The 144,179-nt window shown below is 41.3% G+C and overlaps 1 protein-coding gene across 1 annotated transcript; it reads right to left on the bottom strand.

The window, feature by feature from the left end:
• Positions 1–34,710: 34,710 nt before the first annotated feature.
• Positions 34,711–101,844, bottom strand: LOC136885410 (protein takeout). The gene is made up of 6 exons (XM_067157930.2): positions 101,696–101,844; positions 50,317–50,409; positions 43,768–43,915; positions 40,040–40,173; positions 36,174–36,332; positions 34,711–34,973 (listed from the first exon to the last, which is right to left on the bottom strand). Exons 1-6 carry the CDS (start codon positions 101,781–101,783, stop codon positions 34,822–34,824), a joined length of 774 nt encoding a protein of 257 aa, XP_067014031.2. The 5' UTR covers positions 101,784–101,844; the 3' UTR covers positions 34,711–34,821.
• Positions 101,845–144,179: the final 42,335 nt, after the last annotated feature.

Here is a 144,179-nt window from a genome sequence, read left to right as displayed (position 1 = left end):
TCAATAATATACAACACTGGAAGATGTTAAAGAATTTCATTACCTCGGAAGCAAAATTACCAAAGATGGGAGAAACGAGAAGGAAATCAAAAGTAGAATTTTACAAGCCAAATCAGCATTTCACAAAATTCCATTAATCTTAAAACAAGAAAAGGCGTATGTTTGGAGCATTGCCCTTTATGTTTGCGAAACGTGGACAATTGAAAAAGAAGAAGAAAAGGAGCTTAAATTCTTTTGAACAATAGTGTTATAGAAGATTGGCTGGACAGAAAATAACGAATGCTGAAGTGTTTAAGGTGGAGGAAAATTATACCTTATGGGAAAGCATAAAGAGGGGGAGGATTACACTGTAGGACATATTTTGAGGCACGATAGCCAGTTAAAAACGATATTGGAGGGAATGGTTGGAGGCAAAAGATGTCGAGGAAGCCTACAATATGTACAGCAAATCATGTCTGATGTAGGGTGTAGAAAGTATAACTGTTCACGAGGAAGATTTCTACAACAATCTGACCCTGTAATAATTAAGAGGGGAATTTCTCAAGGCAGTATTATTGGACCTTTATATTTTCTTATATATATACATGATATTAGTAAAGGAGTGGAATCAGAGATAAGGCTTTTTGCGGTTGATGTTATTCTCTATAGAGTAATAAATAAGTTACAATATTGTGAGCAACTGCAAAATGACCTCGATAATGTTGTGAGATGGACAGCAAGCAATGGTATGTTGATAAACGGGGCTAAAAGTCAGGTTGTGAGTTTCACAAATAGGAAAAGTCCTCTCAGTTTTAATTACTGCGTTGATGGGGTGAAAGTTCCTTTTGGGGATCATTGTAAGTATCTAGGTGCTAATATAAGGAAAGATCTTCATTGGGGTAATCACATAAATGGGATTGTAAATAAAGGGTACAGATCCCTGCACATGGTTATGAGGGTGTTTAGGGGTTGTAGTAAGGATGTAAAGGAGAGGGCATATAAGTGTCTGGTAAGACCTCAACTAGAGTATGGTTCCAATGTATGGGACCCTCACCAGGATTACCTGATTCAAGAACTGGAAAAAATCCTAAGAAAAGAAGCCCGATTTGTTCTTCTAACATTTATCGTCATTCATCCTTATATGCCCTCTCATTTACATCCTTACTACAAGCCCTAAATACGCTCATAACCATGTGCAGAGATCTGTACCCTTTATTTACTATTATATTTATGTCATTACCAAAATGAGGATTTTTCGCTGTATTAAGACCTAGGTACTTATAATGATCCCCAAAATGAACTTTCAGCCCATCAACGCAGTAATTAAAACTGAGAGGACTTTTTCTATTTGTGAAACCTGACTTTTAATCCCGTTTATCATCATACCATTGCCTACTCCCCATCTCACAACATCATCGAGGTCATTTTTGCAGTTGCTCACAATCTTAATGCCGGGACGGCACCTAACTTAAGGCCACTCAGCCTCGACGGATCAACTGAGTAGAGGGGGTTCGATTCCCACCTCAGCTATCCTCGAAGGGATTTTCCGTGGTTTTCCACTTCTTCTTCAGGCAAATACCGGCATGGTACCTAAGTTAAGGCCACGGCCGCTTCCTTCCCTCTTCGTTGTCTATCCTTTCCACTCTCCCCACCCCCCCCCCCACAAAGCCCCTGTTCAGCATAGCAGGTCAGGCTGCCTGGACGAGGTACTGGTCCTCCTCCCCAGTTGTATCCTCCGACCCAAAGAGTCACGCTTCAGGACACAGCCCTTGAGGCGATAGAGGTGGGATCCCTCGCCGAGTCCGAGAGAAAAAAAACCTTCTGTATGCTTAAACATGTTATGACACAAAAATTAACATAAGCCTGATTGACGTTAAATCCATACTACATTATACTCTTTTATTATGAAGGCAGCGGCGGCTCGTTACCAAATTTTCAGGGGGATCACAACAAAATTTGTGTTCACGTCTGAAATATACCAAAGTAGAATGCAAGTAAGTACATCACTTACTTAAATCATTTCACTAAAAGTTCCTTGTAGGTTGCTTCTCTACTCATAATATGGTAGAACCCTTATAACTTTGGATGCATTTTCCCCGAGACTAATCTGTGAGAGTACAAGAAAAATAAAATTACGACTGCCCGGCTGAGTCACTCAGACTTTGGCTGAGGCTCTAGCTTTCTAATCGTGCAATTACGAAAACCTGTTCAGAATTGGCTACTAGGGAAATCTTCCCTCGATGTCATATAATAGTAACTTCTGGGAGCTGTGGCCAACGGTAACAGGGGAATTGTCGGACCCTTGTGGTCAACTGTAATACTATCTCTGGTTTGAGGGTGGTTTTAGACGGAAAGGCACGTTCCTTACCGTGCTCCTCGCTTATGGATATATCTGTGCATAAACCATGACGTCATCTCCAAGCGCATGCGTATAGTCTTAAGGTTCATAGCAAAATCTCCAGTGTGCTCCCTGGCATTGTCAGTCGAATCGAACAGCTGTCAGTGTAACGGAGCTTCGATATAAGTCGAATTTGTTCGATCGATTGACGAAATCAGATCGAAAAAAGGAAACCATTTTGAATTACCGGTGTCCATGAATGCGTGAATATGCGTTACAACTGGGTGTTCACATGCTCATGTGCTCCTGAGAGACCACCGCCACTGTATAAAGGCATGTATAAATAGGGGTAGCAGGACATATGGACCATCCCATATGTGTAAGGAATGTTTGACCGTACTTCATTAATACCTCATATATACTAAACGTCTAATGTTACGTGGCAACAGCAAGAACTCAAGCGAGGCATGTGTAGAGTTCAACAGAGTGCACCTTCGCGTGCTCGTGGTAATTTAGAGACTTGTTTTGCAACAGCTTGAGGCGAGAACTCTTAACAGCGAAGACCTCAACATAACACGAGTGGACACCGGTCCACAACCTAGGCCAGGAAACACACCGTTTATTTTTTTTAGTCGCCGTAAAACGTGTACAAACCAACACGTCTATTGGACCTGGACACAATAAGGAAATCTGAAGCGAGATTCTTAACGGACCAAAAAAGTGCATATCAGTTCATTGAACTTCAAAGAAGAACAAATCCATTTCATGATAATCCTTCATATTTAGAAAATTTACTAGCCAAAGTACCCGTTCTGTGTTTGGACTTTTGAGCAAGGATTGAAAATTAAAATCTACTGCCTGTTTCTAGCTTCAACCTGGTCAGAAGTGGAAGGAATGAAGCCCCCAACTAGTGGCGAGGATAGAAACTGTGCCGGCTGCAGAAGCCTGATGCACTCCTCTGGGGCAATGATAAATGACTGACAGATGAAATGATACTGGAGAGTGTTGCTGGAATGAAAGATGACAGGGAAAACAGGAATACCCGGAGAAAAATCTGTCTCGCCTCCGCTTTGCCCAGCACGAATCTCAAATGGAGTGACCGGGATTTGAACCACGGAAGCCAGTGGGGAGCGCGTGAGCCACGGAGGCTCGGGTTCGATTTCCGGGTCTGCCACGAAATTTGAAAAGTGGTACGAAGGCTGGGACGGGGTCCACTCAGCCTCGGGAGCTCAACTGAGTAGAGGTGGGTTCGATTCCCACCTCAGCTATCCTGGAAGTGGTTTTCCGTGGTTTTCCACTCCTCCAGGCAAATGCCGGGATGATACCTAACTTAAGGCCACGACCGCTTCCTTCCCTGTTCCTTGCCTATCCCTTCCAATCTTCCCATCCCCCACCAAGGCCCCTGTTCAGCACAGCAGGTGAGGCCGCCTGGGCGAGGAACTGGCCCTCCTCCTCAGTTGTATCCCCGACTCAAAGTGTCACGCTCCACGACAGTGCTCTTGAGGCGGTAGAAGTGGGATCCCTCGCCGAGTCCGAGGGAAAACCAACCCTGCAGCGTAAACGGATTAAGAAAGATAGAAAATTAAGGTAGCCTACACGCTGATGTAGACTATATTAAGGTAGACTACACGCTGATGTAGACTATATTAAGCCTACACGCTGATGTAGACTATATTAAGGTAGCCTACAAGCTGATTTAGATAATATTAAGGTAGCCTACACGCTGATGTAGACTATATTAAGGTAGACTACACGCTGATGTAGAAATATTAAGGTAGACTACACGCTGATGTAGACTATATTAAGGTAGACTACACGCTGATGTAGAATATATTAAGGTAGCCTACACGCTGATGTAGAATATATTAAGGTAGACTACACGCTGATGTAGAAATATTAAGGTAGACTACACGCTGATGTAGACTATATTAAGGTAGACTACACGCTGATGTAGAATATATTAAGGTAGACTACACGCTGATGTAGACTATATTAAGGTAGACTACACGCTGATATAGAATATATTAAGGTAGACTACACGCTGATGTAGACTATATTAAGGTAGACTACACGCTGATGTAGAATATATTAAGGTAGCCTACACGCTGATGTAGACTATATTAAGGTAGCCTACAAGCTGATATAGATAATATTAAGGTAGCCTGCAGGCTGATGTAGACTATATTAAGGTAGCCTACAAGCTGATATAGATAATATTAAGGTAGCCTGCAGGCTGATGTAGACTATATTAAGGTAGCCTACAAGCTGATATAGATAATATTAAGGTAGCCTGCAGGCTGATGTAGACTATATTAAGGTAGCCTACAAGCTGATATAGATAATATTAAGGTAGCCTGCAGGCTGATGTAGACTATATTAAGGTAGCCTACAAGCTGATATAGATAATATTAAGGTAGCCTGCAGGCTGATGTAGACTATATTAAGGTAGCCTACACGCTGATATAGACTATATTAAGGTAGCCTACAAGCTGATATAGATAATATTAAGGTAGCCTGCAGGCTGATGTAGACTATATTAAGGTAGACTACACGCTGATGTAGAATATATATTAAGGTAGCCTACACGCTGATGTAGAAATATTAAGGGTAGTATGACTGGCCTATCCAGCTAACGTTAAATTTCCTAAATTCATGACCCATTTTCTCAAGAACTACTTAATATAAGTTAATAAAACATTTGCAGTTCACTTATACATGATTCATGTAGCCTACTTACTCATCTAATTTGATTAGTGGTGATGTATGGAGTTGAGGCACTTGTATCTACTGCATGCCACAGTCAAAGGGTTAGAAATCCTAATTTTAAATGAATTTTTAAAGTCAACGTTAACAATTAAGATATATTTTATATGAGATGAAATTCGGCAGTTAATTTATTACAGTCTGAAAAATTAAACGAGCTGACACATTTTTAAACAATTTTAATAATTATATAGGTACAATATATCTAATTATACGATAATTAGATAGGTACGATCAGTAGAGGGAAGACCCAGGAATAACTTGAAGAAATGGGGGTTCAGCACCAGTGATACGAGGTGTAAATGTGGACAAGAACAAATCACGAGCCACATGTTTCAGTGGCCTCTGTGCACTAACACATTCACAACCACAGGCACGAACCCATATCTCCAAAAGTAAACAATTTCTTGATTTAAGGACATCTGTTCATACAGTTAGTAGGTAAGGTTTATTCTGCCCGAAGGCAGGTCCGAACCTTCGCAGAGGTGTACCTGAGCCGGAGTTTACGTGCGGTAGGGTGGCCAGTTCCTTTCCGCTCCTCTATTCCCTTACCCCCACCAACAGCGCGTGGCAACCCATCCAACTCGTGACCACGCCCAATGTTGCTTAACTTCGGAGATCTCACGGGATCCGGTGTTTCAACACGGCTACGGCCGTTGGCATGCAGTTAGTAAAGGATAACAATTTATCAAATCTAAATCCCCAAAAAATAATTTCATATCAAGAAATGCGTGACTTTTCACATCGTTTATACAGATTCGAGGCAATATATTTTTACTTGTCTCTATAAAACATAAAAAAAAACTGTCTGTCTATTCCTGTCGTAACACATTTTAATTATTTGAAGTATACTGAAACTCTCGTCCTGACAACCCCTCTGTGGTTTCTTCCACGTGTGTGTTTCACAATTCACCTGTAATTGTGTGCAGTGGTGCATTTTTTTTTATGTATTTCCAGATCTTGTCAACCTTGGAACTGCAACAAAACTACTTGTGAGGCTTCTAACTGGTTATAACAGGAATTCTCCTCGACCTTCAGCACCAGTCTTCAAACACACCGGAACGAATTGACCGTGACTACAGGGATAGTTAACCCCTTGTCATATACATCTTGGTCTGTGTAGAGATTGTCACTGATGGACATATTGGAATATGACGTACCCCTTCTTTATACATAATCATTTTTTCCTGGATATGACGATCACAATTCAAAGAGAAGAAATCAAGGCGCTTCAGATTTACGGACTCCAGTTATGGTTGTAAGAGCTGGACTATTGGAAAAACAGGAAAGAGATTCATTGAAATGTTGATTTGAAGGAAAATGACGAGGACATGCTGGCCTCATAATAAAGACGAATCGAGATGCTCTAAAGCAGGGGTTTCCAATTGGCAGCCCGTGGGCCGTATGTGGCTCGTAAAGCCATATAATGCGGCCCGCGAGAGCATTTTAATAAATAATGTGAAGAATAGTTACAAAATAATATGTTATAGGTCGTTCAAAAATGTATTAATTTTTATATTCGTTATAGACCCAAGTCCGAACTAGTTCTATCTTTAATATTATTTCCACTTTTTAAAAATTCACTTGATCTGAATGGATTATTTTTCATTTCTTTACATTTAAAATCCAAATTTCAGATAATAGCAATTGGATTTTACGTCCCACTAACTACTTTTGATGTTTTTCGGAGACGCCGAGGTGCCGGAATTTTGTCGCGCAGGAGTTCCTTTACGTGCCAGTAAATTAGTCGACACGAGGCTGACGTATTTGAGTACCTTCGGAATGATCTAACATCGAACCTGCCAAGCTGGCTTCAGAAGGCCAGCGCTTCAACCATCTGAGCCACTCAGCCCGGCTCCAATTGAATTATGCATATTATTTTTTCGAAATGGTACTTCTGTAGGCATACTATATGCAGAATTTTACGAAAATTGGCCTATTATTCAAGTGCGGCCCGCGAACATGACTAAGGTTTCCAATATGGCTCTCGAACCCTTACAAATTGGAAACCCCTGATCTAAAGGAAGTCAATGAGCAACGGACTAAATCAAAGGATTTATCATTGAACAAGAAGACTGTAGTAATGACTTAAACGAGGAAGAAGACGTAGTATGGCAGAATACATTACTGACGACAGTTAGCAAGTTTAAATACAGAACTTAGACCTGACGTTTCAACCATCTGGAGCCACATTCATGCTACACTTCAAAGAAAGACTCTCAGCATCAATATTAGACATCAGTGCAAAAGTTGTCTTTGAAGACGGAAATGGATCTTTTCAAGATAAAGATACAGCCTATGATTATTTATTTATTTATCATAAGTCTGTACAGAGTTCTCCTCCATTTTCACAGACACTATACATAGGTGTACATAAATGCATGAATGAGGTTTTTTTTAATGATTCCATGACCGAATAATATTGTCATGCATGCATGAATAAATGAATGAACACTTCCCTCCCAGTCACGGATAGCCACCAACTGAGGAGAGAGCATTCGGTTGGCAGGATAAATGCATGGATGGGATTATGCATGACTACTGCCCGGTCGTGTTATCCACCCCTGGTGAGAAAAAGGAGCCACCTTCCCAAGGATAACACGTCCGGCCCTTTCCCTTGAGGCCCAAACAGAAGACCCCACCTGATCTAATAGCTGTCAAACACTAATTTCTCACCATTCTCTAATTTCTGCGAGGCACACGTAAGCGGAAATCCCGCACCTCATGTGCCCCCCTCCCTATTCTTCTTTCTCTGTTGCATTTAGATCACTCTACATATTCGATTGGGATAGGCCCGTCCTATCCCGTCCTACTTCGGTTATAGCCTTACATAAGTGTATGAATTAATAAATTAATTAATTAATTGGCTATGATTCCCTATCTAAAATAGTGCCCTTTGCACAGGCGGATCGCCATTCCACATGCAAGGGCCACGCCTACGATTATCTACATGAGTGTATGAATAAATGAATTAATTGATTAATTAATTACCAATTCCCTAACTGTATTGAGAAAACTCGTATGGATGGATTTATGAATGGGTATATGGATATTCATGCATGCATGTTAGGAAAAAATACTCATCCCTCCCAGTACGGATAACCAGTAACTGGGGAGAGAGCCCTTTTCATGAATTAAATAAATGATTGAATGAATAATATGTGGAATGAGTAGTGAATGAATGAGTGAATGTTATCAACCTTCAGCCACGGATCGCCAGCAGCTGAGGATGAAACATTATATCCATTGGGCCCTGTCTCATTACAAACAGTTTGACAGTTAATTACGTTATGGCTTACTAACATATCGACTTTACAGTGCTACATATACTAATATTCCTTTTACTACATAGCCCTATTGGCAATTTCTTAACTAATCGGTTCGCAACACAATCATCCATCCGTAATATGACCTACCCTCATTGTAGGCTCTTTCAACACTCTTCTACATGAATTTCTAATTACAATTAACAGTTTACTGAGATTACCAGGTTTATACCATTCTTTGCTTATCATCTTAATAATCCTATAGCCATTCTCATCCTCATTTATCATATATTGTTCCTTGTTATTCAAAAATTTCCTTCTCACCGCTATGGTTTCTTTACATGATTTCAGCATGTGAAATTCTTCTCTGTTTTCACCACAGAGAAGGCACCTTGTTGCATCTTTCACTTTAATCCATCCCCTATTCTTGTAAATTCCCATTAACCACCATATCAAACCCCTGATTTCTCTTCTATTTACACTCACAATATTTATGTTCATATCCTGCCTTATCCTAATAAACTCTGAGAGGGTCGCCTTGCTTCTACACTCGGATACCAACCACTGTCTTTGAATATCTCTGAGTCGTCTAATGATTAGTTTATTCGTTGATCTTTCCAACCTCTCCCAATAACTTCCATATCCCAACCTATCTAATATACGTCTGATTTTCGTTAACCAATACTCTCCCTGGATATTATCTCTCTGATGTTGATATGCGATCTGCAGAAGCTCGCCACCCTCTCTTCCTTTCAATCTCAACAGATATTTCAGAACTCTCTTAAGAACATCTACTTGGATATTTTCTTCACATATTAATCTTACTCCACAATTTGCTGTACAATTTGGTAACCCCATTACAATTTTACAGAACTTACTTATAACCTGATTCAGCATCTCACACTCTTTCTCTACACCCCATAGCTCAGCTCCATAAAGCATTCGATTTTTAACTACGGCTTGCAGGACATTTCTCTGAATCTTATAGTCTATATTTGGGAATTTATTTTCAAGAATTCTAATTACTGATAATGCTGCAAGACCTTTCCATTTGGCTTGTTTTATTTGATGGATCCACTTCCCGTTGTTTGCTATATATATTCCCAGGTACTCTAATCTATTTGTGACCTCCACTTGACAACCATCAATCGTCCATTGTTCATTCTTCGCTCGTTTACAGCCTTTCTTACAGATCAGAACTTTCGTCTTGGAAATGTTAATTTTTAATGGCCACGTTTTAGCAAACTCTGTCACAGCATTAATGCTCTTTTGCATGCCTCCGGCCGTTAACGTCATCAGCAGGACATCGTCCGCGAAAATTAGGCCTGGTATTTCTTGATTTACTAAAACTGGACTCATCCAGTTATCACCTCCATGTCCGTTTAATATATCGTTTATAAATAACAGAAATAAAATCGGAGATAGCTTACATCCTTGTTTCAAACCCAATAAAGAATCTATTTGACCACATGCTACCCCATCACCTACCCTTATACTGCATTGCACCCTTCGGTAAACTGCCTCCAATGCTTGTACCATCTTACTAGATACCCCTAATAGGCGTAATTTTGCGAACAATGCACTCCTGCTGACTGTTTCAAAGGCCTTTTCAAAATCTATAGCCGATATATATAATTTTCCTGCTTTCGGTTTTATATACTTATCTATTATTGTTTTTACAATCATGATGTTATCTATTGTTCTTCTGCGTTTTCTAAAACCACTTTGATATTTCGAGAGGATGGAGAATTCTTCCGCCCATTTCATCAGTCTATTTGCCAGAATTCCTGTATATAATTTACTTAGGGAGTCCAATAGTGTTATACCTCTATAGTTGTTTGGATTACTTCTCTCCCCACGCTTCTTGTAAATTGGACATATTATACCTGTCTGCCATGCCTTAGGAAACTCCAAAGAATCAAATATCCTATTGAACAATTTTACTAATATTTCCAGCATTTGTTGACTTTTTACTGCTTCTTTCCAAAATTCATTAGTTATACCACTGAGGCCCCCCGCTTTCCTACATTTGACCTTTCTAATCATTTCTAAAACCTCACATTCTGTTATTTCTTCATCTAAGCAGGGGATACAAATCTCTAAGCCCCTCGAGATATCCATACATGTTCTATTATTTATCCAAGTATCCTGTCCTCCTAGCAATTTATTAAAATAATCAATCCAGACTCCATTCTCAATTTTAACATTGGCATATCCTCTCTCACCTCTACTTATTTTATTAATTCTATTCCATACCTTATCACTTTGATTATTCTTACAGTCTATGTTTATTAATTTTGCCTCCTCCTGTTGCCATATCCTCTTTTGCTCTACTAACAACACTTTATATTCTTTTCTTAGTTTACAATAGTGTGCCCGAACATTAGGCTCCCCCTCTTTTCTATATGCCTTTAGGGCTCTAATCACCTCCATTTTCTTTGTTTTACACACATCATTGTACCATCCTTTCCTTTTATCTTTATTATTATTATTCTGTTTCCTTTTCACATGAGCTATAGTTTTAAAGGGTTTCTCTACCAGTTCTACCGCTAAGTCCACCTTACTACTCAGTAACGCAACCTCTATTCCACTCTTAATTATCTGGAATTCTTCTCCCTTTAAATATGACTCTACTCTTTTTGGGGTATTCTTGCACCACTTGTATTTATTAATTATCCTAATATTATCTTTTTCTGTTACAGTGTTACGTTCCTCCTGTTCTTTCTCATACACTTCTAGGGTAACAGATACCGGGGAATGATGTGATTCGGCCCATTCTAATATCTCTATTTCCTTTACCATCTCTAAAATATCTCCCGTACACACAACCAAATCAATTACACTACCTCCCTGCGCTGTAATATATGTTAGCTTTCCCGTTTCATCTCCCCGCCACCATCCATTTAGAATATATAAATTCTCTGCGGTACATAGTTCTAGTAGTTTATCCCCATATACATTACGTTCCTTATCCCGACTGTTTCTGCTACCTCTCATTGGCTCTATTCCTTCTTTACTGTATGCGGGAATTGACTCTCCAATTCTTGCGTTCCAATCCCCCAACATAATGATTCCTGCTTCTTCATATTTACCTCTTATTAGGTTGATCTCCTCTATTAAATCCTCAAAAAAGTTCACATTGGTATATGGTGACCCCATCGGATGGTTATATATAAAGGCTAAGCATATGTCTCTCTGTTTACTCCCTTCCAGTTTAAGTTTGATCCAAATTACATCTTGCATATCGTTAGGCAATTCTTCTATCTGACTACTAAACTCTTCCTTTATCAGAAGTGTTATTCCTCCCGGAATTCTCCCTCGAGTCCCTCGTTTTCTTTTTATTACACTTCTCGTAACATAGCCCTTCCATGTTAAAATCTTTCCTTCCGGCATCCATGTTTCTAAAAAAGCAAATATCTCAAAATTTTCCACAAGCTCAGACACTCCATCATTCCCCAGTTTACTTAATATGCCTTCTATATTTACAAAACCAATTTTCAATGCTAGTTATTTCACTTTCCTATTATCTGAGACACTACCTGTTTTACTACGTGTGTTTATTGTTTTATCAATTTGTACTATACTTCCATGAGGGGAACTATAAATTTCCCCTAACTTCTTTCCTTCCCGTTTATTACCTTTTCCATCTGAGAACACTCCCTTCTTAGCCCATAAGTCCTTCAAGCTCTGTCCCTGCTTCTTTTTCTTATCGTCCTCTGTCCTGCAGCTGCTTTTTTCAGCTACCGGAGTAGTACATGAGCTATTACCCGGTTCCTCATCAGGTGTTAAACATTTACTTACAGGTCGTCTCTCCGTAGTAGTGGCAACGCCCTCACTGTCAGTAGGTGTCAGCAACCTTGGCGACACGAGCTCTGCTCCTGTTTCCTGCACGTCATCATTCTTTCTTCCGTGTTGCGCCGGTACCGCACTTCCTCCTCGCGCCAGGGCTTCCAGCTGGGATGGCGTGTAGTTCTTTCTCCAACCATCGCCTGTGATGAATAGTCTCTTGCCTCTAATAAACGCTGTAAGGCCCTCTCTTCTTGCTCTCCCCAAGCGGAATCTTAGGATTTTCATCTCTTTCCTTTCTTCAATTCCCAGGTCTCTCTGGATCCAGACTTCCGTCCCTTTTAAATTCCTGGCATTCCGGAGAATTTGGTGAGTTTTCATTCCAGATACCAATTGTACTTTAATCGGTCTGTTCCCTTGGATCCTTCCTATTCTCTGCACGTCGTCCACATCGGATTCCGTGCAATTTACTTTCACTCCTTGTGTGAACACTTCCAACACAGCATCTAGTAACGCCAGTTTGTCCTCGCTTCTATTGTCCTTAATCCCATGTATGACCAGACATCTGCTACGTTGGGCAAGCACTGATCTCCGGACCTGCATCTCCAGCTCCTGTGTGCGCTGCTCCAATACCAGTCGGTGTTCCTTAGCAATTTTCGTTTCTTCCTGGTATTTATCTAGAGATTCTTTTATACCTGCCATATCACCCCGAAGGCTGTCTTTCATATCCTGAATATCTTTGTTCTGTGCCATAATGAGCTCCCTCGTTGTGTCTGTTTGGCTGCCCTCTTTTATCACCTCCTTGATCTTAGCTATATCTTCCCAATTCAGTGGCCCAGGGTTGCTTTCCACTCCTCCAATTACTAATAATGCAGCAATCACTAACGCTGCCAGCATGATTTCAGAGTATTTTATATCACATTTTAAACCACATACCTGATATTTTATTCGATTGTTCCATCGGCCGATGACCGCTCGGTAGAGTTCTATGCTTATTCCCATTATGCTTACGCCACAACACTCAGCACTCCGCACACACGTCTGCTTCGTTTGCAGGGCTCCAATCGACTGACAGCCTATGATTATATATGGTCTTCACTTAACATGGGAACATGTAACAAAATCAAAATAATATGAATGACATAGAAAAATCCACAGTTCTAGATCTTCAGGCAAGCAACTCAATGTTGATATAGGGATATGAGCTACGAATTTTTAGGTAAATAAAATATAATGAAGTATGAGAATATATTATTTAATTATTTAATTATTATTTAATTATTTAATTATTCCTTCCCTTAACCTTCGTTAGCCGTTTGCCTTTTTCTACCATGAGCGCTAATGTGAGTCAATGTAGAGTTTCGCTTAAGACCTTATAACAACATTTAGTGTTGATATTTTCAAAACTTAAAAAATGCCATGAGCACATTACAGAAAACATTATGTAAAAAAGTTAATTTGGATAGGATATGAATAAAAAACGAGTAAAGAAACAAGCCATTTGAGGCTGTTTTTTTTTTTCGGAACTGTGTTTAGGCTGGAATTGGTGTTCAAAATTTGTATTTTAGTTTGATAGAAATATCCAGAAAGCCGAATTTGAAACCTTTCCAGGACCTTTCGCCCTTCAACTTTCGGCAAATTTGAGAAAATTGCTTAATTTTACGTTTTTTGTAGTATGGGGACCCATATATTTTTTTTGTTTTCAACATTAAATCTGAAGGTAACGTTTCTTAAACGTACACTTCTACTTCTTCTTTATATGTTTAGCTCCAGGGTCGGTTTTCCCCTCGGACTCAGCGAGGGATCCCACCCCTACCGCCTCAAGGGCAGTGTCCAAGAGCTTCAGACTCTGGATCGGGGATACAACTGGGGAGAGTGACCAGTACCTCGCCAAGGCACCCTCATCTCCTATGATGAACAGGGACCTTGTGGGGGATAAGAATATTGGAAGGGATAGACAAGGAAGAGGGAAGGAAGCGGTCGTGGCCTTAAGTTAGGTGCCATCCCGACATTTGCCTGGAGGAGAAGTGGGAAACCACGGAAAACCACTTCCAGGATGGCTGAGGTTGGAATCGAACCCACCTCTACTCAGTTGACCTTCCGAGGCTGAGTGGACCCCATTCCAGGCCTCGTACCACTTTTCAAATTTCGTGACAGATAATCACACTAATCACTACACCACAGAGGTGGACGAAACGTACATACCCTCCAGATTAGTGTATGAGTTATGTACTGAACCTAAGTTCTTGGAAAATTTTCGCTTGGAACTGCCTCTCCTATATATACCACCCTACAATGAATTACTTAGAGACAACCACCGGAAAAATTCGGAAGTTTGTAATGATTTATATGCCACTGATGCAATGGTTGGAAAGGAATGGACTGAAGCGGTGCGGTGCATGGTTTTCACTACAAGATCTGTAGAACAAAATATTTTCATACACCTATTGAAGGATGTATATTATGTTCTCTTTGTAGCGAAATATGTGATCGATACCATGTGGAAAATTGCAAGAAAAGAAGCATATCCTTTGGCTCAATTCGGTAATGCCAAATGTCAAATTACTTTAAGTATACATTCTAATATCAATGGCTATTGGATGCATTTTAATTACAACCTGTGACAATAAAGTTCGGTGAATAGTCCTGTACTATCAATATAGATGAACAATGCATGACAGTGACCTTACTGTGCTTCGAAATAGTCCCCTCCCATAACTATGCACTGCGATACATGTCCTGAAAATTTTGCAAGAAGGCTTCCTTTGGGATGTTTGAGTTTGTGCGTGACTTTTTGGCTATGACCATTTTCCGACGAGGGGATCCCGGAGAACGCCATTCCATTCTTTGCTGTTTCGTTTTAGGGTCGTACCTGAGACACCAGGTTTCATCCTCAGTGACAATACAGTTCAAGAAATCCGCCGTTTAGACAAAATCCTGTCAAGCTTCTGATCGTCAGTCAAATGATGTGGCACAAGATGAGAACACGTTCTCCTTTTCCCCAATTTCTGGGTAACGATTTGTCGCACAGATTCACAATTAATCTGCAGTTCATCCGCTATCATGCGCACAGTTGTTCGTGATTAATGTCCTCACCTTCTCAATGTTTTCGTCACTGACGGCGGTCGCCGATCTTCCGCTACTGGGGTTGTAAGAAACACTTTCCCGGCCTCCTCGAAATCGGGTGAACCACTCTTACACACACTTCAAGGACAGTGCTTGATCTTCTTAAAGACGTACCAGCATCGCATGCGTTTCTTTCGGTGTCTTGCCAAGCTTGAAACAAAACTGTACATTGATCTTTTGGTCGTTCATGTTCCTGTTCGCAGTTCAGAACCAACGAACTAAACACGCACTGTGTCAAACAGGTCTTAGACGGCACACACACGATGCTCAACTGAACAACGTTGGGAGCAGGTGGTCAAAACCTGCTGTTACGCAGGTGCAGCGTTGTGTGTCGTCAGTGTTGCCGGATCGACCGTTCTGACTTCATTCACCGAACTTTATTGTCACAGGTTGTATTATTATTTTAAAGGATATGGGAAGAAGGAAGTTACATATCCTGAGACATAATGCTTTTCTCTTAAACGTCTACTGAAGGAAAAATACCAGGAAAGAAAGGAGACCAAGGGAGAAACTTGAAGGGAAGTGAAGGGAACTGCAGGATTGAGAAGAGAATTGTTACACCGACAAGGCTTAGCCTTTAATGCATGATGATTCTTATTTTATCTGAATTTCTGAGGAAGAACCTTAACGACATCGATAGCAGTGTCGTATACTGAGGCCTACCGAGGCTGTCGGTGAAGCCCAAACCTCAAATGAGAACGATAGAAATCTAAAGCACATCATAATGTAAGCATCTGACACATTGTTCCATTTTAAAAACTTGAAAGCAATGAGAAAAACCGTCGCTTCAACGATCAGCTGATTGCTTTCTCGCGCTTGATACAGTACGGTCTGTACTTCACGAAGGCAGTGCCTGTGGACAACAAGAATCATGTATTCAGAACTGTGCTTTGTAAGCAGTCCCTTGGTCAGTAATACTAATTTTTCAATATAGTTTCTAGGAAGGTGGGGCGTTGCGGGTCGGATCCACTGATTGTTTTAAGTTTGCAATCATTGTTCATATTTTTGAATTCTAGCCAGAGGATCGATTTTGGAATTATTTTTAACTTTCAGTATTGTGACTTGGCTCCGCTGATTATTTCAAATTCATATCTATCCTTTCATTCTTAATCATCACGTTTTAAATTCTAGTCAGTGGATGAATTTTCGACTTTTAAATGGTCATTAAATTTCGTCTCATTTCGTACCATTAGGGGCCGATGGCCTAGTTGTTAGGCCCCTTTAAAACAACAAGCATCATCATCATCATCATTAAATGAGGATGAATACGGAGACTTTTTCATTCTAGGGACAAAAGAAACTGTGTACACATCCTTACTTCTCGGAAATGTCCACGTTCTAGGAGAGTTGTAACTCATCCGATAGGGACGTTCATCGCGAGGGTAACAGGATAAATTACATTTGGCTTCAGTCTGGTTAAGTGTCTCAGTGTAACTGTACGTATGTTCATGCTTCTCTTTATCATACGACAAGCCGATACGTATCTCTTCATATTCTGACATAACCTACCCGCTGGCAGTAGTGCCCCTGTGAAAATCAGTTGGTAGACACCCCATGCATCACTTATGCATGCGGGACATTTATAAGTAGAAAGTACGGCGTCCGTGAGCCACCTGGTATATAGATTACATTTCAGGCCTTTTCCTAAACTACCATTTCACTCAGTGCGAATAACATTATTGATAGCCTAGATTATAGCGACCTATTCCCCGACTTTGCATACCAATTTTCGTGAAGATACGACCACTAATAAAATAAATATTTGACAATTAAATTTTAGGCCTTCCCCTAAACTACCATTTTTCTCAGCGTGTATAGCCTATATTGTAGCGAATTATTTCCCATCTTTGTCTAGCGATTTTCATTAAGACACGGTCACTAATAACATATATATTTGAGAATAAAATTTCAGGCCTTCCCCTAAACTACCATTTCAGTCAGCGTGATTAAAATAATGTATAGCCTAGATTGTAGCGGTTCATCACCCGACTTTACATTCCGATTTTCATTAAATTCTCTTCAGCCGTTTTCTCGTGATGCGTGTACATACATACATACATACATACATACAGACAGACAGACAGACAGACAGACAGACAGACAGAAATTACGGAAAAGTAAAAAATGCATTTTCTTGTTACTGTGGACATGACCGATACAGAAATACCATTCTTTTCAAATTCTGAGCAATGTACAGACAAAACTCTTATTTTATATATATAGATGTTTGCATAGAAACAAAACTTGTAGTAGACTGCAGCAATGAAGTAGAATTAAAAATGTGTTTCAGTGGTTAGATAGATAGATAGATAGATAGATAGATAGATAGATAGATAGATAGATAGATAGATAGATAGATAGATCAATTTTAAGTTCAATTAAAGGTACCTTTCCGAAGCAATTAAACCCATTCCGGCACCCTTCAGCCCCGCCCTAAAGGCAATCATTCCTTCTCCCTCTCCTTCCTTCCTTGCAACATCTGTCCTGTCTGCCCAGCTCTTCCCCGCCCCTCCTTCCTACTTTTGTTCTCGATTCTGATTTTTGTTTGCCGTGCACATATTTAAAATGCCGAAATTTAATCCAACAAGTAATTTCGGAATTCGATGCTACTAAAATCGTGAAATTAAGCAATTTCCTTAATTCTACCGAAAGATGAAGGGCTAAAGGAACTGGAAAGGTTTCAAATTGTCATTCTTGGATAGCTCTATCAAACTTACGAAACAAAAATTTCGAAAATCACTTCCGTCCTAACTGCATTTCCGGAAAAAACAGCCTAGAATTGCTTGTTTCTTTTTTTACTCGTTACTTTCTAATTATTTCTGTAGTTCTTTGGTTCAATACCCTCAGACGTTTTCTTTTTTTTTTGAAAAATGTCCACATCAAATGTAGTTATAAGGGCTTAAGTGAAACTCTGCATTGACTCACATTAGCACTCGTAGTGATAAAAAAAGAGGCAAACTGCTAATCTAACTGACCGGATAACTATGATTAAGAAAAGAATTGCAATTTTCAGGAATAAATAAAGAATATACTTTATCATATTTTAAACCTAAAATTGTAGTCCCTAGGATGTTTTCATCATTGAGTTGCTGGCCTGAAAATATGTGAAGTTAAGGTGGCAGTATTGTAAGGCGGAATGAGTTTATGTATATAACTTTCTAAGTGCACCTTTTTATGTATGCTCTAATCCAATAATGAATTCGGTAACCAAATGCAAAAAATTTTTTCTATTTAACAGACCGCATAACAGAAAATAATTTTTTGAAAGAAAGAAATTTGCAGTAATAAACAATGGGCTGAAATGTTAACGACTATTTATTTACGTGCATCTCCATCAAATTAGGAAATTAGATTAATTAAATTTATGTTTTATGTTAGTATGGAATGACGTAGTCTTTTTGCATTTCTTTGTGTGTTATCATTATGTCAACAACAACATAAATATCCGCCTCCGTAGCTTAACGGTTAATGAATGAGGTGGGTGAATATCAGTGGACCTTTCCCACTCACCCCCGTCTAAAATCAGATGTGCCCTAATTACCTCATGATTGTAAGGTCCTATCTGTAAAATATTTACTCGTAAATATGTAAATGTTACTAGATGTAGTTTAATAATATCAGTTGTGATTTAGTTTACTTATTTATTTTTTATTTATTTATTTATTTATTTATTTATTTATTTATTTATTTATTTATTTATTTATTTATGTATTTATGTATTTATTTATTTATTTATTTATTTATTTATTTATTTATTTATTTATTTATTTATTTATTTATTTATTTATTTATTTATTTATTTATTTATTTATTTATTTATATTCGAAAGAAAGTGGAGTTGGAAAATAAAGCCGTTAAGACCAGTAGCGGCGTTAAAAAGCCCAGCCCCGCCCCCACCTGCAATAATTGAAAATGTGCCCCTCGTTTTCTGATAAGGAATGTCACAAGTTTACTTCGTAGTACAAGGTTGTTTATTATTACAATGAACAGCAACAGCGATAAGAAGAAGAAGAAGCAGAAGAAGTTAATAATTTACACAATTTAGTTCTCAAATCCGAAAGAATTAAAATAATACACTTACAGTATATAGTACGAACACGCACACACAGAAAATGCATATTCTAATTATAGTAACCAAAACACGCTGACCGTCTCAATATTAAGAAATCATCTCATTACTAGGTACGAATAATTTACAACTCTATCGTCCATCGTACGCCTACTAAGCTACACTGACTGCCGAGAGTTAAAAACAGGTTCGACACTTCAGTATTTAGAGTTTAGATGAGGAGGATGTCTTTGTTATCGCATCTTCGCTGGCTACTGGGTTCTCAGAGCTGGCTAATTACTTGTTGATTGTTGTGAGTGGCAGCAAGGGATGGTTATTATTGGAACAGGTTGGGAAACCCACATTATTTCAGAAATAACTACCGTACTCCTATTGACGAAGCTCTGCACTACGACGCCCTAACTTTGGAATAACCCTCTGTAATAAAACTGTGTTCTGTGCTGTAGCTTTATCAATATTTAAAATCACTCTTCAGTAAATGAATTAAGAAACAGTCATGGGGCCCCTCACAAGCCATGGGTCCCTCCGCCTCGCGGGGTCTGCGGGGTCCTTATCACCGCCACTGGTTAAGAACTAAGAAAGGACCAATAAGCCAAAAAATGCCAACCCAGTGAGTTGGCCGTGCGGTTAGGGGCGCGCAGCCGTGAGCTTGCATCCGGAAGATAGTGGGTTTGGTTTTTCCGTGGATTCCCATTTTCACATTAGGCAAAATGCTTGGCCTTTATTAAGGCCACGGCCGCTTCCTTCACACTCTTAGCCCTTTCCTATGCCATTGCCGCCATAAGACCCATCTGTGTCAGTGCGACATAAAGCAAATAGCAAAAAAGAAATGCCGAAGGAAGGATAAGAAAAAGGACTAATAAAACCTACCATTGTCTGGTCTATAATGATCCAGAATGAATGTATATTTTGTCGGGCCTCGACGTCCGATACTCAAGAAAAAGAAAAAGGATTTTCCTCAACTTCTGAGCCCTGCCTACGAAGCCATACAGATGACTAATTTAAATCACACATCCTCATCCCAAGGTGGTACAGCTCTTTTGAAGCACACCCCTAATGGAGGTGAGCAGCTAGTACCTCCTTAACCACTAGAAGCCGTCCTGCCAGTTTGACGGTAGTGGGCCCTCGAGGACGGCAGCTCTAACAGTAGATAGTGATCACTAATTTGTTAAACACTGTGTATTGCCAGTGTCTGCTTGCTACTTGCTGTCCTTCATATCAGTGACTCCATCGTATCGCTCATTCTCAAGAGCAGCCAAGAGGAAGTGTTGAACGGAAACCAAGAAGAAGTTGATGAAGTCATTACTTGGCTGAATAATCAATGTCTTGACCTTCGGGGCACGGGGCACCTTATATGATTGCCAGACCGGTGGAGGTAGTTTTATCTTAAGTAATTAATTCACTTGGCTCGGGGACTTGTGCTTGTACTGTCCTTAACATTTTTGGCTAAGGTGACCAACCATCCGGCATTTGCGGGACATTCCTCCTTTTTTAGTGCTTGTCCTCTGACCGACAGACATTTATTATTACAAGGACTTGGAATTTGAGGAAAAATCCTTTTTTCTGAGTGTCCGAAGACAAGGCCCAACATAATATATATTCATTCTGGGTCACTGTAGGTCAATCAATGGTGGGTTTTCTTTGCCTTTATGGGGAGTGTTTTTGGCTTTTGGTCCTTTTCAGTCTTGTTCGAAGTCTTAACGGCTTTTTTGTAAATTGACCTTCCTTCGAATACATTTGTACAGCCCATTCTCAATTCGAATGATCATTACTTCATACATCACCGCTTAAACATCTTTTCTCTAGTAAATACATGTATTTAATGCGAAACGCTGGTTAATAGAGCAAACGCCTGAAAAACCTTACATCTGATCTGTTTTTGACATGTTCTATTGGTGAAAAATATCTAATTTCCTCCATGGGAACTTAAAATTTTCCATTCGGAATTGCTAGGCGGTCAATAATTCCATTGTGGAGATTTATCTCCTATATGCAACTATCAGACTGTGACTCGCTGAGTCCGAGGGAGAAACCCAACCCTGGAGGGTAAACAGATAAAGAAAGAAAAAGTTTCTGTTCTGTTCAGCATAGCAGGTGAGGCTGCCTAGGCGAGGCACTGGTCATCCTCCCCAGTTGTATCCCCGACCCAGAGTCTGAAGCTCCAGGACACTGCCCTTGAGGTGGTAGAGGTGGGATCCCTCGCTGAGTCCGAGGGAGAAACAAACCCTGGAGGGTAAACAGATGAAGAAAGAAAGAAAGAAAGAATGAATGTATGACTTAAAAAAGAATTAGTAATGAATGTACTGACTTAAGTAAGAATGAGCTCTTTACTATTCAGAAGAAATCTCCACCATACTCTCATTCGAACTCCGGCGTTCAGTATTCTTTGTGCAGTGCATCACCCCTAACCCACAGATCACTGTCGGGCTAGTGTTGAGATACTGGGTAATGAAGTTTCAAAAGAGGAGGAAGCTAAAAATTCCATTCGCGCTGGTATGTGGAATTATAAGGGTGGGCAAATTGTTGGGAAAATGTCAAAGGCTACTCTTGTCCGGCAGCGGCAGTCTTAAATAGAGGGAGTTCTCATCGCCGGTTTATCCAAAATACGTCATTGATCTCTATTGTGGGGTTCCTACCTCAGAGGCGCATGTTTCACTTTCAGACCAACCCTCGAATACAGTCCTCTACACAAATCGTATTTCTTCCTAACCACATCCAGAACTTTCCTTCTTTCTTTCTTTATTTCTTTCTTAATCTGCTTACCCTCCAGGGTTTGTTTCTCCCTCGGACTCAGCGAGGGATCCCACCTCTACTGCCTCAAAGGCAGTGACTTGGGACGTGAGACTTTGGGTCGGGGTATACAACTGGGGAGAATGACACGTACCTCGCCCAGGCGGCCTCACTTGGTATGCTGAACAGGGGCCTTGCGGAGGGATGTGACGATTGGACGGGATAGACAAGGAAGAGGGAAGGAAGCGGCCGTGACCTTAAGGTAGGTACCATCCCGGCATTTGCCTGGAGGAGAAGTAGGAAACCACGGAAAACCACTTCCAGGATGGCTGAGGTGGGAATCGAACCCACCTCTACTCAGTTGACCTCCCGAGGCTAAGTGGACCCCGTTCCAGCCTCGTACCACTTTTCAAAATTCGTGGCAGCTAATCATACTAACCACTACACCACAGAGGCGGACTGGGAATTTTTGATTAAAATTGTGTGCAAAATTTCATACCACAATTCACAATCGAATCCGGGAGTTTCCACTATAACGCCAGCCCCACTTGCCTACTGCCATTCACAGTGGAGATGTGGAGTTTTCATTATAAAGAACGGACCCTTTTCCTAATGCCAGTCAGAATCGATTATAATCGAGAAATGCAGCTCTATCTAAAGCTAAAAACAAATTGGATGTTTTGCAAAAATGAAATGCCTCTCACTAGATTGTGATGATATGAGTTACGGATTTAAGAAAGCGGTAAGAGAAGAGAAATTTAGACGCAGGGATTCTTGGATAAGATGATGACTGAGGATGTTATTACTTAAGAGGTAAGGTAGAAGCCAGAAATTAAACCAGAAAACGAAAGTAGAAGGAAAACATAGTAAAAATTACAGCATATCCCAGAAAAGACATTACGGTGTGAAATAAGATGCTACATTCCGCGTACGGTTGAAGAATTAACAACCACTCTTAGAACTATTCGAAGACGATTCCAACGGTATTCCGCTAATATCTCGCAGAATGGCAGTTTGACGTCTATGTCACTTTCTACCCAACGAACAAAGACGCGTTTACAGGAATATTCAGGAAAATGGCATTACGTTACTTCCCTGCTGGCAAGCAGCCAGGGACGTTACCATGGTAAAAGGTAGTTTCGTTGTCGTTCAACGCGGGTGTCCGTCACTCAATGCAGAGCACGAAACGCGCGAAAAATAAAAATTTTCTCTGTCATTTGAAGAGTAAGGAAATCATGTACAATAGAAAAGTTGTTCAATGGAAGGAGCGTTTAACATACATTATTATAGTCTACGGATTCGACAGAAAATCAGTACTATAAGAGAAAATTTGAATAACCTGTTTCGGTCTTCCTATAAGTCCCCAGTCTATACAGGGATTTTTAAATTATATGCATATCTAAACCTATAATTTCTTGTGGCTATTTCTAACTGAGTGCAGCTCTTGAAAGGCGGACCCTCCAGTGAGGGCGTTCGGCATCTTCCCTGTGTATGTAACTGCGTGTTATTGTGGTGGAGGATAGTGTTATGTGTGGTGTGTGAGTTGCAGGGATGTTGGGGACAGTACAAACACCCAGCCCCAGGACCACTGGAATGAACCAATTACGGTTAAAATCCCCGACCCGGCCGGGAATCGAACCCGGGACCCTCTGAACCGAAGGCCAGTACGCTGACCATTCGGCCAACGAGTCGGACATAACTTCCAGTAATAGAGTACCAAGGAAGTGAGATGTGCAGAGCAGCCAAAAGGAGCAGCTGACTAGAAGGTGTCATGGCGGAGACATGGATGACTTCAGAAACTGGAAATGCCTGTGATGGTTCTAAAGAAAAATACTAAGTCCCAATAAAGTGTAGTGCGCATGCGTGAGCACGTGATCGCTTACCACCAATCAGTAACCAGAACCAAATCTTGGATTTCTAGTCTGTTGATAAATGTAGGGCCGACGGCGGGCTAGTGGTTGGGAAGGCAGCGGTCGGCCGACCCCAGAGCGGAAACCGGAACCATTACCCCAGCTGTCTAAAATACAGGGAGGACTCTATGCCGGTTTGTTTAAAAATAGTTCATTGACCCCTGCTGTGCGGGTTGCTTACTCATAGGCGCTACCCCCAATTTCAATTCCACCCTTGAACAACTTCCCTTACCCACTTCGTATTTCCCCTAAACCATTTCCTTGACATTGTCATTTTTCAGAATTCCTTACTTCATATTTTCTCATCTGTCATATTTCATACATTTGCTTCTAAGTTTCTGAAGTCATCCATGTCTCCACCATGACACCTTCTACTCAGCTGCTCCTATTGGCTGCTCCGCATCTATCACATCATCTATTAGTGAAATGTATATTCATTTACTACTCAGTAACAATTCTCCGCCACTGTGGCTCGAACTCCAGTGCTCACGATTCACACTCCATTGCGTTACCCCGAGACCACTGATCACTGTCAAACGCTATCAATGAGATACTGTGTATTGAAGTACAAACGTGGAGGGAGCTAAAAGATCCATTTCCTTAAGCTTAAGTACCATGAATTTGATTTAGTAGGTGCATCATCATCATCTGTTTACCCTCCAAGTTCGGTTTTTCCCTCGGTCTTAGCGAGGGATCCCACCTCTACCGCCTCAAGGGCAGTGTCCTGGAGCTTCAGACTCTTGGTCGGGGGATACAACTGGGGAGTATGACCAGTACCTCGCCCAGGCGGCCTCACCTGCTATGCTGAACAAAGGCTTTGTGGAGGGATGGGAAGATTGGAAGGGATAGGCAAGGAAGAGGGAAGGAAGCGGCCGTGGCCTTAAGTTAGGTACCATCCCGGCATTCGCCTGGAGGAGAAGTGGGAAACCACGGAAAACCACTTCCAGGATGGCTGAGGTGGGAATCGAACCCACCTCTACTCAGTTGACCTCCCGAGGCTGAGTGCACCCCGTTCCAGCCCTCGTACCAATTTTCAAATTTCGTGGCAGAGCCGGGAATCGAACCCGGGCTTCCGGGGGTGGCAGCTAATCACGCTAACCACTACACCGCAGAGGCGGACATGAGTTATTAGTAATCAGGAAAATCTCTTCCGTACTTGGATTCGAACTCCGGGGTTCAGAATCCATCCTGAAGTGCGTTACCCCGAGCCCACACAGCACTCTCGCATAATGGCTTTTACATACAAGGTAATGAAGTTCAAAACTGGAGGGAGCGTAAAAGATCCATCCGCTCAAGTGTAAGTAAAATGAATATGATTTAGTAGGCGGAAAGTAGAGGAAAGTAAGTAAGGAAGAATGAGCTCTTTACTATTCAGAAAATATCTCCACCGTACTCGAACTCCGGGGTTCAGTACGCTTTACACAGATCACTGTCGGACTGGTGTTGAGATACTGGGTAATTAAGTTTCAAAACAGGAGGGAGTTAAAAATTCCATTTACGCTGGTAAGTGGAATTATCAGGGCGGGCTAAATGTTGGGAACATGTCAAAGGCTACTCTTGTCCGACCTCAGATGTCTTACATACAGGGGTTGTGGGTTGTCTACCTCAGAGGCGCATGTTTCACATTCTGTCCAACCCTCGAACGCAGTCCTGTATACACATCGTATTTGTTCCTAACCACTTCCAAGACTTCCCTTCTTCAGATTTGTTTCTTCGTGTTCTCGCATACGTCGCATTCCAGACATGCGTTTCCAAATTTCTCCAATGCTGCATATCGATGTTATGACATCATGTATCAGCCCCTACGTCTAGCTTCCTATTGGCTGGTCTGCTTTGTTCACTTCCTTGACCCTCTCTTACTAAAAGCTATATCTTTTTAATATTCGGTACAAACCCTCCGGTCCGCCTCTGTGGTGTAGTGGTTAGCGTGATTAGCTGCCACCCCCGGAGGTCCGGGTTCGTTTCCCGGCTCTGCCACGAAATTTGAAAAGTGGTACGAGGGCTGGAACGGGGTCCACTCAGCCTCGGGATGTCAACTGAGTAGAGGTGGGTTCGATTCCCACCTCAGCCATCCTGGAAGTGGTTTTCCGTGGTTTCCCACTTCTCCTCCAGGCAAATACCGGGATGGTACCTAACTTAAGGCTACGGCCGCTTCCTTCCCTCTTCCTCGTCTACCCCTTCCAATATTCCCCATCCGCCGCAAGGCCCCTGTTCAGCATACCAGATGAGGCCGCCTGGGCGAGGTACTGTTCATTCTCCCCAGTTGTATCCCCCGACCAAGAGTCTGAAGCTCCAGGACACTGCCCTTGAGGCGGTAGAGGTGGTATCCCTCGCTGAGTCCTAGGGGAAAAACCCAACCTGGAAGGTAAACAGATGATTATGATGATGATGATGATGATGATGATGATGACAAACCCTCCGCCTCACTGGGATTCGAACTCCAGCGTTCAGTACCTGTACTCCAGTGCCTTACCTCGTGAATATACTTTATTCTGGTCCAATTGCGTTGAGATCTTGGGTAATGAAACGCAAAAGAGAATGGACCTCGTAAGATCATTCAGAGAAGTTCAACAAATTTGGTTTAGTAGACACAATACTGGTCCGCCTCTGTGGTGTAGTGGTTAGCGTTATTAGCTGCCACCCCCGGAGGTCCGGGTTCGATTCCCGGCTCTGCCACGAAATTTGAAAAGTGGTACGAGGGCTGGAACGGGGTCCACTCAGCCTCGGGAGGTCAACTGAGTAGAGGTGGGTTCGATTCCCACCTCAGCCATCCTGGAAGTGGTTTTCCGTTGTTTCCCACTTCTCCTCCAGGCAAATGCCGGGATGGTACCTAACTTGAGGCCACGGCCGCTTCCTTTCCTCTTCCTTGTCTATCCCTTCCTGTCTTCCCATCCACCCGCAAGGCCCATGTTCAGCATAGCAGGTGAAGCCGCCTGGGCGAGGAACCGGTCATCCTCCCCAGGTGTATCCCCGACCCAGAGTCTGAAGCTCCAGGACACTGCCCTTGAGGTGATAGAGGTGGAATCCCTATCTGAGTCCGAGGGAAAAGCCAACCCTGGAGGTTAAACATTTTAAGTAAGTAAGTAAGTATCCTGTTATAATATGTTGAGCTGAATAACATCGTATTATTACCAATATAGCATTAACATTTTTGCAAGTTCCAATTCGCTATGAGTATTTAAATAAACTGCAAGTACTGTCCCAAAAGTAAATGGGATAACAGAACATATCTTTCTTTTTTCTTAATTCCTTTATAGTCTAGGGTTGGTTTTTCTCCCGGACTAAGCAAGGGATCCCACCTCTATAGCCTCAAAGCCAGTGTCCTGGTGCGCGAGACTTTGAGTCGGGGGATACAACTGCGAAAGAAGTCGAATACTTCACCCAGGCGGCCTCATCTGCTATGCTGAACAGAGGCCGTATGTGGGGGGGGGGGGAGATTGGAAGGAACAGACAAGGAACAGGAAGGAAGCGACCGTGGCCGTAAGTTAGGTACCATCCTAGAATTTGCCTGGGCAAAAGTGGGAAACCACGGAAAGCCAGCTCGTGGATTGTTCGACCCCCCAGCTACTCAGTTGACTTCCTGACTCTGAGTGGACTCCGTTCCAGCCCTTGTACCACTTTCTTCAAGTTTGGTGGCAGGGCAGGAAATCGAACCCGGGCCTCCGGGTGTGGCAGGTAATCTCACTAACCACTACAATGAACCTAAAACCCAACCTGTGTAAGTTACTTGTGGTCAGCTTTCCTTCATCCTGTTCCGATCCCATTAAAGTTGTAGGTTCGTGGTTGAGAGAATTCCTTACTAAGGTAAGTGTGACAATCTCGGTAGTTAGGCCTATGAGTAATATTTATGTCGCCTCTGTGGTGTAGTGGTTAGTGTGATTAGCTGCCACCCCCGGGAGGCCCGGGTTCGATTCCCGGCTCTGCCACGAAATTTGAAAAGTGGTATGAGGGCTGGAACGGGGTCCACTCAGCCTTGCGAGGTCAACTGAGTAGAGGTGGGTTCGATTCCCACCTCAGCCATCCTGGAAGTGGTTTTCCGTGGTTTCCCACTTCTCCTCCAGGCAAATGCCGGGATGGAACCTCACTTAAGGCCACGGCCGCTTCCTTCACTCTTCCTTGCCTGTCCCTTCCAATCTCCCCATCCCTCTACAAGGCCCCTGTTCAGCATAGCAGGTGAGGCCGCCTGGCGAGGTACTGGTCATTCTCCCCAGTTGTATCCCCGACCCAAAGTCTGAAGCTCCAGGACACTGCCCTTGAGGCGGTAGAGGTGGGATCCCTCGCTGAGTCCGAGGGAAAAGCCAACCCTGGAGGGTAAACAGATTAAGAGAGAGAGTAATATTTATTCCTTACGAAATAATTACCAATCACAATATTTTTAATTTGTATTCCATAAGGGATTTCAGAGCTTATCCTCTATCGTCAGGAAGTGAAATTATGTCATTTAATTTCATTCTTAGCCCGTTTACACTCCATGGTCGGTTTTTCACACGGACTCAACGACGGACCCCCCTCTACCACCTCAAGGGCAGTGTCCTAGAGCGTGAGGCATTGGGTCGGGGAATACAACTGGGGAGGAGGACCAGTACCTCGCTTAGGCTGTCTCAACTGCTAAGCTGAAGAGGGGCCTTCTGGGGGATGGTAATATTGGAAGGGACAGACGAGGAAGAGGGAAGGAAGTGGCCGTGGCCTTAGCTTAGGTACCATCCCGGCATTTGCCTGGATGAGAAGCGGAAAGCAACGGAAAACCACTTCCAGGATGGCTGAGGAGAGAATCGAGCCCCCCGCTACTCAGTTGTCCTCCCGAGGCTGAGTGGACCTCGCTCCAGTCCACGGAACACTTCAAATGTCGTTTCAGAGCCGAGAATCGAACCCGGGCCTCCAGGCGTGGCGGCTAATCACGCTAAACACTACACAACAGAGGTGGCTGTGACATTTAATTGTTTTTCTATTTAATACACAGTTGTTTTCTGAGAATAGTATACTATTTTGTTGAAGACTGCGGGCTATATGCATTGTGAAATTGTTACATCTATGTTGAGTCAAGTATAGGTGTATGTCGTCTCAGAAATATTCACTTGCAGCTGAAGCTTAGTTTTTAAGTATTATTTTTCAATATTATCACTGAGTATCTGTTAAGGATCTAATAATTGATGCCTATAAATTTTTACAGGTTCTAAAATGTTCAGTTTTATCCCTTTCGGGTGTATTTATAAAACAGCGAGAGAAATTTGTATATTCGATGCTTAATGACCTGTGTCTAGTAGATGTTCAACCACTGCTGATTTTTCATGCTTATGTAAATAAAACAATGGGGTCCACTCAGCCTCGGATGGTCAACTGAGGTCGATTTCCACCTCAGCTATGTTAGAAGTGGTTTTCTATAGTTCCCCGCTTCTCCTCCAGGCAAATGCCGGGATGGTACCTAACTTAAGGCCACGGCGGCTTCCTTCCCTCTTCCTTGTCTATCCCTTCCGATCTTCCCATCCCCCACAATGCCCCTGTTCAGCATAGCAGGTGAGGCCGCCTGGGCGAGGTACTGGTCATCTTCCCCAGTTGTATCCCCGACCCAGGGTCTGGAGTTCCTAGATACTTCCCTTGCGGCGGTAGAGGTGGGATCCCTCCCTGGGTTCGAGGGGAAAAACCAACCCTGGAGGGTAAACAGATAAAGAAGAAGAAGTATTTCTGAAAGAATGTGGGTTTCCTAACCTTTTCCAATAACAACAAACCCTTGCTGCCACTCACAACAACAAACAAAGGTTTTGAAGTAATTAGCCATTTCTGAGAACCCAGCAGTCAGTGAAGATGCGATAACAAACATATTCTCCTTATCTAAACTCTAAATACTGAAGTTTCGAGCCTGTTTGTAACTCTCGGCAGTCAGTGTAGCTAAGTAGGCCTGCGATGGACGACGGTCGAGTTGTAAATTGTTTGTCCTAGGAACGAAATTATTTCTTAATATTGCGACGGTCGGCGTGTTTTGGTTACTATAATTGGAATATGCATTTCTTGTGTTTGTTTTTGTGTGTGAGTGTTCGTACCATATACATGTATCATTCTAATTCCTTCGGATTTTAAAACTATATTATTATTATTATTATTATTATTATTATTATTATTATTATTATTATTATTATTATTATTATTATTATTATTATTACGAAACGTTTTCATTCCTTCCCTGAAGGGGGGAGGCGGGCCTCTTAGACGGTGACGCCGTCTCTCAGGCCGGGAGAGTTGTTACGGTGAAGGAGATGTGCGGAGAAGGTGAGGGGGTGGGCTGCCGTGGCCTATACTACGAACTGTCCCGGCATTCGCCTTAGTGCAGGAGAATGGAAAACCACGGAAAACCATTCTCAGGACAGCCGACGAGCGAGACCAGGCGAGAAGTGCAGCACTGTGCCCCAGGCCCGTCTCCCGAATGCAGAGGCGTAGAGCCACAGTAGAGCCGTGACCACCTCTCCTCTGCTCGGTTGGCCGGTCAGAGTACAGAGCTTATGCGACAACAACCCACTCTGCATCTACCGACCTATTATTATTATTATTATTATTATTATTATTATTATTATTATTATTATTATTATTATTATTATTATTATTATTATTATTATTATTATTATTATTACCGTCGTTGCTGTTGTAATAATACTATACAACCTTGTACTAAGAAATAAAGTTGCAGTTTTCCTTATCAGGTTACGAGGGCCCCATTTTCAGTTATTGCGGGGGCGGGGGGCGAGCTACTTAGCCCAGCTACTACTGGAAATAAGCATCAAACTTTCAGTCATTCATTCTTGACATTGAGTGAAAGAGCCGTGTGGAGTAGAGATGAATGATATTGAACATACATCTCGTTCTGTATCAGGTACAGCGAGACATCTAGTTTCGAGAATCTGTACCTTCAGCTTGTTGGTTCCCGGTTAGGTAGCGCTAGATGTAAACGCTGGATCGAGAGACATCTGGTGTCGACTGGTGATACGTTGTGATGTCTGATAACTAGGGCCCGGATGTTTATGCAGTAATAGGTTAGAATGCAAACTTCCTGAAGCGAGTAACAAGTATAGTCTACCTTCACAACGAGTATGCTACGGGGTTTGCATTAACAATAGGGGTACGGCCCATCAAAGCCCCTATAATTTATGTTACTCTTGCTACATTATGGAAGAGCGGGTGGCCGACACTTCCTACTAACCAAATCAGTTTACAATCTAAGCGGTTACTGCATAAAAATCCGGGTCCTACTGATAACGTTACTTTCATGTAACTATTACACTGTCTCGGTTGCAAAAAACTAACGATTATAAATAACGGTTAAAAAGAACGTTACATCATTCATTAGACTTCTTAAAATGTTATGAGTTTATGTAACGAACGTTTGTTACAGGTGAAAAGCAACAAGCTTTTATAACTGCCATATACTAAAGTTAATACTGAATTTATTATTATTATTATTATTATTATTATTATTATTATTATTATTATTATTATTATTATTATTATTATTATTATTATTATTATTATTATTATTATTCTTTCGAATGGGCCACCAGAGGACCACGTGCCAATTTCAATTCCTTCTTCCTTGTTCTTTCCTTTTCTTCCAGTACGCTTTCATCTGTTCACTATGTTTCTTCTTTCTGTCTTCAGACCACTTTGAACCAGTCTTTTTTACTTTCCTACCTTGGAATCCTTCTATTTTCAATACTTTTTCCCGAAAGCCTTCTCTATTATTTATTTCTTCTTTTGTTATTATTATTATTATTATTAAATTATTTCTTAATCTGTTTACGCTCCAGGGTTGGTTTTTCCCTCGGACTCAGTGAGGGACCCTACCTCTAACACCTTAAGGACAGTGTCCTGGAGCGTGAGATTTGGCGTCGGAGGATACAACTGGGGAAGAGGACTAATAATAATGCTATTGGCTTTACGTCCCGCTAACTGCTTTTTCGGTTTTCGGAATATTTTTTCCCACTGGAGTTCTTTTACGTGCCAGAAATCTACCGACACGAGGCGGACGTATGTGAGCACCTTCAAATACCATCAGACTGAGCCAGGACCGAACCTGCCAAGTTGGTGTCAGAGCCAGCGCCTCAACCGTCTGAGGCACTCAGCCCGGCACGGGAGGAGGACCAGTACCTCGACCAGGTGGCCACACCTGCTAAACAGGGGTCTTGTGGAAGGGAAAGGCAAGGAAGAAGGAAGGAAGCCGTCGTGGCCTTAAGTTACGTACCATCCCGGCATTTTCCTAGAGGAGAAGTGGGAAACCACGGAAAACCACTTCGAGGATGGATGAGGTGGGAATCGAAGCCACCTCTACTAAGTTGACCTTCCGAGGCTGAGTGGACCCCATTTCAGCCCTCGTACCATATTTCAAATTTCGTGGCAGAGCCGAGAATCGAACCCGGGCATCCGGGGGTGCCAGCTGATCACGCTAACCACTACACCACAGAAGTACTAGTATTACCGCACCTAAGTTGGTAGACCTTTTCGTCTCTATCGAAATTCGTTCAAGGACAGTCAAATATTTACTATTTTATATCTAATTGTTTCAATTTTGATGTCTACCCCTTCGTGGCATTGCTTCCACTTACTTGTGTCAGACTCCTCACTTTCATCTATCCTATCCGACCTCTCTTGGTCAACTCTTGTTCTTTTCCGACCCCGACGCTATTAGGTTTGCGAGGGCTAGGGAGTCTTTCATTTTCACGCCCTTCGTGGCCCTTGTCTTCCTTTGGCCGATATCTTCATTTTTCGAAGTGTCGGACCCCTTCCATTTTTTTCTCTGATTAGTGTTACATAGAGGATGGTTGCCCAGTTGTACTTCCTCTTAAAACAATAATCACCACCACCACCATCTACCCCTTCCCCTGCTATATCCCTCCGATCCGGGTATTGTCTATAAGTGTTTGTGCCCCCCCCCCCCAACAACAACTTCTAATTTCCAATCGCCACTACTGACCTTATAGCCCTGAATTATTTTGATACGCGTGTTAAATCTTTGATCGCAATTTACTCAAAACAGGGATTTGTTAGTCACGACAGTATTGCTTTGACTTCTGTGTTTATCAACAAAAAAGAATTGTCCACTTTATTTCTTTCCCATTAATTATTTGTCCACTAACACAAAGATGTCTTACTCTTATTAACACACTCTCACAAAAAAAATACTATCTTTTATCAGCAAGAATCATGAGGCAATTTCTGTCACACTTTACTGAAAATGAATGTTGTCAGCACTGTCCTGTAGTTAGTTAGGACACTGCCTTCGTCATGTACAGGCCGTACTGTACCTCCGATGACGTCACACAAAGAGGCGAACTGTTTCCTCCGCCCGAACCGTGTAATACAAGGTCATGATGCGTCTATACATTTTGTAATTATGAAATATTTACAAATATTGTATTAATATTACAGGCGAGATCACTAAAAATCTGTAATCGCATCAAAGTCAGGTCTAGGTAATTTTAGGAGAAGTAGGTTTGAAGTATGATCTACGCGGTCAAAGCTTGAGGGTTTTGCTCGTCAATGTACCCAACAAATAATTGTTATGAATTAATACAAATATGGAGATAACAAACGTGCAATAAAAAACTTTATATCCATACCTCTAGATGGCCATGGGTTTTTGTTGTTGTTGAGACTTCTGGCACTTTCCTTCGAAGACTTTCACGAGACCCTTTCTTTATACAAATAATTTATCACTTTTTTTAAATTTAGGAATAGCCCATGTTTTCCCAAATATTAATGCACTGATCAGCCAGATTTATTAGTTACTTCCCACATTCACGGAAACTGCCGAGGAATGGTTTTTACTCGCATTAAGTTTGAGGAGAAAAAGCAGCGCGTACTCAACATTACGAAACCAAGAAATGAACATATTTAGGTTCAATTGGTTACTGTCCATTTTTATACTTGTTCTGTATCAACAATAAAACGCTCTGCCGTAAGTCTGTGTAACAAGAATGTCAAAAGCAAAACTCATCATTAGCTCTGGAAAATGAGTGAAACATACACATTTATTCTTCGTAACAGGTATATTTTGAGTTGGGATTTTTGTTTTTCATAAAGGTAACCTGCCCCCATAAGAAGAAAATGAAAATATTAATGTATATTTACTTGGATAGTTGTATTTTCTCAGTGGTACACACAAGTTCTTAGCATTGTGACAAATGCGTACTTTCACACACTGCATTTAAATTTGTTGCATATACGATGACAGTTCAATGAATAATTTACACGAGAAATATTACGTCCCTTGAATTTGCATTACTCACCGCGTGAAGATACCAGATCTAACCTAAGCTGTGAAGTCTCATTATTTTAATAACAGCTGTTTACGTAAATCCTGATGTGATAAATTTAAATAAAAACATGCAATATACTTAAATATACATTTTTGTCCCTCAACGGTCACAATTATCCTAAGAATGCCCCCAATCCTTGTGCATTACATTCACCAGTACAATTTGTAACATTCGCTTGGTTCGCCTCAATTGATCAGCTGATTGGGTTGGCGCGCTTTCTACAGTATGGCCTGTATATTACGAAGGCAGTGGTTAGGAGTGGAGACACAGCGTGGTGCCACCAGTACGAATTTCAAATCCAGTCACAAGGAAAAGTGGCAACACCGCATTTTTGGACTTACTTATTTATTGACTGACTTACTTGACTTGTCTTGACTTGCTATAGTACTAAACAGGAATTGGGATTTTTTAGAAATAACAGTTATAAATAATAATAATTTTATTACTTGATAAGATGATGATGATGATAATGATAACAACAAAAGATGAAGGAAGATGTGCATCGATGATAATTAAAGCATTGCTTTAGTGAATGGTTATAAGAGAGGGTTAACTACTTAGGGAACGCTTCATCGTAAGACACTAGCTCGAATATATTTCCCAGGATTGTTCTGATCACTTCAGCGACAGTTTCGGCCACGATGGGACCGACTGACTTCAGAACCTCGTCCCAGTTTTCGTCTAGTGCCTTGTTGGTGCTCTCGCCTGAAACAGAAGAACGGCATCTCACGTGAGTTAAGGTGGTTGTATCTTTTAGGCGCTACGGACTGCCCGAGTTTTCTGCCGTCCGACAGCACACATACATGTTTCTCTGTAACTATAAAAGGTAATAAAACAAATTTTTGAAGGAATATAGTTTCGTATCTAAAACATTTAGATCCTTGTTTTAAATGAAGGTTAATTAGCGTCTGAGAAAATGGGAAACATTGGCAAAAATGAAGTTTCTTTCAGAAATCACACTTGAAATGGTAATGCCACTTACGAAAAGGGGATGCTACCATGTTTCTTACCATAGAAACACCAGACAGGAAGTGATATCACAGCAACCAAAGTAGCCAACTTATGCAGCAGGATGTTTACTATAAATCAACGTAAATGAAAGCCTTCTAGAGTAAATAGTTCGCGAGATACGTTGCTTTAACCGAACAGGTGTGGAGGAAATCTGGAGAAGTGGATTTTACAGTAACAGAGAGAGAGAGAGAGAGAGAATTCAGGCACAGATACAGATACAATGGTTTGCGGCAAGAAAAATGGCACTGAAATTATCAATCAATCAGTCAATTTTTTTTTTTTTTTTGCTTTCTGTGTAATAAAACTAATGGAAAATAAGAATTATCCGGTTCATAACAATTGATGAGACAATAGCAAGTTATTTCTTTGTAGATTATGACGTATTTGGAAAATATTGAAGATTAACTTAAAACACTAGATCGCAAATGATTCACAGGTTATTAATTTGCCGATTTTTCTCTTTGCATGGGCCTGATTTTAAATCTTCAACGGCTCATAGATGTAGACATTTCATCAAATGAATTGAGGCTCAGGAATTCGTTCATTTATAATATTGGTAACAGTGACAGTTGTCTTCTTTCGTAGTTTCAACTACTGTAAACTTGTGAGCTCAGTTATACCAGGCGGCTACGAGACGTTATGGCTGAAGAAGTCTCAAATGAGACCAAACATATTCCAAAGTAGGTTTAATATAATTTTATATTAAACAGTTTTCACTTGTAAAGTGAAGAGTATTGATTGGGTGGACCATTAAACTTAACACTAGTTCTTAACAAATTTTATTTTTCATTATTTTGGCTCCTCCCCTAAATTATTCCCTTTCTCCGGCCCTGCTTCAATCGCTCAACTTAATCCTGTCCTCGTACGACTTTTTTATCATTACAAAATACCTACCTAGAAGTTTATCTCCATTGAAGAGGTTCTCCAGGCGGATGTACAACCTGCTGGTGTTGTAGGTAAGCTTGGTAGTATCCTCGTTTAGGTAGAAGTAGTCCTTATTATCAGCCTTCTTCTTCGTGTAGAAATCGTAGTTGTACGTCATGTACAGATCGGCTGTTAAACAAAAAATATATATCAGGCTTTTATTCATTCATTTAGTTAGTTAATTATTCGAGTTAAAACACCTCAGTAAACAAATGAATTATTCATCGAGAGATTAGTAACTAATTTAGCCTAAGGAATCAATTTACATAATTTACAAACTGAATAAGTAATAAGTAGAGCCCGGATTTTTATGCAGTAATAGGTTAGAATGCAAACTTACTGAAGCGAGTAGCAAGTATAGTCTACCTTCACAACGGTTATGCTGTAGGGTTTGCATAAACATTAGGGGTACGGGCCATCAGAACCCCTACAATTAATGCTACTCTTGTTACACTATGGAAGAGCGGGTGGCCGACACTTCCTACTAACCAAATTAGTTTGCAATCTAACCTGTTAGTGCATACAAATGCGGGCTTTAGTAACAAGCTTAATATGGAGATGTATTATGGAGATTTTAGGGTACTATTGGGAGGTTACTGTATTCTATGAGAATAAGTATTATGCAGCACAAGGATTTCATTATTTCTGTAACTTTGTATTCAACAAGTGGTAATCCTATTCGGCAAAATTTATATATTCCACAGCACCTTACGCTCCCTCACTCATCATTGCCACCACCATCACCATCATCATCATCATCTTTCCACCACTTCTTTACCGTCGTCCACTTTCCTCTTCTCTCCTTGATGCTCTTCTTTGCACCTTTCAGCCATATGTCCCTCGGTCTTCCTCTAGTCTCCTTCCCTTCAACTCCTTTTCTGACATATTTCTTGGTGTCCACTCTTCTCCCATTCTCTTAACATGTCCATTCCACTGCAGCCTTGATTTTTTTCTACCTTTTCCTGTACGGGTACATCATTTACCATTCCCCAAACTCTCTCATTTCTTACTCTGTCCATTCTCGTTAAACCTACCCAGCACCTTTGAAACGTAACTTCCACTGACTGTATTCTGCTTTTAACCCTCTCCTTCATCATCCACGTTTCTGATCCAAACGTCAAAATTGGAACAAAATAAGTCTTGTAGATGATTCCTTTTTATCTCCGTGGTTCATCCCAGTTCCGCATCACTCCCGAATAATTCAGTTGTACACCTTCCTCTTTCATTGACTTCCATCCTGTTTCCTCCATTTTCTTCAATAACACTTCCCACATATTTAAAGCTATCGCTTCTTTTCAACTGCTCCCCTTCTAATGCCATGCCACTGTACGTTTGGTTCTTGTTTCGTTTTGTTACCAGCACTTCCCTCTTTTGGGCCGAGAACTTCATTCCATAAGATGACACAACTTTCTCCCATACATTTAGCTGTTCTTGCACTGTTTCCGCATATCAGTAGATCATCTGCAAACCCACTCCCGTCTGTATATTTCCAATTTCCTTATAGGTCCCGCATGTGTGCGAGGCTTGCCATGATCTATGTCCCAAACCTCGTATTACAGTGAGTTTCATGTTGCTCGATCGAAGTCGCGTCAGTACCGCTGTTTTCATACTCTGAGTAATGAAAAAAGTCCAATGGTTCAGAAGAGAGAATCTAGCGTGGGAGTGATTGAACTTTTCGTAAAAGAACGCCTGGATGTACCACACTGAAGTGGCCTCTTCAGTTATCAATCATTAAGATATTGAAGACACTTGCTCGTAAGCAGAAATGCTCCTTCTGTCCCAGGATAAAGGATCGGAAGACCGAGCAAAGCACATCGGTAGTGTTATGCTTTCTTTTCGGTGAATAAATATTAAACTTTGAACACCCCTGTAACAATATGTTATGAATACAGACCGGATGTGTAAGCAATTGTAGGTTAGAATGCAATTTTGCTGATGCGAGTGTCAAGTATACGCCAGCCCGGACAACAGTCGTGTTATGAGGCTTGCATAAATATTAGGGGCCCGGTCTGTTAGAACTCCTGCAAGTCAGGCCACTCTCACTACATTACTGAAGACGACACTTCCTACTAGACAAATAATTTGCATTCTAACCTGTTACCGCCAAACAATTCGGCCTCTAGTTATGACCTAATTACCCACATTGTTACTTTTACTTGATCAGGGGTGATTCTAGCATAGTGCATAGAACTGAACTGTTTATTTCTGGGGAGAACTTCAAACACTTCAGTATTCTCCATCAGATCTAAGATCCTTACAGTTTTGCCATTTTTCACCTAGTATGGCCATCAAATTTAAAAAAAAATGGTAAAAATCACTAAAGAGATTTCCAATGAATCTCTGAACGTATCCGTACATTTTATTTTCGAGTATGTTGTAAATGTTGTCTTTAGAATTCAGCAGAATATTGGGACTCGTCAGACTTCAGGCTACTGAGAGTTAATTTGATTAATGATGCGGTGCAACATGACATTTCGCCGAGGTATTCTGAGATTAAAGAGTTGCGCCTTATATTTTACAAAATAAAATGGCAGTAGTGAAGGCATACGATAATGTTAATAGAGAAAAGATGTGAGAAACCCTGGAAAGAAAAGGAGTAGAAAGCAATCAAGGGAATTAGTGAAGCCAATGTATAAAAACTGTTCCAGTTGTGTCCTGACTCCAATGGGGAGAAGAAATTGGTTTAGAAACCAAACTGGACAAAGGCGAATAATTTATAATGGTTATTGATAAAATTATAAATAAAACAAAGATATGGAGGGGATATTAAAATATTGTTGTTTGCAGATGATATAATGATCTGGGGAGTCAACAATACAGAAGTGTAAATCCAACTAGAAGCTTTAAATGACAATATTGAAAAATATAGTATGAAACTCAGTGTGGAGAAGAGCAAAACAGTGGTAAAGACAAGAGGAGAAGGAGAAAGAAAAGGAATCCTCGTTATTAGGGAACGAAACCTTGAGATTGTTGAATGCTTCAAATATTTAGAAAGTGAAACAATGCAAGATGCACCGAAAGAGATCAGCATAAGGATACAAGTGGGAAATACGTTCTACCAGAACGTAAAGAACTTGGTGTGGAACAGGGAATTTCCTACGAGATGTAAAGAAATAATGTACAAGATGTACTATGCCCCTATGCTTACGTATGCATCAGACACTTGGACTCTGAGCAAGAGATGAGAGTAAAATTCAGGCCAGTGAGATGAGGTTCCTGAGGAATATGACAGGGAAGACAAGGAGAGACAGAGAAAGGAATGTTGAAGTAGGGGTAGAAAACTGAGTGATAGGATGGAGAAGAATAAATTGAGAATATTTGGACGTGTTATGAGGATGGAGGAGGGAAGGATACCAAAACAAGTGTTGGAGGCTAAGAGGAACGCCCAGACCAAGAGGGATGAACTCTATCAAGACCAGTATAAGAAAAAGAAGACTGGAACGGAATACAATTACTGAAACGGCGTGGTGGAAGGAGAGGCAACGGTGAAAAATTACCATCAACACCCCGACCTGGCTGATTCTGATAATGAAACTTGTTAATAGCAATTCATTTATATTTTCTGTATATTAAAATTAATAGAGCTATTACTTTTAGGCAATAAATGGTTAGAATGCAAACTAATTAGGTTATTACGAAGTGTCACCCAGACCGCTCCTCCGTTATGTAGGGAGAATAACATAAATTCTAGGGGTTCCGCTGGTCCGTACCCCTAACGGTTATGCAAACATCATAGCACAACCGTTGTGCAAGATAGTATATATTTTTATTCCCTTCAGTACGTTTGCATTCTAATCCCTGACTGCCTAAAATTCCGGGCTCTAGAAATTACTCACTTAAAGTCAAGTTAGTCGGTCCTTCTCCTCGGATTGGGAGCAACAGGATTCTTCCACTTGCGTTGTATTTACACATGATCTCAACCCGAGGTATGTAGAAGTCGTAAAACACGTGACGTTTCGGCAGGTCAATACTGAAACATACAGACAATTTACAGAACTAAGAATTCGTTCAATTTGAACACGTATGATGTAACATAAAGAATATAACCCAATACAACAGATCGATCTAATATAAAGTCAGATGGCTAACTGACTGACATTATTGTTTACCCACTGCCAGGTGAGCTAGAAACTTTAAATAAGGCAAACTAATAGGTTTTGGCCTGTAACCCAGGGAAAATTCCAAAAGGTTCAATGTTTCATCTTTAATACCCCTCCCTCTCCAAAATCGAAATGGCGGGTATAATATTCCAGATGAGCTACAAAATTAAAATTTGACGGACATATACCTCTTGGCCTATAACTGACGGAAAAGTTCCATAAAGTTCAAATGTTTTCATTTTCACCCTCTAGAAAAATATCAAAATATGGAGGCAATTTTAATGCAAAGCTTCTGCAATGCTTCGTTTGGATGTTTTTGGTGGATAAACAGTATCTTACTACGAAAAGGATAGCACAATCGTCACTCTATTTGGAAATATCTACAACATTGGTTTTTACAGTCGTATCTCGATCCCTTATACCTTAGATAGAACGGCATTTTTCGATTTATGGTAAATTTTGTACACTTTCCATACAGATATATTATTTTTTGTACACTCATAGGGCAGATAGAACAACCAAATTTTGCAGACTCATTGAGACATTCAGTGGCCATTTCCGAGACAAATTTCATTATTCTAGTGTGGGAATAAAGGAATGTGTGGAAACTGTATTCGAATTAGAGCGTAATGTAAGTTTCTTACTCAATCTAAAGTAAACCCGATGGAGATACACAGACCATCACCGGACAAAAGTTATAGATCGTTCCACCATCGATACGCCTTGAAAGTGCCAATGAAGAGTGACCGTAGTTTATTGGTGGGGAGAAAAAGCGAGTTATTATGCCGGTTGGGCGAGAAAAAACTGACCCGGAAAATATTTACAATATGACTGACGTGGGATTGGACCTGATTAATGAACATCACAGAAGATGCTGGAAATGGCCTCGTCTAAAGAAATGAAAAACTGAGGACCCAAATGTCCCTACTCCACAATACAGAATCGATGATTCTTGTAATCTAAAGGGATAAAAAATCCAGGTCATCGGCCCCTCATATTGGTACTTATCGCTAGGGAAGTAGAACCATGGCAGTTGTCATGTTGCGGTACTGATCAAAAGTAGCGTAGACTTGCGGCATTCCACACATTATGGTACTACTCACAGGTAATGTAATACGCGCATGTAACACAGACCTATGGTGTTTCTCACATTGCGGCGCCACTTACACGCAACGCAAACCTATGGTGTTCCTCACATAGGTGTACTAATCACAGGGACTCGTACTATCCCATGGTGTTCCTCACATAGTGGGTACTGATCATAGGCAAGGCAGACCCATGGTGTCGCTCATATTGTGATACTAATCACAGGTACTGTAAAACCCATCCTGATTCACACACTGTCGCTAATAATCACAAACCTATTGTGTAAGTAAAGGCGACCCATGGTGTTCCCCGAGTAGTGGTACTAATTACAAGTAGTCTCATGGTTCTAATTCGATCATCACTTCGTCGCCCGTTTTAGTCACCTCTTACGACAGGCAGGGGATACCGTGGGATATGTGTTTGGTCCGCGCGAGCTATTTTATTTCGCTCAATTCCGCCGGCAAGCCGGTTAGGTTAGGGCCCACTATCCGCCCCCTGGGACGCGCCAGAGTATCACCTCTCCCCCAGCTATGGCTAATCACATTTGGCACGTCTAATGTTGGTAATACGCTACCCTAATACTTGCCACCTGCCAATAAAATGCTTAACTCATATGTTACCGTGTTTTAGGTAATACAATCATGTTCATAAAAGAGAGAACACCTTGAAGGACTAGAGACAGGAAGTTCATAATCACAGGACATGTTCATTAGTATGTTCTACAAAAACGATTAGCATTTCAGTCACCTAGGTTCAACATGTGTCCTAGTAGGCACTCGGTTCTCCATGGGCATTGATAACTTGTTCCATGCGTGATGGCATCGACAATATAGCAATCCATGGTGCATTCACCTGCTTCCACAGTTCATCTTTGGTTGTTGGCATTGGGTCACAACGCCGCAGTCGTCGTTTCACCATATCCCACACATTTTCGACTGGCGACATGTCCGGTGATTGGACAGGCCAGGGCAACAGTCTGACATCCTGTGACAACAAGAAGGCATGTATTCGTGCAGCAACATGTGGTCGCGCATTGTCCTGCTGAAATATGGCGTCTCGTGTGTCGCGCAGAAAGAATATGACTACGGGTCGCAGGATGTCATTCACGTAGGTCAAAATGGTGACACAGTGCCCTGGATACCCACCAACAGTTATTTGTGGTTGTACCCACTAGCACCTCACACCATAATCCTTTGAGCTGGCACTGTATGTCTTGTGCAAATGCAGTCAATGTGATGTCTTTCCCCCTATCTGCGGCGAACCAAAATGCGGCCATCATTTTCAAACAAACAGAACCTATATTCGTCCGAAAACACTATGTCCCCAGTGACGTCGTTCCATGCACCATTGCAGTCTAGCACGTTTATGCACATTAGTCAAAGGTAGGTGGAGAAGTGGACGACGCACCGGTAACCCAGACCGTATTAAACGACGACGGACGGTCACTCCTGATAATGTACGATGTGTTCCACTGTTGCGCTAGAGCCCAGGTGGACACAGATCTGTCCTGCAATGCCATTCGGATGAGGTGTCGATCATCTCGGTGGTGCGACCAAACCCATCTCGTCGTGTGCCCTTCTGTGAACCATCCTGTACACACCCGTTGCACTGCCGACACACTTCGTCCCACAAGAGCAGCAATTTCCCGGATGGATGCATCACGTTCTCTCATGCCAATAATGTGTCCTCTTTCTAACTCACTCATTTACGGTACAGTTCTCGCATACGTCTGCGAGGCATCCTGCACGTCTGCCCAAGTCACACTCATCCATTATCTTCGGTTTATAGCGACAACGAGAGCTGCAGGCACATTTCACCAGTCGGTGGTGATGCGCCGAGATGTCGATATGGACCTTGAACCGGAAGGCTGACATGATTCAAATGCTAGTAATTTCTTCACATTACACATGTCCTGTGAATATAAACTTCCTATCTCTAGTCTTTCAAGGTGTTCTGCTTTTTATGAACATCGGTGTATTTAGGTAGTTTTCAGTGCACATTTGCTCTTAATTCTTGTACTTCTTTAGGTCATAAACTTCCTCCAACTTTTCAGTCTTGGCAACATTGTTCGCAACAAGTCCACCAGTGACACCGGGAATACAAACTTGATGATGAGCCCGAATTTTGATGCGGTAATAGGTTAGATTGCAAACTAATTTCGTTAGTAGGAAATGTTGGCCAACCCGCTCTTCCACAATGTAGAAAGAGTAACATAAATTATAGGGGTTCTGATGGGCCGTACCCCTCATGTTTATGCAAACCCCATAGCATAATCGTTGTGAAGGTAGACTATACTTGCTTCTCGCTTCAGTAAGTTTGTACTCTAACATATTAATGCATAAAATTCCGGGCTCCAGTGATGACAATATTGTACTTACTCGACATTGTCCAGCCTAACATTCCGGATGCCGTAGATGGTGCAGTTTGTAGCAGTGAAGGCGAGTCCTACAGGGCCATGACCTTCATCAACCTGGAGCCTGTCAATGATCAGCGGGTCCAGCTTCGGGACTCGGTACTTGGGAACACCTAGAACAAGGAAATTCACCTTCAGTTCTACTGCATCACAGTAAACATCTATGGCAACAAAGATATAATTTTTTATGACCACTTATAATTCATTCCTTGTGCTTGTTGTTTGGGTCACGAGTCCACAGACTGGTTTGATGCAGCACTCCATGTCACCCTATCCCGTGCTATACTTTTCATTTTTACATAACTATAACATCCTACATCTACTCTGTACCCCCAAAGCTCCCCTCAGAAACTAAGTGAACAAGTACTGGATCTCTTAGGATATGTCCGATCGTTTTATCTCTTCTTCTGGTCAAATGTTGACAAACCATTCTCCTTTCACTAATTCGATTTAGTACCTCTTCATTCATGGTTCTACATACCCACCTGATCTTCTGCATTCTTCTGTAACACCACTTTTCCAAAGATTCTATTACCGGGCGAGTTGGCCGTGCGCGTAGAGGCGCGCGGCTGTGAGCTTTCATCCGGGAGATAGTAGGTTCGAATCCCACTATCGGCAGCCCTGAAAATGGTTTTCCGTCGTTTCCCATTTTCACACCAGGCAAATGCTGGGGCTATACCTTAATTAAGGCCACGGCCGCTTCCTTCCAACTCCTAGGCCTTTCCTATCCCATCGTCGCCATAAGACCTATCTGTGTCGGTGCGACGTAAAGCCCCTAGCAAAAAAAAAAGATCCTATTGTCTTTCTTTCCGAGCTAGTTATCGTCCATGTTTCACTTCCATCCAATGCCACGCTCCAGACGAAGTTCTTCAAAAATATCTTTCTAATCCCTAGGTCAATTTTCGAAGTGAGCAAATTTCTTTTCTTAAGAAAGCTCTTCCTTGCTTGTGTTAGTCTGCATTTTATGTCCTCCTTACTTCTGCCATCGTCAGTTATTTTACTACCCTAGTAACAATAATCATCTACTTCCTTTAAGACTTCATTTACTAATCATCCTTTATTTTTTTATTTTTTTGCTAGTTGCTTTACGTCGCACCGACACAGATAGGTCTTATGGCGACGATGGGACAGGAAAGGGCTAAGAGTGGGAAGGAAGCGGCCGTGGCCTTAATTAAGGTACAGCCCCAGCATTTGCGTGGTGTGAAAATGGGAAACCACGGAAAACCATTTTCAGGGCTGCCTACAGTGGGGTTCGAACCTACTATCTCCCGAATACTGGATACTGGCCGCACTTAAGCGACTGCAGCTATCGAGCTCGGTATTTACTAATCTAATATCACCTGCATCACCTGACTTCGTTCGACTACACTCAATTACTTTTGTTTTGCACTTATTTATTTTCATCTTACACTTCTTGTCTAAGGTTCCGTCCATACCATTCAGAAATTTCTACAGTTCTTCTTCGGACTCAAATAAATAACTATATCATAGAAAAATCTCAAGGTTTTGATTTCCTCTCCTTGGATTGTGACTCCCAAATTCCTATTTGATTTCCTTTACCACCTAAACATTGGAAAGGAGTGGGGACAAATTGCAGGATTCCCTCGCTCCTTTCTGAATTGCTACATCTTCTCCAAAGCCCACGATTCTTATCACTAGAGACTGAATTTTATACAGATTGTAGATGAGTTCTTCTTATGTCTTTTCTAGATCTACGAAACGCCATGTACGTGGGCTTGTCCTTATTAATTCGGTCCGCTGACATCAGACGTGCAAACAAGATTGCTTCACGTGTTCGTAGATTTCTTCTCAAGTACTTGAAATACTTCTAATAAATTCAGAATTTAAATTCTACTTTATCATATTGCCAACGGACTAAATCTCAAAAATAACACGAATAATAATGTATAGCAATGTTGTCACATTTATTATCGTACGCGTTTCTTCCTCCTTTATTTCTTAGTTAAGTCTTTATTACGACTTTTTTCGCTGTTAACCTTCACTTTTACAGCAGTATGGGCTATAAACCACAACAATGGATCTTGCTCTCCGTGACTAGTTTTTCTCACACCAGTTTGTGTAAGTGACCCGGCCGGTTGCGATGTCAAGAGTTACCGATCAGGGCCAGGCCGTCTCTAAGGTTGGATCCTCCACATCTGAAGATCAGCCAGTATCATAAAACTTGAATAAAAACCAAGCAACTTACCCGCCATGGCACTACAGCCCTTGAAGGGCCTTGGCCTACCAAGCGACTGCTGCTCACCCCGAAGACCTGCAGATTACGAGGTGTCATGTGGTCAGCACGGCCGTTATTCTTGGCTTTCTACACCGGAGCCGCCATCTCACCGTCAGATAGCTCCTCAGTTCTAATGACGTAGGCTGAGTGAATCTCGAACCAGCCCTCAGGTCCAGGTGAAAATCCGGGAATCGAACCCGGGGCCTCCGGGTAAGAGGCAGGCGCGCTACCCCTACACCACGGGGCCGGCAAGTAACTTACACCCCTCAAGTACAATTCATTGGACAGCTACTGAAGTTCAATCCCCATCCAAAATACGATATCTAGGCATTGTATTGGAACGATCATTGACCTATAGAGAAAATCCGATGATGTTTCATTATGTTTGTCGCTTAAACGGGCCTAACAGCTAGGTCATCGGCTCCTAATGGTACGAGCTGACAGAAATTAAAACTTCAAAATGTATCCAGTGACTAGAATATAAGTCCGCCTCTGTGGTGTAGTGGTTAGCGTGATTAGCTGCTACCCCCGGAGGTCCGGGTTCGATTTCCGGCTCTGCCACGAAATTTGAAAAAGTGGTACGAGGGCTGGAACGGGGTCCACTCAGCCTCGGGCGGTCAACTGAGTAGAGTTAGATTCGATTCCCATCTCAGCCATCCTGGAAGAGGTTTTCCGTGGTTTCTCACTTGTCCTCCAGGCAAATGCCAGGATGGTACCTAACTTAAGGTCACGGCCACTTCCTTCCCTCTTCCTTGTCTATCCCTTCCCATCTTCCCATCCCCCCGCAAGGCCCCTGTTCAGCATAGCAGGTGAGGTCTCCTGGGCGAGGTACTGGTCATCCTCCCCAGTTGTACCCCCGACCCAGAGTCTGGAGCTCCAGGACACTGCCCTTGAGGCGGTAGAGGAGGGATCCCTCGCTGAGTCCGAAGGAAAAACCGACCCTGGAGGGTAAACAGATTAAGAAGAAGAAACTTAGAATATAGAACGAATGATGTCGAAAAATGATCGTGAAAAAAAAAAACAACAATCAGTGGATCCAATTCACAGTGTCTTAATTACTGGGATGATGCTTCTTGTCTAAAGGTGTCCAAAATCCAGGTCGCCGCCCTCTCATAACTGTACTAATCAATGGTAAAGCAGAACCATGTCCGCCTCTGTGGTGTAATTAGCTGCCACCCCCTAAGGCCGGGTTCGATTCCCGGCTCTACCACGAAATTTGAAAAGTGGTACGAGCGATGGAACGGGGTCCACTCAGCCTCGGGCGGTCAACTGAGTAGAGTTAGATTCGATTCCCATCTCAGCCATCCTGGAAGAGGTTTTCCGTGGTTTCTCACTTCTCCTCCAGGCAAATGCCAGGATGGTACCTAACTTAAGGTCACGGCCACTTCCTTCCCTCTTCCTTGTCTATCCCTTCCCATCTTCCCATCCCCCCGCAACGCCCCTGTTCAGCATAGCAGGTGAGGCCGCCTGGGCGAGGTACTCTCCTCCCCAGTTGTATCCCCCGACCCAGAGTCTGAAGCTCCAGGACACTGCCCTTGAGGTGGTAGAGGTGGGATCCCTCGCTCAGTCCGAGGGAAAAACCGACCCTGGAGAGTAAGCCGATTAAGAAGAAGAAGAAGAAGAAGAAAGCAGAACCATGTTGTGCCTCTTATAGTGGTTCTAATCACAGGAAATGTAGACCCATGGTTTGTCACACACAATGACACCAGACACAGGTAACACACCCCTAACACTACTCACAAGCAAGGCAGACCCATGGTGTTCATCACATAGTGGTTCTAATCATAGGCAGTATAGACCCACGGTGTATCACATATTACGGCAACACAAACCCGTGGTGTTTCTCACATAGTGGCACTAATTACGGTACAGGCAACGTAGACCCATAGTGCTTCCCATAAACTGCTACTATTCATAGCTAACGCAGACTCATTCTGAACACAGTACACAGGATGGCCACTATCACAAACAATGTCCAGACCCGTAGTGTTTGGCGCATAAAGGCACTGCTCCTATGTAACGTAGACCCATGGCTCTTCTCGCAGGTGGTACTAGTCGTACCGGGCGAGTTGGCCGTGCGGTTAGGGGCGCGCAGCTGTAAGCTTGCATCAGGGAGGTAGTCGGTTCGAACCCCACTGTCGGCAGCCCTGAGATGGTTTTCCGTACTTTCCCATTTTCACACCAGGCAAATGCTTAATTAAGGCCACGACCGCTTCCTTCCCACTCCTGGCCCTTTCCTATCCCATCGTCGCCATAAGACCTGTCGGTGCGACGTAAAGCCAATTGAATAAAAAAGGTACTAACTGCAAGTATCGTCGACCTTGAGATTTGCCGATGATATTGTTATTTTATCTGAGACTGCAGAAGATCTCGAGAAGTTGCTGAATGGTATAGATGAAGTCTTAGGTAAGGAGTACAAGATGAAAATAAATAAGTCCAAAACAAAAGTAATGGAGTGCAGACGAACGAAGGCAGGTGATGTAGGAAATATTAGATTAGGAAACGAAGTCTTAAAGGAAGTAGATGAATATTGTTACTTGGGTAGTAAAATAACCAACGATGGCAGAAGTAAGGAGGACATAAAATGGAGGCTAGCACAAGCAAGGAAGAGCTTTCTTAAGAAAAGAAATTTGCTCACTTCAAACATTGATATCAGAATTAGAAAGATTTTTTGAAGACTTTTGTGTGGAGCGTGGCATTGTATGGAAGTGAAACATGGACGATAACTGGCTCAGAAACAAAGAGAATAGAAGCTTTTGAAATGTGGTGTTACAGAAGAATGCTGAAGGTGAGATGGATAGATGGAATCACGAATGAAGAGATACTGAATCGAATTGGTGAGAGGAGATCGATTTGGCTAAATTTGACGAGAAGAAGAGATAGAATGATAGGACACATCTTAAGACACCCAGGACTTGTTCAGTTGGTTTTTGAAGGAAGTGTAGGGGGTAAGAACGGTAGGGGTAGACCAAGGTATGAATATGACAAGCAGATTAGAGCAGATGTAGGATGCAATAGTTACGTAGAAATGAAAAGGTTAGCACAGGATAGGGTGGCATGGAGAGCTGCATCAAACCAGTCTATGGACTGATGACTCAACAACATCGTCGACCCATGCTGTTCCACACGTAATGGTACAAATCACAAGTATTATCATGGCTCTAATGTCTTCATCCCTTGGTCGCCCCCTTTAGTCACCTCCCACGACAGGCAGGGGATACCGTGGGTGTAATCTTAGTCTGCGTCCCCCACCCACAGTGGGTATAGAACATCACAACAGAACATCTGTAAAAGTCAAAACCCGTAACAACATCCTACTTAAACAAAGTCTGGGGTACAACTGCTTCTACCTTAAGAACAACAGCTCTTGCTTTAGTTTACCCAGCAGCTGACTATTGCAGTCCACTATGGCTTAATACTGCTCACACAAAGAAAATCGACACTCTGTTCAATGACATAATTAGCACTATATCAGACTACACCTTTGGAATGGCTACCAGTCCGGAGGCCCGGTTTCGACTCCCGGCTCTGCCATGCAATTTGAAACGTTGTACGAGGAGGTCCATTTAGCCTTGGGAGATCAACTCAGTAGAAGGAGTTCGATTCCCATCCTTAGGCATTTTTCCGTGGTTTCCCACTTCTCCTCCAGGCAAATGCCGGGATGGTACCTAACTTAAGGCCATAGCCACTTCCTTCCCCCTTCCTTGTCTATTGCTTCCAATCTTCGCATCCCCGAACAAGGCTCCTGTTCAGCATAGTATGTGAGGTCGCCTGGGGGAGGTACTGGTGCTCCTTCCCAGTCATATCCCAAAGTCTCACGCTCCAAGATACTGCCCTTGAGGCCGAGAGGTGTAATCCCTCGCTGAGTCGGAGGGATGTTAAAACAGATTAAGAAAGAAAGTTAACCTTTGTTTTCCTGTGGTTAAACTTTGAACATGCGGCAAACCAGACTGTCTGGAAATTCGTTGAGTTCTCAGTAAATCAGAGAAAAATGCACTGAGCTTTTACATGAGGCACTTGATTACAATTGAGGAGCTATATGAGACAGCGGTCCCAGTCTAGAAAGCTAAGAATAACGGCCGAGATGATTCGGCGTGCAGACCACACGTCATCACGTAATCAGCAGGCATTTGTCCTGAGCAGCGGTCGTTTGGTGGGCATCTAGGCTGTAGCGACATCTGAGAGGACAGAGGGGTTGCTATTTGAATGGGATGCTAAACGTTTGACCTACACTGTATAATAGTCCCGAATGCATTAACAATCAGAACGAGTACTTACCATCAAACACGTTCGGTAATGTCTCCCGGGCACTCTTGAGGGCACATGCCTTAAAGTTAGGGTCACTTCTGTGGCACGCCTTGATGAAGGAAGCTGGAAATAGACAAGAAAATGTAGGTCAGACAAGGTGAAAGTAATTTTTCTCTGTCACTCGTTAGAGCGAAATCCTCCAGAAATATCTCTTAGGAGAGGCGATTGCAAGATGGGCTACGGTAAGGATCCAATGAAGTTTCCCTTTCCAATGATTTCATTTAGAAGGTAATTAACACTTCTACAGACTATCCAGGAACACAGTTTCCCAACATTTTTTTACGAATCAATCAATTGAAATGAAATGAAATGGCGTATGGCTTTTAGTGCCGGGAGTGTCCGAGGACAATTTTGGCTCGCCAGATGCAAGTCTTTTGATTTGACACCCGTAGGCGACTTGCGCGTCGTGATGAAGACAACACATACACCCAGCCCCTGCGCCAGTGAAATTAACCAATGATGGTTAAAATGCCCGACCCTGCCGGGAACCGAACCCGGGACCCCTGTGACCAAAGGCAGCACGCTCACCATTTAGCCATGGAGCCATTAATCAATTTATTTACAATATTTATTTAATGAATTAATTAATTATTAGATATAGCCAATGGAGGGCCATTTTACACCAATAATATATCATATTTTAAAATTAGTATAATAAAGTAACAATCAGTATAAACAACAGTATTAAGTATCGAGAGTAAGTCAACAACAATTACAATGTAACAAGAATGGTGACGATAACTGGCAAGTGTGGATTATACAGTTAGGAAAAACAAAGGTCGTGAGTTGAAAGGACGGAAAAAATGGAAACCTGGAGAGGACTTCAAAAGAATCTTTACCGGGCGAGTTGGCCGTGCGCGTAGAGGCGCGCGGCTGTGAGCTTGCATCCGGGAGATAGTAGGTTCGAATCCCACTATCGGCAGCCCTGAAAATGGTTTTCCGTGGTTTCCCATTTTCACACCAGGCAAATGCTGGGGCTGTACCTTAATTAAGGCCACGGCCGCTTCCTTCCAACTCCCAGGCCTTTCCTATCCCATCGTCGCCATAAGACCTATCTGTGTCGGTGCGACGTAAAGCCCCTAGCAAAAAAAAAAAAAAAAAAAAAGAATCTTAATGTTTTGCTTGAAGGATGCGAAGGGTGTGAATATGTCAGCTACCAAGGGTGGGGAGACGGTGGAAGACAGAGCGTTGTATAATTTTAAGGCGGTAATATCCTTTATTTCAGTGAACCTGTAAAGAATGCCTAAGGTACGCATAGCTCGCGATTTTATTGACTCAGTATGAGCAGAGACAATCAATCAATCAATCAATCAATCAATCAATCAATCAATCAATAATCTCCAATTAGGGCTATCGCCTAGCTGGCAGATTCCCTATCAGTTGTATACCAAGCTTTTTCTTAAAAAGTTTACGAAAAATTTGGAAATTTATCGAACACTAGCTGCAGTAACCGTCGTTGGTGGGAAAATCATATAGATTACGCAAAATTATCTAACTCCCTAGCTCCTTTCCTCAGGCAGGCTCTATTCCCATCTATAGGAGATGAGTGGCAGCAGAAGAGAAAAATCACAACACAACAATGGTCAATGTAATGTTATTCTTGATCAGTTTTATGAGCTTTCTGTATTCTAGGCCCTCACACTTACTTTTCTTCCAGCTAAAGACCAAGGTATGAATATGACAAACAGATTAGAGCAGATGTAGGATGCACTACTTACGTAGAAATGAAAAGATTAGCACCGGATAGGGTGGCATGGACAACTGCATCAAACCAGTCTATGGACTGATGACTCAAACAACACCATTATTAATGATCCAGCACAGGACTCTTCACCAACAGAGAGAGGTTCATGACTTCACTGATCAGACATGAACCTTGACATCCATCCCAAGATCAGAGCAAGGAGTAAATAACCGGTATGACCACTACTTCTTACGGCGACGTGCCTACAAACTGGTCTGGAAAGAATTTCATGTGCGGGGTCAAGACGGTGGTAAATCTCTTGTAATTACCCACCTTGAAACTAGAGAAGATATTTTGTCTCACTCACACAGATAGGTTTTATGGCGACGATTGGTTAGAAAAGGGCTAGGGGCGGGAAGGAAGCGGCCGTGGTACAGGTCCTACAATTACCTGGTCTTAAAATGGAAAACTGTGGAACACAATCTTCAGGACGGCGGAAAATGGGATTTGAACCCACTATCTCCCGAATACAAGGTCACAAACTCTCTCAGCAGCCAGAGGAGACTGTCTTCATGGTTATTTCGAGGGGATATATTTCTATTATCTCGTGTAATAGTTTTTATTAATAATACTGTTATTGGCTTTACGTCTCACTAACTATGGTTTTCGGAGACGCCGAGGTGCCGAAATTTAGTCCCACTGGAGTTCTTTTGCGTGCCAGTAAATCTACCGACACGAGGCTGACGTATTCAAATACCACCGGACTGAGCCAGGATCGAACCTGCCAAGTTGGGGTCGGAAGGCGTGCGCCTCAACCGTCTGAGCAACTCAGTCCTTATTATTATTATTATTATTATTATTATTATTATTATTATTATTATTATTATTATTATTATTATTATTATTATTATTATTGATCAAGAATCATTTAACTGTATTTAGGACTGTCGCCCAGGTGGAAGATTCCGTATCAATTGTTTACCTCATATCTACATTTAATTACAATTTTTACCTAGATTTTGCTTAAATATTTTCAACGAACTTGGAAATATATCAAATCATTTCCATTGATCATTTATTCCAATCCCTTCCTCCTCGTCCCATAAATTATTATCTTCCCCAACCTGTCATCTTGACTTCCAACTTTATCTTCTTATTATGCTCTTTCCTGCTTTTAAGAGGTTCACTCAAGCTTATTCTTCTACTTTCCACGCCATCTCACCACTGACAGCTCGAAACATAGCACATAGTCGAGCATCTCGTCTCCTTACTCCGAAGTCTTCCCAGCCAATAGTATGCAACATTTTAGTAACACTACTCCTTTGTCGGAAATCACACAGAACTCATCGTGCTGCTTTTCATTGAATTTTTTCCCAGTTTTCATATCGAGTAGTCCTGATGAGGGTCTCATATACTGCGGTCTTACCAGAGACTTATACGCCTTGTTCCTTACATCCTTACCAGGACGAATAGAAATATATAGTGTGACGAGTTATGCTGGTTGATATGTTCCTTCACTACGCGGCGTTGATGTAGATAGATTGGGATGAGCTGTCTCTGAACATGTGTTTCTAAATGGGAATTGATGTGATTTAATTCGGAATGTGTTGTTTAAATACATTATTTGAAATCATGTATTCATCACTGTGCTGCTTCAAGACTGTGTTCATGTGCTATGTATGTTTGATGCAAATTAAGACATAGTGTTTCATGTTTTGAAAGTAATCTGTGAAAAATAGGTAGGAAGTATTTTACAGATAATAATGACATAAGTACATTACTTCAGAAATTGGTTCGTCAGTAAGGTAATCAATATCTGAAACGTTTGTGCTTAGTTGCGCTACGTGTTCTTTCTGTAATTCATTACGTAAACGCCTGCATATCAAACTCTGTAGCAATTATCATTTATAACCTTTAAAAATTTCGGCTGTTTAGTGAAGGCCTACATGCTGCGAAATATATAGCAGTAAACACATTAAACCTCGTTATTGTCATACACTCTAATTCTTGCATAAGTACTTATTTATTTATTTATTTATTTATTTATTTATTTATTTATTTATTTATTTATTTATTTATTTATTTATTTATTTATTTATTTATTTATTTATTTATTTGTTAATTTATTTATTTATTTGTTTGTTAATTTATTTATTTATTTGTTTATTTATTTATTTATTTATTTATTTATTTATTTATTTATTTATTTATTTATTTATTTATTTATTTATTTATTTATTTATTTATTTATTTATTTATTTATTTATTTATTTATTTATTTATTTATTTATTTATTTATTTATTTATTTATTTATTTGCCATAAGTCTATACAGAGTTCTTTCCATATTCACAAACATTATACATATGGACATATGAATGCCTCAATGAGTTGATAATGAATGATTCCATGACTGAATTGAATTGTCATGCATGCATGCATGAATGAATGAATGTATGAACACTTCTCTCCCAGTCACGGATAGCCACCAACTGTGGAGAGAGCATTCGATTCGCTGAATAAATGCATGGATGGATTTATGCATAACTACTGTCCGGTCGTGTTATCCACCCCCTGGTGAGAAAAGGAGCAACCTTCCCAGGGATAACACGCCCGGCCCGTTCTCTTGAGGCCCAAACGGAAGACCCCCACCTGATCTAATAGCTGTCAAACACTAATTTCTCACCATTCCCTAATTTCTGCAAGGCACACGTAAGCGGAAATCCCGCTCCCCCTGTGTCCCCCTCTCTTTCTTCTTTCTCTGTTGCATTTGTAGTCACTCTACCCATTCGATTGGGATAGGCCCGTCCTACCTCGGTTATATCCTTACATGAATGTATGAATGAATTAATTAATTATGATTACCTGCCTAAATCAGTGCCTCCTTAATTTATATGTTAATGAGCTCGGCTTAATGATGAATCTTACCAGGAACTTCCTCTGGAGATGCTTAATTCTCTTTTTAAGATGAATTCGTGCTTATTATCAGCACTAATTTTGTGTTATCCCTGGCACTAGAGCATGCAGAGCTAAAACTAGAGGAGTGCAGTATGGAATAATTATGAGTAGAAGGAACATTGGCGTTGATATGTACACCCTTTTTTTTACTGTGATGTTTCAAGATGAATACAACGTGGGACTGCTATGGGATCCAGTGTACGCTTCTGTCTTGAAAGCCCTCAGCTGAGTCCTGGCATTGCTTCTACTTACTTGTGCCAGGCTCCTCACCTCCATCTATCCTATCCGACATCCCTTGGTCAACTCTTGTTCTTTTCCGACCCCGACGCTATTAGGTTTGCGAGGGCTAGGGAGTCTTTCATTTTCACGCCCTTCGTGGCCCTTGTCTTCCTTTGGCCGATACCTTCTTTTTACGAAGTGTCGGACCCCTTCCAGTTTTTCTCTCTGATTAGTGTTATATAGAGGATGGTTGCCTAGTTGTACTTCCTCTTAAAACAATAATCACCACCACCACCATCATCATCTGTCTTGAAATTTCAATTTTTTCACCATGTAATAATAAAACTGTCACAGTTTTGTATACGTTCGTTAGTAAAATGCAGATCACAGATTCCACTTTCATGACTCAAAGGCAGATCTTGTCGTGGAGTAGCCTTCGAACACTTGGAGAACAGATTGGGATCATTTTTTTTTTTTTTTTTGCTAGGGGCTTTACGTCGCACCGACACAGATAGGTCTTATGGCGACGATGGGATAGGAAAGGCCTAGGAGTTGGAAGGAAGCGGCCGTGGCCTTAATTAAGGTACAGCCCCAGCATTTACCTGGTGTGAAAATGGGAAACCACGGAAAACCATCTTCAGGGCTACCGATAGTGGGATTCGAACCTACTATCTCCCGGATGCAAGCTCACAGCCGCGCGCCTCTACGCGCACGGCCAACTCGCCCGGTTTGGGATCATTTGGGGTGAAAAAATAAGTTTTTCACCTGACTGTTTATCGCAACCCGACTTGTAACCCGGGACATAGCAAGTTGTTGACATATTCTCATGCGGTAGTAAATTGAAGCGTATGCATAAGTATACGTCCTACTTTTCAAATACTTAATATTTCTCACTTTTCAGTTCATGAAAAGTTAACACCAGATATTTTGCGCGTATAAAACTACCGAAAAATACCAGAAACTATTTACGCACTTCCTCTTTAAGCCGTCATAAAGCGCGCCTACATGGCCTTAATATCGACAGCAGCGCTGCAGGCGATAGAGAACATGTTAGCATGTGATTCAGAGGGAGTCATCGCACTATTCATTTCTATTGGTCATGTCCTTACTACAACCCCTAAATAATCTCATAACCATGTAAAGATATCTGTAACCTTTCTTAACTACCTCGTTAATATGATTACCCCAATGAAGATCGATCACGATTGCTTGTTCAGCAATCAATCAATCAATCAATCAATCAATCAATCAATCAATCAACCACTACTGATCTGCATTTGGGGCAGTCGCCCAAGTGGCAGATTCCCTACATGTTGTTTTCCTAGCCTTTCCTTAAATGATTACAAAGAAACTGAAAATTCATTGAACATCTCCCTTGGTAAGTTATTCCAATCCCTAATTTCCCTTCCTATAAACGAACATTTGTCCCAATGTGTCCTCTTAAATTCCAGCTTCATTTCCACATTGTGATCTTTCCTACATTTAAAGACACCACTCAAACTTATTCGTCTACTGATGTCATTCCACGCCATCTCTCCATTGGCATCTAGGAACATACCATTTAGTCAAGCAGCTCGTCTCCTTTCTCCCAAGTCTTCAAAGCCCAAACTTTTTGTCGGAAATTACCAGAACAGATCGAGCTGCTTTTCTTTGGAATTGCTTTTCCATTCTTGAATCAAGTAATCCTGGTGAGGGTCCCCTACACTGGAACCATACTCTAGTTGGGGTCTTACCAGAGACTTATATGCTCTCTCCTTTACATCCTTACTACAACCCCTAAATACCCTCATAACCATATGCAAAGACCTGTACCCTTTATTTGCAATCATATTTATGTGATTAACCCAATGAAGATCTTTCCTTATATTAACACCTAGGTACTTACAATGATCCCCTTTACCGAGCTCGATAGCTGCAATCGCTAAAGTGCGGCCAGTGTCCAGTAATCGGGAGATAGTGGGTTCGAGCCCTACTGTCAGCAGCCCTGAAGATGGTTTTCCGCGGTTTCCCATTTTCACACCAGGCAAATGCCGGGGCTGTACCTTGATTAAGGCCACGGCCGCTTCCTTCCACTTCCTAGGCCTTTCCTATCCCATCGTCCCCATAAGACATATCTGTGTCGGTGCGAAGTAAAGCAAATAGCAAAAAAAAAAAAAAGAAAAAAAAAAGATCCCCAAAAGGAACTTTCAATGATTACTTCAATGAAGATCGTAATAATGATGATGCTTGTTTAATCAATCAATCAATCAATCAATCAATCACTAATGATCTGCATATAGGGCAGTCGCCCAGGTGGCAGATTCCCTCCCTCTTGTTTTCCTAGCCTTTTCTTAAATTATTGCAAATAAATTGGTAAAAGGGGCCTAACATGTAAGGTCATCGGCCCCCAATGAAGATCATTCCTTATATTAAGACCTAGATGTTCCCCATGTGGTACTACCACCCCATCAACACAATAATTAAAACTGAGAATTCTTCGCCCCTTGGTGAAACTTACAACTTGACTTTTCATCCCATTTGAATTCATATCACTGACTGCTGTGCATCTCACAACATTGTTTAAAGTTTCCATGCATGTCGTTTACTACTGTTTACAGTAAAACATCATCCTCAAAAATCCTTTCCTGTGATTCCAGATCTTCACATATATATATAAGAAAACAATGGTCCAATAACATAGCCCTGCGGGACCCCCCACCTCTTAATCGTTAAAGGATCAGGTAACGCTTATTATCATTGTCAGTAATAGTATCGAACATCTTATATCGGTCAAAAATTAATGAAAATCCTGTCAGATCCAGACAGATGGAGTGAAGCCAATCTTACGAGTAGAGCGGTTTTGTAGCGGCATTGACCTCTTTAATCAGCGAAAAAAAAAAAACTGTCGCGCCAAAAGAAGGTGTAGTAACTTACACAAATGAGAAGAAGAAACTATTTTTCTTTAAACACTTACGTAGTTCTACTTGGTCTCCAATAGTTGCGATGCTTATTACAAACAAAAGCACAGCTACAGCGCGTTCCGGGCCCATGATTACACTCTTTTAAAAGAACTGATGTAGCCGCTGTGCGGAGTGTTGCTGTACTTAAAAGAGTGTCACGGTGAACTGGAAGCAAGTGAGTTTATAAGAACGAACTCTTCCAGCACAAGAACGCCTAAATTTTGTAACGTAGTGGGGAATGGACGATGGAGGGGTCAAGATAATGATGTTTGCAATAAACGTGTTTGAGCGTCCTTGTGGGTAATCATACTGTATGTTGTTTCTTCAGGCGAAGACTCGTATTTTGTATGTTGTCAAAGTAATTAAAAAGTAATCTCTATATCTTGTATATCAAAAGAAGGTGTAGTTATGTTATAAAAATTAGAAGTACTAACTCCTTTTAACATAGACTTGTATTCCTCGACGAGTATATGGGGGGAAAAAAACTTGTAAGACGCTTTTAGTGTTTCGGTTGAACGTGCATATCGCCGATATTATTTAACTTACGGTTGAATTTAATGTGTCAGCTGACATATAAAAGAGGAGGCTGCGTGTTGCAAAAGAAAAAATGAAAATCTGAAACGTAGTAAGGCAATATTTGTGCTAAATATGTGAGATCATACGCATACTCTGTTATAAGATGGCGCCGTGATGACTTAAGAGCTATCGTTGTGAATACATCGTGCTCAGTTGTATATAATAACAAATTTAATAATGGAAAAGAAAGATTCAGGTCAAATGCATACTCTGTTATAAGATGGCACTGTGTTGACTCAAGCGCTGTCGTTATGAATACATCGTGCTCAGTTGCATAGAATAACAAATTTAATAATGGAAAAGAATGATTCAGGTCAAATGCATACTCTGTTATAAGATGGCACTGTGTTGACTCAAGCGCTGTCGTTGTGAATACATCGTGCTCAGTTGCATAGAATAACAAATTTAATAATGTAAAAGAATGATTCAGGTCAAATGCATACTCTGTTATAAGATGGCACTGTGATGACTCAAGAGCTGTCGTTATGAATACATCGTGCTCAGTTGCATAGAATAACAAATTTAACAATGGAAAAGAAAGATTCAGGTCAAATGCATACTCTGTTATAAGATGGCACTGTGATGACTTAAGAGCTATCGTTGTGAATACATCGTGCTTAGTTGCATAGAATAACAAATTTAACAATGGAAAAGAAAGATTCACGTCAAATGCATACTCTGTTATAAGATGGCACTGTGATGACTTAAGAGCTATCGTTGTGAATACATCGTGCTTAGTTGCATAGAATAACAAATTTAACAATGGAAAAGAAAGATTCACGTCAAATGCATACTTTGTTATAAGATGGCACTGTGTTGACTCAAGAGCTGTCGTTGTGAATACATCGTGGTCAGTCTTACTTTTACTTGTAATATTACTCCCGAACTCTGAAATTACGTCTCTTGTTTCTCATATCACAGACCCATACAACACCGAGTTATTACCCACATTCCAAGTGTACCACGTTTTACTGAGTACAATTTACTATGCACATAATATTTGTGTTTAATTCCTAATAAGTACGTCTACAAAAACCCTCAAAACCCTGCGGCAGTTACGATAGTGACTGCCTAACGCCAATTATTTTCCCTTTAAAACACTTATTTCGCAACTGTAAATATCTTAGGATTTCGCCAAAAGTGATCTTTGCTCCAATACGGCTGATGATGACCCCTAGATGGGTCGAAACTAGTACCCTGTAATTTATAATTTTGTGAATATATTTTAGTATTGAAAAGGTGGAAACGTTTACGTTGTTATTATTATTACTTATATATTGTAAATATCTAGGTTGTTATTTTTCTTACTATTCGTCGTCATAGTCCTAGCCTTTTTCTTCCCCAGTTCACTCATCATTTCTACAGCACGACTGTGGAATAACCCAACTAGCTCTGTCAGAGAACCCCTGTGGGTGGGGGCGGTCGTAAGAAGCGACTAAAATGAGCCCCAGGGGCTCAGAACTTGGGGCCGTGGGTTGGTGACCACGGGGCCCTCAGCTGAGTCCTGGCATTGCTTCCACTTACTTATGCCAGGCTCCTCACTTTCATCTACTTAATCCGACCTCCCTTGGTCAACTCTTGTTCCTTTCCGACCCTGATGGTATTAGGTATTTCATTTTCACGCCCTTCGTGGCCCAAGTCTTTCTTTGGTCGATACCTTCATTTTTCAAAGTGTTAATAGAGGATGTTTGACGAGTTGTAATTCCTCTTCAAACAATAAATCACCACCACCACCACTCCGTCAGAGATCCCTTCAACAACACCTGAATTTCCTAAACTGTAAATTGTCAGCAGTAGCGATTCTAAATAGTTATTTGATAATAATAATAATTTCGTGTGGCTATTTCTAGCCGAGTGCAGCCCTTGTAAGGCAGACCCTCCGATGAGGGTGGGCGGCATCTGCAATGTGTAGGTAACTGCGTGTTGTTGTGGTGGAGGATAGTGTTATGTGTGGTGTGTGAGTTGCAGGGATGTTGGGGACAGCACAAACACCCAGCCCCCGGGCCATTGGAATTAACCAATTAAGGTTAAAATCCCCGACCCGACCGGGAATCGAACCCGGGACCCTCTGGACCAGTACGCTGGCCATTCAGCCAACGAGTCGGACAGTTCTTCTTCTTCTAGTTTAAGCATGGGATCATAAGGCTTGTTATCATTCTTAACATGAGACTTCTGTTTCTTCTTGGCCCAGAAAGCTTTCATCGTCTGGCTAGGTACCAGGTTCGTCTACTCTGTCTCGTGGTCCGTGTGTTCTTCTAGCTGGTGCAGGACACTCGGAAGTCACCCCGCATAGTGATCCATCCTCTATGGTGTTTAGTGGAATTTCTAATTCATCTAGGTCAAATTTAGGTGCGGTAATCCATTTCTTCTTGGAGGCTTTCCCTCTAACTGTTGTTCTGAAGATCTTGTTGGCGAGCCTAAATTTTCGATATTATTATTATTATTATTATTATTATTATTATTCGTATCGTATCGTAATCTGTTTACCCTGCAGGGTAGGTTTTTCCCTCGGACTCAGCGAGGGATCCCACCTCTACCGCCTCAAGGGCAATGTCCTGGAGCTTCAGACTCTGGGTCGGAGGATACAACTGGGGAGGAGGACCAGTACCTCGCTCAAGCTTCCTCACCTGGTATGCTGAACAGAGGCCTTGTGGGAGATGGGAAGATTGGAAGGGATAGACAAGGAAGTGGGAAGGAAGCAGCCGTGGCCTTAAGTTAGGTACCATCCCGGCATTTGCCTGGAGGAGAAGTGGGAAACCACGGAAAACCACTTCCAGGATGGCTGAGGTATGAATCGAACCCACCTCTACTCATTTGACCTCCCGAGGCTGACTGGACCCCGTTCCAGCCCTCGTACCACTTGTCAAATTTCGTGGCAGAGCCGGGAATCGAACCCGGACCTCCGGAGGTGGCAGCTAATCACACTAACCACTACGCCACAGAGAAGGATATTTATTATTATTATTATTATTATTATTATTATTATTATTATTATTATTATTATTATTATTATTTGTTGCTGTAGTTGTAGTAGTTGTTGTTTTGCTGAATGGTGAAAGTGTCCACCCTTTTAAAAATCGAGAATACTGGATGAGACACAATTATACATCATCCAACGTGTGGGAAATGCGCGTAGAGATATGTTACGGACGATGTTGAGAGCGACTGCACATATCGAGACAATATCAAGGCATTTTAAGTGGATAGGGGTGGTAAAAGCAACTGAAAAGAAACTCTGAATTGTATGAGAGCATTGGAAGAACGTAACTGTGATACTATAATAATGTATGCTTAGCTCTAAATTAATAAATCGTATCCTTTTAACTTCTAGCAAATTTTCGCCCTTCAAGAATCCAACTACCTCTACCAGAAATGAAGTCGCTACATGATTTGGCAACCGCAATTGCTTAACTGTGGCGCCTGCCTGCATCTTACTACACCGTAGTAGGTCATGGGCATCACATGCCAGCCAACGGGGCCATGACGAATGGATGGCGGTTGAATATAGCCTAAGAAATTTAAATGCAAAGACCAGTAACCGAAGTTGATTTTTCCTACTCTCAAAAGGGTTGTTCGAAGAAATGAAGAAGAAGAATTTATGTATGTCTAACTGTTTCTTTACGATGTGGCGTATGAAGTAAGACGAATCTTCGCAGCGAGTTTTGTAACAGGATACCCGTTCTATCGTCCTTAATTCTTTTTTTTTACAAGTTACTTTACGTCACACAGACGTAGATAGGTCTTATGGAGACGATGGGATAGGAAAGTGCTAGGAGTGGAAAGGAAGCGGCCGTGGTCTTAATTAAGGTACAGCCCTAGCATTTCCCTTGTATGAAAATAGGAAAACCATGGAAAATCATCTTCAGGGCTGCCAACAGTGGGGTTCGAACCCAAAATCTCCCGAATACTGGACACTGACCGTACTTAAGCGACTGCAGCTATCGATCTCGGCAGTCCTAACGTCAACCTCATCAGAGGTGTTATTGATATGATATATGATAGTAAGAAGAGAGGGTGAAACCCGGTGCCGGCACATAGCCTACTCTTGTCGAATAGCACTCAAGGTCTGTTCAAGGCTTAACGTCTCAATCCAACGGACGAATCACCATCAACAGCATCACATGCCCTCACTCCTTATGAACACTGCAGAGAGGTTTGGATTTGAATCCAGGCTTTTGGAACGCATTCTAGTTATTAGAAATTGTATACCACATCAGCTCTCCTTCCCTGCCGGTCATCATTCTATTGGTGAAATATTTTTCCATCTACAGAATTAGAACTGGCTAACCTCGGTGTCCGGCCATCCTGGATCTGATGCCTTAATGACCATGGCCACCAGGTGGGCTATTAATAATAATAATAATAATAATAATAATAATAATAATTTATTTATTTATTTATTATCGTTCCGGCCATCTATGGACCACGTTTTACAGTCTTTACGTTATTTTTCACCAGTCCTGACTTCACATTCTGCCAGTACTTCTTCATCCTTGCACTGACTTCTTTCTTCTGTTCTTCTGTGTAGGTTCTCTTCTTCTTCTTCTTCTTCTTCTTCTTCTTCTTCTTCTTCACAAGTTCTTCCCCAGTCTCCTGGAAACCCTTCAACTCCTTCACTTTTTGTCTAAATTTGTTTCTGTCCAGTACGTCCTCTTTTTCTCCTCCTATCCTGGCCAGGTCGGTCCTTACTTCCCGAAACCATTTTGGTTCCGTCTTCCTTAGGCTGAAGAAGCTGAAAATCCTTTTTGTCAGTCGGAATAATAATAATAATAATAATAATAATAATAATAATAATAATAATAATAATAATAATAATAATAATAATAATAATAATAATAATAATGTCATTGTTACCATGATTTTGTGGATCACATAGGTGAAGGAAGGTGCGGGTATGAATGGGTCTATCTACTACAATCAAAAGATTAAATAAAAGGTTTAAAATTAAAGTTATATTTCTTTCTTCCTCTCTCTTTTTTTTTCTTATTAACAACTGGAAACTATTAATAAACAAGTCGTTCAGCGACGGTAGAATAGTTCAGGTACAGAAGTTTAAACACAAGGTAAGAGATATCAGGTGTTAGGTCTCCCAATTTCGTTTACAGAATTTACTAACACCTATATAAAAATAGAGAGAGCGTCTATGCTTTATGAATATTTAGGAGACTACGCTCCAAAGCTTATAATTAAAGCCCGGATTTTTATGCAGTAACAGGTTAAATAGCAAACTAATTATTTGGTTAGTAGGAAGTGTCGGCCACCCGCTCTTCCATAATGTAACAAGAGTAACATAGATGATAGGGGTTCTGATGGGGCCGTACCCCTAATGTTTATGCAAACCCCATAGCATAGACGTTGTGAAGGTAGCCTATACTTGCATAAAAATCCGGGCTCTACTTACAATATTACAACCCGAGCCTCTTTGCTCGCTGAAATTTACATGTTCCAGGCCTCTCGAGGCACAACCTACATTTAATCGTTCAAACAGAATGCACTGTCTTAAACTCTCAACACTTTAACCACTTAACAGAAATAACTAAGTTTTCCATGAGTACCGAATACTCATACTACCCCGGGCCTTGCTGGGAAGAAGAAAAAAAAACACAGGTAAAAGTTACTGGCCCAAAAATCAAAGTGATGCGAAGGCAGACACTTGCTCTCCTTGGAACTGACACTTAGAAGGTTGAAACCCTACTTGGGCTCACTGTCCGGTGTTACAGAGGCTAATCCTATACTACTGAGGTGACTGGATGGAGAAAATTTAAGTTACAGACAGAAAACGTTTACAAAATCATAGTCACTTCGAAGTCAAGTTGATAGGCAACTCGAGAGGGTGTCACACTAGTCTATTCCCGAATTTAAGCTAAGTGCGTTTACGCTGTTTGAAATTTACAGTAGAAAGTTACATTTTAGAAGATGGGAAATTTAAGATTACATTATTGAAGATACAAAACCTTCCCCTCTAGCTATCACCTAGTTATTAAATGGCTGCCATTACCTTATAGGGCTGAACTGCTCGATGAAGGGCGAAACGCCCCCGCCTCCACTATTAACACACACTCAGTAACTGGACGATCAAGAAGACAATGTAGCTCGAAAACATTGCCAGCTTTTATAACCCGAGAGGAAGGTTCAAGAGAGATCTGGACTAAAGCCCGACACACCCATACATTTTTATTGGATAATTAAATATGTAGAAGAAAACGCTTACTGGTTGAAAATTAAATGCAGGAAATTTTGGATTGGCCAGTATCACAAGTTGGCGGGAAGAGATAGAAGTATTGACAACTTTAACATACCAAAACCAAAAGATAATCAACTCAGTGTAGTAAACCTAGGAATACAAAATTACTTTATCACTTTAGTAGCGACATCTATTGACCAACGTCCAAACTTCTTGCTCTAGTTGTTTAAAGTTTTAAGTGTAAGATGTCATTTCACAAGGCGCTTGATTTAAATGAACGGTTCGGATGTACACTCGCGGTACAATAATAGTAATAATAATAAGAAGCAGAATAAGAATAATAATATAATTAATGTAATGAGAGGCATGATAGCGCAGTGGCTTTGTTGTTGGCTTCCCACCCGGACGGTATGGCTTCGAGTACATATGACACGGAAGAAAGAAATCACGCATCCTCAGGAAGTATACACGGCCTTAAATTTCTGGCCGCCGGACTGTGTTAGCTCAGACGGTCGAGGCACTGGCCTTCTGACCCCCACTTGGCAGGTTCCATCCTGGCTTAGTCCGGTGGTGGTATTTAAAGGTGTTCAAATACGTCAACCTCGTGTCGGTAAATTTACTGGAACGTAGAAGAACTCCGGCGGGACTAAATTCCGGCATCTCGGCGTCTCCGAAAATCGTCAAAGTAGTTAGTGGGATATAAATGAAATAACATTATTATTATTATTATTATTATTATTATTATTATTATTATTATTATTATTATTATTATTATTATTATTCCTTCGTTATGCCCATTCATAGAGCGCGTTTGAACTTGATAGTTGGTTTGATGGTTTGTGCCTTCTTATCCTCCCAAAATCTCTTCATGAATGCACTGTGTTGCATCTTGCGTTCTGTCGACCACTTCCTACCAGTTGTCTTTTTTGGTTTCTCCCTAAATTTATGATTAGCTACTTTGGTTCTAAAAGCTCCACGATTTTCCATGATGTCGTCTGTAATATTTATTTCTTGGAGGTCCGCCTTAGTTTCTTCTAGCCATTTTATTTTGACCTTCTTTGAGTTGATTACTTTGAATAATCTTTTAGTTAGTCTGTCGCTGTTCATTCTGTAGATATGGCCATAGAAATTAAGGCGCCTTTTCCGTACAGCATCAGTAAACCTGTCGGTGAAGGAGTAGAGGTCCACTGTTTTCCTCTTAATCCACATTCCATTTTCTCTCGTAGGACCATAAATTTTCCTGAGAATTTTTCGCTCCTGCTTTTCAATTTCTGTAATTTTAGAGTGACCACCTAAGCATATGGTTTCTGAGGCATATAAAGCTTCGGGCAATACAACTGTCTTGTAGTGTCGTAATTTTGCATTACGCGATATGACTCTTTTGTTGTAGTAATTCCACGTCAGTCTGTATGCCTTATGTAGTTTGGTGTTTCTTTCTACATTGGCACTACTGTCTAATCCTGATGGTAGTATAATTTCTCCAAGGTATTTGAAGGAGGGCACCTGTGAAATTGTGCCGTTTTCCATCTCTAGCGGAGTTCTTTTGCTATTTTGACGTAGATTTTCCATGTACTTGGTTTTCTCGTAGGATATCTGGAAGCCTGCCTTTGATGCTATATTGTGTAGTCTCTGTATGGCATACCTTGTTTCATCCTTGGTCTTAGTAATGATTGCGAGATCATCAGCAAATGCTAAACATTTCACATTGACCTTGCTTCCCAAATTTCCGATGTTCACACCCTTGATATCCTTTTCCCACTCTCTAATAACTTTGTCTAGAACTAAGTTAAACAGAATAGGGGAGATGCTGTCACCTTGACGAACGCCTGTACATATTTCAAAAGGCTCAGAGATTTCTCCAAGGAATTTCACTTTAGAGGTCGTACTTGTGAGGGTCTGCTGGATAAGTGCTCTGGTCTTCTTGTCCACTCTGAGTTCTTCTAGGGTATCAAATACTGTCTGTCTGTCCACAGAGTCATACGCCTTCTTAAAATCCACAAAGGTGACGATCGTGCTGGCACTTCGGCGAATCCTTAATATCGTCTTCAAGTTCCATATTTGTTCTGCACATGATCGACCTTTCCTGAAACCCGCTTGGTACTCGCCAATCAGATGATCTGTCTGTTTTTCTAACCGGTTCAAGAGAGCTTTGGAAAGGATTTTGTATGCGATTGGCAGTAGAGATATGCCTCTATAGTTGTTTGGATCTGCCTTGTCACCTTTCTTGTGCAATGGGTGTATTAATGCACACTTCCAATCCTGTGGAATCATTTCCGTTTCCCATATTTCTACTAGGATTGCATGAATTTTGCTTACAAGATCATCTCCAAGTTTACACATCTCCGCAGTGATGCCGTCCTCTCCAGGAGCTTTATTATTTTTAAGCGATCGTATAATCTCTGCTGTTTCCTGTATTGTCGGTGGCTGTGAATCGGGGTTGGGCATGGGCTTTTCAAAGTTCAGTCTTTCCTTTGGAGGATCACAATTGAGGAGGTCTCGGAAGTAGTCAGCTAGAATAGTGCAGTTCTCTTTGGTGTTCGTTTCTAATGTTCCATTTGCTCGACGGAAACATAAAGATGGTGGTTGATAGCTAGATAAATTCTCACGGAAGGTCTTGTAGAAATTCCTGGAGTTGTTTCTAAGGAAATCTTGTTCGATTTCCATGAGTCTATTTTTGTCATAGGCTCGTTTCTCCCTGCGGATTATTTTTGAGGAGATTTTCTGAACTTTTAGGAAGGTCTCCCATCTCTTAGTTGTTTGATGTCCATTCCACTGATTCCATGCTTTCATCCGTTCACCAATGGCTTTATCACAGGTCGTGTTCCACCACCTATGTTTGCGTTTCCTTGGAGGCTGCCCTAATTTCATGGCTGATGTCTGAAGTGTTTTACGAAGGCCTGGCCAGTCCTTGGGGTCTTGCTCTCGTATGTCTTGTAGAAAGGTCGTGGCGTTCTGTCGAAGACATTCTGGATCAACTCTTAGAGATCTTTTGTGTTTAGGTCTGCATCTGTTGGGTTGGAATCTCACTTTGATTTGTGTTAGGTAGTGGTCCGAGTCGACAAATCCCTTCCGTACTCTAACATTTTGGATCTCACACATATTCTTTCTGGAGATTGCGACGTGATCGATCTGGAATTCGCCCAATAACGGGTTTGGTGATTTCCACGTTTTCTTCTTATGTGGGGGTCTCGCAAAATGCGTAGACATTAGTTTTAAGACAAATGTTTTACAGAAGTCTATAAGACGTTCTCCATTCTTGTTCGTTCTCCAATGTGCCGAGTGATGACCAACAATCCATTTGTGTTTCCTCTCTCTGCCAACCTGTGCATTAAAATCACCTACTAAGATTTTCACGTGGTGCTTTGGAATCTTGCTAGTGGTTTCTTCTAAGAGTTCCCAGAAGGCTTCCACTTTCTCTGGGTTTTTCTTATTGTCAGTGTTTGTGGGAGCGTGGGCATTGACCAAGGAGTAAGCTTTATTGCCAGATTTCACAGTAAGTACTGAGATTCTTTCAGATGGGGATGTAAAGTCAAGTGCAGAACTGATGATAGTTTTTCGTACTGCAAAAGCTGTTCCAAGTTGTGTTAAGTTCCCATGGATTCTTATGGCAGGTTTACCCTTAAATATCCTGTACTCTTCAGAGTCAAAATGGTTTTCATCCTGGTAGCGCGTTTCCTGGAGTGCTATGATTTGAATATCGAACTTATCCAGGGTGTCCGTTAGCTGTTTGAGCTTGCCTGTTTTCAGTAGGGTGTTGACATTAATTGTACCTAAGAAGGTCTTTTTCTTGGGACGAAGAGATTTTGAGAAGCTCCGACTCTTCTCTGCATGATGCTCCCGATCCCCCAGAATCCGATGATCGGGAGAAACCGGACTAGGTGTGTCCAGAGCCTGGGGTAGTTGCTGTGATAACGTGTTATCCATCATGCCAATGTTGCAAGTTGAAGATACATGCAGGGGGTGATCATACTGGTATGATCACAAGGTTACAACTCGATGGTTAAGATCGAGAGGTGCCTCTTGGTGTCTTCCGGCTAAATTATCATTTACGATTACTTAGGAGTCCGTGGTTAGAACTTCGGTTGTAAGCCGAAGAGCCAGTTCTTCCGCTCTCTCAGCCGTTGGGAAATATCCTCTTCCGCCGTCGAGACCGTTGACTGCAGTCCTTTTTGCCTCAGTTGATTCGCGGGTGCTTATTTGGCTTGGCCTTATTCACACCTGTCCTGCATATCTACAGGAGCATCCCCTATCAGCCATATGGGACGCGCCGTGTCGGGGTTGAGGCCCCCCACCCCAGTGTCTTCCGAGGAGTTATGTCTAGCGCTTACTCAATTCGGTGCCAGACCCCCACGAAAGCTGGCTGGGCACGGTATTATTATTATTATTATTATTATTATTATTATTATTATTATTATTATTATTATTATTATTATTATTATTATTATTATTATTATTATTATTATTGTATGTTGGGTATTCAGCCCGAAGGCTGGTTTGATCCTTTGCAACTCCACCAACAGCTGTCATAAATAGCCTAGGCGTCACTGAAGAGGCGTACTAGGGAAATGAGGAGTGATGTAGTTTCCCGTTGCTTTTCTCACCGAGCCAGCCGTTGCTATGACATATCAGTGTGCCAATCCCACTGAAATGCATGCAACAACCGACCCTATGAACGATATTTTCACACCATTCATAGCAGGGACTGGCTGCATATGGAATGGTATTACTAGCATCGCTCATACCTCAGTCACTTTCATATTGTCAAAGCCAAGGATGAGACTGGGACAGGTCAATGAAAGTAACAAATTTGATATAACCAATACCAGAAGATATAGTGCACTGTAAACACTACATCTTGTCAGCAAAGTCATTATTATTATTATTATTATTATTATTATTATTATTATCAAACGAATGTGTATTTATGAGTTGAAAATTTTGAATTTGGGTGAAAAAGGCAATTAGAAAATGACTTCGACCGACGTTCCAAGTGCTACGGGAGTTGCTTAGGCAAGGCCGTAAATCCATGCTTCGTTCACCCTCAAGGACATGAGTTCGATTCTCCATCAGGAAGCCAAAGGTATAAGTTAGAGAAACACAACCACCTCCTCTGGAGGAGTTCATAACCTTGGATTTCCCTCAGCCTACGTGAGAAGTAAGTACCTTGTGAAGTCCTGGGGGGCAAGACCAACACCAGAAGCAGGACTAATGACAATATTGAGGTTACAAATAGTGAAAGCCTTTATACTGAATCGCCCTAGGATGGTTCGTTGCCTTTGCGGGGAAAGTCTTTACCGCTTCTTCTTCTTCTTCTTCTTCTTCTTCTTCTTCTTCTTCTTCTTCTTCTTCTTCTTGTACCATATCCTGATTGGATGTCGGTTGTCATCAGGGCGATCTGGTTCTTGTTCTCAGCAACTCGGAAAAGAGTGTGTATGTGTGTAGGGGGGATGGGGGGGTAGGGAGTACTGAGCTCATACCATTGTCGTAGATTCCGTAGCCAAGATATTCTCCTTCTTCCCCTACTTCTCTTCCTTCAATTTTATCGTATAAGTAGGACCCGGATGTTTAAGTCATGTCATATTTTTTTTTCTTTATAGGTAAAATACAACTTAAGCATGATTTTATCTACAGTGACTAAAGTTATGCAATTTTCACAGGTTATTTATTTATTTATCGTATGATGTGCACAGATAGATTATATAAGTAAGTATACAATATATACACAATATATACAAGCAGAAGCCTATAGTTCCAAATCAAGTCCATTGATACATTTTAAGGCCTCCTCAGTTGCGTTATGAATGTCCTCCAAAGGACCTTGAAATGCTCTCTGTGGACACTCGGCAATTGCGTGGTGGATGGTCTGTGAGGTAGCTCCACAATCACACCCAGAAGACTTCTGCCAGCCCCATTTATAAAGCGTATAGCCGCATCTTCCTTGATTGACTCTTATCCTGTTTAGAGTTCTCCATTGACGTCTGGGTAGATGGAATCCGGGAGGTTGAACATGAGGTAGAGTCACAAGATGTTGATTGGGAACAGAAGACTGCTGCCAATGGTGTAACCAGGCGTTCGTGATGGAGAACCCAGATTCTTCCAGTGTAAGTGCAGTGCGCCAGGGTGGAGATCTAGACTTAAGTCGTGGAGGGCAGGTTGAGTAATATCCTGGTGAACGGGGAGGTTGTAGTACTGGCTGGTCTTCTTCCACAGTTTTAGAAGAGCTTCAGACCTTCTTAAGCAAGGCGGAGGAATATTACTGAGTGTAGGCAGCCAGGCCACGTTTGTAGAGCGAATACAACCGGTTATGATGCGCATTGTTTGATTTAGTTGAGCATCAATCTTCGCAGTATGAGCACTGTTCAGCCAAATTGAAGCGCAGTATTCGGTAACTGAATAGCAAAGAGCTAGAGCAGTAGATCTCAACACTTGGTAATTTTTCATATTGTAGTCATATTTCCCCGCGAATTTTCGTATTTTTTATATCATATGTTTATATTTTCATTCCATTTTCGCATACCTCCTTGCAGTCGTCTCAAAGACAAATCTTTCACATTTCCTAATTGTTGTCTGTCATTTCTTACAATATTATTTTTCTTAGAAATATATATTTATGTGAATTAGGAGGGTAGGCTGTATAGAAAGCGACAGAATTGCGAGCCTCTAATGAGAACTCTAATGATTTGACGTATTTTAAATATGCCCCAATAAAATCCTGCGATGTTGAGCGGTCTTTTTACCCGTTACAAGTCAATGTTGCGTGAAAATTTGAAAACTTTCAAATGTATGTAATTTGCCATAGTAATTCTTTCTGATCGTCCATAAAAATGTGACATTCATTTCATTCTATGGAGAGTCGAGTGTTACCTCTGGATTGAGCAATTAAATAAATTTAAAAAATAATAGATAATAATTAATATATTAGTTATTTTTTTCAGAGGGTCGGTTGGTGCATGCATTTCAGTGGAATTGGCAAACTGATATGTAATAACAACTTCTGGCCCGGTGAGGAAAGCAGCAGGAAACTACCGCACTCCTCATTTCCTTAGTATGCTTCTTCAGTGACGCCTAGGCTGTTTATGACACCTGTTGGTGGAGCTGTGGAGGATTAAAACAGCCTTTGGGCTGAATACCCAACATACATACATTACATACATACATACATACATACATACATACATACATACATACATACATACATATATACTTATTTATTTATTTATTTATTTATTTATTTATTTATTTATTTATTTATTTATTTATTTATTTATTTATTTATTTATTTATTTATTTATTTATTTATTTATTTATTTATTACTGAATGTGCTAGATTTTAAAAGTATACTTTCAATGTATGTATTTTCAACATAATGTTAATTTAAACAGCGGATAAGATTTTGGAAGATTTCAAAAATGTGGCCAACACATTTTAGTCATATTCTAATAATTTTTAGGTCATAAATGCTTGCATAAACATCCGGGCCCTACTTATAAGATAAGCCTTATAAGATAAGCCTGAAGGAGTCTATATTTATAATTTCGAATGATGCGGCCAATGTACTTCAAGTTTCTTCTTTTTTGATGGTCTGCACGGCCTCTGACTCTTTGTTCAGGCGTTGGAGTACTTCAGTGTTACGTATTCTGTCAACCCATGATATTCTGAGCAGGCGCCGATAGCACCACATTTTGAAAGATCAAAGTTTTCTCAATGATGTTCTCTGTTATGCCTGTTGCTCACGGTAAAATTTTCTGTCAAATTTATTGTACAATAATTTAATTTTATAAAATTTCTGTTGCTCACGGTCAAATTCAAGTTTTATAAAACATTTGATAAAACTTTTCATAAAATAGGACATGTTCTATTCTGTAAAATTAATTTTACGAAACGAACCAATCAGCGAAGCTGACAGCACGATGATGCTGGCGCTACGTCGTGAGAAGATTGTGAAGCTCGATTGTAAACAAACACTTCTTTCTAAAATGGCAGGATCCGGGTGGACTAAGGAAGCTGTTAGTGTTTTACTGACGAATACCAGAAATATCCTTGTTTGTACGAAGTGAAAACGCCACTTTGCCACATCAGAAATGCAAGAAGAGAGGCAAAGAACACAATCGCCGAATTCCTATATGAATACTGGTCTTCTAACCTCAACTAATTTTCGACCAAGGACAGCAGTCCTCTACCTTCTTCTCTTCTTTTGATCCAATCCCGAGTCCAACATTTCCTGACATTTCTTTTCTTCCTTTTTACCACTGTACAACATATAATTGCAGCTAAAGCAGCAAGTTTTGCTTTGTTTGTTGGAGCCATACTCTCAAACACATTGTAAGTTGAACAGCTGATTCTTCGTTTAAAAGTTTATATGTTATTTAGCACCGCTGCGAGAGTGGATCTTCCTCTCCTAAACCCGAATTGAGATTCTGGGATGTGCTCTTCTACTGTGTCCCTTATTCTTTCCGTGATTAGCTTAGTGAATACCTTAAAAGGATTGTTTTCTAGAGCTATTCCTCTGTATTTATTTGTGTCCTTAGGGTCTCCTTTCCCTTTGAAAATTACCTTTACTATTGACTGTCTCCACTGATCTGGGATTTTGGCTGTTTCTGTGCATTTATTATAACGTTTCGTCCAAATTGGACCTGGTAGATGAGCCGTGTCTTTCAGGTATTCATTGTATATCATATCCGGTCCTGCAGCTTTCTTTTCTTTTTTGTGGATTCAATAATGTTTTGAACCTCAGTTGTAGTAAGTGGAGAGAGACCATGCTGCCATCTCATGCGTTGTATGCACTTGGTTGGTTTCCGGTGTTCCTTCTCTTCCTTCTTTGCTGAGGGTGTCTTTGAAATGTCTCGTCCATTCCTCCATGCTGATATAGTGGGTATGTGCCTGCTTTCGAGGGCGGATTGTTATGAATGGGTCTCTCCTGGCTTCCTCAACTATTCTTCTTCCTTCTTCTTCCCTGTATGCCGTTTTTTTCTCCCGTGTTAGTGTTTTGTAGCTTCTTCTTTTCTCGGTGTATGTCTGAAGGAGTGTATGATTTTCAATGTCCGATTTTAGTCGGTGTAGAGCTTGAAGCACCTCTTTCCTTAATAGGAAGCACTCTTGATCAAAGCATGCTTTTGCTCTTCGCACTTTCCTGGGGCTGGCTGCTTTTGTTAAGAGTTTCTCCAGTTCATGCACTGCTTCCTCTACATTTGAGTTGTCGATTAGTCTTTTGATTTGTTCCATCTGTTCTTGGCTTTCTTCCACTTTTCTAACATCCAACCTCCTTAGAGTGGTCTCCTTTCTTGTTTGTTCTTTGCCTTCCATTCACTTTGTATGTTGATGCTCATTGGAATGTGTTTGCTTATTGGTGTGTGGTTCGCGTTCCAAAGTGGGTTGATATCCTCTTTTATTTCTCCTCTTATGAGGGCGATGTCTATAGTGCTTTTGCCGTTGTGGCAAATATATGTAGGGATATTAGTGTCATTTAGCAGGATGAAACCTTCTTCTTGCAGTGAATCTATTACTAATTTTGTTTTGTGATTTGGTATGTCCAACCGACAATTTAAATCCCCTGCAATAACCAGAGGGATGTCTTTCTTGCTCTGTGTTATTTGTTGGCCCAATTCGTCTATTATATCTATAACCGTTGCATTTGGCTGAAAGTAGGATGCTAATATTGTGATGTATTTTGTCTCTATTAGAATGGAGTGGTTCTCCTCTGATGTCGATACAATTGCTGTTATCCACGGTTTAAGAAGGACTGTTATTCCTCCTTGGGGTCTTCCTCTTTCTCCTTGTTTCGCTAGCAGGTGTATGCTATAGTATTCCGGGTGCTGCCAATGGTCTGTGAGAAAGGTTCCCGTGAATATAGCTGCGTCATATCCTTCAAGAAAGTCTGGTGGAGCTATGCATTCTGCGCTCTTTAATCCTTCTACGTTCCATAACATTATTTTCATGCTTCTTCTCCCATCGATTTCTCCAAGTCTTGTAATTTCCGAGAGCTTCTGAGTTGTTTCATTCAAGTGATGTCCCTGTTTCCCTTCGAAAAGACCGAATAAAACGGTAGCGTCTAACTGTTACTCCTGTTGGCCAGAATTCCCTTTTGTTTGCACTTTCAAGGAAATTGAAAGGTATTCCTACCTTGAAAGCTTTGGTTCTGTATCTTGTTTCTATCTCTTCGCAAGTAACATTCTCTGTAATTCCCTTTTTTGGCTAGGAATCTTTTTACGGCGTCTTTCGTTGTCTCCTCTTTTAGTCTTCCCACATACAGCCAGGCCCTCTTTTCTTCTGCTTGTAAGTCATCGTCCTTCGCTCCTGTACCGTTCATGGTTTGTTGCCGTCTTTCCGGGAGTCTGTGCCTTTTGTGGGTTTGTCTTGTCCATTTTTCCTCTTCTTCTTCATCCGTTGTCTGATTTTGTTCTTGGTGTTGATGCGAAACTTCTGCTGTTCTTGCTCCCAGGTGTAGTGGTTTCCCCTTCCACTACTCTCTTCCTTCTCTCTTATTTATTCTTACAAATTCCGGTGGTACAGGATTGTGCTGCTTTGTAGCAGCCATTTCCTCTTCAATCACATGTTTGATATTGTGTGTGATGTATATGAGAATAGGAGATGAGTTGAATGAAGAAATTGAATTAGGAAGAGGTGTAAGACAGGGTTGCTCTTTATCACCGACACTGTTCAACATCTATCTCGAAGAAATAATCAATGAAAGTTGTAATGGAAATAGTGGAGTTTGTGTTGGAAGTAGGAGAGTAGAATGTATAAGATTTGCAGATGATATGGTTGTGATGGGAGAAAGCGAACGTGAAATGATACAAATGTAAGGTAAACTCAACATGAAACTAGAAGAATACGGAATGAGAATTAATAAGAAGAAGACCAAAAGTATGATAATTGGAGGAAAAGGTAGAAGTTGTCATATTAGTATAGGAGGAGAAGAAATAGAGCAAGTCAGTAACTTCAAGTATTTGGGAAGCATGATCAGAGATGATATGTATTGCACAACAGAAATTAAGAAAAGAATTGCCATAGCAAAAGAAGGCTTTAGGAAAAAAATCAAAATTATTTTGTGGACCACTAAACAAAGATTTGAGGAAAAGACTTGCTAAGTGTTACATTTGGAGCATAGCACTGTGGACTTGGACATTGAGACTCTAGAGATGTGGGTATGCAGGAGAATAGAACGAGTGAAATGGGAAGACCGGGTAAGGAATGAGGAGGTATTACGAAGAAGTGTGTTACAAACCATTAGAAGGAGAAAAATGAACTGGATCGGACATTGTTTGAGGAGGGACTGTTTACTGAAAGAAGGAATGGTGAAAGGCAAACGAGGAAGAGGAAGGAAAAAATATCAAATGTTGGACAATATCCAAGGAAATAAATATTCGGGCATGAAAAACTTGGCGCAGGACAGGCAACAGTGGAAGAGGTTCATCCCATGACAAGACCTGCCATAAGGCAGAACACCTAGATAGATAGATTTTGTATCTGTATTTTCGATGTTAAGTTTAAGGTTTAATTTAAGATTATAAAAATGCAGTTAGTGTGTTCATAAACCTGTATATTAATATACGAAGACACCCCAGTGTCATGTAAATCATCATTAAATTCAATTCTCTCCAAGTACTTTCAGATATCAAAGATCGATTGTTTTACTGTCAGGTTTTGAGTACCTTCCGATCATTCATGTTCAGCAACACCCAAGAAGACACACCTGTAGGAAGGTAGTTGCAAATATTCTATCCTTCATGAGTAACGCATAAGGTGGAAGTGGAATTCCTGGGACACATTTTGTAAGAGTGTTCAAATTACACCAGGTCATACAGGACCTTGACCGCTAACACGTTTCCTGTTACTAACAGATTCACTAATGAGATGTTGCGTGCCAGAACTGGAGTGAGTGGACCTCATTTGGCGGTGCCTGTTCGTGGAGGATGATGGTCAGTCCGCAAAAAAAAAAAAAAAAAAAAAAAGGCACTCCAAGCCTGTCGTACCCTGAAGTTGTCTAATTTGCTGGTCAACGATTATAAAAACCTGTCCTGTTAATAGGCAGCAACCAACCTGAGATGACCATGAGTTCAAGCTGCAAGTTCATTACTACGAGGCTAAGAGTTTGCAACCAGACAGGATAACGTGTTATTTAGCGTATGGCATTACACGTGAAATAAAATGTTGAAAGTATAGGATAATAGAAACAAATTAGAATTTCAATGTGGATTGCTCAATCCTCTGAAGTACGGATGGAGCAGTCAAGAGAATGCCATTTATATTTCCACCAGTACATAGGCCTGTCTTTGACAGTCGTAATTAATATCCATAAAGCAATTGGAAATTCCAAATGGACTATTAATATATCTTTCTTTCTTTCTTTCTTTCTTTTAATCTGTTTACCCTCCAGGGTTGGTTTTTTCATCGGACTCAGCAAGGAATCCCACCTCTACCGCCTCAAGGGCAGTGTCCTGGAGCTTGAGACTTTTGGATCGTGAATACAACTGGGGAGGAGGGACAGTATCTCACCCAGGCGGCCTCACCTACTGTGCTGAACAGGGGCCCTGTTGGGGAATGGGAAGATCGGAAGGAATAGACAAGGAAGAGGAAGGAAGTGGCCGTGGCTTTAAGTCAGGTACCATTCCGGCATTTGCCTGGAGGAGGAGTGGGAAACCACGGGAAATCACTTCGAGAATGGCTGAGGTGGGTATATCTACTCAGTTGACCTCCCTAGGCTGAGTGGACCCCGTTCCAGCCCTGGTACCACTTTTCAAATTTCGTGGCAGAGTCGGGAATCGAAGCCCGGACCTCCGGGGTTGGAAGCTTATCACACTAACCACTACACCACAGAGACGGAGAAATGTCGCATATAATATACATTATATACAATTTAAATTCATGTTTTAATGGTTTTTCAAAAATGTAATATCCTGGCGTAATTTACCCGTGCTCGGTTCATCCGAAAGGATGTGGGTTCGATTCCCCGTCATGAAGTCAAAAGTTTTCCACTTCCGGAGGTGCACATGGTTCTGAGGTTCAATCAGCCTACACCAAAAATGAGCACCATGTTAATTCTCTGGGACAAAGGCGGCCGGTCGTAGAGCTAACCCATCAAGTGCCGAGGTTACGGATAGTGGAAGCCTTTACCTTCCACCCCTCCAGGGGTCTTTGCTTTTTTAATGCAAAATGAAGATAAAACCTCCTTAAATATTCATTTTACATTATTTTCCTCAAAAGGCCAAAACATGCACGGAGAAAGTACGCGTATTTGGAGCCGGAAAATAATGAAATGGGAGATAATTATTTTAATTTAGCATATAACTTACATAAAGCACCAAACAATGTGGAATAAACAAAGAAGAGAAAAAGAAGTTCATGATGGACACTTTCCAGCAGGCGTTATAAATTGCAGGCCAAGTCTTTGAGCCATTCAACTGCATCAGTTGTCGCATCAATAAAATCTAGTCTCTCGCCAGGGTAACACCTGATAGGACACTCAAAGGCGATGTGGTACATTGTCTGACTGTCATTCCCACAGTCGCAGGCAGCTGATAGTTGCCAACCTCATTTATACGAAGTGGGTAAGTACTCAAGTTGAGCTATGTCCAAAGTTCCTATTAAAAAAACATGAAAATCTCGTCTCTATTCATTACATTGCTGTCATCACTAAAATGTGTATAATTGGACAACTGACATGAGTAGTTAGATATGAAAATGAGTTAAAGTAGGCAAAGAGAGAACGTGCTGAAGGTCCACAGACAATACACGCTCGTTACGACTGGGACGTCGAGCCTCTGTAGAGTATTTTTCATCTCTGGATTTTGCTTTATCTGCTGTTAAATGGTCGAGTTTTAATTTGCCTTGCAGTGTTCTTTTCTGTTCACCTGTATCTATACCAGGTGTCCCTCCAACCCCGTACTTTCTACTTACAAGTGTCCCGCATCCACTAATGATGAATGGGATGCCTAATCGTTGGTTTACAAAGGAGTGCTACAACGTGATGTATTTCGGATGTGAAATAAATAGCAGTCATTTTACTACACATTTTCTCTAACAGGGTGTATTTGTAAATACGCCAGAGACGCAGGAGGTAAAATTGTTTTAATAACTCGTTAATATATACACACCTAGAGACATTCCACTCTACCAGAAAGTATGTGGTATGCACTTTGAACGATCCATTACCTCTCTGCTAACGAAATACGTGTATGAATGGGACGTGGCTATTTGGAAACTCCTGCGCATACAGTCTCCTAGTTTTGCCTGCATTCCGACCAGATTCTCCACAGATTAAAATTATGTCTGTGTATTCATCGTTACTGGACACATCTGTCATGGTCTATAAGTTGACAGCAACTGTAGTGCTACTGTACCATGCGTTTAAAGATATTACTGACGACGATCGACGAGCAAGAGCGATGCACAATCAGTGCTGCTTACTAGTGCGAGCTGTTGAACGAGGCGAGGGTTGCATATCGGCGCAAAACACGAGACCAACCAATTCGACAGGTCATCCTCCTCCGCGACAATGCGCGGCCCCATACTGCAGCTCTGACTGTCTCCAAGCCACAGGAAATGCATTGGACTACACTTGATCATCCTCCTTACTGCCCGGACTTAGCTCTAGGAGGGCAACGATTTGAAGATGACGATAGTGTGCAAGACTTCGTGCGCAACTGGCTGGTGACACGACATTGTTCTTTTTACGATGAGGGCATTAAAAAGCTGCCCATACGCTAGGACAAATGCATTTCCAAAGCAGGAAACTATGTGGAGAAAGATTTGTAATTACTAGGGCCCGGATTTCTATGCAGTAACCGCTTAGAGTGCAAACTAATTTGGTTAGTAGGAAGTGTCGGCCACCCGCTCTTCCATAATGTAGCAAGAGTAACATAAATTATAGGGATTTTGATGGGCCGTACCCCTATTGTTTATGCAAACCCCGTAGCATAGTCGTCGTGAAGGTAGACTATACTTGTTACACGCTTCAGGAAGTTTGCATTCTAACCTGTTAATGCATAAACATCCGGGCCCTAGTAATTACCTTCTGTTTTTCAATAGATGAATTTAAATAAAAAATAAAATCATGTTTATATTTGATCTCCCCAACGCAAAGGGGAGTATTAGACGGGTAGCGCTGAGGAGATTTCAGCGAGCGGCCGTCAGATAGTTACCTATTCGTATTCTGACGTAACCTTCCTGCAGGCAGTAAAATCCCTGTAAAAAACCTGTTATTACACATCTCATTCATCATTAGTGCATGCGGGACACTTATGAGTAGTAAATAGGGCCTTGACGGACCATCTGGTATAATCTTAGCTGAATGGACGATCACAAACAGGAAAGGTATGAGATCTTGGAGGAGGAAAACAAAGCTTTGGAAATTATATTTCAAAACCTGTGCAACAAAAATGATATTTTACGTCTGTCTCTGGACAGTTTGATTTAAATATATTGTACAGGATGGGCAAAATAAAAATGTCCCGAAAAAATGTTTATAAGTAAAGCCCGGGTTTTTAAGCAGTAACAGGTTAGGTTGAAAAGTAATTTGGTTACTAGGAAGTGTCAGCCACCCGCTCTTCCATAATCTAGCAAGAGAAACATAAATTATAGGGGTTCTGATGGGCCGTACCCCGAAGTTTTATGCAAACCCCATAGCATAATCGTTGTGAAGGTAGATTACACTTGCTACTCGCTTCAGTAAGCTTGCATTCTAACCTATCAATGCATAAAAATCCGGTCTCTATTTATAAGACTGACGCGGAATTGACCCTTGTTAATGAACATGATAAATGCTGGAAACCATGATTTCGATGCACCAATCGATTGCTATCACATGTCTGCGCGTGCGAATCTCCCGAGTTCGTGGCTCTGTCATTACGTGTGAGTGAGTGAGAGGAGCAGACGTGATTAGTGACCAGTTGAATGCAACACAAAATGGTGCTCACGATAAAACAGCCCGTGTTCATTGTCGAGTGTTATGCGACCCACGGACTGTGGGAAACTTGTGCGGAACTGCTTGCGCAAAACCGTAAGTGTTTCGGGGAAACCTGCAGCGAAGTCTACAGTGCAAAACTTAGTGGCAAAAAAAGGCATAAAATGGTTTCTGTAACGAATAAAAACCGTAACGATCCGAACAGAGTTCGAACACCAGAAAACATTGCTCGAATGAAGGAAAGCCTGAAACGAAGTCCGACGAAATCTCAACGCTGTTTATCTGCGCAAGTGAGAGTTAGGAGATCGTCGTGTAGAAACATTATAAAAAAAAGAATCTGCATCTGTATCCTCACAAATTTACTGTTGTGCATTCCTTAAAGCGTACAGAGGAACCTTCACGTGTTAAGTTTCTGAGTGAAGTGGAGTCAGGACTTTTTGATCCTCACTCTTTCATTTCTGCAGATGATGCCATTTCCAGCATCTTCTGTGAAGTTCATCAAGAATGGTCAATCCCGCTCAGTTGTACTGTAAATATTTACCTACTGAGTGTTCAGTACTACGATAATTTCCTATCGGATTTCTTTCTACCGTAGTAACTATCCTCACGTGGTATGGATTTAATGGGATCACACAGAAGAACGTCGTCTTCAAGAATATAATTTCTCTGTTTCTTTTCGTTTAATCTCTTCTCGATGTACATGGGATTACCTCTTTTCTTTAATTCCACCAAGCGTCGCACTGTCTTAGAAGATAAAGATAAAAACATGTCATTGAATACTAACCTCGTTCACCTTCACCATTAGGTACTGTGTGAATGCCAGTTGCTTCAAGGAGAATTTGTTGAAGATCCACAGATAATAACGCTCGTTACGTTTGGGACGTTCCCCCTCAGTAGAGTATGTTTCATCTCTGATTTTGCTTTACATGCTTTTAAATGGTCCAGTAACACGCCTTCGCCAGGTTACATTATCAAATAATAATATTCTGAGTAGATAAATTCAAATATCTTGGCGAAATTAACAAACCGAAGGGGATAAATCAGTAAGCAAACAAAGAAAGAATTACAAAATTACAACACTACAACACAGTTGTCAAACTAGGAGACATTTATGCATCAGAAACTCTGATAATTGGTGGCAGATTACAAATAAAAATCATCGAAAAAGAAGAGAGGAATATTCCATGACCTAAATTCAAAAATTCAAATTTATCAGTAACAGAAAAAAATCACAGACACCATTAGAAAAAAGATTAAAATTATATGGTCACCTGATCAGGATAAATAACAATAGGTTAACAAAGAAAATACTAAATCTCGCAGTATCTCTAAAAGATCACAACAACTGACTTACAGAAATAAACAAAGATCTTCAGGAAATTGGTATAAATGAAGAAATCTTGCAAAACAGAAAAAATTCAGAATTCTCATAAACAAACACAAATTTGCTGATGAATACAAAAGATAAGCTACAGGAAGAACGGAAGAACGCGAAAAGGGGCACAGCGTAAGGATGAAGAGATTTTGGGAAGACGAGAAGAAACGTTGTGCTAAAATAAGTTCACACGTGCACCTTAGTTGGGCATAACGAATCAAAATAAATGGTCTGAGAAAATTGTCTGTCTGTCTACCTACCACGTACTCCCGCTTACCGATACGCGGTTGGGGATCAGCTGAGATGAAGAGGCAATGAGGATTACTTTAATGATAGTGAATGAAATAAATGCGTAATGAGGTGAAAGGTATCGGCTCTGGTCTAAGGATAGGAACTATCCAGGCATTTGTCTGGGAGTGAAAATGGGAAACCACGGAAACACCCACCCCCGGACAGTCGATAGTGGTGTTTGAAGTCACTCGTCTCCCGAATACAGAGAGTGGTTCCACAGCCGTAGCGCGTCCACTTTGCTTATTATAATTATTACTTATAATAATAATAATAATCATAATAATAATAATAAATTTCCGACTCACTGGCTGAATGGTCGGCGTTGAGGCCTTCGGTTCAGAGGGTCCCGGGTTCGATTCCCGAGCGGGTCAGGGATTTTAATCGCGTGTGAATAATGCTTCTGGCTCGGGGACTGTGTGTTTGTGTTTTTCCCAACACTTTCCTCATAATCAGATAACACAACGTACCACACTACCAAACACCACAGAAACACGCAGTAGTGATTACATACCTCCATATAGGCTAGGGTTGGCGTCAGGAAGGGCATCCGGCCGTAAAACAGGGCCAAATCCACATGTCCTACACAGTTCGCACCCGCGACCCCACAGATGTAGGAAAAGCGGTAGAAGAAGAAGAAGAAGATTATACCGAGCGAGTTGGCCGTGCGGTTAGGGGCGCACAGCTGTGAGCTTCCATTCTGGAGATAATGGATTCCAACCCCACTGTCGGCAGTCCTAAACATGGTTTTCCGTGGTTTCCCATTTTTACACGAGACAAATGCTGAGGCTGTACCTTAATTAAGGCCACGGCCACTTCCTTCCCACTCCTAGCCCTTTCCTATCCCATCGTCACCATAAGACCTATGTATGTCAGTGCGACGTAAAGCAACTTGTAAATTAATAATAATAATAATAATAATAATAATAATAATAATAATAATAATAATAATAATAATAATAGCTGTTATATAGACGATTGTCTCTCAAAAGCGGAGGAAATGCATCTCATGGAATGCCAAAATGATGATGATGATGATGATGATGATGATGATGATGATGATGATGATGATGGTTGTTGTTTTAAGGGGCCTGACATCTAGGTCATCGGCCCTGATGGTACGAAATGAGACGAAATGAATGACAAAATAAAAATCCAAAATCCTCCACTGACCAGAATTCAAAACGTGAGGACGAAAAATGAACGGATGGATATGAAGTTAAAACAATCAGTGGAGCCGACCTGCAGTCTCAAAAACTGACGGAAAACAATAGTAATACTGACCAAGGGACTGCTTCTGTAGCTCAGTACTGAATCGGTGATGCTTGTAAGCTAAAGGGGTGCAAAATATAGGTCATCGGCCTCTCATAATGGTACTTATCGCTTGGAAAGTAGAACCATGGTATTTGCCATCTTGCGGTACTAATCAAAAGTATCGTAGACTCGTGGTATTCCACACATTAAGGTACTACTCACAGGTAATGAAATTCGCACATGTAATACAGACCTATGGTGTTTCACACATAGCGGCGCCATTTGCAGGCAAGGCAAACCTATGGGTTTCATCACATAAGTGTACTAACCACAGGGACTCGTACTATCCCGTGGTGTTCCTTATATAGTGCTTACTAATCACAGGCAAGCCAGAACCCTGGTGTCGCTCATATAATGCTGCTAATCACAGGTACCCTGACCGCGCGGTGCTCCTGATTGCTACTAATTAAAAACCTACAGTATTTGGTACCTAACATAGTGGTACTACGCGCAAGTAATAGCGACCCATGGTGTTCCCCGCCTGGTGGTACTAATCACAAATAGTTTTATGGTTCTAATCCAATCATCCCTTGGTTAGTCCCCTCTTACGACCCGCAGGGGATACCGTGGGTGTATTCATCGTCTGCGTCCCCTACCCACAGGGGGTGAATGCCAAAATAAGGCATAACTTAATGCCCGTATGACAGCGAATGCATCTCGATGAATTTTTTTTTTCTAGTTGCTTTACGTCGCACCGACACAGATAGGTCTTATGGCGACGATGGGACAGGGAAGGGCTGGGAGTTGGAAGGAAGCGGCCGTGGCCTTAATTAAGGTACAGCCCCAGCATTTGCCTGGTGGGAAAATGGGAAACCACGGAAAACCATTTTCAGGGCTGCCGACAGTGGGGTTCGAACCTACTATCTCCCGAATACTGGATACTGGCCGCACTTAAGCGACTGCAGCTATCGAGCTCGGTCTCGATGAATTACAAGTTAGAGAAGCTGGACATCCATGAAAGATGACCACTACGGAAATTCTTGGACCCAGTCCAGACTGAAACCGCCTGAAAACTTCGGAACAACAATGAGGTCTACAACAGTGTGGAGAAAATTTCAGAGGCCACAAAAAAGAGGAGATTATCATTTCTCGGACATTTACACGGAATGGACACAACCAGGCTAAACAAAAAGTTATTCGACTACTTGTGAAACAAGCAAAAAACGGCGGCATGGATAAGGAAGTTCGTAAAGATCTAGAGAAGTCCAACATCCAGGAACTTTAGATGTTAGACAGGAAAATATTTCAAACCTTGATTCAAAATTTGGAAGGGTTTCAAGTCGAAAGAACTGCAGAGACGGGAAGAGCCTCGGCGGACGAATAGAAGAAACATCATAGAGCCCATATGAAGGAGTACTAGAGGAAGAGGAAACTTCAGACGAAGAAAGAAATGAAACTGTAGCGTGATCCAAAGTGGTCAAGTCGCAAATAAAAATAAATAAATAAATAAATAAATAAATAAATAAATAAATAAATAAATAATTTCAATGTCATCAACGCCATCTGCCCTCGTGTATGGGAAGTGTTAGACGGTAGAAACACTGGCCTCTTGATAAGAAGTTGACGGGTTCGATTCCCGCTCAGTTCGGTGGTGTTTGAATGTCTTCAAAAACCGGTACGTAAAAGAACTCCTACAGGACAAAATTTCGGCACTTCGGCGTCTCCGAATATCCTAAAAGTAGTAAGTGGGACGTAAAGACAATGTTTAAAAAATGATATAAGGAACAGAGTTGTGAATTTTTATAATTTCAAAAATAACTGTCACTTGAAATAGCCAGGTATTGAACCACTGCTCCCTTATTGAGGAGGCGAAAGTAAGTCACTTTGCTACCACATCCCCCTAGTCAACGTTCAAGGAGAAACAGAATTCGATCCTTGATTAGCTAACTCACTTCGAAGAACTGTCCTCAGTTTATCGCCATATTTCACAATTTTGTGAATAATTTTAGATCATAATCACTTATATTTCCATGAACTCAGGAGAAAAATATTCCTGGTTTACTAAGAATACTATTTAGAACAGTAAAGTTTTCAGACAGATTGCCTTCGAAATACTCTTGAATATTTCCCAGTTCGTCATCAAAATATTTGTTAGGCGTAACCCTGCCTTGGGGTACAAGATTGTACTAGAAATTATCTTCTGTTCCTCAGAAAGAAAGGGAACAGAATCCTTTGAAAAGTGGTGTTACAGAAGAATGCTGAAGGTGAGATGGGTAGCGGAGAAAATGTACTAGTGCGTAGTTTACATCGAACCAACTCAGAAGACGATAGGGTACGACAGAACTGAACCAGTTATGGTCTAAATTAAGATACAGCCGCATCATTTACCTGGTGTGAAAATGGAAAACCACAGAAAACCCACCAATTCTCGAACGCAAATTCACAGCTACGACATACGAACCGCGCAGCCAATTCACTAATAAAAACCAATACTGAAGGGCACAGAAGAATGGGCACGAAATAAAAATAATAATAATAAAAATAATAATAATAATAATAATAATAATAATAATAATAATAATAATAATAATAATAATAATAATAATAATAATAATAATAGGATCCCAGCAAGATATAGCAGATATATTGGATTCAAAAGATCAAATGGACTGTATCGCGATTGACCTGTCTAAGGCATTTGATAGGGTAGATCATGGGAGACTAGTGGCAAAAATGAGTGCAATTGGACTTGACAAAAGAGTGACTGAATGGGTGGCTATATTTCTAGAAATTAGAACTCTGAGAACTAGAGCAGGTGAAGCTTTATCTGATATTGTAATCATTAAGAGGGGAATTCCTCAAGGCAGTATTATCGGACCTTCATGTTTTCTTATATATATGGAATGTCCTTGAAAAAAGTTCTGATATTTAAAGAGGAGACAGCATGCAACAAACTAAGGGGGAAATGTCATACAGATATTGGTTGCAAATCCAATGTTTTCGGAGTTATCGTCCGCTATCACTATCATTAATGATCACCTTGTCTTTGATCTACTCTTCACAACATGTGCTGGATGTGACCACCATCCATTGTAATGCAGCCTTCCACACTAGGTCGCATTGAATTGCGCATTCGTTGGAACAACCCTGGCTGTTGCCGGATTGCATCACAGGTATTGAACACGCGTTCTCGTAGTGTATCCGAATCATTTATGGGAACCGCATACAAGATAGTCTTTACATGTTCCCAAAGCCAAAAATCTGAAAGTTAAGGTCAGGCGATCGGGCAGGCCAAGGAATTGGGACTCCCCGACCAATCCCATTGCTCAAGGATGATCCATGTTAGGAGTCGCCCAACTCTACGATGGAAATGCGCCAGTGCCCCATCATGCATGTACCTCATTTGCAGTCGATTACGATGAATGCTTATGTAGGAACGTATTTCCACCTTTTCTTCCATACGACCCTCCGTAAATTATTGGAATATCGTGATCACTGACAGTAGTGGTCGCGGACCATAACTCCGAAGATACTGGGTTCGCAACCAATGTTTATAGGGTCTTTATTCCTTCGTTTGTTGTGTGCTTCCTCTCCTGCAAATATCGGAAACTTTTCAGGGACACCCTATATAAATGATATGAGTAAAAAAGTGGAATCAGACATGTGTCATAAATAAATAAATAAATAAATAAATAAATAAGGCTTTTCTCAGATGATGTTATTCTGTATATAGTAATGAATAAGTTACAAGATTATTAGCAACTGCAAAATGACCTCGATAATGTTGTGAGGTGGACAGCAGGCAGTGGTATGATGATAAACGCGGTTAAAAGTCAGGTTATGAATTTCACTAATAGGAAAAGTCCTCTCAGTTTTAATTACTGAGTTGATGGGGTGAATTTTCTTTTTATGGGGATCACTGTCAGTACGTAAGTGTTAATATAAGGAAAGATCTTCATTGGGGTAATCACATAAATGGGATTGTAAATAAAGGGTAGAGATCTCTGCACATGGTTAAAGGGGTATTTAGGAGTTGTAGTAAGAATGTAAAGGAGAGGGCATATAAGTTTCTGGTAAGACCCCAACTAGAGTATGGTTCTAGTTTATGGGACCCTCACTTGAATTACTCGATTCCAGAACTGAAAAAATGCAAAGAAAAGCAGCTCCATTTGTTCTGGATGATTTCCGTAAAAAGAGTAGCATTACGAAACTGTTTCAAAGTTTAGGCTGGGTAGACATGGAAGAAAGGGGACGAGCTGTTCAAGTAAGTGGTATGTTCCGAGCTGTCGGTAGAGAGATAGCGTGGAATGACATTAGTAGACAAATAAGTTCGAGTGGTGTTTTTAAAAGTAGGAAAGATCACAATATGAAGGTAAAATTGGAATTGAAATATTCGTTTATAATAGGACGAGTTAGAAATTGGAATAATTTCCAAATACTTTGCAATTATTTAAGAAAAAAACTAGGAAAACACCAGATAGGGAATCTGTCACCTGGGCGACTGCCTTAAATGCAGATCTGTGGTGATAGATAGTAAGATAGATAGATAGATAGATAGATAGATAGATTTTTTTTTTGCTAGTTGCTTTACGTCGCACCGACACAGATAGGGGTTCGAACCTACTATCTACCGAATAGTGGATACTGGCCGCACTTAAGCGACTGCAGCTATCGAGCTCGGTAGATAGATAGATAGGTAGATAGATAGATAGATAGATATGTAGATAGATAGATAGATAGATAGATAGATAGATAGATAGATAGATAGATAGATAGATAGATAGATAGATAGATAGATAGATAGATAGATAGATAGATTGAACAGGCACAAAGAGTATTGAAAAATTATTATTGTAATCTAGCCGAAGGTCGAAGATCACTTTTCAGTTTGACCACCAGCGTCTAGAGGGCTTGGGCGGAGCACGAGAAAGATGAAGGATCATGTTTAAGAAGAAAGAATATACTTGCATATTTTAACATATTTTGGCTTGTCCTTTAGCTTGTCGTAGGTATAAATCTCAATTATACTTTCAAAATATAACAGGAATATTAATTAGAAAACAAGAACAAAACATTCGCTTTCATTCCAAGGTCGATCACTCCGTTATATCAGGTATGCTCCTTCCTTATGTTGAGGAGGCCGTGCTCTGTTCCAGCAAGCCTCTCACGTAGCCACGTTCAACAATAGGAAAGTCAATGAAGTTGCTATATTTAAATTCGTGCCGCTGCTATACCAATACTCGTCCTGATTATTAACACTTTGAAGCACCAGAACTGGCAGCATCATAAAACACTTCATAGGCGAACCCCAGATAAAGGGGATATGGGTTGGTCACAAGATAATAATAAGGTCCTCTAAGAATTGCAGAGTTTCGGAAATTAAGAAGTAACAATGAAATTTACTAGAACGTAGAAAACATATCAGAAACAATAAGAAAAAGGAGATTGCTATTTCTTGGACACATTTACAGAATGGATGACAATAGACTAACTAAACGAATCTTCAAGTACCTTTGGGAAAATAAATCAACTACCACCTGGATTCAAGAAGTCAAGAAAGACCTGGAAAGGAACAACATACGAGAAGAAGAATTATTGGAAAGAAAGATTTTTAGGAAGAAAGTCTTACAAATGGAAGGATTCCAAGGGAGGAAGGAAAGGAAAACAGGCACAAAGTGGACTGAAGACAGGAAAAAGAAACACAGTGAAACAATGAAAGAATACTGGAAGAAAAGGAAAGAACAACTAAGGAGGAACAATTGGTCCTTAGAAGGCCGGAACGCAAGAAGAAGAAGAAGAAGAAGAAATAATAATAATAATAATAATAATAATAATAATAATAATAATAATAATAATAATAATAATAATGGTATTACGTCTTTTATGATTTTCGGAGAAGCTGAGTTACCGGAATTTTGTCCCGCAAGAGTTAATTTACGTGCTAGTAAATCTACCGACATGAGATTAGCGTATTTGAGCACCTTCAAACACCACGATCCTTAGGAAGGAAATATTTCTGACCGAGCGAATTGGCCGTGCTGTTAAGGTCGCACAGATGTGAGCTTGCATTCGGGAGATAGTGGGTTTGAACCCCACTGTCGGCAGCCCTGAACATGATTTTCCGTAGTTCCCCAATATCACACCAGGCACATGCTGGGTGTGTACTTTAATTAAGGCCAGCCGCTTCCTTTCCACTTCTGGCCCTTTCCTATCCCACCGTCGCCGTAAGACCTATCTGTGTCGGTGCGACGGAAAGCAAATAGTAAAAAAAATAATTTATGTTAGAACATTTCGAATTGTTTAAAAATTGGGAGAAAATCTCAAATATGATCGCAGGAAAGAGCTATTTTCCTAGTAAAATTAGTCATTTGATCAAACGAGTAACAGCTAGGTTATCAGCCCCTAATGGTACGAGGTGTAATGAAACGATATGATAATTAAAATTTTAAAATACGTGGTATATCCACAGACTAGAATTTAAAATAAATTATGATGAAAAATGATGAGATTAAAATAATCACTGGATCTAAATCGCAATGACTTATTTTTTAATAAAAATTATAGAAAATACAGGGATATATATCATTCAAATTAGAGGTTAAAATAACGCATTAAAATACGGAAACACGAACTAAAATATAGTCTTCTTCTTCTTCTACCACTTTTCCCACACCTGCGGGGTCGCGGGTGCGAAATGCGTAGCAGGTGTGGATTTGGCCCTGTTTTACGGCCGGATGGCCCTCCTGACGCCAACCATATATGGGGGGATGTAATCACTATTGCGTGTTTCTGTGGTGGTTGTGAGTGTAGTGTGTTGTGTGAATATGAAGATGAGAGTGTTGGAACAAACACAAACACCCAGTCCCCGAGCCAGAAGAATTGATTAGAAGCGATTTAAATTCGGGAATCGAACCCGGGACCCTCTGAACCGATAGCCAGTACGCTGACCATTCAGCCAACAAGTCGGACACGAACTAAAATAGAGTCAATGAGATAAAAGCGTAGTTAACCAAAAAATACACTAATACAAAATACATTATTACACACGATAAAATGGATGGCGAGGTCTGGTGACAGCTCGTCATCTCTTAGGATGAGGGAAATGGCAGGTCACAACTTTAAAATTCACCGGAAATTAATTATATTATCGATACAAACGTAAGGTGATTACGAGAGTCCGGGTTTTTAGGCAGTTAATAGGTTAGAAAGTGAACTTACTGAAGGGAATAACAAACATAGGCCTACTCTAGCCTGCACAATGTTTATGTTATGAAATTTGCATAAACGTTAAGGTACAACCTTTCAGAATCCCTGGAAGTTATGTTACTCTCGTTACATAATGGAAGAGCAGGCTAACTTGTACAACGGGTATGTTATGAGGCTTGCATAAGGAGTAGGGGTCTATCAGAACTCCTATTATGAATGTCGCTCTCGCTACATTATGGAAGACAGGCTGGAAGACACTTTCTACTAAGCAAATTAGTTTGCAATCTAACCTATTACTGACTAAAAATAACACGTCTAGTGGTTAAATACCTAGTTTTCACTCAAGTGTTCATATAGAAAAGACATGTCTCCGTATATCTTCAGTCAACATCAAAATAAAAGTGACCCATTCCAATGCGGCGTTACAATGAGCATATCAGTGCGTACACCATCTTCAACTTTGTGACCAAGCATCATGGCATAATGTTACTAACTGCAATCAATTAAGTTACTGTTTTGATTAAAATGCTTCATTTTTCACGCAATACAACCCTACAGAAGTTTTCGGTGAACATATTTGCGCTTTCCTACCAATTTCCATGAAATTCGTAGCGTTTGAACGCACACACAAAATAAAATCCTGACAAATTTCTTCGCTACAGAGGAAATCATAGAATCAACTAGAAGACGAGAGAGCAAGAATAGAATAGAATAGAAGAGAATGGAGTACTCCCATCCCCTATTCCCGGATCGCCTGAAACTACAGAGAGAGCGCTGTTTTATTGCAATTCATTTAAGTTTGATACATTGCACTACATTTTAGACTTACAATTATTTGAGTAAAGTGGGAAGATAAAATATCAAATGAGGAAGTTCTGAAGAGAGTGGGAGAAGAGAGGACCATGATGTCCGTAATCCAAAATAGGAAGAAAAATTGGATAGGGCATAATCTAAGACACAACACTTTACTACGAATAGCAATTGAAGGGATGATAAAAGGAAAACGAGGAAGGGGAAGGAGACGATACCAGTTATTAGACAGCATTAGAAAAAGAAAGGAAGATTATGCAGCAGTGAAGAAAAGGGCACAAGATCGAGAGATATGGCGGTCACAGCCATGACTGGACCTGCCGGATGGCAGAACAACCTGTGAATGGATGACACTACATATAAATTATAACGATATAATCGGCAAATCTCACGGTTTTGATTTCCTCTCCTTGAATTGTGATTCCCTTTCCAAATCCCTCTTTGATTTCCTTTACGACTTGTTATATATAAACACCGAAAAAGGAGGGCGGACAAACTGCAGCCTTGCCTCACCCCTTTCTGGATTGCTGCTTCTTTTTACATAGCCCTCGCATTCTTATCACTGCAGACTGATTTTTATATAGATTGTAGACATTTTTTTCTTTCTCGGTGCCTGATTCCGATCACCTTCAGACTCTCAAATAGCTTCGTCCAATCAACATTATCAAATGCCTTTTCTAGATCTACGAACGCTGACATATATATAGAATATAATGACACGGCAATACAACAATTTATTTATCATTATGTTTGAAATTATTTTTAACCTGCTAGTAATTATATTGTATTTGTATCGGTGTTTTTAATTTCCTTTCTCCACATACATTTAAAAAAAACCAAAAATACAAAAAAATGTGGTGTAGTCCACTCTTTACTCTTACTTGTGCCAGGCTGCTCACTTCCAACTAGCCTATCCGACCTCCCTTGGTCAACTCTTGTTCTTTTCCGACCCCGACGCTATTAGGTTTGCGAGGGCTAGAGAGTCTTTCATTTTCACGCCCTTCGTGGCCCTTGTCTTCCTATGGCCGATATATTCATTTTTTGAAATGTCGGATCCCTTCCATTTTTCCCTCTGATTAGCGTTATATAGAGGATGGTTGCCCAGTTGTACTCCCTCTTAAAACAATAATCACCACCACCACCACTCTTTACTTACTAGTTTAGCAATTGTATAGAATTCTCACTCTCTCATTCCACTTTTATTTTACATTCACTTACCAAATATTTTACTCCCAGTGCTTCGGTGGCACTTCTTCCATTTCTTCCCCGCAGATTAGACACTTGTTCTCGTTATTTCTCTCTCTGATCCTGATTTTTATAAATTCCCATTAGCCAGCGAATACAGATTCTTTGGTTGTTCCCATCTTATGACATGCGGGGATGGGTATAAAAGAGTTCCGATAATAATGGCGTGTGGCCTCCGAACAGGCCTTGTTCACGTCTTTCGAGTTTAGGCGACCTGCGCATCTATGAGGGTTAGGCCCTACCTGTGATGATTTCTAATGCTTAAGAGAACACACACACACACACACACACACACACACACACACACACACACACACACACACACACCAGCCCCCGAGCCATCCGGATTAAGCAATGAAGGTTAAAATCCCCGCCCCGGTCGGGAATCGAACACTTTTCAAATTACGCGCAGAGCCGGGAATCGAACCCGGGCTTCCGGGGGTGGCATATAATCACATTAACCACCACAACACAGAGGCGGATATTATTATTATTATTATTATTATTATTATTATTATTATTATTATTATTATTATTATTATTATTAGTCATCCCTGTGGTTTACAGGAATCAAACAACAGTTCCATTAAATCGAAAGTAAAATGAGTCTATCAACAAAATCCATGAATTGTGAGAAAATGAAAGGCATTCTAGACGTCGAAAATATAATACTAATCTAATTGCTATTCTTCTTCTTCTTCTTCTTCTTCTTCTTCTTCTTACTGAATGTGTCACTTAGGACCACGATGAATCACCATTTGTTGAGCTTCCCTCTTTGCCCAATAAACAAACAAACAAACCCCATGGCACTACAGCCCTTGAAGGGCCTTGGTCTACCAAGCGACCGCTGCTCAGCCCGAAGGCCTGCAGGTTACGAGGTGTCGTGTGTTCAGCACGACGAATCCTCTCGGCCGTTATTATTGGCTTTCTAGACCGGGGCCGCTATCTCACAGTCAGAGAGCTCCTTAATTCTAATCACGTAGGCTGAGTGGACCTCGAACCAGCCCTCAGGTCCAGGTAATAATCCCTGACCTGGTCGGGAATCGAACCCGGGGCCTCCGGGTAAGAGACAGGCACACTATCCCTACACCACCTCTTTGCCCAATAGTGCATCATTTTCATCGATTGTTGTGATTTCTATTCCCCCCCACCAAGCACGTAGTTTTGGTTTGTTCTCGTCTTTCTCCAATCCCCTCGTGTGAACAATTTTGCTGGTTATATTCCTATGCTTCAGATTTGATAATCCTAATTCAGTGAGGTCTTCCTCTACTTGCTTATACCATTTTGTTCTCGTGCGTTTGATCCGCAAACATGTGTGTATTCGATAAGTAAGTCTTTTGGTATTCATTCTTCCCAAATGGCTTAAAAATTGAATTCTCATTGTACCAGTAGGTTTATATATTTTGAAGTATATTTCCGAGTTGATTGATTTATAATTCTTGGCCCTAAGATTTTTCTCATGGTTTTCAATTCTTTAATCTCTATAATAATAGTGTTTGCTTTACGTCCCATTAACTAGTACTTGGATGGGTGACCGCTTGGGAACGCCACGTGCCGTTGGCTCAATTCCCTTTTATCCGACTCCATGGCTAACTGGTTAGCGTGCTGGCCTTGGTCACAGGGGTCCCGGGTTCGATTCCCGGCAGGGTCGGGAATTTTAACCATCATTGGTTACTTTCTCTGGCAGGGGGCTGGGTGTATGTGTCGTCTTCATCTTCATTTCATACTCATCACGACGCGCAGGTCGCCTACGGGAGTCAAATCGAAAGACCTGCACCCGGCGAGCCGAACATGTCCTCGGACATTAAAAGCCATACGCCATTTAACTACTTTTACGGTTTACGGAAACACCGAGGTGCTGGAATTTTGTCCCGCAAGAGTTCTTTTACGTGCCAGTAAATCTACTGACACGAGGCTGACGAATCTGAACACCTTGAAATACCACCGGACTGAGCCTGGATCGAACCTGCCAAGTTGGGGACAGAAGGTCAGCGCCTCAACCGTCTGAGCCACTCAGCCCAGCTCTTTAATATCATATTATTATTATTATTATTATTATTATTATTATTATTATTATTATTATTATTATTATTATTATTATTATTGGTCAGCCCTCTGGTGTAGAGTCTCTTATTCTAAAGCCTTGGGTTCGTTTTCCGGACAGTTCAAGAATTTTTAATTCTGGACTGAGGAGTAGAAGGGATTTACTTGATATGAGTTTTTCTCACGCTCTCAGTTCATCATCAGCTGCCTCTGTGGATCAGCGGTAGAGTGTCGGCCTCCGGATCCCAAGATAGCGGGTTCAAACCCGGCAGAGGTAGTCGGATTTTTGAAGGGCGGAAAAAAGTCCATTCGACACTCCATGTCGTACGATGTCGGCATGTAAAAGATCTCTGGTGATACATTTGGTATTTACCCGACAAAATTAATTAAATCTCAGCCATAGACGCCCAAGAGAGATTCGGTTTATTCTAGGTCCGCTAGATGGCAGACAGAGTAAATCGGAACGTCGAATTTGACGAGCAGACAGCCAGATGGCGTCAAATCGAAATGTCTGCAAACGGTAGCTGAGGCCATACGATTATTATTATTATTTTAGTTCATCATCATCATCATCTGTTTACCCTCCAGGTTCGGTTTTTCCCTCGGACTTAGCGAGGGATCCCACCTCTACCGCCTCAAGGGCAGTGTCCTGGAGCTTCAGACTCTTGGTCGGGGGATACAACTGGGGAGTATGACCAGTACCTCGCCCAGGCGGCCTCACCTGCTATGCTGAACAGGGGCCTTGTGGAGGGATGGGAAGATTGGAAGGGATAGGCAAGGAAGAGGGAAGGAAGCGGCCGTGGCCTTAAGTTAGGTACCATCCCGGCATTCGCCTGGAGGAGAAGTGGGAAACCACGGAAAACCACTTCCAGGGTGGCTGAGATGGGAATCGAACCCACCTCTACTCAGTTGACCTCCCGAGGCTGAGTGGACCCCGTTCCAGCCGAGGTACCACTTTTCAAATTTCGTGGCAGAGCCGGGAATCGAACCCGGGCCTCCGGGGGTGGCAGCTAATCACGCTAACCACTACACCACAGAGGCGGACACGCTCTCAGTTACAGGGAAAAAACCGCACTGTGAGAAGATGGCGCTACTGACCTAGTAGGCCCCTATACATAGACGAACACTGGTCACTATGGTGTAGGGTGAATGAAGACACTAAATCTAAATAGATCCGCAGTGCAAAAACATGTCCATATTAAAACTGTACTTTCCTCGTGAGCGGGCAACGAACCCACCATACTGGACGATGAAGGCCAGCGCTTGTACCGGCTGAACCAGTTATCCCTGCACAGGTATTTGACCTCTCATTCCAACAATAACAACAGAGACCCATATCACTGGCTGCACTACAAATTACGATGGCAATGACGTGAAAGCTAGTAAGTATCAATGTCGATCAAATTATTTCCCACAATGTTAAAAGTATTACATTAACAGAAGTTAGAGTGTCGGCCTTCTTATCTCGAGAAACTGGGATCAAACCCGGTAGGGAAAAATTATCCGTTCGACACACCACATCGTATGATGTCGGCATGCAATAGATCCCTGGTGACAAACTTAGCGTTCAAACCGACAAAATTAATTAAGGGCAGTGGGGAAGCAGTTTTTAAATAACCTTTTCCAAATGTTGTCTCATAAAATTAGAGTATTGTTTGCTTTCTGCAGGCGGGGCCAACTTCACATTCGTAACGCTTTGGGCCTAGGAATAGGAATTTTATCCCCCCAAGATCCTTAATGTGCTAGAAGCCAAAGTTTCTGCAATTTAAGTAAATGAAATATCGTATGGCTTTCAGTGTCGGGATATCCCAGGACGGGTTCGGCTCGCCAGGTACAGGTCTTTCTATTTGACATCCGTAGGCGACCTGCGCGTCGTGATGAGGGTGAAATGATGATGAAGACAATACATACACCCAGCCCTCATGCCAGGGAAATGAACCAATGATGGTTAAAATTCCCGACTCCTGACGGGAATCGAACCCGGGACCCTTGTGACCAAAGGCCAGCAAGCTAACCGGTTAGCCATAGAGCCGGACTGCAATTTAAGTAGTACCTTCAGATGCCACAAGCTTCATTCGTAATCTTGACGTCGGGAGAACAACAGACTGACTTGAAGGTCATTTGATGCACAGCATTGCATAATTATGTGCAAAGAAGAGTTTATTGCTTATTATATCAGTTTTACGATTTTAAAAGTGTGCATTTAATTCTGCCCTGCAGCCGAACACGCAAGGGGTCACTAGTGTATTCTTTCTTTCTTTCTTTCTTCTTCCCTAATCTGTTTACCCTCCAGAGTTGGTTTTTCCCTCGGACTCAGCGAAGGATCCCACCTCTACCGCCTCAACGGCAGTCTTCTGGAACGTGAGACATCGGGTCGGGATACAACTGTGGAGGGAGACCAGTACCTTGCCCAGGCGGCCTCACCTGCTATGCTGAACAGGAGCCTTGTGGTGGGGGGGGGGAGATGGGAATATTGAAAGGGATAGACAAAAAAGAGGGAAGGAAGCGGCCGTGGCCTTAAGTTAGGTACCATCCCATTATTTGCCTGGAGGAGAAGAGGGAAACCACGGAAAACCACTTCCAGAATGGCTGAGGTGGGAATCGCAGCTAATCACACTAACCTTCACACCACAGAGGCGGACTACACTAGTATATTAAAGAAAGAATAATATTTCATTTCATGATTTTTCTTGCTAATCAGCTGGTGTGAAGTGTAAACTTTAAAGAATTAAGATAAAACAAACAAAATGTTGTTTACCTCGGAGAATTCGTGAACCAAGACATCCCTGAGATTGAAATGTGGCAGTGATCTTTCAGCCTTGCATATACAAGTACGTAAAACAATCAAATTTATAACATTTTAACTGATCCAAATAAATAAAAATTATTTATTTAGACAAATATTCTTAAATATTTGTCTGATAATAATGTATTACTTCTGGAACGAAAAATCACCATATAAAAAAAGAAATAATAAAATGCGCATTTTAGGGTAAAGACAAAACACTCACATTTTTCTGTAATACAGTGACGCCGCCTATTATGGTCACTTTGGAATATGAAAACCTACAAGCTGTTTTCCAGTCATTGACCGGGTCAGCGATGTAATGAATGAAACATATATAGGCTGTTATTACAATGGGGTCGCCACTCCCAAGGTGATTTATTAATGTGTAATAAATGCTATGAAATGATAATGGACAGTGTTGCTGGAATGAAAGATGACAGGGAAAACCGCAGTACACGGAGAAGAACCTGTCCCGCCTCCACTTTATCCAGCACAAATCTGACATGGAGTGACCGGGATTTGAACCACGCTATCCAGCGGTGAGAGACCGACGCGCTGCCGTCTGAGCCATGGAGGCACTTTGGAATGTATTTATTTATTTATTTATTTATTTATTTATTTATTTATTTATCAATCACCACTGATCTGCATTTAAGGCAGTCCCCCGGGTGGCAGATTCCCTGTCTGTTGCGTTCCTAACCTTTTCCTAAATGATTGCAAAGAAATTGGAAATGTATTGAACATCGCCCTCGGTAAATTATTCCAGTCCCTAATTCCCCTTCCTATAAACGAAGATGTGCTCCAATTTGTCCTCTTGAATTCCAACTTTATCTTCATATTGTGATCTTTTCGACTTTTAAAGACACCACTCCAATTATTTGTCTACTAATATCATCCCACGCCAACAGCTTACAACATACCACTTAGTCGAGCAGCTCGTCTCCTTTCTCCCAAGTCTTCCCAGCCCCAAACTTTGCAACATTTTTGTAACGCTTCTCTTTTGTCGGAAATCACCCAGTACAAATCAAGCTGCTTTACTTTGGATTATTTTCCAGTTCTTGAATCAAGTAATCCTGATGAGGGTCCCATACACTGGAACCATACTCTAGTTGGGGTCTTACCAGAGACCTGTATGCCCTCTCCTTTAGAACCTTACTACAATCCCTAAACACCCTCATAACCATGTGCAGAGATCTGTGCCCTTTATTTACAATCCCATTTATATGATTACCCCAATGAAGATCTTTTCTTATATTAACACCTAGGTACTTACAATGTTCCCCAAAAGGAACTTTCACCCCATTAACGCAGTAATTAAAACTGAGAGGGCTTTTCCTATTTGTGAAACTCACAATCTGACTTTTAACCCCTTTTATCAACATACCATTGCCTACTGTCCATCTCCCAACATTATCGAGGTCATTTTGCAGTTGCTCACAATCTTGTAACTTATTTATTACTCTATACAGAATAACATCATCCGCAAAAAGCCGTATTCCTGATTCCATTTCGTTACTCATATCAATGATATATATAAGAAAACATAAATGTCCAAAAATACTGCCTTGAGGAATTCCCCCTCTTAATTATTACAGGGTCAGATAAGCTTTGCTTACTCTAACTCTCTGAGTTCTATTTCCTAGAAATATAGCAACCCATTCAGTCAATCTTTTGTCTAGTCCAATTGCACTCATTTTTGCCAGTAGTTTCCCATGATCCACCCTATCAAATGACTTATATAGGCCAATCTTAATACAGTCCATTTGACCTCCTGAATCCAAGATATCTGCTGTATCTTGATGAAATCTGACAAGTTGTAGGATTTATTTAGGACTTAGGATTTAGGGATTATTTGTCTTTAGTAATGGCGAAGTTATGACTCATTGTCCCCTCTTATACTTAACAACATTATTGTACAGAAAAATTGAGGAAAATATTAAATATTTTTAAAGAAACTAATTTGTAACATAAATTCAAAATAAATGCAATATAATAATTATACCAATATGTACATATCATTTGTTAAACTACTAAATTAAATTTAATTTATAATAAGTTTAAATTAATTTAAAGAAAATTAACTAAATTATACACACTCACCATCAAAATTAACACGGTTGGTTTATGTAGCTAAGGGGTACTTTCTGTAGGAAGATTTGAAAGACTCTGCTGGAGTGTTATTTGGAACAGAGTCCCATAATCTAGTTCCCGTCGCAATAAATGAGCAATTATAAGCCGCTGACCTGCTAAAGGAAATGGCGACTGTAATAACAGAGCGTGTATTATGCTGATGATAGGTACTGGGGAGTTCTCTCAGCAATCTGAACAGCAACACGGCTACATGAAGATTTCTGAGTTCTTCAAATTTCAGGAGGGAAAGTTGCTTGTATTCTGTGACATGTGAGTCATAGCGTAACGAAAATACAAATCTGATGCGGGAATTCATGGTCCTTTGTGAAAATGAAAACCTACAGCCTATTTTCCAATCAGTGACCTGGTCAAGGATGGAATGAATGAAGCCGCCCATCTTGCGGCGAGGATAAGAATTGTGCCGGCTGCCGCACTCCTCTGGAGCAATGATTAATGACTGACAGATGAAATAAAATGATATTGGAGAGTGCTACTGGAATGGAAGATGGCAGGAAAAGCCGGAGTGCCCCGAGAAAAACCTGTCCCGCCTCCGCTTTGTCCAGCACAAATCTCACATGGAGTGACCGGAATTTGAACCACGGAACCCAACAGTGAAAGGCCAACGAGCTACCGCGCGAGCCACGGAGGCTTCACATGGTCCCTTGTATCTTTCTAATTTGTTCTTTCGTTCCATCTATGAATACAGCATCACAATAATAGAACAAAGGGACAACTAATGTTTTTATAAGCCTGACTTTCGTATTACGGTAAAATGTTGTGGTGGTATTTCAGAAGATGGAGAGAGGCATATACTCTACATAAATATTATATATATGTATAACTATATAAACATTATTTATTTATTTATTTATTTATTTATTTATTTATTTATTTATTTATTTATTTATTTATTTATTTATTTATTTATTTATTTATTTATTTATTTATTTATTTATTTATTTATTTATTTAGTCTCCAGGGTCAGTTTTTCCCTCGGACTCAGCGAGAAATCCCACCTCTACCGCCTCAAGGGCAGTGTCCTGGAGCACCAGACTTTGGGTCGGGGGATACAGCTGGGGAAAATGACCGGTACCTCGCCCAGGCGGCCTCACCTGCTATGTTGAACAGGGGCTTTGTGGAGGAATGGGAAGATTGGAAAGGACAGGCAAAGAAGAGGGAAGGAAACGGCCGTGGCCTTAAGTTCGGTACCATCCCGGCATTTGCCTGGAGGAGAAGTGGGAATCCACGGTAAATCACTTCGAGGATGGCTGAGGGAGGAATCGAACCCACCTCTACTCAGTTTACCTCCCGAGGCTGAGTGGACCCCGTTCCAGCCCTCGTACCACTTTTCAAATTTCGTGGCAGAGCCGGGAATCAAACCCGGGCCCTCGGGGGTAGCAGTTAATCACACTAACTACTACACCACAGAGGCGGACGGCATACACTCTACATAAATATTATATACAGTATTTGTATGTATAAATATTTATTTATTTATTTATTTATTTATTTATTTATTTATTTATTTATTTATTTATTTATTTATTTATTTATTTATTTATTTAATCCTTGGTGATGTTAAAGCTTACGGGCCTCTCTTAGCCTACACTTAACCACATAATAATGAATTAGTCCGTACGGGACTTCATAAAAGTTGTAAGAATAAGTACCTGAAAATAATATCCGCGATTACACTAAACAGCGCTCACTATTTTTATGAAATCATGTTAAAATAATAAATCTACTTACGGAGTGGGAGTGAAGCTTCATACAATGACAGCGCGAACACCAGTATTATAACTGACGAGCACAGCAGAGTCTGGTGTGGTGAAGCCATGGCCTGCTAGTATCACTGATCTGTTGTGCAGGACACGCTACCTTCGACTGCACTCCAGCTGGCCATGGGGGCGCGCTTTTGTAGCGCGACATTAGGAGAGGACGCAAGAAGCAAAAGGAACCTATCAAGAAATTCTCCTTCTAAGCATAAACAGACGCACAGTTTCGTAATAACTTGATCAACCGAGTCTCTCCTTCGCCTTGAATATTATCGACCACATCATTAATGAAAGGTGAATATTCTAGATACCTTTAGGGCTAATTATTACGGTGTTATGATACAGTGCCATCCGATTCTAGAGAGAATATTCTTCTTATACCTATCACGAAGGAAGCAGGTGCTTACAAGTGTGAAAAGTACTGCAGCATTAGCTTAGTATCTCACGCGTGCAAAATTATTTCTTTCCCTCTTTCTTTCTTTCTTTCTTAATCCGTTTTCCCTTCAGGGTTGGCTTTTCCCTGGGCTCAGCGAGGGATCCCACCTCTATCGCCTCAAGGGCAAAATTCTGGAGCGGGAGAACTGTGGTTGGGGATACAACTGCGGAAGAGGACCATTACCTCGCCCAGGTGGCCTCACTTGCCATCCCCCTGTGGGTGGGGGCGGTAGAATAACACCCACGGTATCCCCTGCCTGTCGTAAGAGGCGACTAAAAGGGGCCCCAGGGGCTCTGAACTTTGGAGCGTGGGTTGGCGACCACGGGGCCCTTAGCTGAGTCCTGGCATTGCTTCCACTTACTTGTGCCAGGCTCCTCACTTTAATCTATCCTATCCGACCTCTCTTGGTCAACTCTTGTTCTTTTCCGACCCCGACGCTATTAGGTTTGCGAGGGCTAGGGAGTCTTTCATTATCACGCCCTTCGTGGCCCTTATCTTACTTTGGTCGATATCTTCATTTTTCGAAGTGTCGGATCCCTTCCATTTTTTCCCTCTGATTAGTGTTATATAGAGGACGGTTGCCTAGTTGTACTTCTTCTTAAAACAATAATCACCACCACCACCTCACCTGCCATGCTGAACAGGGCCCTTGTGGGAGGGGGGATGGGAAGATCGGAAGGAATAGACAAGGAAGTGGTGCTGGAATGTGTAATAATAATAATAATAATAATAATAATAATAATAATAATAATAATAATAATAGTAATAATAATAATTGAGTCATCAGTCCACAGACTGGGATGATGCAGCTCTTCATGCCACCCTATCCTGTGCTAACCTTTTCATTTCTACGTAACTGCTGCATCCTAAATCTGCTCTAATTGTTTTAAGAGGAAGTACAACTAGACAACCATGGTCTATATAACACAACCAGAGAGAAAAAATCGAAGGGATGTATACTTCGAAAAATGAAGGTATCGGCCAAAGAAAAACAAGGGCCACGAAGGGTGTCGGCGTCGGAAAAGAACAAAAGTTGACCAAGGGAGATCGGAGAGGATAGATAAAAGTGAGGAGCCTGGCACAAGTAAGTAGAGGCGATGCCAGGACGTAGCTAAGGACCACATGGTCCTAATTCCACGCTCCCAAGTTCAGAGCCCCTGGGGCCCCTTTTTAGTCACCTCTTACGACAGGCAGGGATACCGTGGGTGTTATTCCACCACTCCACCCACAGGGAGATTACCTGGAGCAGGAGTGGGAAACCACAGAAAACCACTTCGAGGATGCCTGAGTTGCGAATCGAACCCCCCTCTAGTCACTTGACCTACCGAGGCTGAGTGGAGCCCATTCCAGCTCTCGTAACCACTTTCCAAATTTCGGGGCAGAACCGGGAATAGAACCCGTGCCTCCGGGTTTGGCAGCTAATGACACTAACCGCCACACCACAGAGACGGACAACTTAATATCTCACGCTTGCAAAATTCTAACACTTGTTATTTACAGAGGAATGGAAAGACAAGTTGGAAGAAGAACAGTAGGAACACGTGAAGCAATCTCGATTTAACGTCTAATCTTAGAGAATTAAAAAGGATAATCCCACGTACATGGCATTCATAGATCAAGAAAAGACATTCGATAAATGTTGACTGGACCAAGCTATTTAAGATTTTGAAGTTGATCGGGATCAGATATCGAGAATGAAGAATTATCTATAATCTGCACAAAAATCAGTCTGCAGTGATAAGAATCGAGGGCTTTGAAAAGGAAGCAGAGCTGCAGTTCGTCCTCTCTCCTTTTCAATGTCCATACAAAACATGCGTTATAGAAAATCAAAGAGGAATTTGTTATAATAATAATAATCATAATAATAATAATAATAATAATAATAATAATAATAATAATAATAATAATAATAATAATAATGTTTGAGTCATCAGTCCATACACTGGTTTGATGCAGCCCTCCATGCCACTCTATCCTGTGCTAACCTTTTCATTTCTACGTAATCTGCTCTAATCTGCTTGTCATATTCATACCTTGCTCTACCCCTACCGTTCTTACCACCTACACTTCCTTCAAAAACCAACTGAACAGGTCCCGAGTGTCTTAAGATGTGTCCTACCATTCTATCTCTTCTTCTCGTCAAATTATTATTTATTTATTTTTTGATTCGTTGTGCCCAGCTGTGGAGCGCGTTTGAACTTATTTTGCACAATGTTTCTTCTTCTTTTCTTCCCAATATTTCTTCATTTTTTCACTGTGTTCCTTTCTGCGTGTTTCTGTCCAGCCTGTATTTTTTCTTGTTGGTTTCTCTGCAAATTTATGTTTGTTTACTAAGCTTCTAAATTTCATTCTATCTTGAATGGCTTCGTCCTCAATACCCATTTCTTGTAGATCTTCATGAATTTCTGCTAACCAATTGTTGCGGATTTTCAGCCTGTTGTTATCCATTCTGCGTAGGTGTCCGTAGAATTTAAGTCGTCTCTTTCTGATGGTATCTGTGATTTTTTCTGTGAATTGAAAAATTTCGTGTGGTTTCTTTTTCATCCAAATTCCATTTTCGAACTTTGGTCCTAGGATTTTTCTGAGAATTTTCCTCTCTTGTTTCTCAATGCTTTTCATTTGTGACCTGCCGCCAATGATCAGTGTTTCAGATGCATAAAGTGCCTCTGGTTTGACGACTGTATTGTAGTGTCGTAATTTTGCATTTTTTGATATACATCTTTTGTTGTATCTGTTCCATGTGATTTTGTAAGCCCTTTGCAGTTTAGCAGTTCTTTCTTTGTTAGCTTCCTGATTTAACCCTGCTGGCTGAATAATTTCACCTAGATATTTGAATTTGTCTACTTGGGAAATTATTCCACAATTGGTGATTAATGGTTGATTGTCGAATCTTGATTTAGTTCCTTCCATAAACTGCGTCTTTTCAAATGAAATTTGAAGTCCGGTTTTTGCGGCTATTTCATTCAATTTTTCTATGGATTGGATTGCTTCTTGTCTGTTGTTCGAAAGGATCGCAAGGTCATCTGCGAAAGCTAAGCAGTCAAGGTGAATTTTGTCTTTAAGAAGTCTGCCAATGTTTATACCTTTAGTTTCTTTTCTCCATTCACGAATCACTTTTTCCAAAACTAAATTGAATAGTAGTGGCCTCCGAAGGGGCTGGTACAGGTCTTTCGAGTTGACACCGTTTTGGTGACCTTGGCGTCTACAAGAATGGGACCCTGCATATCATGAATTCTAATTATGAAGACGGCACACACAGCCGGCATCCGCGCCACCGAAAATAACCAATGAAGGTTAAGATCCCCGGCCCGGCCGGGAATCGAACCCGGGACCCTCTGGACCAAAGACCAGCACGCTAACCATTTAGCCATGGAGCTGGACGTAATAATAATAATAATAATAATAATAATAATAATAATAATAATAATAATAATAATAATAATGACGCAAAATCATAAGAGATAAATTCTAGGCCCAAAATTCGCCGACGGACAATAAAGATTCAGAGGCAGACAGGAAATCAAACAATACACAAATATACAGAGTGTCATTAGAAAACGCAGGTTAAGATAGCATAGACACATTAAAAGAATGCACCCAAGATGGACTTAAAAATAAATTGTCGAATCCTATGAAAACAGGAGGAATACCAAAACACACAATGAAATGGATTGGTGAAATCAAAACTGATCCAAAACAAGTAGAAATTCAACCGGCAAATGTCCAGAATCGGGTAATCTTCAGATCCAAAATTCACAATTTGCAAGCTGACCAAGAGGAAAGACCAAAGAAGAAGACTGGAACAACCTGGTCTGAAAACAGAAAGGAAGCCACCAGTAAAAGAATGACAGAAATATGGACATACAGGAAGTCAAATGCACGCCTCTGAGAACTCTGCGTAGTCCAAATGGGCTTATTCGCAAATATATAATTAATAATAGTGATCATAATAATAATAATAATAATAATAATAATAATAATAATGGTTTTTACATCGCACTAACTAATGTTAAGGTTTTCGGAGGCGCAAAGGAGTCGGAACTTTGTCCCGCAGGGGTTCCTTTACGTGCCAGTAAACCTACCGCCACGAGGCTGACGTATTTTAAGCACCTTCAAATACCACCGGACAGAGCCAGGTCGAACCTGCCAAGTTGGGCTCAGAAGACCAGCGGTCTACCGTCTGACCTACTCATCCCGGCAAGAGGGATTTGGAAAGGGAATCATAATCCCTAACCAAACCCCATGGCGCAACAGCCCTTGAAGGGCCTTGGCCTACCAAGCGACCGTCAGCACGACAAATACTCTCGGCCGTCATTCTTGGCTATCTAGGCCGGGGCCGCTATCTCACCGTCAGATAGCTCCTCAATTCTAATCACGTAGGCTGAGTGGACCTCGAGCCAGCCCTCAGGTGCAGGTAAAAATCCCTGACCTGGCCAGGAATCGAACCGCAGGGCAAGCCAAATTTCGGTGCTAAGGATAATAAACTCGTGGCCTTACCCCGAGGGGCTGCAGCTCTTTTCAGGCACACCCCCAATGGAGATAAGCTGCATGTACCAGTCCTTATGCCATTATTAAATTTCTGGCAGTACCGTGAATCGAACCCGGTCCACCGACGGCGGCAGCTAATAGAGCTAACTGTTACGTTACGGAGATGGACGAATCATAGCCAATGCAGAAGAAATCAAAACTCTGGGATTAGTCGATGGTATTGTTATCTGAGACTTTAGAAGATCCGGAGGAATCGCTGAATGGTATGGATAGAGTCTTGGGGAAGGAGTTAAACCTACAACCTGTTTTCCAGTCTTTTACCGGGTCAGGGATGTAATGAATGAACCATATAGGCTATTATTACAATGGAGTCACCACTCCGAAGGTGATATTAATGGGTGATAAATGCTATGAAATGATAATGGAGAGTGTTGCTGGAATGAAAGATGACAGGGAAAACCGGAGTACCCGGAGAAAAACCTGTCCCGCCTCCGCTTTGTCCAGCACAAATCTCACATGGCGTGACCGGGATTTGAACCACGCTATCCAGCGGTGAGAGGCCGACGCGCTGCCGTCTGAGCCACGGAGGCTCTTCTCGGGGAAGGAGTATCAAATGAAAATAAATAACTCCAAAACAAAAGTAATGGAATGCCTTCAAACAAAGTCAGGTGATGGAGGAAATATGTGATTAGGAAATGAAGTCTTAAAGGAAGCAGATGAATATTGTTACTTGGGTAGCAGAAAAACTATGGCAGGAGTAAGGACGACAAAAAATGCAGACTAGCACAAGCAAAAGAAATTTGCTCACTTCCATCATCGACATTGCAATTAGAAAGATGTTCTTGAATACTTTGGTCTGGAGCGTATCATTGTATGGAAGTGAAGCACGGACGATAACCAGCTCAGAAAAAAAGAGAGTAGAAGCTTTTGAAATGTAGTGTTACTAAAGAATGTTGAAGGTGAAATGAAATGACGTATGGCTTTTAGTGCCGGGAGTGTCCGAGGACATGTTCGGCTCGCAACGTGCAGGTATTTTGATTTGACACCCGTAGATGACCTGCGCGTTGTGATGAGGATGAAATGATGTTGAAGACGACAAATACACCCAGACCCCGTACCAGCAGAATTAAACAATGATGGTTAAAATTCCCGACCCTGCCGGGAATCGAACCCGTTATCCCTGTAACCAAAGGCCAGCACGCTAACCATTTAGCAATGGAGTCGGACAATGCTGAAGGTGAGATGGGTAGATAGAATCACGAATGAAGAGATGCTGAATCGAACTGGTGAGACCGAGCTGGATAGCTGCAGTCGCTTAACTGCGGCCAGTATCCAGTATTCGGGAGATAGTGGGTTCGAGCCCCACTGTCGGCAGCCCTGAAGATGGTTTTGCGTGGTTTCCCATTTTCACACCAGGCAAATGGCTGTACCTTAATTAAGGCCACGGCCGCTTCCTTCCCATTCCTACCCCTTTCCTGTCCAATCATCGCCATAAGACCTATCTGTGTCGGTGCGATGTAAAGTAACTTGCAAAAAAAAAAAAAAAAAAAAAAAAAAAAAAAAAAAAAGAAAAAAAGAAACTGGTGAGACATGATCGATTTAGCGAAATTTGACGAGAAGAAGAGATAGAATGATAGGACACATCTTAAGACACCCAGGACTTGCTCATTTGCTTTTTGAGGGAAGTTTAGGCAGTACGAACTGTAAGGGTAGACCATGATATGAATATGACAAACAGATGACAGCAGATGTAAGATGTCATAGTTACGATAGGAGAGGATAGGGTTGAGCCCCACTGTCGGCAGCCCTGAAAATGGTTTTCCGTGGTTTCCCATTTTCACACCAGGCAAATGCTGGGACTGTACCTTAATTAAGGCCACGGCCGCTTCCTTCCAACTCCTAGCCATCTCCTGTCCCATCGTCGCCATAAGACCTATCTGTGTCGGTGCGACGTAAAGCAACTAGCAAAAAAAAAAAAAACTTCCTTTTAAAACAATAATCACAACCAGCACCATCTGCAAGCGGGAGTAATGAACCTGCTTCACACCCAGAGGCCCCGCGTTCGACTCCTGGCCAGGAGAGGGCCTGGATCTGAAGAATTGTTCGAAGACCACTTCACTCTTCGTGAGAAGATTTTTAGGAGCTGCCCGAAGGTGAGATAGCGACCACGGTCTAGAAAGCCAAGAGTAACGCCGAAAGTACTTGTCGCGCTGACCACGCGTTACCACGTAACCTGCAGACCTTCGGACTGAGCAATGGTCGCTTGATAGGCCATGGCTTGTTAAGGCTGGGGTTTCGTTTGGTTTGGTATAGTATCCTATTATTTTTATTATAATTATTGTTTCGTTATGCCCAACTAAAGAGCGCGTGTGAACTTATTTAGTACAACGTGTCTTCTTGTCTTCTCAAAATCTCTTCATCCTTGTGTGGTCCTTCCATCCTGTAGCTTGTCTTTTAGGTTGATCAGCAAATTTGTGTTCGTTTATCAGATTTCTGAATTTTTTTTTCCTTCTTGCAAGATTTCATCATTTATACCAATTTTGTGAAGATCTTTGTTTGTTTCTGTAAGCCAGTTTGAATTTTTAGAGATACTGCGAGATTTAGTATTTTCTTTGTTAGCCTATTGTTATCCATCCTGATCAGGTGACCATAGAATGTTAATCTTACTTTTCTAATGATGTCTGTGATTTTTTCCTTGTTACTTGATAGATCTCCTATGATTTCCTTTCCAAACAAATACCATTTTCGCATTTAGGTCCTAGAATTTACCGGAGAATTTTCCTCTCTTGCTTTCCGATGTTTTTTATTGGTGATCTGCCACCATTTATCAGAGTTTCTCATGCATAAAGGACTTTTGGTTTGACAACTGTGTTGTAGTTCGTAATTTTGCGTTTTGGGATATAGATTTTTTCTTATATCTGCTCCAGACAATTGTGTAAGTTATGCTTTTTGTAATTATTACTTTGTTTGCTTGCTGATTTATTCCGTTTCGTTGTATAAGTTCGCCTAAGTATTTAAATTTATCTACTTGGGAGATTTTCTCATATCTATTGATTAGAGGATGGTTGTTAAATCCTGATGTTGTACCTCCCATACACTTCGTCTTTCCATTATAAAATGTGCAGACCTGTTCTTGCCGCTATTTCATGAAGATTTTCTACGGACTGGAGTGCTTTTTGTTTGTTGTTGGAGAGGATTTTCAAGTCATCTGCAAAGGCGAGGTAATCAAGGTGAATTTTGTTTTTGAGAAGTCTACCAATATTGATCCCTTTAAGTTTCATTTTTTCCACTTTCGAACCACTTCTTTTAGACCTAGATTGATTAGTAGTGGTGATAATCCATCGCCTTGTCTGACCCCTGATGTAATTTCGAATGGCTCTGAAAGCTTCATTAATTCACTTGTTTTTCTGTCGACTTGAAATTCCTCAAGTATGTTGAATAGAGTCTGTCGGTCTATTGAATCATAAGATTTTTAGAAGTCAATAAAGGTAATTATTGTTTGTTTTGTTTTACGAATTTGTAAAATACTTTTTAGGTTTAAGATTTGTTCTGGACATTATCATCATTATTATTATTATTCCCTTTGTATCATCTATGTAACTTTCCAGTGGCGTATTCTGGAATCTCCACTGAGGCATTCAACTAGTAACCATGCAGTTAACACAATGTATTAAGTAAATTTCAATTCTACTCACCCTAATTACATGTAGGTGAATTCGAGCCAAACTGCTTTACTGTAAGATTCTGGATTGAACGTGCGTACACAATTCTTGTTTTCTGTTTTTTAATTTACGAGGAAAGGTAGAGGTCTCCCGGCTTTAACTATTTGAATCTTTTCATCAAACGAACGGCCAGTAAATGACTTATATCCGTTTTAGACTCATCCGTCGTTAATACCACATGTGCGCAAAATATAATAAAACACCGAAAACGACGAATAGCACAGGAACAGCACACACAGAATGAACTCACTAATCAGCAAAACACACAATGGATTAACTCACTAGTTAGCCACAACTCAAGCACTGGAGGTAAGTCACCCCAGTGGCATTGGTCAGTTTCGTCACGTTGGGTTCTCGCTGGGGGGGTAAGTGTGGGTCCCGTTCGCTGTAAACATGCGGACTTTCTCCAAGTTGCTAACAAATGGCAGAGGGTAGCACGGGTATGGGGTGACAAATTCTGACCAAGTTTCAATTGCAGCGACATCATTCGGAGGGTTTCAGAACTACGTCTGCCAACGAATGAAATTTTAAGATTGAATGCCTTACATCCTTAACTCCTCCATTTGTTGTCTCTTTCTTTCTAGAGTGGAATAGACAGCGAGACTACACCAGCACCACACGTAGTCAAGCAACGGAACTAGTACAGTTGCGCGGACCTTTTGAACTTCTGAGAGATGAAATCGTTAACATTTGACTTGAAACAACCTACAATCGTACATCAGACAGTTCTTTGCGTTATCATAATGCATGCAATGAATGCCTTGCATTCAAGGAGAATACGCCCCTGGTATCTTCACTGACGACGTCCTGGTCATGGAGCTACTGCTGCAGATCCTCCAGGGTTAGCTCAGCGCGGTTACAGTTCGTTGTCGACAGCTGCTTGTGTTTCAACATCAGCGCAACTGTAAAATTTTGTGGTCGTCTCACCTGCTGGACCCTGCTACCCTGGCCAGGTGAAGGTCAAGGGCTCTTCTAGCTACGTAGCTTTCGTCCTCTTCGTTCACCTTCTGGAGTCATGTCACCCGCTCACGCTGGAACTTCGCAACAAGTGTCAACCTCCACGCGCTTCTGGTGCGCTTCATCTTCGTGGTATTCAGAAATGTTTGATACATTTCTAAGTTCTTTGAAAACGTTTAGGTAATAAAACAAATGGGCGACAACCATATATACAGATCTTTGATGATCTTTCTGTCTGGTACCCAAAGCACTTTTGTTATTTGTTCTGTCCATCTGCCATTGCTGCTTATAATCGTCCCTAGGTATTCATTTTTAATAACTTCCGCTTTTGTCTTGCCCATCCACCACTGTTCACTCTTAAAAAGCTTGTCACCCGTGCCTCTGATCTCCTGTGGAATAACTTGTAGATTCTACTCTTTACAATAGTTGTCTATTTCATTAATACTATTTTGCATCTTGAAAGGTGTTAACGCGAGTAGAAGGATGTCGTCAGCAAAGATCAGGTCTGGAATATATTGGTTCTCGAGACACAGCAAAGTTCCTTTCTCATAGTCTTTCGATTTCCAGGAGAAGAAGCAGAAGGAAAAGAAGAAGACTTCATCGTCTACCTCCGTTGTTCCTTCAGACAAATCAGACGAAAAAATAACACGGTATCAACTTTCGTCGCATGAAGTCCTGGAATGTTTCCAAACTCATTTCTAATCTCTCTTTTTCCTTATAACTATATATAAAGCAACCAAAGATGACATAGGCCACCACCCTGCCCGACTTCACGCCGTCTGATGCGGCATGCAAAACAGCGCATGCTGTTGTTACTTATATCTCATATCTCAAAAAGTAATTGTCCGATTTTGAAAATACTTACATATTTCAACTTGTACGCAGATGAACTTTTTAATCAGCTGTATGAATTTGTGCCGTTCCATTTAAAAATATGGAGCTGGTATCAATATCTCGGTTGTTAATCACCCCATGAGACTAAGTAGCACGTTATTTTACAAGACCCTGCGTACCATTTACGAATATGAAAACAGAATGCTGATATCTTTAATGGTTTAGAAGTTATTTCCGTGTAACATGTTCGGTGAATAACCCTGTATATTGCTGACCGTCATCACATCATCGACATACACAGACGTACTTCTGTAAGAGCGGAGCATATATCAGCGTCGAGTCGTCGCAAACAAGAACAAATCATAAATTCCGACCTAGGTCTTAAAAATACGTAGAACCAGTTAACCTTCCAGGATTAAGGGTCTCTTCATCGTTATGTTCTCCGACTCGTTGGCTGAATGGTCAGCGTACTTGCCTTCAGTTCAGAGGGTCCCAAGTTCGATTCCCGGCCGGGTCGGGGATTTTAACCTTCATTGGCTAATTCGAATGGCTCGGGGCTGGGTGTTTGTGCTGTCCCCAACAACCCTGGAACTCACACGCCGCACATAACACTATCCTCCACCACAATAACACGCAGTTACATACATACGGCAGATGCCACCCACCCTCATCGGAGGGTCTGCCTTCTAAGGGCTGCACCCGGCTAGAAATATCCACATGAAATTATTATTATTATTATTATTATTATTATTATTATTATTATTATTATTATTATTATTATTATTATTATTATTATTATTATTATTATTATTATTATTATTATTATTATGTCACAAGGGATGACAGAAGAAGAAGGTTCAAAGTAGTGATGACCGAAAATGTTATCATTATCGGTGTCCCGGATAAGAACATTTATGTAAATTTCTTCGCTACACGGAAAAGCACAGACCCATGGATATATTTTTGAGCTTAGAAGACGAGAGAGCGAATACAGATTCTTTCGTTGTACACCTCTTAGTAGCCTCTTGCGACATGCAGGAGGTACAAATAATGCATCCTTTAACATCACCCGAACGGGCGATGAAGATTTCCGATACACCTCTCAAGATCTACGTCCAACAATATGGCAGCTGATCCAGCATACAGCATTCTGATGCCGCGTCACAAGATAGCCGCACCTGTCAAGATCGGTGTCCACCAATATGGCAACTAATGCAGCACACAACATTCCCATGCAATGTCACAATAAATTGGTTTAATGGCAAGCATTATTGCCTCAGGAAGTGAATGTTTACGGCTCACCAGATACCAGTATTTCTTCGTAACCTCACCTCGAGTCTCTACCCTTCGGTCAGAGTTCATGAACTGGCTGATTATCTGTGCAGACGACATTGGACATGGGCGTGGCACATGATACACCTTTTTTAAATGGCCAATGAAAGGGATTACAGGCGTCGAAACCCCAAACAAACTATATATAGTTGGATTCAGAAAACATTGGAGAATTTTATGGGACCAAAATTATTTTATTTATTTATTTATTTATTTATATATATATATTTTTATTTTTATTTTATTTTTTATTTTTTTTAATTTTTTTCATCGTATAAAAGTACCCGGTGCCTTTAACAGTTGGACGAGTCACTGAACACCAATGCGACATAAATGGCTTCTAAAGCTTCCATGATTCAGTTGCACGCGTATGATGGTAGGTATGTATCTGCTGTCCGCAATCCATTTGAAGAACCAAGGTTTTGTTGACAGGTCTGATTGATGTGAGGCATAAAACTGTCCTTTACCTTGGTATTATTTTCCGAAGTTGAGACGTCTTATGTCTGGAAGTCGCCTGAAAATTTGCGATATGGAAATTAGCATGACGGAAGTGTAACCATAGCAACCGTGCGATGTGAAGTATGGATGGATAGACATCGTGGTGGTGGTGGTGGTGATTTTTTACTGGTTGTTTTACGTCGCACCGACACAGATAGGTCTTATGGCGACGATGGGATAGGAAAGGGCTAGGAGTGGGAAGGAAGCGGCTGTAGACTAAATTAAGCATTTACCTGGTGTTAAAATGGGAAACCACGGAAAACCATCTTGAGGGCTGCTGACAGTGGGGTTCACACCCACTATCTCCCGGATGCAAGATCACAGCTGCGCGCTCCTAACCACACGGCCAACTCGCCCGGTGATTATTTTAAGAGGAGGTAGAACTGAGCAACTATCCTCTAATCAGAGGGAAAAAATGAAGGGGTCCGACACTTTAAGAAAATGAAGGTATCGGCCAAAAAAGACAAGGACCACGAAGGGCGTGAAAATGAAAAACTCCTCAGGCCTCGTAAATCTAACACCGTCGAGGTCGGAAAAGAACAAAAGTTGACCAAGGGGGGTCGTACTGGATAGATGAAAGTGAGAAGCCTGGCACAAGCAATTCCAGGACTCAGCTAAGGGCCCCATGGTCGCCAATCCACGCTCTTAAGTTAAGACCCCAGGGAGTCTTTTTTAGTCGTCTCTTACGACAGGCTGGGGGTTCTGTGGGTATTAATATACCGCCCCCCATGACCATGACAGAGACATATTTATGATCACCTCTGTGGTACCACGGCAGAATCCGATGTCAAGAAAAGTCGAATTTTCGGTTTTAATGCCGATTCCCGGTATGATTCTGATGCCCGTAGAATACGATGTACCCGAAATAAAGATTCCAAAATGTTCAACAGCCGAGTGATTGGTTCCCTGAACTTGCTGAATAAATAAAACTTGTACCTTCCTGTATGGAGGTGACTTTGCTTTGCTTTGCTTTGCCTTCTTTTTTACTACATTCACAAATGTACGCCAAGAATTTCAGCGAGTTCGCCAACTTTTAAAAAAGCGCACCGAGCAAGTGGATATACGATTTGGGACACGGGAGATGATGCACATCCAGCTGTGGTTTCCCATTTTCACACCAGGCAAATGCTGGGGCTGTACCGTAATTAAGACCACGGTTGCCTCCTTCTCACTCCTCCCCCTGTGGGTGGGGGCAGTAGAATAACACCCACGGTATCCCCTGCCTGTCGTAAGAGGCGACTAAAAGGGGCCTCAGGGGCTCTGAACTTTGGAGTGTGGGTTGGCGACCACGGGGCCCTCAGCTGAGTCCTGGCATTGCTTCCACTTACTTGTGCCAGGCTCCTCACTTTCATCTATCCTATCCGACCTCCCTTGGTCAACTCTTGTTCTTTTCCGACCCCGACGCTATTAGGTTTGCGAGGGCTAGGGAGTCTTTCATTTTCACGCCCTTCGTGGCCCATGTCTTCCTTTGGCCGATATCTTCATTTTTCTAAGTGTCGGACCCCTTCCATTTTTTCTCTCTGATTAGTGTTATATAGAGGATGGTTGTCTAGTTGTACTTCCTTTTAAAACAATAATCACCACCTTCCCACTCCTATCCCATGGTCGCCCCATGACCTATCTGTCGGTGCGACGTGAAGCAAAGACACTCTTCCAACATTCCTTGTGACAGCCTCTGTAGGTGAGGAGATTGTAAGGAAAGTCTGGTGAAATTCATTCAACGAACAATAAAGGAAATATCCTTAATGAAAGGGAGAGATGAAACAGTCTCCCTTGTTTGTCTGTCTGTTAACTTTCGCTGTGTCTACATGCGTTGTCCTGGGGGGCCTTGTTAACGGTTATTCTAACAAGAATTCCATTGTAGAGCGACATTATGTCTCCGGAGGTGTGTCACTAAGTGAAGTGGCACAATACCGAGAATGCTCGGTTATTGTACCAAATGACGGTCGAAGTTGTTGTCGTTAATTCATCCTTCAAGCTTGGGGCTGTCCCACATGTCTTTCTTTGAATCTTGCGCCGCTTTCTTCGCGCATATCAGGACAAATACATTTTATTACCTGATCATCAATGTAGCTCCATTCTAGGGTAACAGATTTCTTCATATGGTTTTGAGAATATTTAGGGGTTGTAATAAGGATATAAAGGAGAGAATATATAAGTCTCCGGTAAGACCCCAATTAGACTATGGTTCCAGTGTTTGAGACACGCTCTAGGATTACTTGATACGAGAAGTGGGAAAGATCCAAAGGAAAGCAGCGGTATTTGCTCTGGATGATTTCTGACAAAAAGAGTACTGTTTCGAAAATGTTGCAAACTTTGGCCTAGGAAGACTTCGGAGTAAGGAGACGAGATGCTCGACTTCGCGGCATATTTCGAGAGATGGTGTGGAATGACGTTCGTTGAAAAATAAGCTTGAGTGAAGCTTTTAGTCCGCCTCTGTGGTGTAGTGGTTAGCGTGATTAGCTGCCACCCCCGGAGGCCCGGGTTCGATTCCTGGCTCTGCCACGAAATTTTTGGTGGTATGAGGGCTGGAACGGGGTCCACTCAGCCTCGGGAGGTCAACTGAGTAGAGGTGGGTTCGATTCCCACCTCAGCCATCCTGGAAGTGGTTTTCCGTGGTTTCCCACTTCTCCTCCAGGCGAATGCCGGGATGGTTCCTAACATAAGGCCACGGCCGCTTCCTTCCCTCTTCCTTGCCTATCCCTTCCAATCTTCCCATCCCTCCACAAGGCCCCCGTTCAGCATAGCAGGTGAGGCAGCCTGGGCGAGGTACTGGTCATTCTCCCCAGTTGTATCCCCGACCAAGAGTCTGAAGCTCCAGGACACTGCCCTTGAGGCGGTAGAGGTGGGATACCTCACCGTGTCCGAGGGAAAAAGCCGACCCTGGAGGGTAAACAGATGATGATGATGATGATGATGATGATGATGATGATGATGATGATGATGATGATGATGATGATGATGATGATGATGATGATGATGATGATGATGATGATGATGATGATGATGATGATGATGATGATGATGATGATGATGATGATGAAGCTTTTAGAGGTTGGAGAGGTCACTGTCAGCTTCAAGATTCCTGGACTAGCCGTATTCAAAAGACATTTTGTAAATTTAAAACAAATAGCAGCCACCTTGGAGGGAGTAAATAAAGTGGATACATAGCAACATTCAGAACGGTGACAAATTGAAAGTCATATATTTTCAAAAACTTTTTATTAGAAGACAAGCGGAATACTTTAATGATAAAAGTGCTGGAAACATTTTTAAAACATCTGTTCTAATGAATTGAAATGTGTTTTTAAAAATAGGCTAACTATAAGTAGATCCATTATTCTCTCATTTCACTACCCCATTCAACCATCATTAATTCATTTTATTAAATTAATATATTTTAAATTTACGTAGTATTTAAGAAGGTACCTGATTAGAATGTTCTTCAAAAGATAAACTTAGTGAATCGCCTAAGCAATGTAAACAGCTGAAGATGTTCTAAAAATGAACGAAACACTTACTGAGTATGATTAATTATTTGCCAAAATCAAATATAAGTATTAAAAAGGAGGAAGTTTTTTATTGTTATTAAGTCTTTGTAAATAGTGTTTGATACGGAAAAAAAGCTGATTTCTTGCTATCCCTGAAGATGGTTTTCCGTGGTTTCCCACTTCTCCTCCAGGCAAATATCGGGACAGTTCCAATTCACAGTCGATTCCTTCCCTTCCACCCCCACCTATCCTTAAATGTTGGATGTTAGCCGTGATGAACATATTATTATGAAGTACAACTTCGGGACTTTTAACCTCGAGAACGTAGGCTCTACTTATACACCAGATATTATACTGTAGGGTAAGATCCCATGTTATCTCTAACGCAGGGCATCTCAGGGTGCATGCACTGTGCACGGTGCAAAAGACGATTTGGAGCAATAGCGCTCTCTCTCTTTCCCCACGCCTGTCTCGCTCGCTCCCCCTGTCTCCCTCTTCCTCACTTGCTCCATAGCGCTCCAAATCCGAGCCGAGCTTAGCCGAGTAGCCCTGAGACGAAGCGTTGGCCCGAGCCGAGCCGAATGGGACCGATGCACTGTGGACAGGAACTCTGCGCCTCAATTTGCACGCGTGAAATTTTTGGCGTTTGAGAGGCCCTGCTTTAGTGGGTGGGTAGAGTTCTAGAAAATAGAACTCAGAGAATTAGAATAGGTGAAGTGTTATCTGATCCTGTAATGATTAAGAGGGGGCCCCTTAGACCAGTATTATTGGACCTTGAGGTTTTCCTATATATGAGTTAAGAACTGCAAATACAGATAAGGTTACCTGCGAATAATGTTATACTGTGTAGAGTAGTAAATGAGTTGCAAGACTACGAGCGACTGCAGAGGGACCTTGACAATGTTGTAGAAAGGACAGCGGACAAAGACATGATTGTATATTCGGTTGGATGAAAAGCCAAGTTGAAAGTTTCACCAAGAGGGAAGGTCCTCTCAATTCTTATTCCTATGCTGCTGGGGAGATTATACCTCATGGGGATCACCGCAAGTACCTTGGTGTTCACATAAAGAATACTTTTAATTGGGGTAAAATATTAATGAGGTTGTTAAGATTTCTTCACATGGTTAATAGAGCTCGGAAATTTAAGTTCTATAAATTACCACAAAAACCTATAAAAATACCTAAAAGTATCCAAAAAGGACCTACAAACTGACAAAATTAAATCCAAATTCATTCATAATTTCAGTTTGAATGATATATTTAATGAAGGAATATAATGTTTAAAAATGCAAACTTCCCGTGGTATGCAACATATATGAATGAAATACTTCTTCTTTAAGACATATATTTTTAGATTAACATAATTTAAAAAGGAATTCTGTGTTTGTTTAAACAACGTACTTGCAGAATTTAGAATGAAATATTTTTCCACCAAGAATGAATTTTGCAAAGCCACAATGGTCATCCTGGAGAAGAAATTAGTATAACTAGAATCACATTTGACTTACCCACACTAGGGTTACAGAAATTGGAATTGGTAAACCTCACCTCAGTTGGCCTTGCAGTATATCACATTACTCATCTCCACGTCCTTAGGTGTAAAGGATCAATCAAACAATCACTACTGGTCTATATTTAGGGCAGTCCCCCAGGTGGCAGATTCCCTAGCTGTTGTTTTCCTAGCCTTCTCTCAAATAAACACAAAGAAATTGGAAATTTATTGAACATCTCCCTTGGTAAAATATTCCAGTTCCTAACTTCCCTTCCTACAAATGCATATTTGCCCCAATTTGTCCTCTTGAATTCCAATTTTATCTTCATATTGTGATCTTTCCTACTTTTAAAGACACCACTCACGTCTACGAATGTCATTCCGCGCCATCTCTCCGCTGACAGCTCGGAACAGACCACTTACTCGAGCAGCTCGTCTCCTTTCTCTCAAGTCTTCCCAGCCCAAACTTTGCAACATTTTTGTAACCCTACTCTTTTGTCGGAAATCATCCACAACAAATCGAGCTGATGTTCTATTGGATTTTTTCCAGTTCTTGAATCAAGTAATCGTGTTGCTGGAACCATACTCTAGTTGGGGTCTTACCAGAGACTTATATGCCCTCTCCTTTACATCCTTACTACAGCCCCCTAAACACCCTCATAATCGTGTGCAGAGATCTATAGCCTTTATTAACAATCCCATTTATGAGATTATCCCACTGAAGATCTTTCCTTATATTAACACATCATCGGTTTTCATGACGGTACATCGCGAAATATCGAGAAACTCTCCACATCATTGGAAGTCAAGGGTTCATAACACTCAAATCAAAATGTTCTTCTCTCGATATTTCGCTTATCTTTCACATGATTTGATACGGCCGGGTTTTTTGAGCACTAGTTGCATTTTTCATTTCATTTCTTTTTCAATTTCTCTCTTTCCAGATATGGTTCAACTACATGTATTTACTAGAGGAATGTTTAAGAGGTGATGGATGAATTAATGACGATTTTAATTGAAAATGGGCTTTTAAAATGTAGTCGAATGGAGGTAAGCTTGTAAAATAAAGCCGTCAAGACCTGAAGAAGGCTTCAAAGGAAAAATTAAGCCAAAAAAACGCCAAATAAAACCTACCATTTTCTGGCCTGCAATGAGCCTGAATGCTGGGCGTGTCTTCGGACACTCGAGATAAAAAGGATTTTCCCTCGACTTCCGAGTCCTAGATATGAGAGTATTTAGGGGTTGAAGTAAGGATATAAATGATAGGATGTGTAAGTCTCTGCTAAGACCCCAATTGGAGTATTTTCCCAGTGTATGGGGATCCACGACAGGAATATTTGATTCCAGAACTGGAAAAGATCCACGGGAAATCAACACGACGTATTCTGGGTGATTTCCGGTAAAAGAGTACCGTTGCAAAAATGTTGCAAACTGTGGACTGGGAAGACTTGAGAGTAAAGAGACGAGATGGTCAACTGTGTGGTATGTTTAGAGCTGTCAGTTCAGATGTGGCGTGGAATGATACTATAGTCCATTCCAAGTTAAGAAAACAGTATTGCTCTTATGACAACAGTGTTGCGATATCGAACGGTAAAACGGCGGAACATAAATTTGTGAAATTCAGTATTTAAGTTCAAGATAAAAAGCGGAAGAAACTAAGCTGCAAATTACTTTTATGAAGTAAAGGGGACGGGGGTTTACAGAGCTACATTTGGGCTTGTATGGCATCAGAGATACACTACGGCACGTAAAAAAGCCTCATCATTGAAGTGCGAGGCGAACTGGGGCAGAATGTAGAAAAACATCTAAATTCAAAGCTCACAGTTTTAGAAGCCTTTCTCGAGGACAGTCGAGATTTTCTTCTAATGATGCAGACCATAGTTCTCTGCTAAACGTAAAGAATTTCACCTGATTTTCTTGACACGACATATCATGTCTGTAAGTACGGGCCGTGAAAGCATCAATGGCTACATTAGAAAAATAATACTTTTTTATGGGCTCGAGGATTGAGGGATGCATTTTATAAATTTCCCCAGGCAACTCGGGGTACTACTGTGCTGTCGTATTGCTCATTCAAAAAAAAATAGAATGCGGTCGTAATTAAAAGTGGTAGAATTAAAATGCGCTTAAGAAAGAACAGCTAAATAACAAAAACAAGCACAAATAAAACACATAGCATTTTTTTTTATCAGTACAAGTTATACTATGACATATGGCTGCACCCCACAAACACCAAAATCTTCAGTAACAACTTCTGTGCAGTACGAAAATAATAGAATAAACACAAATACTCTGCAATAAAGAACCAACTCTCACTCCACACAGCGCAAGTACGCACTGATTTAAATCCTAAAAACACACACGCAACAAATAAATACTGTATATGACTTCACTACAGAAGTGAGGCTTGTACAGAGCAACACAGAAGGAAGGCAACGAGGCAATGGCTGCTCCTGCCATTGTGCTTCCCCCCTACGAATATATTTATAAAAAGTAAAATGTTATGCAGTTATTTTAATAACTCATGGGCATAATGCTTGTCTATCATAATACATTACAAACTACAGTATGATATATCTTAATCAGGAGGAATTATGGGTACCTTGAGGGGGTGTGTTCACTCCTTGTAGGTCCGTAAGAGCAATGCTGTTGTCTTAACGTGGAATGACACTAGTAGACGAATAAGCTTGACCTGAGCTTTTAAAAGTAGGAAAGATCATAATATGAGATAAATTTGAAATTCAAGAGAAAAAATTGTGACGAATATTCCTTTATAGGACGAGGAGTTGGGGATTGGAATAAATTATCAAGGGAAATGTTCGATATAAATTCCCAAGTCCTTCGACAAAATTTAAGAGAAAGCTAGTTACGTAAACAAAGATAGGGAATCTGCCCCCTGGGCGACATAAACATCATTGATGAATGATTGACTGACTGACTGATTGATTGATTACAAGCACCTAGAGATATTACGGAATGAATCGACTGCATCACTTATTTTCCTTCACTGATCAACAATGTTACTTCGTATCCGAGGATACGGTCACATTTTGTTTCTTATGGCACCGGTCAGAATTTTTCTATCAGATACAAATCATTAACTTGACCAAAATGAGCGAGTTCCTTTAAACATAAATACACGCACAACATGATGAAATAATACAAAGTACATTTAAACTGAAATTCTGTTATTGTTAGGAGATGCGTTCATGAAATGACGACTGAAGCAACAATGGATTGCACTCAAGATGGCATTTAAGTAGTCAACAGGGCACTTTTCCACCAGTATTTATGAAGATGGCATCAATAAAGTGTATAAATATGACTATCGTACATTCTTCTTTCATATTATGTCAGAATATAAATAGAAAAATGCGAAACTTTTCACGAAGTATTGTTGGGTGGCTCCACGTTTGCTGTGTGGTCCGCACAGAATCTATAAGTTCAATACCAATAGAAGAGGACGCTCAGTGTGTAATAATGAATTGTTTGTGCGGGAAGTGAGTTGATTTGTTTTGTGTTAATTGTGAAGAGTATTGCATGTTCCAGGATCAGCAAGTTATTTCTCTGTGCTACTTCTCAAGAGGATTGCATGTTCCAGGATCAACAACGTTGTTTGTGCAGGAAGTGAGTTTAATTTTGTGTGAATTGTGAAGAGGATTGCATGTTCCAGGATCAGCAAGGTATGTTTCTGTGCTAATTCTCAAGAGGACTGCAAGTTCCAGGATCAACAAGGTATGTGTGAAAGTGACATCAAGAAAGTGTATAAAATACGTTGCGTGAACTATCACCTCATCTTGGCATCACACGGGCTGGTGTGGTGGGGTGATGCGAGGTGACAATTCTTGGCATCACACGGGCTGGTGAGGAGTGGGGTGATGCGAGGTGGCAATCCTTCAACTCGTCGAGCTGTCACCTCATCTTGGCATCACACGGGCTGGTGTGGTGGGGTGATGCGAGGTGACAATTCTTGGCATCACACGGGCTGGTGTGGTGGGGTGATGCAAGGTGACAATTCCTTGAACATCTCTCTAAGCTCCTCCACATTGAACCTCAGTGCTCCACCCCTGCAAGAAGCATCGTTCTCTCTCTCAAATCCCTCCCGGCCTATTATTTTTGTCCCAATATTTTTTTTTTAATGTTCAAGGAGCCTGCGGGCCTATCCGCAGTGGATTGCCACCTCACACTACACGACAACACAACAAGCATCATGCCGACAAGATTATCATCATCATTATCATCATTATTATTCTAAGAGGACGGTGTTAATTGTTGCGGAGCTGTCGACGAGAAACTTTCAGCTTAGAACGATAATGGTTCCACGGTAGTGAGTGTAATTTTAAGTTTCGTGAATGTCCGTAGCTCCTGATACAGGGCCCGAAAGCAAGGATGTAATGTATGCATACAAAGGACTACCGAATAACTTTTTACAGTACCTAATCCAGTCTGCCTAGCGGGTGAACCACTGGTAATTGCAGACAAATTCAAGTACCTGAGCTCTGTTATTGCCACAAAGGCCGCGATGGATGATGACGTGAAGCACCGCATCAGTGTTGGATGTGCAAAATGACGTCTGCTGACAGGTGCCTTGTGGGACAGGCTGAAAGGCAAGATATATCAGAATGTCATCAGACCTGACCTCATTTATGGCTCTGAATGTTGGGCGAGGGGGAAGGCGCACGATCAGCAAAAGCACGTCATGGAAATGCGGATGCTGCGATGGTCATCGGGTGACTCTCTGTCTGACCGATTGCGCAATTAGCCCCTATCAGTGAGACACTGGAGGGAGAGCTCTCGCCATCGAGGACCCAACGAGAGGACGGGGACGTCCTAAAACAACGAGGTGGCGAACAGGCATTCCAGTGGCGCAGGGAATACTCTCTGAGTGATACTCGCGAGTGTCCGTTACGGGCACATAGACATAGATATTGTAAATAATCTCTTCGGTAGTTCGTTGTATACAGTAAATGAACAATTACTTCCGATCACTGTATCACGAATTAGGAATGCACGAAACTTAAAATCACACTCACTACCAAAGAACCATAATCGTACCAGGAGAATCGACATGACAGCCTTTAAACTTGTGGATCTGGCCCGGTTTTACGGCCAGAAGCCCTTCCTGACCCCAACCCACTGTAGAACGATTTATTCACTGTTACGTGTTTGTGTGGTGTTTGATGTTGTGTTGTGTTGTGTTGAGAGAAACATAGACACCCAGTCCCCAAACCGTAGGAATTAACCGTACAAGTTAAAATCTCCGGCTGGGCTAGGAATCGAACCCGGGGCTCTCTGAACGGAAGGATAGTACGCTGACCATTCAGCTAAGGAGCCGAGCAAGGTATATACAGAGTGTTACAATAAACTGGGCCAAACTTTCAAGACACATTGCTCACACATAGAAAAGGAAATTATGTTATCTAGAAATGGGTCTTTATTTCCATGTTACAACTCATTTTCTACAACTCTACGTAGTACATTAAACACGACAAACACAGGGGAACACAACGTACCAGCATACGACATGAAACCGTCATGTCTAGGATTCAAAGCGACGTCGAGTTAATACATGTATCAATACTAAGGGGGGAACAGTTTTAACATGTTGTAGAAAATGAGTGCTAACATGAAAATAAAGCGTTTCCGGACCCAAGTTAATATAACATATTTTCTTCTTCTACGTGCGAGGAATGTGTCTTCAAAGTTTGGACCAGTTTATTGTAACATGTATACTTTGCCAGGCACCTTATCTGATTGGTCAGTGTAATTTCCTTCTGTTCAGAGAGCCCCGGGTTCGATTCCTAGCCTAGCCGGAGATTTTAACTTGTATGGTTAATTCCTACGGTTTGGGGACTGGGTGTCTATGTTTCTCTCAACACAACACAATACCAACCAAATACGCAACAGTCAATGAACCCCTGTACAGAGGGTTGGCGTTGGGAAGGGCATCCAGCCGTAAAACCGGACCAGATCCACAAGTTAGAGACAGTTCGTACCCGCGACGCAACCAGGAGAAGAAAAAGAAGCAGAAGATTCAGGAAGTAAATAGGTAGGACAATATTTTGTAAATCTGAGGTTCATGTTTTTATATAGATAGATATAATAATATTAATGGTTTTTACATCTCACTAGAAATTTGTATGAATTCGGAGTCGTCAAACTGCTGGAATTTTGTCAAGAAGGAGTTTTTATGTGGTGGTGCAACTATCGACTGGAGGCTGGTGGATGCTTGCATCTTAAATACCACCGGACTCGAGCAGATTCAGTCCTGTAGATACATCATTCTGTGCTTGTGAAACTGTGCTCAAATACTGTGATATTCTTTTAATTGATATCTGTATCTGTTGTTAATAACTACTTTCTGAGGCATGTGTCATTGTGTGCATAGACACTGCTTCATACTGTATTGTAATGTACTGTATTGTCTTCGGAATATTTCTGAACTCTACAGTGCATTTACTGCTAAATCTTTAACAGGAACAGACTAATTTTCACACCTACGAAATAAAATGTAAATTGTAAACTTCCAGTATAAAGTTTCATTAGTAAACTTATATTCACTAATATAACTTAATGTGCTGATTGTATCTAGGAAGAACTGTGACTAGCTGTGTGGTTTACAACAAACCAAGGATGGACACCGTATCTGCTCTCACATGCCCATTCCTTCACAGCGGACGACTTTGGTGGTGTTCTGGATGTCTATCATGTCTTCATGGTTCAGCCGAGTGACTCTCAGACACCAACGAAGTACCTGCATTTTTATTATGTGAGCACCTGTTAATTCTGTTTTGTTGTAGGCCAACATTCCGGTCGATACTGTTCTAGTGAGTGGACGACCTTCTTGGATTTCAAGGACACGGATCTTCTATTAACATTCAACAGTGTCTTCGATCACCGACTACACTACCAATACTGTATCTATGGATTGCGAAGACTTCAGAAAAAGCAGAGCAATAATTGAGATGAGAATGCTATGCTATGGTTGATAAGAATGTTTAAAACGGAGGCGATATATGTTACTGGATGATCGCCACGGGAGGGAGGCGAGGCTGGGGCCTCCCCCGGTGGGGAGGCGGGTGGGCCTCCCCAGCATATAAACAAAATTAACTTTAAACGAAGGACTAATACGAATTTTTAAAACGGAGGCGACAGATGTTACTGGATGGTCGCCACGGGTGGGAGGCGAGGCTGGGGCCTCCCCCGGTGGGGAGGCGGGTGGGCCTCCCCAGCATAAAAACAAAATTAACTTTAGACGAAGGACTAATACGAATTTTAAAAACGGAGGCGACAGATGTTACTGGATGATCGCCACGGGAGGGAGGCGAGGCTGGGGCCTCCCCCGGTGGGGAGGCGGGTGGGCCTCCCCAGCATAAAAACAAAATTGACTTTAGACGAAGGACTAATACGAATTTTAAAAACGGAGGCGACAGATGTTACTGGATGATCGCCACGGGAGGGAGGCGAGGCTGGGGCCTCCCCCGGTGGGGAGGCGGGTGGGCCTCCCCAGCATGAATAAAAATTAACTTTAGACGAAGGACTGAAAGAGTTTTAAAAACGGAGGCGACAGATGTTACTGGATGATCGCTATGGAGGGGGAGGCGTATTTGGGGCCTCCTTCGGAGGGGTGGCGGGGTTGGAGTCTCCCCAGCATTAATAAAAATTAACTTTGGATCAAGGACTAGTAAGATTTTTGAACACAGAGGCGACATATGTTACTGGATGATCGCCACGAAGAGGCGGTGGGTTGAAGCCTCCCCAGCATTAAAAAAAATACAAATTTTGACCCAAAAGAAACATTTATTTCATCTGTTCCTTCATTTCCATCGCGGTACAATTCTCACTTAGTGTATGACCCTTCGTAACCATCCCAAAATCTGCTTGTTTTGTAATCTTGTGATGTGCGCTGACAATACAGCTTCATGTGAGGTATACTTTACTGTCTTAAATAACAATAATATTGACATGATACATTTCTTTTCAGTAACTATGGAGCAGCAGAGTGATCATTTACGGGCGAGGAAGAAATGGCATCATGATCTGCAGTTATTCCCGAAGGTGATATGCGTACCAGTCAACTTGAGAAAGAATACCAATGTACACCCGAAAATACCTTTACAGTTACATAAGTGTACTGTAGGATAGAATATAGATTTTGTTTGAAATAAATAGTTTTAATTACATGAAAGAGTACATTTCTGAATGATGCATGGTAATAGTGTAGTTCTTCTTAGAAGACAGTTTGGGTTTAGGAAATGTTATTCCTCCGAAACTCAACTTCTAGGATTATAGCAGATATTTTTGATTCAGAAGGTCAAATGGACTGTGTGGCATTTGACAGGGCAGATCATGGGAGACTGCTGACAAAAATGAATGCAGTTTGATTAGACAAAGGAGTCACTGAATGGGTGGCTATATTTCTAGAATACAGAACTCAGAGAAATAGGGAAGGTGAAGTGTTATCTGATCTTGTAGTCATTAAGATGTGTATTTCACAAGGTAGTATTATTGGACCTTTATGTTTTCTTGCATACTGTTTATAAACGATCTGAGTAAAGAACGGGAATGACAGGAAAGGCTATTCGGAGATGCTATTCTGTGTAGAGTAATAAATATGTTACAAGATTGTGAGCAACTACGAGACCTTGACAATGTAGTGCGATGGACCGCAGACAATGCTACGATGGTAAACGGGGTAGAAAGTCAGTTTGTGAGTTTCAAAAAGAGGATAAGTCCACTCACTTTTAATTACTGCGTTGACGGGACGAATGTTCCTCACGGGAATCACTGTAAGTTCCTTGGTGTTAATATAAGGAAAGATCTTGATTATGATGATGCTTGTTGTTTAAAGGGGCCTAACATCTAGGTCATCGGCCCCCAATGTTACGAGATGGAACGAAGAGACCAGATAAATAAAATGTTGAAATATATCCACTGACTAGAATTTAAAACAAATCATGATGAAAAATGGATATGAAATTAAAACAATCAGTGGATCCAATTCGCAATGCCTTATTTTCTGATAAGATTATAGAAAATATAGAGTACAATGGAATAAGGCATTGCCTTGACGTACAGTGATATAGATCATTCAAGTTAGAAGTTAAAATAACACATTAAAATAGACAAACACAAACTAAAGTAAAGTCAATAGAATAAAAGCGTACGGTAGCTCACAAGAAAAATACTAATAGGAAAGATACTTTTATACACGATAAAAAAAGGACACTATCCCTCATAAAACGGATGACGAGGTCTACTGACTGCTCGTCGTCTCGCAGGATGAGGGAGATGGTACTCGGAAAAATCTTCGATGGGGTAATCACATAGACGGGATTATAAATAACGACCAGGCTATAGAACTGTTCATATGGTTATGAGGGTATTTATTTGCTGTAGTAAGGATGTACAGGCATGTAAGTCTCTGGTGTGTCCACAATTAGAGTATGGTTCCAGTGCATGGGACCCTCGCCAGGATTACTTGATTAGAGAACTGGAAAAGAAGAGAAAGCGGCTATTTGACACAAAAGAGTAGCGTTACTTACATGTTGCGAAGTTTGGCATGGGAAGACTTGGAAGTAAGGAGACGAGCTGTTCGACTAAGCGGTATGTTCCAAGCTGTCAGTGGAGAGATGGCGTGGAATGACATTAGTAGGCGAATAGGTTTGACTGGTGTTTTAAAAAGATTACATTTGCCTAATAATAATAAGAAGAAGAAGATATATACAGATTTTATGAGACATCTGAATGAGGAAATCTTGTCTTGACAGCAGATCTTACGCCGCACGCCCCACAGGTAAAGCGAGAGCTTTGTGTTCGCTTCCTTCGGAAACATGTGTGAACCTGTGCCAGGGTCAGCCAGTGGTGCTGTTGTTAAAATAACGGCTTTCCACGTGCCTGGTCCACGTTCGATTTTCGACTCTATCACGAATTTAAGACTGGTGTGATGGAGATGGCTCGACGACATAAAGCTGTTGGCTGGAACACGCTGGTTCCAAGTGGCTCAAGACCGAAGACGATTGAAGCACATGGAAGAGGCCTATATCCAGCAGTGGATTGAAATAGGCTAGAAAAGAAGAAGAAGAAGAGAAGAAGTGATGGAATTTAATGGAGTGACCTCGGTCATAGTAAACACAGTTGAGAAGATAAAATAAGAACCCTGCGTCGTTCCCAGACATAGGCTTAATTACAAATATTGACAGCAAAGATACGCATTAGTGTTGGCTACTGACTGTATGGTTCGAAGCAGTGTATCGATTCATTCAACTGTCCGAGTGAATCGAATCGCAGTAATGGCGAGCTCACGGCACACGATTCAGCTGACTCGCAGCAGACAGTGCTGAGTGGCTCACTCACGGTTCAGTGAGACACATCACACACACACGCGGTTCATTAACGGAACACTGGACATCGGCGGGGAGCCGAACTTCCGCTGCGGGTGAGACATACAGACATGGCTTACTGAAAGAATCATACGCAATCATGGACTCTCATTCTCAGCTCATTTGAAAATAATTCCCACTTGCATTTACGATCCTCATCTTACAGGGAGGTTTAAATAATAGTTGGATTTATTTGCAGCGTTAAAATGATAGTTAAAACATAATTCCAAAGTAGCTAGTACGTAGGTAGACAATTAGGCTATTCTACTGTTTGTATTACTTTAATGAATATTATTATTATTAATATTAATTAATTAATTAATTAATATTAATAATAATAATAATAATACCGCGTTTTCGTGGAGCAGAAATAGGTGAAAGAAGGTGCTGGGTGGAATGGGTCTATCTACTATATCAAAGATTATATTTCTTTTCAAATTTCAAACTTAACAAGCTTCTTCACTAGGTGAAGAAACGAAAGATCATGTACAATAACGAGAATTGGAAAACCCAAGAATAGGGAATTTAACCGATTTGGGCCTTAAGTCCCTTATTTCCAACTTTACAATATCGTCAATTAGCGTTTACATAGACAAGGAGGAATCTCCCGAAACAAGAGCACTTTGCTCCAAATGTTACAAATACGGCCTTCCAAAGGCACCCCTCAATATTACAGCAATCTCAGAAAAGAGCTTGCATGCTCTCAAACATTAACCAAGGAGACTGCGCTCCCAATTTCTTACAAAAATCTTACAAATTTCTGGCCTCTCTAGGCCCAGCTTGCAATTTTACAATTTAGTACACAGGGGTAACTAGTACCCAAACTACTGGGCCTTCGTGGAAAAGAAAAACAGGTTAAATTACTGGCCCCAACACAAAATGATTGAAGGCGTACACTTGCGCTCCTAGAAAATTAATATAAATTAAATTAATATAAATATAAATATAAATTAATATAAAACCCTAATTGGGCTCTCGGCCCGATGATGCAGAGGCTACTCCCAAGCTACTGAGGTGACTAGAATGAAGGTTAATTAAACGCTTTACAGAAAAGAGAAACAGTTACAAAATCGTAGTCACCTCAAACTAAGTTGAAGGGGAACTCGAGAGGGTAACGCACTCTCCATCCCCGATTTACAGTTTAAGACTATGAAATTTTACATTAGCCGAAAGAAAATTTACATTTTAGAAAACAGGTGGTTACATAGTTAGAAATTCGAACCTTCCCCTCGTGTAAGACTGCGGAGGTAGCTACAGGGAGATATGGCTGGTGGCCATTACCTTGGCTGACCAACTGCCTGGCGAAGAGTGAGGCGCCCCGCCTCCTGTCTTAACACACACACTCTCAGAATTTCGGCGATCAAAAGACAAAGTAGCCAGAAAAGGCCGCAGCTTATATAGCCTAGGGATCGGTTCGAGAGGGTTCTGGACTAAATCAGGACACACCCTCTCATTTTTTATTGGGTAAACCGAAAACCTACAAGAAGCCAGTGATTCGCTGAAAAAAAATTACAGAAAATTAGTGATTGGCCAGATTCAAAAACTGGCGGAATGAGAAAGAAGTGTTGCAAACCTTGAAATAATAAAATAAATGAAAATTTAGTTGAAAAAACATAATGGCACAAAACTTCGTTAAATTATTAATTCTTTTACCTTGCACCAGAGTGCATTACCTCAGTTTTTTGTAACGATATCTATGGAAAAATGTTCAAACGTCTTGACGTAAACCACAACAAAACCAATAAATACAGACAGTTTAGGCAACTTCACAATAACACATTTACTCCATAATTCAGTGGTGACATCTTCTGGTCAATGTCCCAACTTCATGCCGTAGCTGTTTCAAGATTTGTACGAGAGATAGCGTTCTTTACGGCACTTCTTTTAAATGTGTGGGGGTTGAGGTGTACCTCCCGGTACAATTATTATTATTATTATTATTATTATTATTATTATTATTATTATTATTATTATTATTATTATTATTAACTACCCCATAACTATGAGTCATGCTCATGACCACTCAAAATTATCTGTTTGAATTGGGAAGAACCACTCGGTTCGTAAGTCACATTATTGCACAAGATTTCAATCATCGAATATCGAGATCAGCGGTGTAGGTGGGCAGTGAGTAAGTGAGCCGACTGACGGAATAACTTAACTAAAACACGTTGAATCTGAAGAAAAGAACAAGCAAGCAACTGAGAGGGAATCTGACACGTGGGCGACAACCCTAAATGCAGATCACTGATGATTGTGGGTACAGATATTATTTCATCTAATTCTATATACAGTACTTAATATAGTTGTCACTATGGGGGAAAGGCTTTGTAACATCAAAACTTGATGCGAAAATGTGCCTGCAGGAGAAATATGAATCTGAAAGCTAGATGGCGCATAGGAAAGTAGTTCATAGAATGAAAATCAGGTGGCAGCAGGGAGCAGTGAATGTTGTTGCTGCTGTCTTTCAGTATAGAGACGTACGGTAACAGGAACCGCGACATTAATATGCAGTGAATCGGATCGCTGTATCGATTCAGTAACGTGAAAGGAATCAAATGAATCGAACACCCCAACACTAATTCATACGAAGTTATGCAGAATTAGCATTCACATTCACACTAGAAGCCTCCGTAGCTCAGGCGACAGCGCTCCGCCCCTCTCACCGCTGGATACCGTGGTTCAAATCCCGGTCACTCCATGTGAGATTTGTGCTGGACAAAGCAGAGGCAGGACAGGTTTTTCTCCGGGTACTCCGGTTTTCCCTGTCATCTTTCATTCCAGCAACACGGTGTCATTCTGATTGCGAACAAGTGGGAAATACCAAGTTTCCCAACCTGCTTGACTAGAAATGTTGACTTGGATCTTCTTCTTCTACTTCTTCTTTAGCGTTTGTCCCGCCTGGTGGCAGGGTCCGCCGTATGGATTCGTTGTCTCCATTTAATTCGGTCACGGGTCACGTCGGGATGTAGTCTTACAGCTTTCAGGTCGTTGTGCACTGTATCGATCCATCGCTGTCTTGGTCGTCCCTTGGATATGAACAAAATTCTAATTTGACGGGCTGCAGAAAAAAATAACCCTCAGTTGGTACACCAAGTTCTGGTACACACAATTGGAATACTGGGTAATACACAAAAAAAGTTAAGAACATTTAAGAAAAACCCACTTGTTTCCAAATAAACTGACTATTTCACTTCTTATGTATTATTTTGAATAATAATAATAATAATAATAATAATAATAATAATAATAATCTATTAATAATACAACTCTCACTAATCCACCATAAACAACTACCCCTCTAGTTAGTTTATACAATAAAAAAAGATAATCTTCTAAATGGTAAGATTACCTCAAACTAAATTATTAAACACTTTCAATAAGAAAATATTTTTAAAAATATGGTTAGGTTATCTAAAACATCCCAATGAACCAGTTAATGTTAATACTGCTAGAACAAAATTTACATATGAGACTGTCCTGAAAATTGTATGTGTTATGTACCTCACGTCAACACTAATCTCTTGTTCGCAATCAAGACACAACCAGCAACACTCTCTAATATCATTTAATTTCATTAATCATTCATTAATCATTGCCCCAGAGGAGTGCGACAACCTTCGGCAGCCGGCACAATTCCTATCCTCACCGCTAGATGGGGGCTTCATTCAGTATATTGTACTAGCTAAAGCACGCGTTCTTCGTACGGACTTATGAGTAAGGATGAAAATGGTTAATCAAGAAAAATTAAGTGTGAATTATAAACTCACTATGAGATAAGTAACAACTAGCAATAATGAAATTAACTAAGATCCGGAAGAGCAGGGGTATTGCTAATATTACGAAAATCCGTCTCGTTCAAAACTTGTAATCTGTTTTTGTTGGGATTTTCTTTTTTCTTACAATTTGTTTTACGTCGAAACAGACAGGCCTTATGGAAACGATGGAATATGAAAGGCCTAAACGTGGGAAGGACGCGGCCGTGGCTTTCATTAAGGTACAATCCCAGCATTTGCCTGGTGTGAAGATGGGGAAACCACGGAAAACCATCTTCAGGGTTGCCGACAACTGCGCGCCCATAACCACACGGCCAGCTTGCGCGGTACCTTGTATTTTCTGCTTTCTCATACGGCTGTGAGACCTGCACCGTATAGGCTTTGGGCAGAAAACGCATCGATGTCTTTGAAATATGGTGTTGGCATAGAATGCTGCATGTGTCTTGGACAGCAAGGAGAACCAAAGTGACCATTCCTCAGGAGCTGAAGATTTTCAATTGCTTTCTTCTCGTTTCACTGAAAGGATAGAGCAGTTCTTTGGGCACATTGCGATGATGATTTTTTTTTTTTGTTTAAAGGGGCCTAGCATCTAGGTCATCGGCCCCTAATAGTACGAGGAGCAACAAAATGAAATGATAATTTAAACTTCAAAATGTATCCTCTGACTAAAATGTAAAACGAATGATGATGGAAAATTACCATGAATGCAAAACAATCAGCGGATCCAATTCACAATGCCTCATATTCTGAGACGATGCGTGTTGTCCAAAATCCAGGTCACCAGCCCCTCATAATTGTACTAATCGCTGGTAAGGCAAAACCATGGTGTTCCTCACATAGTGGTACCAATCACAGATAACACGGACCCATGGTCGTCCTCAAATATACCGGGCGAGTTGGCCGTGCGGTTAGGGGTGCGTAGCTATGAGCTTGCATCCGGGAGATAGTGGGTTCGAACCCGCCAGTCGGCAGCCCTGAAGATGGTTTCCCGTGGTTTCCTATTTTCACACCAGGCAAATGCTGGGGCTGTACTTTAATTAAGGCCACGACCGCGTCCTTCCCACTCCTAGGCCTACCCCCTCGTCGCCATAAAACCTATCTGTGTCGGTGCGACGTGAAGGAAGAAGTTCCTCGCATAAAGTCACTACTCACAGGCAACGCAGACCCATTCTGAGCTCAGGGGAACCAACGCTATTCAGCGCGCGCACGGCGGCTCCTCCCGCACGGACGCTGGTCTCTGATACCGCGCGCCCACTCTCCGGTTTCGGTAGAATGCATACGATGGTACTAATCACAGGCAACGCCCATGCCCATGGAGCTTCTCACATAATGGTACTAATCGCAAGTAAAGTCAACCCAAGGTGTTCCTCACTTAATGGTAATAATCGCAAGTAATCTCATGGTTCTTATTCCATGACCCCTTGGTCGCCCCTTTTAGTCGCCTCTTACGACAGGCAGGAAATACCATGGGTGTATTCTTCGTCTGCCTTCCCCTCCCATAGGGGGTGGACACATTGCGAGACGGCCTGAGAAAATCTACAGAAGTAAATCATCTCATAAAATCTCATATGAAAAAATAAATTTTTGACAAACATCAAAAATTGCAAGAATAAAGGAATTTAAGTACTTAGGAGAATGGATCACTGAAAACGGCAACGAAAAACATATCAGTAGCTTCAAAAATTCAGAAAATGAAAATTGCTTATCAACACACGAGGACAGTATAATTCGTAATTACTTAACAGTGATCAAACCTGAAGCTCTTTGTGCTTCAGAAACGCTCAATTTACATCATAAAAATTTAAAGGAATGATTAAGAGATTAAAGAAAGGAAAATCATGAGAACAACCTTAGGACCAAGAATTAAAAATGGAATACATAACTCCAAACCCAACTTGGAAATATCTAAACTTACTGATACAATGAGGCTGCGCAAGTTCAATGAATAACAAGTGATTTACTTATCAAGTACACAATTGTTTGCAAATCAAACGTACGAGATAAAAATGATATAAGCAAGTAGGGAAAGACCTCACTGAATTAGGATCACTAAATCTGCAAGATAGGAATATAATCAGGAAAATTGTTCACACAAGGGGAATTTGAGGAAGATGAGAAGAAACCAAAACTACGTGCTTGGTGGGAGAAATTACAACAATGTATGAAAACGAAGAACTATTGGGCAAGGAGGAAAGCTCAACAAATGTTGATTCTGCATGGTCCTAAGTGACACATTCACGAAGAAGAAGAAGGAAGGAAAGGTTGAGGGAAAGGACTGCAACCAGATGGACTGGACAAGTGAACACTATCACCTGTTTTTCTTTCCAATGTGCCCTGAGGGCAACTGAAGATTGCACAGGATGGCGAAGCTACAGCAGAGATGTTACCAGCAAAGCCAGTGGGATCAGGACACTCAGAATACAATGTGTTACAATGATAATGAACATGGCTGAATAAATAAACAGTTCTCAAATACGACTGAACACGCTTAGCACTCTCAACAACTGTAGCCTCCAAAAGCTATTCGCAGAATGGCGCGCTTATTTTTGAGCTGGACTGTTGAACAACCGAACAACGATCCACAGAAATAAAACCCTACAATTATTGTGAGCAGTTCATAATACTGTTCGCACCGGGCGAGTTGGCCGTGCGCGTAGAGGCGCGCGGCTGTGAGCTTGCATCCGGGAGATAGTAGGTTCGAATCCCACTATCGGCAGCCCTGAAGATGGTTTTCCGTGGTTTCCCATTTTCACACCAGGCAAATGCTGGGGCTGTACCTTAATTAAGGCCACGGCCGATTCCTTCCAACTCCTAGGCCTTTCCTATCCCATCGTCGCTATAAGACCTATCTGTGTCGGTGCGACGTAAAGCCCCTAGCAAAAAAAAAAAAAAAAAAAAAAATACTGTTCGCTAGAAACACAAGCATTGCAATATCACTGCACTGATGGCAAAGAGTACGGTATACCTTCCTGATAAAGATAGTCCTTTAGTCATGGTTACTTCTAGATACGCGGAAGCAAATTTAAATTACCCAAATTTGACGTTCAAATCTTCGAAATAAGTAGAGTAAAATATCAAAGGCTTTAGTCTTTTCGGTCTACACGTTGTTCTTTTTCTATAAAATCGCGCATTGTCCGTGAAATCCGCGATATACAAGATGGTTCCGTAAGAGCATGCAAAAATTTAACAGGCCATGCAGGATGCTCCACTGAACAATTTGAGGTAGGGAACCTGGGGTCGGAGTAGCCAGACTAAGAAGATAATAGGAATACAATCACATTAGTGTGTACTTTTTTATTTACATTAGTTACAGTTAACTGCAAATACCATCACTGACACAATGAACGTACCATTTGCACGGTATCTTACAAAATGTCCTGAAACTGACGGCCATCAACCTCAATGTAAGCAGGACATTGGCGAACAAGATTCTTACGCACCCTGACAAATATCTCTGGTGTGTTTCGAATCACATCAAAAGCAGCTACAATTCTGGCAACTAATCCCATCTATGTATCCACTGGGGTCTCATACACAAGAAACTTTAGATGTCCCCATAGGAAATAATCAAGAGGATTCAGGTCAGGTGACCTCGCAGGCCATGGAATAGGACCTCCACTTTCAATCCAGTGATCAGGAAATACAGCATTGTAATGGTTGCGGACATCCACACCGAAGTGAGGCTGTGCACCGTCATTGTGTATCCACATCCTCGCACGAACAGCCAAGGGTACGTCCTCCAACAACTCAAGTAGAACTCTTTGCAAGAACCGCAAGTACAGGTGGCCATTCAGACGGTCACCTACAGTGCAGGCCCAGATACTCACTGCAAAACGTACTTGATAGTCTAACTCTGCTACAGCGTGAGATTTTTTCCACAGCCGCCCACACATGGCTATTCCTGCTGTTCGAAATGCCATCACGATCAAATGAGACCCCGTCAGTAAACAGCAGGATTTGGAGGAAATCTGGTCGCTCAATCCATTGCTGGAGCAACCACTGACATAATGTGACCCTTGGTGCAAAGTCAGTCTCAAGCATTGTATGGACGCGTTTGGGTGATATGGGTGTAACTGTTGTTCGTGGAGTACTCGCCACACGCTAGTACTGCAGTGCCCATTTCACGTGCAATACGACGAGTACTGCTGGGAGATCAGAAGGATGCAAATGCCCGGTGAGGCACGGGGCGAAGGGGTTTTCACCAGCAGAGCTAGTGACGCAATGGTTACCACAGCAACTCCGCTACTACCCAGGCGACTTTATATTATCTTCTACTGGCAGCTCTTCGCTCTTGTCAGTTGTAATCCAGCAAACTGCAAAGTGTGAGTGAATGTTTTCGTGTAGCGGATAAGAGCCAATCTGTCTGGGCAGAACAGGAAGTTCGTGCTTGCAGGCTACATTCCTCATTCTTGCATTCCTCTCATTTCCACACAGTACTTGTCCGCTGCAGCACTTTCCAGCACCTCCTATCCAAAATCGTGTGTGCGAGTGGTCCTCATGTTGCCAGGTCCCTCGCTTCTTCTTTCCAATGAACCAGTCTCCCGCATTCCTCGATCGAGAGAAATAAACACTCGTCGTGACGGACGATGCCTGTTACGAAATCGTTCCCTGTACAGCCTTTCAGCAGCGACAGCATTGCAACGTACTTCCCCATACACAAGGTGCATGTCAGTAAGTTCTGCGAAAGTGTACTGGTACCACTCCATCGTATTTTACTGTACTTCTCTGAATAGCACTGAGTAATGAATGGGTCTGTCGGTGATTCATAGCACGTTCTATCTTGGGACATTGTAAATTCGATACAACAGATCCACCTTATGGACAGGTAAAGTAAACAAAACCTGCATCAGGACTTCCTAGTAATCAGGCTCGTCCTCCTTGTTTCCTTGCAGGAAATAAAGAATGTACATGTAAATAAACAGCACAGTACATGTAAACGTGTACGCATGTTAGGTGTAAATAAGCTGGAAAACAGTAATGCGAGACAAAGTGGTAGACAAGTTTACTTCCATATCTCTTTAAGCCGGCTTCTCCGACCCCAGGTTTCCTAACCCAAATTGTTCAGTGGAGCATTCTCCATGTCCTGTTAAATGTTTGCACACTCTTAAGGAAACACCCTGTATATGGCAACCATACCCAGGAACCTTGACATTTTTGTCACCTCTGTCAGCAAGCCATCAGATATATCGTGTGACATTTATAGTGTATGTGAAATTTAAACTAATGGTAATGAAGCACTTACGATTCCTCCTGTTTATGAAGCTGCAGTAGATGGGTTATCTCAACAACCTGCTGTATTTAGAATGGTGAATTAATGACTTAGCTTTAAGCTTACTGCGATATTCCTGCAGATGTTCCGAACGAATGCAAAGCCCTTGGTCGACTGGAAGGTAAAGATTTCCACGTCTAAAAGGAATTAATCTGACACTAATATTTGGTGGTTATGGTGATGGTGGTGATTATTGTTTTAAGACGAGGTACAACTAGGAAATTATCCTCTGTATCACTCTAATCCTAGGATTAAATTGAAGGGGTCCGACACTTCGAAAAATGAAGGCATCAACCAAAGGAAGACCAAAACCATGACAATATGTAAATCCAAGAAAACACCTATAACACACATCAAAATTGACCCTGATAAAATTGAACAAGTGAAACAGTTTTGCTAACTAGGAACCGTAATCACGAGTGATAATCGGAGCATATCAGAAGTCACGAAAAGGTTAACCATGGCAAAGAGAGCATTCGAAGATAAAAAGCATCTGCTAGCCAACAAACATATAGATATTCAAACTCGGAAGTCCTTTGTAAAAACTGTTCTATGGAGCGTGTTTCTGTATGGTTATGAAAGCTGGACATTAGGAATGCAAGAAAAGAAAAGAATAGAGGCACTTGAAATGTGGATCTGGAGAAGAATGCAGAGGATAAGTTGGACTGAAATGAAGAGTAATACCGAAGTCCTTAGACAGATAAGAGGAAAACGGAATCTGATAACTGAAATTGAAAAACGGAAAATAAAATTTATTGGTCGCATTCTGCGGCATGAGGAGTTCCTTCGTAACATCACTGAAGGAAAAATTGCTAGGAAAAGAGAAAGACGACGTCCCAGAGTGTCTTATTTCAAGAACCTACTTCTGAGGATGAACTGCAAGACGTACGCCGAGTTGAAAATACTGGCCCAAGATAGACATCTATGGGTGCAGCAACAAGGCTTAGCCTTTAGAATATGATGATGATCATGATGATGATGATGACAGACAAAGAAAGACAAGGGCCACGAAGGGTGTGAAAATGAAATACTCTCTTGGACTCGCAATCGCAAGAGTTGACCAAGGCGGCTCGGATAGGATGGATGAAAGTGAGGAGCCTGGCACAAGTAAGTGGAAGCATTGCCAGGACTCAGCTAAGGGGCCGTGGTCACTAATATTTGCGCAGGCTGAGTGAACCTCTGGGTCACGAACCTCTCCAGAAGTGAAAATAATGTTACTACCTTTTTTTTTTACTTCTTCATGGGTAAATGAAGCCACATCCTTCCAGATGGGCTGAGGACGCCTTTGAGCATGCCTTTTTACATGTCAATATCCTACGATATGGAATCATGGAGTGCCAAAATTGGATCTTCGAACGCCCTTCACATATCCGACTACTTCTGTCGGATTTAAACCCACGATCTTGGAATTTGGAGGCTGATTCTCTGCCATAGATCACAAAGGAAGCTTACGTGGTATAGAGTCCCAGCTGTAAAACGCACATTATCTTTTTCCTTATATTTTCACGGTGCTACCAGACAAGGGATGTATGTCCCGGAAAGCATGAGACTCATAGTAAATGGACACAGCACGGGATGGCGATGTATTGGACGGATACTACGAACAGGGCGATGGGATTGCAATAGTGAGTTACGCTCCATGCAGAATGGATGTGACACGGGGCAAGAACAGCGCTGGGGATGGGAAGTACTGGAAGACCCCGTCACCCCCGTGCTCACCGGACGTGTCTCCGTGCTATTTTGATCTCTTCCCAAAAATAAGAGAACCATTACGTGGGAGGCTGTTTCGGACACGAGAGGACAAGAGGAAATTACAAAACACGCATCGTTGACAGCGTACTGTGGACAATCTAGCGGACTATGAGGTTACTGTACTCTCTGAGAATTAACTTTATGTAGCACAAGGATTTCAGGTTGACAGTTTCCTCAACATTTCTTTACGTCAAAGGACATAGTGGAATTTTTGGCAGTGAAAATGCTGACGTACTAGCCAAGAGGTGCACAGCCGGGCGCCTATTCAAGCTAGCCCAGTGCGGCCGGGCTGGCGTGACGTAAATGCGGGCAGCTTACGTAACAAGCATACGTCACAGTGAAGCGAGTGATAACATAGATAGGGTATTTACTATGCAAGATTAAAGTACAACAACATTGTAATGCTTTCATATAAATAACCTGATTGGATAGCATGTTTGGATTGAGGCTGTAGAGGTGGGATCACTCGCTAAGTGATGATGATGATGATGATGATGATGCTTGTTGTTTAAAGGGGCCTAACATCGAAGGTCATCGGGCCCTCTCGCTAAGTCCGAGGGAAAGCAAGAAAGAATTATGTCGAATACTATGACGCTTCTATATTGCTTCTGTGACAAAACGTCATGTTTTTATAAACTTAAACAAAGAAAAGTAGGACTCGGTAAAGTAGCATCTTCTGAAGCAACTATACTGACACAAGAATGCACAAATACAAAGACTAACAAATTACTGTGTAAATTCTCATATTGTAGCCTATGCAGGTGAATGTTTCAACCACTACTTGTAGACCAGAGGTGCTCACGCTGGTGCCCAGTACTGCAAGCGGGCGGACCGGCAGGCGAGGAGCGCAGCCACATCCATCTTGATATAGAAGCCTGCTACCAAAAGTTGTGACGTCACCCGCTTAGTGCTAAATCTTTTCCGTCGCATGTAAGTCCTATACCAGTGATACGATATTTTTTATCGTAAATGCAATAATAAGCTCATAAACGCATAACATTGAAGAAACGTTATGAGATGAAATTACATACAAATATATGCACTTAATATACATTACATATTGTAGGCTGTTCTAATGAAACAAACTCTGGCGGATTTCTACGATGGTCACTATGTGAATTGTTGTCTCTCAAAATAATGGCATTGTTTTATGCTTGTTTGAGCACATGATATTGTTGTTAATTATTTAAGAATTAGTGTCAAACGTTTCCCAAAATACGACAGATCTCGGACACTAGACTCATTAATTCTACACCACACACCCACGCTTGTCACAGAAATTGGCCAGGTTCTTCAACTTTCATTTTCAAAATATTAAAAGAAAAGTCGCTATGCTCTCCACTGTCTTGTGATATAAATAACGGCTGCCCACGATATGTCGTTGGCACAGCATCGTCATTCAATTCTGGCTTTTCCCTGGGCGCAGCTGAAACCGAACCGTCCGGTCTTTTTGCCGTGTCTACCCGAATTATATGATTTTTAGAAAAATGTTCGATACAGACACAGCCATATTTACTGAGTTCAAAATTAGCTCGGTGTATATCATGAATCCATTTATCTCGCTTCTCCTTATCGCTAGGAAGTGCAAATTTTGAGAGCCTCTTCCTTATTTGAAAGGTAATGAGACATAAAACCTACACGTTCGTCCTATACTGCAAGAGGAGCGTACACTAATACATTATAATACTAATCACAATTAAATAATTAAATGTTAAACTTTATAGTACGTTAGACAATAATAGTTAAGAAAGTTTACGTAACCTATCACATAACCTAGCAATGATTCCTAACGTCAGGCAGTTCTAATTAGAATGCTGCAGTAACAAACACATAATACTGCTGAAAATACATCTTTTACTGATGATTTTTCGTACAGTTGTAATTTGAAAACAACAAGGAACAGATCTAATAAGGATGAAATAACAACAACGTGCTACCAAACCACCATGAAAACAATAGGCATGCCTCCATTTCGAAGCACTAAAAGTGAGACGTCATCAAGTGTAGCAGGCCGAGATGGCATTGGCGCAGCGTATGCTGTTCAACCAGTGACGTTGTAGCTACGTCACAGGCCATCAAGGTTGGGCGAAGTTCTCCCTCCCAGAAACACTCGATCACTGGGGCGATGCACGAGTTTGAAACGGAGCCAGAAAATAATGAAAGAAAGAGGGCAGAAATCCAAATCATTATCAATTTACATTGTAATAAATAAGTTATTTATGTTCATTGTAGTTTATGTACTTTGATCGGATACAATAATACAATAATGTACGTAATGAATTGCAATTTTCACTATTAAATTTTAAGAGGTACTTTGGAAACATTTCTAATATATTCCGGAGTTGAGGTGGATCATCTGTGCCTTGTGGTTGCTTGGGTTTAAATTATCTGATAAAAAACTCACCAACAATCAAATCATGCTTACTAGGAATATTTGGAAGATACATTTACATAGTTGTACTTTAATCTTGGATAGTAAATATCTCTCCGTTACGAGGCTAGCTATTATCATCGGACGCCTGATAAGTTTTAAATACTACTTTCAAATTCGGTGAACACGGAAATTCAAACAACACTACAACACCGTGCGAAATCAAGCAGTAAACTTGTTGAATTATGTAAATATATTACGTTTTGCTGAATGAATAACAGGAATTTTACCTTTTAAGACATGGAAATACTGTCATTCCCATCCAAGAAATTGTAAATTGTAACACAAAAGTTATAACGTGTTAGTTTTCTTTGAATTTATAAATATAACGAAATAAAAGTGACTGTTTATTGCGGTTATAGCGCTTTTTCTTAAATACTGTACTCCATTCAGCATTTCGCTGAGTAGTGTAGGAGAGCTTCGTAATGACAATCGAACGTCACCGTGACGTATACTTGCTACGTAAGCTGCCCGCATTTACGTCACGTCAGCCCAACCGCACTGGGCTAGCCTCAACGGGCGCCCTGCTGAGCACCTCTGTTTTAGACCAAAACAGGTGACTGGAGCCTGTCACAGCCGTGAGTCAGCAACGTGGGGAAGTACAAGTCGACCTGCGCTCGCGTGCACACAGGTGTTTCTAGCACGTGCTGCGGGCAAGGTTTGACACCCGAGCTGTAGAACGACGTATGAAGAGAATTTTAATTTTAATGTTATTTGTTTTTAAGTCCCAGCCAAGGTGCCGGTATTTTGTCCCGCAGGAGTTATTCTTACGTGGTACTAAATCTACCAACACGAGGCTGACGTATTCAAATACCACCGGACTGAGCCAGGATCAAACCTGCCAAGATGGGGTCACGTACGAAGAGACGTGAAGTTTTTGTCAGATGATGGAGAATTGTTACTCTTCAGACTGTGTATTCACGATTCAAGTATACACGAAGCATGAAATTGCAAATAGGTTGGATTTCCTTTTTCCTTTTCCTTCCTCCTGTATACAGAAGATTTCGTATGAGCAGCTTGTGGTAAAGTAGGAAGTAAAAACTATTCAGGTGTTCAAAATGCAAGAGATATAACTGCATGAATTACTGACCTTGAAGGTTACTTATTGTCATGCATCTTCGTGCAGGACGAATTTTAATGTATAATCTCAAGGAAGTATCTCAAAGACATGGTGGTGGTGGTGGTCATTGTTTTAAGAGGAAGTACAACTGGGCAGCCATCGTCTATCAATACTAATCAGAGGGGAAAAGGAAAGAGCCCGACACATGGAAAAATAAAGTTACTGGCAAAGGAAACACAAAAACCACGAAACTGTCGATTGTTTTATTATTGTATTATTACACAATGAATACGCGTGGTCATAACATAAAAATGTCATTAACACCAGACAAGTAGTTTTCCATGTATACATTTTTAAATGGACGGTTCCTCGAGAGCAACCAAAAACCCGGACAATTTAACTACAACTACAAATAATAATAATATAATTTCGTGTGGCTATTTCTAGCCGAGTGCAGCCCTTGTGAAGCAGACCCTCCGGTGAGGGTGGGCGGCATCTGCCATGTGTAGGTAACTGCGTGTTATTGTGGTGGAGGATA

The sequence above is a fragment of the Anabrus simplex genome, chromosome 14 (assembly GCF_040414725.1).
Source record: "Anabrus simplex isolate iqAnaSimp1 chromosome 14, ASM4041472v1, whole genome shotgun sequence".
Lineage (NCBI taxonomy): Eukaryota > Metazoa > Arthropoda > Insecta > Orthoptera > Tettigoniidae > Anabrus > Anabrus simplex.
Note: the sequence above shows the minus strand (reverse complement) of the source record. Positions and strands in the feature narration are given on the sequence as shown.

Coding starts and splice junctions, on each gene's coding strand:
- LOC136885410 (XM_067157930.2), bottom strand. CDS start 101,783: ATGGCTTCACCACACCAGACTCTGCTGTGCTCGTCAGTTATAATACTG. Junction 36,333..40,039: donor ACCGACTAACTTGACTTTAA/GTGAGTAATTTC, acceptor TTTGTTTAACAG/CCGATCTGTACATGACGTAC. Junction 34,974..36,173: donor CAATGGAGATAAACTTCTAG/GTAGGTATTTTG, acceptor CTTCTGTTTCAG/GCGAGAGCACCAACAAGGCA.